The following is a 144,179-nucleotide window of genomic DNA, read 5'->3' on the forward strand; positions in this document are numbered from 1 at the left end:
CCTGTTAGTCTTTCCACCCCACCCCCACTAGAGCTGTACCTTGAGTGTCCTGCCATCCATTCTTAATTAGCACATTCGTTTAGATAATATCACCACCTTTAACACCTCTTTGTTCCTTTGTGACATCTTTTGATTATCTGCTCCTATCACTGCTTGCTTGTTCCTACAACCACACCACCCCCCCCCCCACTTCTCTCCCCCACACCTTAAACCAGCTTATATTTCACCCCTCTCCTAATATTACTCAGTTCTGTTGAAGGGTCATGAGGACTCGAAACGTCAACTCTTTTCTTCTCCGCCGATGCTGCCAGACTTGCTGAGTTTTTCCAGGTAATTCTGTTTTTGTTTTGGATTTCCAGCATCCGCAGTTTTTTGTTTTTACCCCAAAACTTGAGCTGCTCCAAATACCAGCTCTCTGCAAGATCTGAGAGCTCAAGTGGGCACATGATTGAGCTATGATGGAAAGAAGCTCACGTTAAGGGAAAAATCGCAGAATTGCTAGTGCAGCAGGAGGCCATTCGGCCCATTGTGTCCGCACCAGCTCTCGGAATGACCAATTTACTTACTGCCATTCCCCCATCTTCTCTCTATAACGCTGCACATTCTCACTTTTCAGATGGTCCAATTCCCTATTGAATGCTGTGAACCTGTCTCCACCACACTTTCCAGCAGCACATTCCAGCCCTTAACCATTTGCTGCATGAAAACATCTTTTCTCATATCTCTTTTGCCAATTACTTTAAATCTGTACCCTCTCGTTACCAATCCTCTCATGATTAGGAAGTTTCTCCCTATCTACTCCGTCCAGACTCCTCATGATTTCAAATACCTCTATTAAATCTCTCAGCCCTTTTTTCCCCCCAACAATAACAGTCCTAACTTCGCCAAGTTATCTTCATAACCAAACCTCCTCATCCCTGGAACCATTCTCGTGAGTCTTTTCTGCACTCTCCCCAGGTACCATGTAATTCCACAGCATGCATCATTGTGTTTCAGGCTGGAGTAGCTGGAGTTCATTCAGTAGAAGAGGGAGCGGTATCTCAGTACGTAGCACTCTCACCCCTCAATCAGAAGTGATTCAAGATCCAATCCTGAGATTTGAGCGCATAGTCTAGGCTGACATTTCTTACTAGGATCAGCTAGTGTGACAGTGGAGATGGTTGAAATCAAAGCTTTGCTATTTTTTTTTTTGTTTTTCTCCTCTTAACCTGAAAACAAAAGGCAGCCTTTTTGTATCTCACCTGAGTGGCTATCATCCTGTGAGCCTACAGTGTATATCATCAGAATATTCAATCATGGAACACATTACAGGAGTAACCATATCCTCACCTAACTTGCAGCAGAATTCACCAAATAGAAATACCTGGCTGAATTTCATCTTCCCTAGCCCAGGGATCACAAGGCCAACCTTACTGCAATCCTGATTCAGTAGAAACCAGGGATAAAACCTGGGGCCTTCTATGTTGTAATTAGTATCAAACTGTCCAATGGCTCACTTGGTTCTGACTTTGATGTCATCATCACCAGGTCCTCACACTGCCATTCCACAGCTGGAGCTTCTGTCTTTCTATAAATATCCTTTGGGACCCCTCTGCACCCCCCCAAGAGTTAATCATTTTGTCCTCATTCACCATCTCCTCTGCAGATTGTCTTTGCATGGTTTCTATCTGCCTTAGATAGGTGACAAGGGAGTCAAATAGTATAGGGGATGGACAGAAAAGTAGAGGTCACACTCGGATCAGCCATGATCTTATGAAATGGTGGAGCAGGCTCCAACAGCCGAGGGGCCTGCTCCTGTTCCTAATTCATGTGCACTTATGTTGCCAGCACATGTACAGTCCATACATTATATACCTACCCCTGCTGTACACCAAGGCCTCACCTTTGGTCCCCATCCTTTTCATCATTTACATATTGTCCTTCAGTGACATCATCCATTAGAACAATATATAATGAGGAAAGGGAGGATCTAAGCTTTGATCTATTAGTCACCTCTCCACCTCGATGCTGTCAGATTGCCTGCCAACATGAAGTCATGAACGAGTCAGAAATTTCTTCAATGTGGGAAGACTGAAGCCCTCTTTCAGTTCTACCAAAAACCTTGTACCTTTGCCACTGACTCCATCCTCCTCCAGTCTGATATTCAGATATAATTTCAGTGTTGTGTTTGACCCTGAGTTGAGCTTCAAACTCCTACAAGAGTCCTTGTTTCCACCTCCACAACATTAACCATTTCTGTTCCAATCTCATTCTGTTTGTCACTGTAGTTTTTACTGTGGACTTGGACTAAGGTAATATCCTCCTGTTGCCTGTCCCACTCTCCCATCATGAGTCCTCAGCAATTTCTTCCTCATTCCCCAATATGTGAAATTCCTCACCTATAAATCTCTGTGGGCTTAGTCAAACCAACCTATACAATCACTTCCACCCTTACATTCCATTTGGTACTTTTTTTTATCCTTTCATGGGATGTGGGCATCACTGGCAAGGCCAGCATTTGTTGCCCTCCCTAAGTGCCCTTGAACTGAGGGATTTGCTAAGCCATTTCAGGGGGCACTTCAACCACATTGCTGTGGGTCTGGAGTCACGTATAGGCCAGACCAGGTAAGGATGGCAGATTTCTTTCCATAAAGGACATTGGTAAACCAGTTGGGTTTTTATGACATTATTGATAGTTTCATGGTGACCATGACAGAGACTAACTTTATTTTCCAGATTTTATTCACTGAATTTAAATTCCGTCATCCACCATGGTGGTTCTTTGAACCCACGTTCCCACAGCATTATTAACCAGGGCCTCTGGATTATCAGTTCAGTGACATTATCACTATGCCAACCTCTCCCCATAAAAGATGAGTGTTCTTCCAGGAATCGAACCCAGAACCTCTCACAAACTAATTAAATGAAACTCTCTAAACGAGAAGCATACCCCTAGACCAACAAGCTAACCAGCAGAATACCTCCACTAAGGGGCAATGTGTAAATGATTTGAAAGCATAAGTAGAGAGAAACTCTCTCCTCCAGTGGGGCATCCAGAACAAGGTTAGAGCTTACAATTAGAGCTAGGTTGTGACGTCAGGAAGCACGGTTGCTGATCCTTCAAATCACTAGAAACAGTTTCTCCCTATTTAACTCTATCAAAGCTCTTCATGATTTTGAACACCTCAATCCTTAACCATCTCAGCTTTACTAGAACCATTTCTCTAGTCTTGCCACATAACTGGAGTCTTTCATTCCCAATACCATTCTAGCAAATTTCCTCTGAACCCTCTCTAAGGCCTAGACATCCTTCCTAAAGTGTGGTGTCCAGAATTGGACACAATATTCCAACAGTGCCTAATGAGTGTTTTATAAAAGTTTAGCACTACCACCTTTCTTCTGTACTCAATACCAAGGAGCATATATGCCTTTTTTAAGCAACTTATTCAAATTTTCCTGCTAGCTTCAAAGATTTGTCTACATACATGAAGTTTCTTCCTGCAGCCACTTGAAAATGACCATTTAGTTCACATTCCCTCTTCTCATTCTTCCAACCAAAATGAATCACATCACCCTTGTGTGTGTTAAACTTCATCTTCCCAGTGTCTGCTCATTTCACAGTCTGTCTGTGTCATCCTGAAGGCTTCTGCTATCCTCCTCACTGTTTATTATAATACCTAATATTGGTTGAAACTTTGAAGTCAAGGCTGACACTCCAGTGCAGTACTGAGGAAGTACTGTAGTGTGGGTGGTGCCATCTTTGGGATGAGACATTAAACAGGCTCCATCTGCCTGCTCGGGTGGATATAGAAGATCCCATGGCACTATTTCAAAGAGCAGGGGAGTTATCCCCGGTATCCTGGCTAATATTTCTTCCTCAATCAACATCACGAAAACAGATGATCTGGTCATTACCACATTGCTATTTGTGGGAGTTTACTATGCACATAGTGGCTGCTGTGTTTCCTACATTACAAAAATAACAATACTTCAAAAGTACTTAATTGGCTGTAAAGCACTTTGAGACATTCAGCAGTCACGAAAAGCACTTTATAAATTCAAGTCTTTCTATTTTATGACGCTTGTTTAACCAAATCCAGGTCATTGCATCAAAAAGAGCAGTGGTCTATGCCCATCTTGGTTTGCCTCACGTTATCCCCACCTGATCCTTCCTATTTCTGAATTCCTGTTTATTCTAATGCTGTTCATCTCTCCCAATTTACTGTGCACCTTCATCTACTCTCAAATGCTTCAGCCACACATTAACCTGTCTTATCTTACAGCTGCTATACTCACCACTATGTGACACTGAGTGTAATAAAGAAATTACCACCTTTGAGGTCTTGCTCTTTAACTTCCTAACTCACAGAACTCTATCTCTAGGACCTCAACCCTTTTAATGATGACACCATTGATTCCAACACGAGCCACAATTTTGACTGTTGTCGTTACCCGCATGAACTTTCTGCTGCCACATTGTACATCATACTAAACAAACAACTGGGAGTGAATTTGAAAATACACAAATAAATTGAGGTTACAAATAGGTCACAGGCAGAAACAGGAAAGAGAGAACGGCACATTAGCTGAATGAGTGGCACAGTTTGGAATTTCATAATCTTACCCAATGAGATTTTTGGTATGAATTATATTAAAATTCTATTATCAAGTTAAGTTTTACTCTCAAGGGGTTGCATTCACTGAACAGGAATGTTGGGAGATGTGTCAGACAAAACAGTTTCTAAAAGCATGCCATTTATGTAAAACTTTAGACAATGGAAATCATTTAAACAAAAACAAAATACTGCAGATGGCAGAAATCAGAAAATAACAAGCAGAAAATGCTGGAAATACATAGGGTGGTCAGATAGGAGTCAGAGGAATGATCATCATCTGATGAAATGTCATCAGCCTGAAACATTAACACTATTTCTCGCTCCACAGGTGCTTCCTAACCTGCTGAGTATTTCCAGCACGTTCTGTTTTTAGAAGTCTTTGGACCCCTGTGGACCCCAGTCTGACCAGGTTTGGAGGAAGATTTGGTCAGTAGTTAAAAATCATCCTCTTACAGGTATAGTGTGGCATCTTTGATTTTCTGTATTACAAGGAAAGTTAATGATAAAAGTTGAAAGACGGTGAGATTTACTGTAAGTGTTAGTATTTGTGCTCACTCAAAATGTAGAATAAGCCAGCTTTCCACTTGGCTGTGTTTCACCAAAGTGTGAATCAGTCTACCCTTGAGAAGATTGCAGAAGTCCATGTGGGGAGCCACAAATGAGATTACAATATCCAGTTCATATAATAGAGGTTTCATTATTATAGCCTCCTGGGGAATGCTAACATATGACTAGAGGCAATTGTAAACTCCTGATCATAACAGGCAGCTAACAAAAGACTGGTGATTCTGTATCTGAGAATAATTAGCGCACTCAAAATCTGTAACCAGTATTATGGTATGCTTGTGGGTGCAATTTTTTTAATACATTAGAACCATTCAAAAGCATAAATTTTCTCACGACCAGTTCATTAGATTTCATTATACAACATCTAACTGCAAGCATTGTAACAGATAGAAGATTTAACATGGATGATCTAATTACTTAGTTATTCTAGTGACTTATCCAGACACACATTCAAGGTTTTAATATCAACAGGCAGCAATGCTATCAGTCACCTGGTGGGGAACACCACCACCTTGGCTGCGGCAGCCCTGACCCCGCAACAGAGGAGCCCCTGACCCCTGCAGGACGGTCTTTCAAGTGGTATTTAGTTGCAACTTATTAAGTTAGTTTTTGAGGTCTCCTATTTTAAGCTCAGCAAACTCAGTTGCCAGCTTCAGTGCTTTGTCGAGGCTGTTGATGTTTTTCCCTGTGGCCTGGGCAGACATGTCCTTTCCTCCTCCTCTTCCATCTAGCAGATCCAAGATGTGGTTGACCCAATCACTGGCTTTCAGACCCCTGCTTACCACTTCCTGAAAGGTTAAACATAAAAAGGAAGAAATAATACACAAACAGAAGTCAGTAAAGTGCTACTTTTTAAAGGGGATTTGCACAATGTACAGCAGTATTTGGACTTTGAGGCAATGCTTCCCCCCCCCACTGGCCTGGCTGTAAAGGCAGTGTGACTCACCCATGCACACAGAAGATGCATGTTGAATATCTGATATAATATAAGATCAGCCATGATCTTATCAAATGGTGGAGCAGGCTCTAAGGGTTTAATAGCTTACTCTTCCTTCTATGTTTCTATAGTCTGTGCTGAGTTAGCTGGTCTCAGCTGAAACAAATAGCTGGGATGAAACAACTGGAATCAGCTCCTCATGACTAGTGAAGAAAAAACCCAGAGATCCTGCCCTCGATTGCTAATCAAGAGGGTTGTGGTTGTTGGAGGTCAATCATCTCAGTTCCACCAAGGCTGCTTCAGCAGCACCCTCCAAACCCACGACCGCTACCATCTAGAAGGACAAGGGCAGCAGAGACATGGGAATGCCACCACCTGGAAGTTCCCCTCCAAGCCACTCACCATCCTGACTTGGAAATATATCGACGTCCCTTCACTGTGCTGGGCCGAAATCCTGGAACCTCCTCCCTAACAGCACTGTGGGTGTACCTATACCACAGGAACTGCAGCAGCTCAAGAAGGCAGCTCACCGTCACCTTCTCAAAGGCAATTAGAGATGGGCAATAAATGCTGGCCTAGCCAGTGGCACCCATGTTCCAGAAATGAATTTTTAAAAACTGTCCCCGCTGGGAAGTGTACAAGCAGGACAGGCAGTGACACAATTGGGCTTGAATGTGACATACTTCATGGAAGGACAGGCTGCTGAAACTCACTGACAGATGAAGAATGACTCCTAAGATGAAGTATCAGAGGTCACAAACAGCATATTGGAATCATACTGCCAACTGTCTGCACCTTCAGGATGGGGTGAAAAATATTGCCAAAGAATAATTCCCTGAGCCAAAACACCACCGCATACAGGGACTCAACCAACAAATACTGTAAAAGGTATTCTACAACCCCTAAGATCTCTGTGATCCTCCAATTCTAGACTTGAGGCTTCCCAATTTTAACTGCTCCACCATTGGCAGCAGTGCTTTCAGCTGCTTTAGCCCTAAACACTGCAATTCCTGCTCTAAACCTCTTTGTCTCTCTTCTTAAAACCTACCTCTTTGACCAAGCCCATGGTCACCTGTCCCAATATCTCTGTATGTGTCTCAGTGTAAACTTTTGTCTGGTAATACTTCTGTGAAGCAGGTCGTTTTACTGTGTTATAGGTGCCATATAAATGCAATTTGTTGCTGCTGTTTTTCCTTTATCCCCACTTACACCAATGTTGACAGTTGCTATAATGTTAGGGAGTAGAGGGATGTATACATTGTATACAGGGCTTTGATGTTCAGCTCTATAAACCACCATTTTAGGCAGGCATAACAGACTACATACTTTGGGGTGAGCTCAACCAGGGCACAAGTTGCATGTTAGAAGCTGCCCAGTTTGTTCTTGCAATTCACATCACAAAGACACTCGAGTATAAACCATTTGCACCCCTCAATTATATCCAAACCTGTAACTCCCAGGGATCCAGACCATATATAAACTATCTGAACCTCTTTAGTAAATTTTAGCCTGTGACACTTTCCCATGTATTCATTATACATCCTAACTTAGACCAACAGTTGAACTTGCCTAACTCAATGTATTCAAGAAAACTCAATTCCAAGCTATATCCAAATAGGCTCTTTAAACAAGAAACACTGCACTTGTGAGCATGAGTTGTCAGCATTCAAATATCTTTACCTGGGGCACCTGGCATAAGCATATGATCGTTCCTGCATCGCTGTCCACAGCAAACAGCATTGCTGCTGTCTGAGGGGAGTGTGTCTTAAACAGCTTGAGAGCTTCATTCAGCGCCTGGTGAAAATGACACAATACATGGTCAGGCAGAGTAATATCCACTCCCAAAAATCAAGCAGCAGTTAAATACAGCTGCATTACTGTTCAGAATGTTTTCCTCACCTTGGCTGGTGCCCCTGCCTCCATTTCCATGACCACCAGAGATTGGTTTGGATTAGTATCAATGAACTGCTTGGTCTTCTCCCGTACCTGACAATGAAATCAACAAACACCAATAATGATCCAATTATTTTGTTCCTTCTTCGTTGAAAGGTGATCCAGGTAAATTGTTCACTATAGCAAAGGATTCAAATACAAGGACATAGATGTTAAAAATTAGGACATTTGGAGGATGAAAGGGAGATAAACAAAAGGGAAATTTATATCTGTTTTATTACTTCCTCCAGATTAAACCGATTCATATATTTGCACCAAGACCACCTATTTCCACCTCCATCTGACTCCACCCCACCTCAGCTCATCAGTTCCTGAAACCCACATCCATGCCTTTGTTACCTCTGGGCTTGACAACTGCAATTCAATTAAAGCTCCCACACACACAACCTCACACAAAGAAACTCATCCAAACCCCACTATTGACCTACCTTTACAATAAATCACAATAATATATGAAAATTATTATATTTTCAGGACACTGTCCACTGTGAAATGTTCAGTTCAAGGGCAATTAGGGATGGGCAACAAATGCAGACTGTGCCAGCGATGCCCACATGCCATGAAAGAATAAAACTTGAATAAAAATTGAACTTCTGGCTGGCCTTCCATCTTCCAGCCCCACTTCATATACTTGAGGTCATCCAAAACTCTGCTGGCCGTTTCCTAACTCACACCAATTCCTATTCACTCATCTTCCCTATGCTTGCTGACCTACACTGGTTTCCGGTCAAGCATCACCGCAATTTTAAAATGTTCATCTTTGTTTTGAAATCAATCCATGGTCTAGCTCCTCCCTATCTCAGTAACCTCGCCCAGTCTTTCAACTCTCCGAGATCTTTGCACCCCTCCAAATCTGGCCTCTTGTGCATCCCGGATTTTAATTGCTAGAGTCATAGAGGTCTACAGCACTGAAAAAGGCCTTCGGTCCATTGAGTCTGCACCGGTCAAACAAGTACCTAACTATTCTAATCCCATTTTCCAGCACTAGGCCCATAGTGTTGTATGCCATGGCATCACAAGTGCACATCCAAATCCTTAAAATCTTGACATGGATGGCTTGGTATCTGAGTTCAGAGCTTTTTTTTTATTCATTCATGGGATGTGGGCATTGCTGACATTTATTGCCCATCCCTAATTGGCTTTGTTCAGAGGGCATTTTTTTTTTTATAAAAGAGGGTCTGGAGTCACATGTAGGCCAGACCAGGTAAGGACAGCAGATTTCCTGCCCTAAAGGTGAACCAGATGAGTTTTTACAACACTAGGCAATGGCTTTAAGTCAGCAGCTGACTTTTAATTCCAGATTTTTTATTGAATTCAAATTTCACCATCTGCCATAGTTGGGGTCGAACCCAGGTCCCCAGAGCCCACCGTTAATTAACTGCTCCACCATTAAACTCTGGAACTCCCTCCCTAAATCGTTTTGCCCTTCTCTCCTCCTTTAGAATGTTCCTTAAAACCTACCCTTTGAGCAAGTTTTTGGTCATCTGCCTTAGTATCTCCTTATCTGGTTCGGTATTAAATTTTGTTTGATAGAGTATCTGTGAAATGCCTTTTGATTTTTTTTTATTCTTTCATGGGATGTGGGCATTACTGGCACAGTCTGCATTTGTTGCCCATCCCTAATTGCCCTTGAACTGAACATTTCAGAGGACAGTGTCATGAAAATATTATAATTTTCATATATTATTGTGATTTATTGTAAAGGTAGGTTAATAGTGGGGTTTGGATGAGTTTCTCTGTGTGAGGTTGTGTGTGTGGGAGCTTTAATTGAATTGCAGACAGGTATCTGGAGGTTTTGAGTTATCAAAAGAGAAGCTAGGTTTGAAACGTTAAATAGGTAAACATGGCTGGAGTTTTAGATGTGAGGTGTGAAGAACATTTGCATTTTAGATAAACTAGAGTAGTTTGAATTTCAAAGAGATGATGGGATGTTACACCTAGCCATATGAAGCTAAGTCAAACAGTGTGTTTATTTTTCCCAAAGCTTATTGATAATATGAGTACTATGGAAGATTTATATTATGGAAAAAGAAAAGTTGCAAAGACATATTGGAACAATGGGATTTACATTAAAAAGGGAGAAACATGTATAAAGGAGACGATGTTATGTGTAAGGAAAGAAGACAATATAAGATCTAACAGGTATGAAAAGCCTCCTGCCTCCATGTATCAAGCCGCTGTCTACAGGAACTGAAGCTAAGAGAATTCACTTCAAATCTCGCTGTCTAGGGTATTGTGTGCTTTGCCTGGGTCTGTTGAAATCTATGTTGTTTTACTGTTGCCTTAACAGAGATGCAACTGGGAGCTAGATTAGTTAGGAGATTTAGGAGCTATTACAGTAGTAATTTGTAGACCTATGTATGTGCATAAAAACCTTTTTCTTCTATTAATAAATGTTTTAGTTTTGTAAAAAACCTCTAAGTCTCAGTGGGCTCAGTATTACTGAATTCAAGGCACGCATCTCAAAATAAAGTACAAATTGCTAACAGTTATGGCAGCTGTTTCAAGTTTCTCTCTGGGATTTGAGCAGCTCAGCATTTACCATCCGCTGTGCCATAACAACAATCACATATGGGTCTGGACTCACATGTAGGCCAGACCAGGTTAGGACAGCAGATTTCCTTCCCTAAAGGACATAAGTGAACCAGATGGGTTTTTATGACAATCAATGCTGCTTTCATGGTCACCATTATTGAAACTAGCTTTATATTCCAGATTTATTAATTGAATTTAAATTCCACAAGCTGCCATGGTGGGATTTGAACCCATGTCCCTAGAGCATCTAGTTTGGTAACATTACCACTATGCCACCATCCTCCCACCCCAGAATTTATGAACAAAAACATCTGAGTTTCCATGAATAGAGCATTCAGTGTCTTTTCTCATCCTCCATGAGCGTCTTGAGGGTGAAACAGTATTATTCAGAGAGGCAGTAACTCATAACTCATCATGGATTTGATCACTTACCTTCTTCAGTAAGTCAGCTTTACTGGCTCTGTCCAGATCATCCATAATCTTCTTTAATGACTTCAACTTGTCCCTCAGCTCATCCTTTTGCCACTGGGGAACGACTGCAGCACTAATCATCTACAATTAAACAGACGCAAGGAAAATTCCCTATTATTAATTATGAAATTACTTTCTATGCTAAAGGACCCATGAATCATACTGCTGGAAGGGCTATTTCATGGTACACCTACCTGGGAGTCAGAGCGGACCTGTGGGACACAGTCGGGAGCAGTGGAACACTTATAAATAAAGTCCAGGGATCAGAATGCGGCCTAACCTACCTGGGAATTGGAGCAGATCTATGGGACACAATTGGGAGCAGCGCGGTACACCATTTCAGCTGTTGAGCGCACACTCAGTTTGAAGAAACGGAGTGAAAAACAACAACTGTGACATCACAGGAAACTATTAAGTTGATTGGTTGTTAGGTGCTTAGTGTAAGGGACAGTATGTTAATAACCAGCTAAGGACAGCGGAGTAAGGGAAGATCTATAAACAAAAAGAACTAAAACTTTCAAATAAGTACCTAAAACACATAACTGTGTAATTACGAAACGTATAACTCTTAGTTGTAGGTGGTACCAACAATAAACACAGTAAATTGTAATATACATAGGAATTATTTTAAGATAATTAAAGAAGTAATTAAATAAACTAAATAACATAAGTAACAATGGCAGAACAGGTGTTGTGTTGCAGCTGTGGAAGGTGGGATCTTTTGACGCCAACACAATCTAGGACAAACATGTGTACAGAAAATGTAAGCAGCTAGAGGAATTCCAGATCAGGATTATTAATCTGGAAGCTGAGCCGCAGACGCTGCGCACCATAAGGGAGGGGGAGAAATATCTGGACACTTTGTACCAGAAGATGGTAAAACCTCTTAGAATAGGGTCGTTTGTTTTGGTCAGCGGTGAGGGTCAGGAGGATGTGAACATGAATGAGGCAGGTAAGGGGACCGAGCAGACAGTAGTAGAGGAGCCCTAGACTTTGCAATTGTCAAACAGGTTTCAGGTCCACTTGTGTAGACGAAAGCAACATCTGCAGGGTGGATGAACAGATTGGCCATGGTACAGGAAGCCATTCAGGTACGGGGGGGAGCAGAAAGGGGACAGTATAGTGAGGGGGATTGACAGCGTTCTCTGCAGCAAAGAGCAAGAGTCCAGATGGCTGTGTTGTCTGCCCGGTGCCAGGGTTCATGATATCTGCTCAGGACTGGAGGGGAACTTGCAATGGGAGGGAGAGGATCCAGTTGTTCTGGTCCACGTAGGTACCAACAGCATAGATAGGACAAGGAAAGAGGTTCTACATAGTCAGTATGAGGAGTCAGGCACCAAAACAAGAAGCAGAACCTCAAAGGTAATCATCTCTGGATCATTACCTGAGCCACATACAAATTGGCATAGGGCAAATAAAATGAGAGAGATTAATGTATAGCTCAAAGACTGGTGTGGAAGAAGTGGGTTCCAGTTTGTGGGGCACAGGCATTGGGCAAAAGTGTGGGCTATAGCATTGAGACGGTCTACACCTGAACCGTGCTGGAACCAGTGTTCTAGCGAGCCACATAACTAGGGAGATGGAGAGTGTTCTAAATTAAATAGTGGGGACAAGGGTTCAAATTTGGGAAGATGTAAATCAAAGAGTAGAGATAAGGCAAGAGAGAAAGGTGCTAATATGGGAAATGATAGAACACGCTCCACCTCCCTAGTTATGTGGCTCGCTAGAACACTGGTCCCAGTACGGTGGCAGGAAGGACAGCAAGTACAAATCTAACAGTAAATCAGCAGTTAAGGCTACAGGTTACAAAAATAATAAAAGGACAAAACTTCACACTCTGTATCTGAATGCACATAGCATTCGCAACGAAACAGATGAACTAATAGCACAAATAGGGATAAGTAAGTACGATTTGAGAGCCATTACAAAGACATGTCCGCAGGATGACATAGATTGCAACCTGAATATTGAAGGGTACCTGACATTTAGGAAGGACAGGAAGCTAGGAAAAGGGGGAGGGGTGGCTCTGTTAATTAAAGATGATATTAGCACAATAGAGAAGGATGATCAAAGTTCAGGAAACCAGGATGTAGAAGCAGTTTGGGTAGGAATGAGAAATGATAAAGGCAAGAAGTTACTTGTGAGAGTCGTGTACAGGCCCCGTAACCACCTGGTAGGACGGGGTATCAAAGAAGAAATAATGAGAGTTTGTCAGAAAGGTTCAGCATTTCTCATGGTGGATTTTAATTTACATATAGACTGGAAAATGAGATGGGCAAAGGTAACCTAGGCGAAGGATTCATAGAATGTTTTCGGGGTAGTTTCTTTTAACAGCATGTTCCGGAGCCAAACAGGAAGCAGGCTAAAACAGAACTGGTATTTTTCAATGAGATAGGAATAATTAATGACCTCATAGTGAAGGCACCCCTAGATAGCAGTGATCATAATATGATTGAATTTTATATTCCGTTTGTGGTGTTGGGGGGGGGGGTCCAAGACTAGTTTTTTAAACTTAAATAAGAGCAATATTGAGGGCATGAAAGTAGAGCTAGACAAAGTGGACTGGCAAATCAAGTTAAGGGATAGGTCAATAGAGATGAAGTGGCAGACATTTAAGGGGATATCCCAGTAAAGAATGACTAAAAGATTAATAAGGGAGGGAAAAATTAGAGTATGAGAGAAAGCTAGCTAGAAATATAAAGACAGGTAGTAAGGGTTGAATTTTCCCCCCGTTGTGGGGGGGGAAGTTGATGGGCACAGCGCCATTTTACGTGGGAGGGCCAATTAAGGCCCACCCAGCGTGACGTCCGCACAGAAGCGCTATGCGCTCCCTGTGCAGGCAGGGGGAGGATTCCTAAAATCGAGAGTGCGCTCTTTCGCTAAGTGCAGCCTCAGGCAGATCGGCTCTATATGTAAAAAAGATAAAAGTAGAAAAATAAAATTTCCCTTACATGTCCCCTCATGTGACAATGTCACATGAGTTGGGACATGTTCATAATTTCCAAAAAAACTTTATTAAAATTTTTAAAACCCTACATGAAACCTCATCCCGCCTGTAGATGAGGTTTCATGCATTTTCTTGTTTGTGCCGGGGCTCCTGCCCTGCCCGCCAACCTTAAGGTTGGACGGACAGGTCCACTAATTACTTTAATTGCTCTGTCAATGGCCTCAATTGGCCATTGACAGGTCGGCGGGCGCGTAGCTGATTTTGCTGCGCCCCCCGCCTTCCTGAAAATTTAAATGGGGCGCTGTGACGTCGGGAGTTCCGCCCAACATCACCATGCGTCATTTTACGCGTCGGTGAGCAGAACCCGACGGTAAAATCCAGCCCTAGGAGTTTCTATCGATATTTAGATAAGAAAAGTTAACCAAGTGAGCGTTGGTCATATAGAAAGCGAGTCTGGAGAATTAATAGTGGAAAATAAGGAGACAGCAGATGAAATCAACAGGTATTTTGTATCGGTCTTCACTATAGAAGATACAAGTAACATCCCAGAAATAGCTGTAAATCAGGAAATTGAATCAAGGGAGGAATTCAAGAAAATTACAATCACCAGGGAAGTGGTACTTAGCAAATTGTTGGAACTGCCAGTTGACAAGTCGCCAGGTCCTGATAGATTTTATCTTAGGGTCTTAAAAGAATTGGCTAGTGAGATAGTTGATGCGTTGGTTTTAATTTTCCAAAAATTCACTCCATTCAGGGAAGGTTCCATTAGATTGGAAAATAGTTAATGTAACTCCTTTATTCAAAAAGGAAGGGGGACAGAAAGCAGTTAACTACAGGCAAGTTAGCTTAACATGTGTCATAGGGAAAATGTTAGAAGGTATCGTTAAAGATGTCATAGCAGGGCACTTAGATAAATTCAAGGTAATCAGGCAGAGTCAACATGGTTTTGTGAATGGGAAATCATGTTTAACCAATTTATTGGAATTCTTTGAAGAAGTAACATGTGCTGTGGAAAAAGGGGAACCAGTGGATGTACTGTACTTAGATTTCCAGAAGGCATTTGTGCCACATCAAAAGTTGTGCAAAATAAAAGCTCATTGTGTAGGGGGTAACACACAGGCACGGATAGAAGATTAGCTAGCTAACAGGAAACAGTAAGCATAGATGGGTCATTTTCTGGTAGGCAAGATGAAATGAGTGGTGTGCCACTGGGATCAGCACTGGGGCCTCAACTCCACAAATTATATAAATGATTTGGTTGAAGGGATGTATGGTTGCTAAATTTGCTGATGACGTTACAATAGATAGAAAAGTATGTTGTGAAGAGGACATAAGGAGGCTACAAGGGATATAGATAGGTTAGATGAGTTGGCAAAAATCTGACAAATGGAGTTATCAAGAAAATATAATAATTCTCATAATGTTATTGGAATTTATTGTAAAATAGAGTAATAATGGAATGTGTCTATGTGTCTATATATATGTGTGTGTGCGCGCGTGCGGGACTTGACTGAATTAGTCTGGGTGCTTTGGTCTGAGAAGAGAGGTTAGGTTTGAAATGTTAATTAGGTAAACATAGGGAAGTTTAGAAACATAAGTGTCAAGGGAACATTTGCATTTTGAAATAAACCAGACAAGATTGTTTTCAAAGGAGGGGTGAAATGTGTCACCTAGCCAGGTGAAGTTTAGAAACAGTGTGTTTATTTTTCCCAAAGATTACTGGTAAAACTTAGTGCTATGAGAGGGTTTTATTATCAGGGAGATAAAGTCCAAAGACATAGTGAAACAATAGATATTTGCATTCAAAGAGGAAGTTATGTATAAAGAAGACCGTTTGCAAGGGAAGGCATTTTAAGATCTTACAAGTGTGAAAAAGCCTTCGGCATCTATGCCTCAAGCCGTTGTCTTCAAAGGACCGAAGTTAAGAAGAGAACTCACTTTGAATTCGACTTGTTCAGGGTATCATGTTTCTTTGCCTGGGTCTTTTAAAATCTGTGTCTTACTGCTGCCTTAACAAACGTGTAACTGGGAGTTAGATTGATTAGGGGATTTAGAAGTTATCATAGTAGTAATTTGTTGATCTATGTATGTATTTAAAAATCTTTTCTCTTATTAATAAATGTTAATCTAGTTTTGTAAAGCCTGTAAGACTTGGTAGTCTTATTACTACTGAATTCAAGGCACACATCTCGAAATTTATACGAATTGAAAGTTAGTTGTGACAGTTATTTCAAGTTTCCCTCTGGAATTTGAACAGCTCAGCACTTACCATCGGCTGTATCATAACAGGAGTTTAATGTAGGAAAATGCGAAATTGTCCATTTTGGCAGGAATAATAAAAGAGAAGCATATTATCTAAATGGTGAGAGATTGCAGAGCTCTGAGATGCAGAGGGAATAAAAACAGAAAATGCTGGTAAAACTCAGCAGGTCTGGCAGCATCAGTGGACGTTTTGAGTCCATATGACTCTTCTTCTGGCACCATCTTCTTCAGATGCTGCCAGACCTGTTGTGTTTTACCAGTATTTCAGATTTCCAGAATCTGCAGTATTTTACTTTCACCGGGATGCAGAGGGATCTGGGTATTCTAGTGCATGAATTGCAAAAGGTTAGTATGCAGGTACAGCAAGTAATTAGGAAAGCTAATAGAATGTTATTGTTTATTGCAAGGCAAATTGAATACAAAAGTAGGGAGGTTATGCTTTAGGTTATGCAACAGGGCGTTGTGAGACCACATTCTGAGTACTGTGTACAGTATTGGTCTCCTTTTTAAGGAAGGGTGTAAATGTGTTGGAAACAATTCAGTGAAGGTTTATTGGCCTAATACCTGGATTGGGCAGGTTGTCTTATGAGGAAAAGTTGGACAGTCTAGGCTCGTACCCACTGGAGTTTAGAAGAGTAAGGGTGGATTGACTGAAACATACAAGGTCCTTGGAGGTCTTGACAAGTTAATGTGGAGAGAATGTTTCCTCTCGTGTGAGAATATAGATCTAGGGGTCAGTGTTTAAAAATAAAGGCTCACCCATTTAATACAAACATGAGGAAAAGCTTTTTCCACCCCCCACCCACCGGCGGGTTGTGAGTCTTTTCCTCAAAAGGTGGTGGAAGCAGAGTCTTTGAATATTTTTAAGGCAGAGGTAGATAGTTACTTGATAAGCAAGGGGGTAAAAAGGTTACTGGAGGTAGGTGGGAATGTGGCGTTGCGTTTACAATCAGATCAGCCATGATTTTATTGAATGATGGAGCAGACTCGAAGGGCTGAGTGGCCTATTCCTGGTCCTAATTAGTATGTATATTTTGCCCTTCCTTATCTCTAATCTCTTCCAGCTCTACAAGCCTTTGAGATCTCTGCTCTGCACTTCTCCAATTCTGGCTTCTTGCATAACCCTGATTTTAATTACTCCACCTCTGCCATCAGTGTTTTCAGCTGCCTTGGCCCTAAACTCTGGAATTACCTCTCTAAACATCTCCACTTCTCTCTCCTCCTTTAAGGAAGCTCCTTAAAGCCCACCTCTTTGAACAAGCTTTTGGTCATCTGTCCTAATATCTCTTTCTTTGGCTTGGTGTCAAAAATGTTTTTTTTTTATTGTTAACACTTTTGTTAAGTGGCTAAATGTGCTATGTAAATGCATGTTGGTATTGTTGGCAGAGTTATTCCATTTTGCACTTAACCTTTTCCAATTCTCTCTACTGAATGGGGTACTGTTTACTGGAATACAGTGCCAGGCACTAGAAACCACCCACCCATCCCAGCATTTTACCCACTGGCAATTCTTAGTGTTATTGCAGCAATTTATTCACTGATACCAGGCGTCACAGTTCTTCTACCTTGTTCTCAATATTGTGCACTTTCTCGCAGTGGGTGATTGGATAATGGTCAAGAGCTGCTTTTTTCCCTCCGTCCCAGCCAAGAAGAGCAGAGGCCATTGGTAGCAGCCCAACCAATGCTGAGATCTGCTAACTTACCACAGGCCAAGGATCAAACCCGCAATCTTCTGGCTACATGGCCCAGTACTATCCTGCATTTACTCACTGGCCACACAAGAACCTAATGTTCCTTTAATGTTGATTTAAAAGTTGATTTATATCTTATTATTTCTTTTTAAATATTTGTCTCATCATCTTCAGTTCCAGCCTCTCCTTGATAGAGTTAAGGAAGATCTGATGGGGGTAAATGAAAGTTTTTGTAATAGTGTAAAATAAGCAATATCAGATAAGCTGTCTATCTGACACCTCTTGCAACTTTCATTTCCAATGGTATAACCAGCATTAAGTCAGGGATGGGCCAGAACTTTTCACAAACCCAAAGCCATCACTTTTCACCTTCCCAATCAGAAACTCCATACCATAGCCCCCGAATCCCTTTCTCCTTTTCCTGCAGAGCCACTCAAAATCAACATGACAGTGTTGCAACCTCAATGTCCCCCTGGAACCTGAGCTGAGCTCCAAACCCCCACATCCAGTCTATTACCAGGACTGCCAACATCCACATCCAAAATACTGCCCATCAGCAACCCTACCTAACCCACTTTGTAACCCACATTCATGCCTTTACTGCCTTCAAGTCTGCTTTTCCAAAGCTCTCCTGACTGGGTCCCAATCTCAACTCTGTAAACTATAATTCACCAAGATAAAAACAAAAAGCTACTGCAGATGCTGGAAATCCAGAACAAAAACAGAATTACCTGGAAAAACTCAGCAGGTCTGGCAGCATCGGTGGAGAAGAAAAGAGTTGACGTTTCGAGTCCAACATGACCCTTGGGTCATGTTGGACTCGAAACGTCAACTCTTTTCTTCTCCACCGATGCTGCCAGACCTGCTGAGTTTTTCCAGGTAATTCTGTTTTTGTTTATAATTCACCAAGATCAGCACAGACCACAAATTATCCTGTCATAAAATTTATCACCTCTATACTTGCCAACCTCCATTGGCCCCCATCTCTCAACATTATTAAGTCATGGGAGGTTGTGCTCCTGCATCCCCACCACTCACCCTGCCTGCCCCAAGTCTCTGCAGCCTCTTCCAGTCCTATGTCTGTACGAGGACCCTCTGCTCTTCTGACTCTTGTTTACTGCATGCTTCCTCCTGCCAATCTACCAATGGTAGTACAGCCTTCAATAATACCCCTACAGTCTGGAACTCTCTCACTAATCTTCTCCAACTTTCTGCATTCCCTCCATCTTCAAATTTCTCCTTAAAACCCACAGCCTTAACTGCATCCTTGGACAATTGCTATAAATTCTCACCTATCTCAATCCTCAAGTGCCTTGGGGCTGTTGGCTATGTAAAAGTGCTTTCCAAAGTAGGTGTGTTGATAACCAGCGGCTTCTTTTCAATTCTCACACATTTCATCCTTGTCTCACTCCACTTAATCCATTTTACGGTATGTACTGTTTCTGTCAAGGTTCTTGTTTGGGGAATGAGTTTATTTCTGGCAGGTTGTTTTACCCAGTTCAATCTTTGTTTACTCTATCGTCCCTTGGACCACTAGATTTGTTTAAACTGCACACTGATGTATGTCAGCTTTATTGATCCAAATAATGCTGCTGTTCATGGTAAGACCCCAGAATCATAATTTAAAAAGGAACACAGGTTAAACAAATGTTCCAAAGATATTCACAGATGAGGACGGTCATTCATTCAATTACTAGCACATCCATAAAGATGCCACAGCCTCTCCCTCGCTCAATGATACCATTTTAAAAATAATTCCAGGGGTTCCACCCCTACTCTCCTGTGCAGAGGGCCACGCTTGAAAGTAGTATTCAATAATTCAAGTTTAATTTTTCAAATCTATTCGAACTCCATATTTAAACTGATTTTTAAAAATTTATGAAGTTATCGGGTATGCAGAGCTCTTGAATTTCTGATTTACCTCTGTGAGATCTGCAATCTCTTTCTGGATCTCTTTATTCGGAGACGTCTGGCGTTGGACCTTTGATTCTAGTGCCACAAGAGAATTCTGCAGCGCGTCTGCCTTTCTTAGTGCCTATAAAAGACAATGGCATTCAAATCACACAGGCCTTGTAACAGTCTTCGCATATTCAACAACTAATCAGTACAACTCAATTAACTGGCATCAACCTAGGATGTGCAGCCACAGCCACAACTAATGTGTGTGAGAGGAAGAGAAAGAGAAAAAGACAAAAATAGTCTGAAAATCTGCATGAGGTAAACACAGAAAGCAAATTTTCTAAGAGACAAAGGACACGCAAAAGAGACAGAACATGAAAAAGACTCAGCAAACACATACAAGGGATAGATGAAATAGAGCGCATATTTGGAAAGACAGCAAAAGATGCAAAGAGCATGGATTAGAGAGAAGCATGGTTGAGATGGAACATACAACAAGAGAGACAATACATTATAAAACCATGCATGTATGAGTATGAGATGGAGAGTATGTACGTGAGCTAGCATAAGATACGGAGTGCATGCACAGAAGAAACAGAAGTTATGAGAGATTAAAAAAGTACATGAGGAACAGTATGCGAGATATGTGACATGCAAAAGAGATATAAAGACTGCTTGGCCTTTCAAGTACCTCATGCCAAGACCCTGAAAAATTAAAAAATTCGATTCCCTTTCCTCCTCTCCTCAAGTTGTTGACCATCATGAGATGCAGTTCAATGAGGATCAGTAACACTCTGGTACCTTGCCCAAGTGGCCACTCTTTATGCATGAATCTTAACAATAAGTGTTAAATATGGTATGATGATTCAATCATACAGGGCATCGCAGCTAAACTCAACCCTGCCCTCAACCAACACCCACAAAGGTCCATTTTCAGCAGGGGTGACTAGCCAGTAATCAAGAGCAGGAAATCTGACCATTTTTTCTTACTAACCCAACGAGCTTACCAATTGTAGCATCCCAGTCTCTCCATCGCTTGAGAGCAGCTAAGTTAGCACAGAGTAGGGAGCTGACCTGGGGACCTCTGATCTATGGCTCATTACCACACTGGGGACTACCCACCAGGCTATCGAAAGACGACATGGCCCTTTAGGCTTATTACCATAATTGTAGAGTTGTGTCAGCAACACCATAAATAAACTGAAAACGTGATCTTTTACATGGTCAGAAACAAAACACAGTAATCCAAAAAAGTCATCCTGCCACAAGGAGACCCAAATTCCCCAAAGCTTCCAACTGTCCAAGGGTTAACATTTGTTAAGCACAACCACTAACCTTTTGAGCCTCGGATCCTGTGACTGCCACTATTCTCCTAATGCCCTTGGCGATAGCTTCTTCTGATACAATCACAAAAGGACCAGCATGGCGTGAGTTCTGCAGGTGCCTGGAATAAAAATTGGCGCAATTACCATGGGGGAAGGGACTTCAGTGTAACAAAGTTACTTGTCCCCAAGATCTGCAATCAGAATATCAAGTATTTCACTGAATCAAAACTGTTCCGTGTTTCACTAATTCAACACACATTTATAAACAAAAAGTGTCAAAATAACAACATGCTCAAAATATCAATATTGGTTCAATGGGTTCAGAAGGAGCGTGGAGCCATTGTTCAGTATATTAGGAAATATTTACAAAGTGTCTCACTCCATCTCATGGACAGCCAGCTTCCAGGGAGTACCCATTTTTGAGATGGGACACTAGAAGGAAAAACAAATACTTGCAGCAAACAAAAATGCTTCTTTGAAACAAGGCTAGGGAGACTCAGCAAAAAAAAAATTCAGGAAATCTCACTTGTTGGTGAATGCTATCAAAATTGGTTAGAGAAGCCAGGAATTTATTAAAATCACGAAAAAAATAACATTTGCAGTTTTTATAAAGCCAATTGCTTACTCCCTACCAAAGGCACTGGCTTTTGCTGGCATACAGTTCTGTCAAAATAAGTCACAGAAGACACAAAGGAAGAACGTGCATTTATATTGAGTCTTTCATGGTATCAGGACATTGCAAAGTGCTTCACAGTCAATAAATGCTTAAGTACAGTCACCAGTGTTACCTAGAAAATGTGATAAGCCAATTTGTGCACAGCAAAGTCCCACAAACCAGCTAATCCACTTTTAGTGACGTTGGTTGAGAGACAGGTGTTCCCCAGTACACCCGGGAGAACGCCCTTGATCATATTCAAATAGTGTAAAGGATCTTTTACATCCACCTGACAATGCAGTCACAATTAAGAGTATTGCGTCCAGTTCTGGTCACCATGCTTTAGGAAGGATGTCAGGGTCCTTGAAAGAGTACAGAGGAGATTTACCAGAATGGCTCCAGGGATGACGGAATTTAGCTACAAGGTTAGATTGGGGAAGCTGGTGTGGTTCTCGTTGGAGCAGAAGAGATAGAAGGGAGACTTGATAGAGGAGTATAAGGTTATGACAAGTCAGGTAAGGTAGACAAAGAAAAGCTTGTTCTTATGAACTGATCATACAAGTACATAGATTTAAGGTTTTGGGTAAGAGAAGTATGGCGGATGGAAGATTTTTTTTAAACACAGCGAGTGCTAATGACCTGGAGCTCGCTGCCTACAAGGATGGTGGAAGCGGAAACGATGAATGATTTCAAAAGGAAATTGGATGGGCACTTGAGGGAAATAAACTTACAGGGCTACGGGATAGAGCATAGGAATGGGGCTGACTGGATTGCTGAACACAGAACTGGAATAGACTTGATGGGGCGAATGGCCTCCTTCTGTAGTGGAATGACTCTGACTCTCCATGGCAGACAAGGTATGGTTTAACAAAAAACAAAAACAGAATTACCTGGAAAAACTCAGCAAGTCTGGCAGCATTGGTGGAGAAGAGAAGAGTTGATGTTTCGAGTCCAATGACCCTTCAACAGAACTGAGTGTAGTTAGGAGAGGGGTGAAATATAAGCTGGTTTAAGGTGGGGGGTGGGGTGGGGGGAGAGAAGTTGAGGGTGGGGTGGTTGTAGGGACAAGCAAGCAGTGATAGGAGCAGAGAATCAAAGGATGTCACAGACAAAAGGATCAAAGAGGTGTTGAAGGTGGTGATATTATCTAACAGAATGTGCTAATTAAGAATGGATGGCAGGACACTCAAGGTACAGCTCTAGTGGGGGTGGGGTGGAAAGATTGACAAGGTATTAGTTGTAGATTTAAAAATAATGGAAATAGGTGGGACAAGAAAAATCTATATAAATTATTGAAAAAAACAAAAGGGAGGGGGAAGAAACGGGGTGGGGATGGGGGGAGGGAGTTTAAGATCTAAAGTTGTTGAATTCAATATTCAGCCCGGAAGGCTGTAAAGTGCCTAGTCGGAAGATGAGGTGCTGTTCCTCCAGTGTGCGTTGGGCTTCACTGGAACAATGCAGCAAGCCAAGGACAGACATGTGGGCAAGAGAACAGGGTGGAGTGTTAAAATGGCAAGCGACAGGGAGGTTTGGGTCTTTCTTGCGGACAGACCGCAGGTGTTCTGCAAAGCGGTCGCCCAGTTTGCGTTTGGTCTCTCCAATGTAGAGGAGACCGCATTGGGAGCAACAAATGCAGTAGACTAAGTTAGGGGAAATGCAAGTGAAATGCTGCTTCACTTGAAAGGAGTGTTCGGGCCCTTGGACGGTGAGGAGAGAGGAAGTGAAGGGGCAGGTGTTGCATCTTCTGCGTGGGTATGGGGAGGTGCCATAGGTGGGGGTTGAGGAGTAGGGGTGATGGAGGAGTGGACCAGGGTGTCCCGGAGGGAACGATCCCTACGGAATGCCGCCAGGGGGGGTGAAGGGAAGATGTGTTTGATGGTGGCATCATGCTGGAGTTGGTGGAAATAGCGGAGGATGATCCTTTGAATGCGGAGGCTGGTGGGGTGATAAGTGAGGACAAGAGGTAACGTCTCATCCGAAAAGAACAGGTGGAGGTGGAAGCAATGGCGTAGTGGTAATGTCACTGGACTAGCAATCCAGAGATGGGTTCAAATCCCACAATGGCAGCTGGTGGAATTTGAATTGAATTAATAAATCAAAGCTAGTCCCAGCAATGGTGGCCATGAAATCACTGTTGTTTGCCATAAAAAGTACTTCTGGTTCACTAATGGCCTTTCAGGAAGGAAATCTGCCATCCTTACCTGATCTGGCCTATATGTGATTCCAGACCCTCAGCAATGTGGTTGACTCTTCTAGCAGCCACTCAGTTCAAGGGTAATTAAGGATGGGCCACATCCCATGAAAGACTTTAAAAAAAAAGTTGCTGCTCTTTTTACAAGCCTGGGCAGTGGATTGTCAGCAATTCAACTCGCCTTCAATATTATAGCCCTATCTCTGGACTGTGCTTCCCTGTAGAGTGCTAAGTGACCTCAAAAGATTTAACAAATGAACCAGTGGGACACTTTTTTTTTGTAAGCTTGTACAGTCCTCCACTGTTTTTTCAGTCCTTTGAAATCCTCTTTTGCCCTGTATTTAGTTTCAGGCAATGCACTCACGTTCCACCGCAGAACTCCACTGAAGTGACAGAACCCGCTGGTCCAGATGGGTCAGCCAGCATATCCTCCACTGGGATCCCCACTGACACCACTCGCACTGGGTCAGGGTACGTCTCATCAAATACAGCACGAAGACCCTGAATAGCCTTTGCCGCAGCAAGGGGAGTATCCTTGGCATAAATTGGCTGCAAGGAAATAAGTAAAGTTATTGTGAATCCCAAAAATAAGTAAAATAAAGCTTTAATGGTTTCAATTTCTTTCTCATACTGTTTAGATAGAATTTCACAGTGAAGAAAAAGATAACTTTGAGCTCCTCAAACAGAGATGTTAGAGGTGCCAAATGGAATCTTCTCAATTTCAGAACTGAGTTCTCCAGGTCAGGTATAGTAATTAGATGTGGAAAGCTCTCTCTACTCCGCCTCTTTTCCAATGTTAGCACACCTGCTCCTGCCATCATGTATTACTTTTTCATTTCCTACACCAGTCATCCTATGGCCTCCCTGAATGCGAATGACAATTTAACCACAGTCTTGTGCAGTGGAAACAAGATTATCCAAACTCACTTGGTGTAGACCCTTACAGCCTGCAGACACTGGAGTCCTTTACCTCATTAGCCTGGGCTGCATTTGAAACCGGCCAGAGGGAAAAGGCAGTGTGTAAGCCACTGCTTCACTTGATGTCCTATAAGCTGTCACACTCAGTAAGAATTTACGTCACTCAGACACCAGTACAAGGGCAACTAGGGATGGGCAATAAATGCTGGCCCAACCAGTGAAGCCCACATCCTGTGAATGAATAAAAAATACTTAAGTGTCAGAATGAACAATGTCTCATCATATTGTTATATTAAATTAAAATTACATAACCAATTTGCTTTTGCGCATGTGCAGTTGCTCCAGGTTACATGATATGGCTGTGTACATGTCTGAGCTTGGAGCAATGAATTTTAAACAAAGTAAGATGAGACAGAGAGATGAAGGAGCATCCGGGACATCATGATCATTGCTTACCTCTCCAATTCCTGATATCAAGAGTTAAAACTGCAAAGTTTTATTTTTCATTGAACCAGTGTGATTTTAATGAAATGATGAGTGCTTTACCTTAGCTTCTTGAATCATTTTGCTCGTGATCTCTTCACTTTTTTTGATCTCCCGAGTGCTCATCGCTCCCTTTGCTGTGAAATCGAAGCGCAGCCTATCTGGTGCCACCAGAGAGCCCCGTTGGTCTGCCTCACCTAGCACAGACCGCAGAGCAAAGTTCAGCATGTGGGTACTAGTGTGATTACTCATGACGGATCTCCTCTTAGCCTGAATGGAAAATAAATTAAAAGTTACAATTTTGTGGACTGTAAAATGCAATCAGACGATCTTAAATAATTTTCACACCATGGGTTGAAATGGTGTGAAATTCACATCTCCAATTAACTAGAACATAGGTAATTTATTGTCTGCTGCTGAATGGGAAACAAACACTAAACTATGGGATTTTAAATCCAGTGAAAGGGCATTACCTCATCAATGAAGAGACGAACTTTATCCCCTACTTTCAGCTCTCCATAAACCGTTCCGATATGGAGGACATAGCCACCACGAACCTGTACATTTTTCACAGTGAACTCAGACTTCTGTGGAGGAAGTTACAGTGAAACGCATTAAGAAAATGCATAAATTCATTTAACTGCCAGCATGCCAAGTGAATTCAAAGTAAAATGAGCAAGCTTAGGTATAGAAGGAGTTCATGCTCCAATTTGTCTTCTAACAACCATGGAGGTACTGCCCGCATGTAAACATTCAGTGAGGTTGGGATTTTAACATGTTGTGATGTTATGGATAGTTCAATAGCCTGTCGACATGCATTCAGAGTCAAGGCTCGCACACGAATAATGGCCATATGTTCATGGTAGCAGAAGGTAATTGTAATCTATTGAACCACACACCAGTGAATAACTCAATGCCCCCAGGAAACATGGGGCGGGGTAAGGGGAATAGAAATCCATAATCACAAATTCAATTTCAGATTGTTCTGAATTAGCTGATTAGTTGGAGAGTGATCAGGATATGATGATCGGCCTCAGTGTCCATGGAGTTGGGATGGAAGAACAACTAACCTGGGATACTGTTCCTAATTGCTACCATGACTCCTGTGGAGAGCTGGATAGGACTATGACAACCCTGTTCTGTGTAGTACAATGTAGTAAGTTTATCTACTGGTCATTTGGGAAACCAGGAGGACATTTGAGTCAACAAGAGATTATACATATTGGCAAGTGCAAATGGGGGACTGTGGATTTATTATTCAGAGAGGTTGCTCAATACCACAACCCAGGCAAGTTCCACTCTCTGGCTGAAAGCAGAAACAGGAAATTAAAATCCCTTACATCTTCACTGTAGCTGTCCTCTTTTATCAAGTAGCCCTCATCGTAAATCTGACCACCTTGTTCGGCGTAGAAGCATGTACTATCCAGCAGCAGGCCGCAATCCTGGCCTGTCTTCACCTCCTCCATGAATGCTTTCTCCCTGCGGATCGCTTTCACGGTGGCCTCTATAGATTCAAAAGCTGCAGGGAAAGTCAGGAGCAGTTGGTCACTAACAGTAAAACAAAAAAGGAATAACAAACAACAACATACAGATAAACCCACCAATCCTTAATAAATGGTGTTTCCTCTAGTGAAATGTTTGTGATTACCACTACGCACACAGGTTATTTTACACTTTCTTTTTGTGGTGTTATTTACTTTCTCCTTGTTTCGCCTTTTCAAATATTTCAGACAGCAGGTAGATACGCTGTTCCAATTCTCTACTGCACTGTTCTCTAAGTGAGAACACAGTGCATTGCAGCTCTGACAGCTCCTAACAGGGCTTTTTTCTACACTCAGCATCGAAGGGAAAGGAAACAAAACAGAAAACACAAATCTCTTTACAGGTATAAGCTGCATCTTTGCGAGGGCATAAGTCAACAGCAAGAGGCCAGAAGTGGTTCATGGGGAGTGCTGGTGGCTATGCTATCTCATGCATGCATTCAGGTGAAACCTACAAACTCATTCAGTGTCAGAGACTACTGACTCAATTCAGTTGTCATGCAACAACTAAGAATTCACACAAAACAATATCACTAAAAGAGTAATAAATGATGGAGTAAGTTGCTCAGGGCAAAGCCTTTGAAATGGAGGGTATAAATGGATGCAAGAAATAATTGTGTCTTTTTAGAGAACGGTGATATTGAGGGATATAGTGAGAAGGTAGGTAGTTGGATTGCTCTAACGAAAAGAGACAGGCTCGCTGGCCAGAATTGTTTCCCCCAAAATTTCTAAAGAGTCTTGGAAGAGTTCAAAACAGTTAGTATCCAGATGTCAAATTAATGAATACTTTGATGTAAACGCAACCTTCATCTGAATAACTAAATTTCGTAACTCCTTCACTTTTTGAGAGACTATTCCATCCTGCTCTATCTCGAACTGTTTAACAGTAAATCAACGACTGTTCAATAACATTCTCAGTACACAGGAGCTCTGGTAATAGGCCTGAAGCAAGGTGGAAACAGAAAATAACACATTTCAACTTGTTGCTCATCTGGCAAGGAATAAGACACCTGTTGATTTGGATACCCGGGGGGGGTGCGGCAGCGACCCCGCCAGAATTTGAAAAGACTGACAAAGGAGACGTCAGCGCAAAGCAGAGAGCTGATTGGTACATAGTGGATATGTTGTTTTTCTCCACTTTAAAGCTCCATTAAGGTAAGGTAAGAGTTCTACTTTTGAAAAAAAAATTAAATAATTTTCTACTTGGCTTAAATTTAGGGTAAAAGTATTTTAACTAAAGGTAAAGCAGGGGAGCTCAGTCCCGTGTGTTGCACTGCCTGCAGAATGTGGGACGTCTTAGTCGCTCCTGGCAGTCTGGGTGACCATATCTACAGGATGTGCCATTGGTTTGACCAGCTTGAGCACTAGGTTTCAGGGCTGGAGCATCAGCTGGAGGCACAACAGTGCATCCGCGAGGCTGAGTTACGTGAACAGCAGGTTTTTGGATGTGGTCACCCCACAGCTTAAGGAAGTGCAGTCAGAGAGGGAACGGATGACCACCAGTCAGAAGGAGGGAGGCAGGCAGGTAATCAGGAAAGCCCCAGAGCGCATCTCATTCGAACAGTTTCTCTGTGTTGGAAAATGGTGAGAGTGACTTCCTCTGGGGAGTGCAGCTAGAGGCCAGTTGCACAAGAGGGGAGGAAAAAAAGAGGAAGAGCAATAGCGATAGGAGACTCGATCGTGAGGGGTACAGACAGGCATTTCTGCAGCTGCAGACGTGACTCCAGAATGGTGTGTTGCCTCCCTGGTGCCAGGGTCAAGGATGTCACTGCATCCTTGCAGTGACATCCTGCAGGGCAGCAGGGCATTCTGAAGGGGCAGGGCAAACAGTTAGAGATCTTGGTTCACATTGGTATTAACAACATGGGTAGAAAGAGGGATGAGGACCTGCAACAAGAATTTAGGGAGCTAGTTAGCAGATTGAAAAGCAGGACCTCAAAGGTTGCAATCTGTGGATTACTCCCAGTGCCATGTGTAGTGAGTATAGGAATAGGCGGATAGAGCAGTTGAATGCGTGGCTGAAGGGTTGGTGCAGGAAGGAGGGCTTTAGATTCCTGGATCACTGGGTCCATTTCTGGGGAAGGTGGGACCTGTACAAGTCCAACTGGTTGCACCTGAATCAGAACAGGACAAATATCCTTGTGGGACAGTTTGCTAGTACTGTCGATGGGGGTTTAAACTAATATGGCAGGGGGATGGGATACGGAGTGGACGTATAGACAAGTTTAGAAGTAAAACCAAGTCAGTCTGGAAGGCAGAACGTAAAGTCAAGTTAAGGCACAAGGGAGCATGGCAAGGATGGATGGCGTTTATTTTAATGCAAGGAGTCTTGCGAGTAAGGTAGATGAGCTGAGGATGTTGATTAACACATGGGGATATGATATTGCTATCATGGAGACATGATTGAGGGAGGAGCAGGACTGGCAGCTCAATATTCTGGGGTATAGAATATTCAGACGAGACATTTGGGGGTGTAAAAGAGGAGGTGGTGTTGCAACATTGATCAAGGAATCAATTACTGCAATAAGGAGGGATGATATCTTAGAAGGGTCCTCAAATGAGACCATATGGGTAGAATTTAAAAACATAAAAGGGGGCAATCACATTGCTGGGAGGTGGATAAGGATAACAGGAGTCCTCGGTTTGAGGTGCTTAATTGGGGGCAGGCTAATTATAACAATATTAGGCAGGAACTGAGGAAACTAGATTGGAGGCGGATGTTTGAGGGCAAATCAACAACTAACATGTGGGGGGCTTTCAAACGTCAGTTGATAAGAATTCAGGACCGGCATGTTCCTGCTAGGATGAAGAATAAGTATGGTAAGTTTCAGGAACCTTGGATAACAAAGGATATTGTGAGATTAGTCAAAAAGAAAAGGGAAGCATTCGTAAGGGCTAGAAGGCTGGGAACAGATGAAGCCTGTGGAGAATATAAAGGAATTAGGAAGAAACTTAAGCAAGGAGTCAGGAGGGCTAAAAGGGGTCATGAAAAGTCACTGGCAACCAGGATTAAGGAAAATCCCAAGGCCTTTTATACATATGTAAAAAGCAAGAGGGTAGCCAGGGAAAGGGTAGGCCCACTCAGGGACAGAGGTGTGTGTGGAGCCAGAAGAAATGGGAGAGATACTAAATGAGTACTTCTCATCAGTATTCACCAAAGAGATAGATAGCCTGGATCATGTTGAGATCAAAAAAGAGGTGTTAGGTGTCTTAAAGAATATTAAGGTGGCTAAGTCCCCAGGGCCAGATGGGATCTACCCCAGAGTACTGAGGGAGGTAAGGGAGGAGATTGCTGGGGCCTTGACAGAAATCTTTGTATCCTCACTGGCTACAGGTGAGGTCCCAGAGGACTGGAGAATGGCCAATGTTGTTCCATTGTTTAAGAAGGGTAGCAGGGATAATCCAGGAAATTACAGGCCAGTGAGCCTTACGTCAGTGGTAGGGAAATTATTGGAGAAGATTCTTCATGACAGGATTTACTACCATTTGGAAGCAAATGGGCGTATTAGTGAGAGGCAGCATGGTTTTGTGAAGGGGAGGTCGTGTCTCACTAACTTGATCGAGTTTTTCGAGGAAGTGACAAAGATGATCGACGATGGAAGGGCAGTGGATGTTATCTACATGGATTTCAGTAAGGCCTTTGACAAGGTCCCTCATGGCAGACTGGTACAGAAGGTAAAGTCGCACGGGATCAGGGGTGAGCTGGCAAGATGGATACAGAATTGGCTTGGTCATAGAAGACAGAGGGTAGCAGTGGAAGGGTGCTTTTCTGAATGGAGAGCTGTGACTAGTGGTGGTCCGCAGGGATCAGTGCTGGGACCTTTGCTGTTTGTAGAATACGTAAATGGTTTGGAGGAAAATGTAACTGGGTTAATTAGTAAGTTTGCAGACGACACTAAGGTTGGAGGAGTTGCAGATAGTGAAGAGGATTGTCAAAGGATACAACGGGATATGGATCGGTTGGAGACTTGGGCGGAGAAATGGCAGATGGAGTTTAATTCGGACTAATGCGAGGTAATGCATTTTGGAAGGTCTAATACAGGTAGGAATTATACAGTAAATGGCAGAACCCTTAAGTGCATCGACGGGCAGAGGGATCTGGGTGTACAGGTCCACAGGTCACTGAAAGTGGCAACGCAGGTGGATAAGGTAGTCAGGAAGGCATATGGCATGCTTGCCTTCATCGGCAGGGGTATTGAGTATAAAAGCTGGGAAGTCATGCTGCAGCTGTATAGAACCTTGGTTAGGCCACACTTGGAATATTGCGTGCAATTCTGGTCACCACATTACCAGAAGGATATGGAGGCGTTGGAGAGGGTGCAGAGGAGGTTTACCAGGATGCTGCCTGGTCTGGAGGTTATTAGCTATGAGGAGAGGTTGGAGAAACTCGGATTGTTCTCACTAGAGCGACGGACATTGAGGGGCGACTTGATAGAAGTTAACAAAATTATGAGTGGCATGGACAGAGTAGATAGTCAGAAGTTTTTTCCCAGGGTTGAAGAGTCAATTACTAGAGGACATAGATTTAAGGTGAGAGGAGAAAACTATAAAGGAGATGTGCGGGGCAAGTTTTTTAACGCAGAGGGTAGTGAGTGTCTGGAATTCGCTGCCAGAGGAGGTGGTGGAAGCAGGTACAATAGTGGTGTTTAAGAGGCAGCTTGACAAATACATGAATAGGATGGGAATAGAGGGATACGGACCCCAGAAGTGCAAAATGTTTTAGTTGACGGGCAATGTGATCGGCGCAGGCTTGGAGGGCCAAAGGGCCTGTTTCTGTGCTGTACTTTTCTTTGTTCTTTTTCTTTGAAAGCGTAGGGCCCATTCGGGACCAAAGTGGCAATCTGTGTGTAGAGCCAGAAGACATAGGTGAGGTTTTAAATAAGTATTTTGCATCTGTATTCACTATAGAGAAGGACAATGTAGGTATAGAAATCAGGGAGGGGAACCGTGATATACTTGAACAAATTAGCATTGAGAAGGAGGAGGTATTATCCACTTAAAAGCCTACTAAAGCTGCTAAATCCCCAGGCCAAGATGAGATGTATCCCAGGCTGCTGTTGGAGGCAAGGGAGGAGATTGCAGGGGCCCTGGCATTAATTTTCAAATCCTCTCTGGCCACAGGCGAGGTGCCAGAGGACGGGAGGACAGCTAATGTGGTGCCATTATTCAAGAAGGGTGGTCGGGATAAACCAGGGAACTTTAAGCCAGTGAGTCTAACATCAGTGGCAGGGAAATTTGGAAAAAATTCTGAGGGACAGAAGTAATCTCAACTTGCAGAGACAAGGATTAATCAAAGATAGTCAGCATGGCTTTGTCAGGGGGAAATCATGTCTAACAAATTTGATTGAATTTTTCGAGGTGACTAGGTGTGTAGATGAGGGTAGTGCAGCCGATGTAGTCTACATGGACTTCAGTAAGGCTTTTGACAAGGTCTTGCATGGGAGACTGGTCAAGAAGGTAAGAGCCTATGGGATCCAGGGCAATTTGGCAAAACAGATCCAAAATTGGCTTAGTGGCAGGAGGTAATGGTTGAAGGTTGTTTTTGTGACTGGAAGCCTGTGTCCAGTGGCTTACCACAGGGTTTGTTGCTGGGTCCCTTGCTGTTTGTAGTGTACATTAGTGATCTAGGCATGAATGTAGGAGGTATGATCAGTAAGTTCGCAGATGACAAAAATTGGTGGCGTGGTAAATAGTGAGGAAGAAAGCCTTTGACTACAGGACGATATAGATGGGCTAGTCAGATGGGCAGAACAGTGGCAAATGGAATTTAATTCTGAAAAATATGTGAGGTGATGCATTTTGGGAGGACTAACAAGGCAAGGGAGTACACGATGAGTGTTAGGGCCCTAGGAAGTACAGGGGATCAGAGGGACCTTGGTGTGCATGTCGACAGATCCCTGAAGGCAGCAAGACAGGTAGATAAGGTGGTTAAGGCATATGGGACATTTGTATTCAATGCCTCACTAATAAAGACAAGAGCAGGGAGGTTATGATGGAGCTGTATAAAACGTTAGTTTGGCCATATCTGAGTACTGTGTGCAGTTCTGGTCGCCACACTATAGGAAGGATGTGACTGAACTGGAGAGGGTGCAGAGGAGATTCACCAGGATGTTGCCTGGGCTGGAGTGTTTCAGCTATGAAGAGAGACTAGATAGGCTGGGATTGTTTTCCTTAGAGCAGAGAAGGCTGAGGGGGGACCTGATTGAGGTGTACAAAATTATGAGAGGCATAGATGGGGTAGAGAGAGAGAAACTTTTCCCCTTAGTGGAGTGGGTCAATAACCAGGGGGCATAGATTTAAGGTAAGTGGCAGGAGGTTTAGAGGGGATTTGAGGAAAAAAAAATTCATCCAGAGGCTGGGGGGTATCTGGAACTCACTGCCTGAAAGGGTGTTAGAGGCAGGAACCCTCACAACATTTAAGAATTATTTAGACGAACACTTGAAATGCCATAGCATACAAGGCTATGGGCCAAGTGCTGGAAAATGGGCTTAAAGTAGATAGGGCTTGATGACTGGTGCAGACACGATGGGCTGAAGGGCCTCTTTCCATGCTATATAGCTCTATGATTCTAATGGGTCACAATCTCAACATCAGAGCAACATTCTACTCCATTCCACTACTTTGTGACTGTGCCTTCTAAACAGGGCCGGTTTTGTTCTTTGGGCCCATGCTCACCAGTAATTGGATTTCAGTCTGCCTAATTTGTGCATGATCTTCACAGCCAGTTCCAAATCCCAGCAAGCCAGCCAAGCCCCAGGACATTTTGTTTCAACATCAAAGTTGAACATTCTTTGCGGTTGGATTGAACCCTTGGCAGATCTCAAAGGTACAATGCAAAACTAAACTTTGAAGACATTACACTCATGACTCAGTAAATCCAACCAGCTAATCCACAGATCAGAAAAGGTCCCAATATTGGTCCCTGATGTGTGTAATGTGAACTGGGCTCAGACTTGGTGGGGGGGGGGGTGCAGTAGAAAAATTATTGGTCTCAGAATCCTCATGGGGAGGAAAAATCAGCATTCCCAGAACGCACTCCAGTAGCTCCTGCTCCTTAGTGCACATTCATGGAGCTGCGCTTGCATTTTATATCTCCCACAATCAAATGGTTTATTGGCATTCTTGAAGTTTTAGAGGCCTCCTGTCACAAATGGAACTGCACCTTGGTAAGAAGCTGTCACTGGGGGGAGAAAATTGGCAAAGAATGTCAAAACCAATCCTGTTCAAGCCATTTCTCCATGAAAACCTGCCTTTTAAGTCACAGCCATAATACTGAACTTACCATAATTTCCATTGTCATCTGACTTGTAGTTGTATTTTGGGGAGTCATCAGTGGCCTCAAAACCCTTGGCACGCAGATCATCAATTGCATTGACATCCAGCATTATGTGGTCGTCATCACCCATGCCCTTACCCTGAGACTTCAGCTGCAATTTAAACCAAAATATTATTATTTATGCAGACAAGCTTGATCCTACAAGCTAAAAAGTGCAGTTCTGAACTTCTATTTTTTTAATAAAAGCACTCAAAACACTTCTGGCTGACTGGTTGGTTATCAGCTCAATGGTACCTTGGATCATCGCTCTATTGGAAACTGGATAAACAACATTAGGTACAAATCTTCCCACAGGCTTGTCACTTCCATGAAGACATTAAGGAGGCTGGATAGTCAAGACCTTGCCCTTCTGCATTCATGCAGACTGGGTTATGGTTGCACAGAAAATTAACTTTACTTCTGATTACTGATTCCATTATTTTACACCAAATAGATCTGTAGTTGCTCACATCGGTTTCATCACCCTCACCAAATTAGCCTCTTTTCAATCTACTGATTTCTCCCTAGAGCAGGATTCTACGTCCCACAGGCGGGCCCATGCCCGACCCGATCGGGCGTAAAATAGTGCACGATGACATCAGGCGAGCATCCCGACGTCATTGCGCACGACGCAATATTTCGGATGGCGGTTGCGCGTAAAAAGTCAGCAGCGCGCCTGCCGACAATTAAAAGGCCTATTAAGGTCCTTAATCAACTAGTTAAAACCTATTTTTCACTGCCCATCCACCTTAACGGTGGATGGGCGGGCGAATCGGCTAAGTGGCCTTTTGATTTTTTTTTAGCAAACCTCATCCAAGGGCAGGATCAGGTTTCCACAATTAAATAAAAAATAAATATAAATTTTTGGGCAGAATTTTTATTCTGTTATTATTGAGTGAGTCCCATGTCGTGACATTTTTTCTGATTTTAAAACTCTATTTTTGATTTTAAAATTGTTCAGCTCCCTGCCTTCAGGGAGCTTTCAATGCACGCTCCCCTGGGCATGCACAGACTTCTGCGCTCGCACTCCTCCTGCCCCCACCCCAGTAGTGCTGAGGTTCTCAGCGCGTGTTTCATGCTGGCTGGCTGTTAATTGGCCAGCCAGTGTGAAATTGCGGTTGGGGGCCGATCGCAGGCGGTGGACCGTTTCCCAGCCGCTCCCGGGCCCGCCCACCCAACGACCCGAAAATCCTGTCTGTCGTGTTTAGTGATTCCCTTAGCACAGTAATCAGAGCATTGTAAATCTTCTCCCTTTCAGCATTCTGGGCTCAGAACAGGCTCTTCAATTATTTAATTTAGCTTTGAGTCTATTCGGTGGTCCTGGGTTTCCATCTCATTTACATTAAACTCACTGATTTTATTTTGGATATCTCTGTTTCAAGAGTAAATGTTGCTCATTTTTCTTTGTGAAAAGTAGGAGGAAGGAATCATGCAGATAATTTTACATTCAACCTCAAGTTTTGACTCCAACTTCTATGGTTTTCACCTCTTCCTGTCTGGAATCGTGAACATTTTTGACATGATGCAAATGCTTTTCAACTTGCACTCATCAGGACAAACACAAGAATGCCAAATTTCAAACCATCACAACAATTTATACTGCAGGAGAAAAGGATGCTGATTGGTTGGTAAGTCGACTCTGATTGGCCGAGGCATTCTTGACTTTATCCTGATGAGTGCAAGATGAAAGCTTCAGCAACATGTCTGTCATTTCAGCAATATTTAAGTTACGTAATATCAATGCCCATTGGCGTCTGGCGTGTTTGGCAGTGTGAGCAGACAATATGGCGAGAAGGCCAAAAATCAGTTTCATGACGTCATGAAACCAGATTGCAATTGTTCACTCTGCCCATCAATGGCGGGCTGCATTTCTTGTCGTCAGACGTCAAGAATACATCTGCATATCATTATAAGTCTCGCTCACCAGAATCATCCCCCCGTGCTGGATCATGCAAGCACGCCAACTGTTTCACAACTGTACATAAGCAACGTGCACCTGGTGAGCTGCACTTCGCTCAGGACTTTGAGGTTTGTTTGCCTACCTTTCTTCGGGCAGAACTCGCAGTTATCAACGCCAGGCTTCGCAGACAGCACCACATCACTTTTATGGGGGCTCACGGGCAGGTCTCCACCTACCAGATCAGGCCATAGGTTGGTGGCTTCTCAATGGCAGCAGGGCTAGGGCTTGCTTGGGGAAGGGAGAGAAGTGGCCTCAGGCAAGGTAAGAGGCTCCAGGACGAGGGCTGTACTGCAGAAGGAGGGTATCCCAGATGGTGTGTGGGGGCACATGTTGCTCTGTGCAAGTGGCCTCAAGTGAGGGCTGAGGAGGCACTCTTCAGAGGAAATGAGGCCTGATGGAGATGTGAGGGTGTGTGTGAAGAGTGAATGGTGATGTCCCTTCAGCTGGCAGTGAGTCAGATGCCAGTGAATGTGTGATGGGTGTGAGTTTAGTGTGATGAGATGGTTGCCTTACTCTGGTGGCACGGATGAGATTATTCATCCTCTATCTGCATTGGATGGCCAACCTCTTCTCTGCAACACTGGCACTGATCACCACTACCATCGCTTACCAAGCCGGAGTGGTGGTGTTGCTGCCACTCCTGCAGCCAGGCCAGGGGTAGAGGACATCACAGCTAGCCTCCACGGCATCCAAAAGGCACTTGAGGGATGCATCACTAAACCTGGGGATTGTAGTCTTCTTGCCTTTTGGAGCCAGGTCTTCTTTGCAGCAGTCCTGGACTGGAAGCACTGAGAGGTGTGTGTGCGGCTGCATTTTAAATGTGGTGCCAGGCATGACGAATCAGCGAGTTGATGACGTGGCGAGCGAATCTAAGCCCACCTGCCATCGAAATGGCATGTTTCCTGCGAATACCTGATTAATTAGGTAATTGGGACAATACAGCGTGAGAAACCACTATTGCGGCCAGCGGGTAAAATGTTCTTTTCCCCTCTTGCTACTGCACTCAGTGCAAATCTGGGACAATTCTGCCCCAGGTGACTACAATCTTACTCGGGAAATATTGAAAGAAATCTTGCTGTTCTCTTAAGCCTGTGCTTTTATTCCAGGTCCCAGTAATTGCCTTTTGTTGTGTTTTTGCAATTTCTACTATGTATACACTGAGTCCATCCCTTTAAACCTGCAGGGTTTGAACGAGCCACTTTCTCTGTCAATTTTAATTATTTAAATCCATTTGGAGTTACAACAAAAACTTACATGTATATAGCACGTTTACCTAGGAAAACATCCCAAAGTGTGATGGTCATAGAGTCATAGTTATACAGCACAGAAACAGGCCCTTCGGCCCATAGTGTCCGTGCCGGCCATCAAGCACCTATGTATTCTAATCCCATTTTCCAGCACTTGTATGCTACGGCGTTTCAAGTGCTCATCTAAATACTTCTTAAATGTTGTGAGGGTTCCTGCCTCTACCACCCCCTCAGGCAGTGTTCCAGATTCCAACCTCCCTCTGGGTGAAAAAAGTTTTCCTCAAATCCCTTTAAACCTCCTGCCTCTCCTCTGCACCCTCTCCAGTGCTTCACATGATCATTATCAAACAAAATTTGATGCTGAGCCACATAAGGAGATATTAGGAAGGATAGCCTAAAGCTTGGTCAAAGAGGTAGGTTGTAAAGAATGCCTCAAAAGGAGAGAGGGAGAAAGATGGAGAGGTTTAGGGAGGAAATTCCAGAGCTTAGGGCCCAGGCAACTGAAGACACAACCACCAATGGTGGAGCGATTAAAAATCAGAGATTTGCGAAAAGTCAGAACTGGAGGAATGCAGATATCTCAGGGGATTGTAGAGCTGGTGGGGATTACAGAGATTGAGAGGGGTGAGGCCAAGGACAGACTTGGAAACAAGGATGAAAATTTTAAAAATCAGTCAATGCCAGACCGAGATCCAATGTAGGTCAATGAGCACAGGGGTGATGGTGAAGACAGGATACAGACAGCAGCATTTTGGATGAACTCAAGTTTTTGCAGGGTGGAAACTGGAAGGCCGACCAGCAGTGTGTCGAAATAGTCAAGTCTAGAAGCAAAAAAGGCACGGACATCAGCAGGTGAGCTGAGGCGGGGACGGAGTATTTAACCACTTTTAGGGTATATATTATAAAAAGACTTACACCTGCTATTAACAGGGAGTTAATGGAAATTCGTTTCCACAAAGTTCAGAGAGTGAATGATCTGTAAAACTAATTCTAATTAAAAGAAAAGAAAGAACATGCAGTTGAATAGCATTTTTTGTGACTTCAGGACATCAGAAAGTGCTTTACAGCGAATGAAGTACTTTTGAAGTGTGGTTACTGTTGTAATACAGGAAACACAGCGGCTAATTGGCAGACAGCAGGATGTTACAAACATCAATGTGATAATGACCAGATAATCTGCTTTAGTGATGCTGATTGAGGGATAGGTAAATATTGGCCAGGATACAGGGGAACTCTCCTGATCATCTTTGAAATAGTGTCATGGGATCTTTCACACCTACCTGAGTATTTCCAAACTGATATTAAGCATTACTAATAACTTAACGAAGCTGATATAGAATGATGAGATTATACACGCGGAATGTCTTGGGAGGCCCAGCAGGATAGGATAAATCATTTTGGATTCACAGCCTTTCTGCTGCAACTCTGACTCTTGACAGCACTTGAAAACCTCATTTTGCATATTGTCTGCATGCAAAGAAATTGGTGATGTCATCAAAAGCAGTACCCACAAATAGTCTACTATATAACTATTAATAGTGATAAAAGATATGGTGCAATCAAACTATAAGATACTAAAGAGTCACATAATCCCAAACAAAACCCAAAGGAATGGTGTGCCGGCTAATCCAGAATAATATCAGTGTCTATAAGTCAGTCTATTGTAAATGGGCACTGAAGGCTTCTGGTGTGGCAGTAGACATTGCGTGTGTCCTCTCCAAGGCCACCCAGGCACCTGTCTGAGTGAGAGCTCTGGAGGTCTAATTTTTTTTAATTTAAAAAAAAACACTTTGGAGGTCTATAAGATTCTGTCCAAGGTCATCGCCAATCGGGTCATGTCCGCTCTGGAATTGGTGATCCACCCTGACCAGGCAGGAGGATCTCTGAGAGCCTTGCACTACTCAGGGATACGATTGCCTATGTGCAGGACAGGGGTGTGGACACCTGCTTCATCAGGTCAAGAAAAGGCCTTCTACAGAATATTCCACACCTAGATGGTGGGTGTGCTCTCCAAAATGGGGTTTGGGGAGGGAATCCACTACTGGATCCAATTGCTCTACAATAACATCAGTAGCGCAGTCACAATCAATGGGTGGGAATCAGATAGCTTTCCTATTAAATCTGGAGTCAGGCAGGGCTGCCCTCTCTCCCATCCTGTTTCTGTGTTGCATAGAACCTTCTGCTGAGTCCATCAGGAAGGATCCGGGAACAGGACATAGGACGATTCCAGGCAGTGGAGGCACTCAGGTCAAAGCTTCCCTGTACATGGACGATGTCGCCGCCTTCCGCTCGGATTCGCTGTTGGTGCGCAGACTGATCCTCATCTGCCACCAGTTCAAACTGGCCTCAGGAGCCAAGGTAAATCATGGGAAGAGTGAGGTCATGTTCTTTGGGAACTGGGCTGACCGATCCTTTGTCCTCTTCACCGTCAGGGCTGACGGCCTTAAGGTGTTGGGAATATTGTTCAGAGGGACCAGGGCATGCATTAGAAACTGGAAGGAGCGAGTGTCAATGGTGCAAAGAAAACTGGGCATGTGAAAGCGACGATCCCTCTCCACTGCAGGTAAGAACCTGGTCATCAGGTGTGAGGCACTCTCGCTATTGCTGTATGTGGCACAGGTCTGGCCCATTCCAGACTCCTGCGCGATGGCGATCACCCGTGCCATCTTTCGCTTCATCTGGAGGTCGAAAATGGATCATATCTGCAGGGACGCAATGTACAAGCCTCGAGATAGGGGGGAGAAAAAACGTGCCCAACATCGCCCTCATCCTGATGGCCACCTTTGCGTGTGGCTGCATCAAGCTGTGCACAGACCCTCGGTACGCAAACACCAAGTGTCATTATGTGCTGAGTTTCTACCTGTCCCCGGTGTTGCGAGGGATGGGTCTGGCCACGCTGCCGCAGAACGCTCCAAGTAGTTGGACCGTGCCGTTCTACCTGTCCCTTGTGGAATTTATGCAACGAAACACCTTTGACCACAAGTCCATCAGGCAGTCGTTGGCACGTAACGTCTAAGAGGCCCTGCGGGAAAAGGAGATGATGGATCCTATCGGATGGCTCCCTGAGTAGACTGTCAAAGTCATTTAGCAGAATGCCTCATCGCCAGAACTTTTCAACAAGCACCAAGATGTAGCTTGGCTGGTGGTGAAAAAGGCCCTCCCCGTCAGATCCTTCCTACACGCCAGGAGTCTCACCCCCTCTGCACGTTGCCCTCAAGGTGGCTGTGGTGGGGACGAGAGTTGTTCACCTCCTTGTGGATTGTGCCTTTGCAAAGAAGGTCTGGAGAGAAATGCCATGATTTCTGTCGAGGTTCATCCCGAGCAGTTCTGTGACACAGGACTCTGTGCTCTACGGGCTATTCTCAGGGACACACACCGAGACAAACATCAACTGTAGCTGGAGGATCATCAACTCCGTGAAAGACGCTCTTTGGTTTGCCCGAAACTTGTTGGTCTTCCAGTGCAAGGAGTTGTCCCCGACTGAGTGTTGCAGACTGGCACATTCCAAGGTCCAGGACTACGTGCTGAGGGCAGCCGCCACAAAGGCGCAATGGGGAAAGGTCGCAGTCTAAGACCTTTCTGCCATAGTGCACCAAGGGGCTGGGAATTGTAAAGACCCCTCAGGCTGTACGGCTCACAACGAATGTATGCATTGAATACTAATTGCATTATAATTGTATTGAAGCACCTCAGAGTGCAACATGATGTATGTTGATAACTCCAATACCATTGCACTGATTGTCTGTAATGACCATATTGAAATGACTGTAAATTCATTGATTGTATTGAAGCACCTCGTGATCCATGTGTAAAAGTTGAATCTGATTGCACTTTTTGTGATGGCGATTTAGAAATGTTTTGTAATGTTCTTCCAGATATTTTATGAATAAAGTATTTTTTCAAAAAAAAAAGCAGCTCTGGAGGTGAACTACAGGATCAAAAAGAGGGATTTGACTGCTTGCAAGGCACTTTTGCGTCACTGCAGGGAAATATAATGCATTTGTGCTTTCTTGTGTGCTTGCTTGCAAGAGAGTGGGGAAATAATAGGATATAACAGGGGTGTTCCCATAGTATTGTCCATAGATACAGCCTTCTGCAAAATAATGTTGTTTTCGGTTTCTAAATGGCATAGAAGCTTTCCAGCACATTTAGGGCATAATCAAAGCCATGCAATTAAATATCTCATAGCCACCTAACATCCCACATCTGTGAAACAAAACACCAACTCACCTGAGCAGCTTTTTTCTCATTCTCAAAGCCCTCCAGGTCCACATAGAGTCCCTTCTCTTCAGCAATCAGTCCAGTCAAATCCACAGGGAAACCATAGGTATCATAAAGCAGCCAAGCAGTGTCACCTAGAAAAAGCAGTCACATCACCGTATTACATCACTTCCTGCAAAGGAAACGTCCACATTTTAATTTTGTTTTCATTTACTGTAAAGTGGATTGGCAATAGATTCTTTCCCCTTATTTTTCTGAAAGTAATGAGTATGCTTGGATATGCCTTCAGCCAACATCAATAGACAAGCACTTTCCTGCAAAGGTCACAAGAGAGAGAGAGAGAGCAAGAGCGCAAGAGCCAGAGAGGTTTAGGTAAGTAATCCCAGAGCTTTGGACCTAAGCAGCCTGCAGACCCATCCACCGATGGTGAAGTGATTAAAATCAGGGATGCACAGAAGCCAGAACTGGAGTAATGCAGAAATCCCAGAGAGCTGTTTTGCTGCAGGAGGTGACAGAGATAGGGAGGAGCAAGGCCATGGAGAGATTTGTAAACAAGGATGTGAATCATCCTGCCCATGGAAGTTTTTTCTCCTTATTTACTTCATCAAAACACTTCCCAACCTGTCTACGCTCAGATGGGTGAGTCATCATAGGGAGTTCACTGCTCCAACTTTAGTCAGTATCTTTTGAAGTAATTAAAAAAAACACAAAAACAGAGGGAACCCCACCCTCACAGTAATAGAGAAACCAAGGTACTCAACTCAGAGATCAAGCCATAAATCAGTTCTTGGACAAATGTTTCTTTAATCCTTTTACAAACCTGGGATCCTTTTATTATCCCCCAAACTTTGGATCTTCCTCTCCAAAATACGCCGCCCCCTGTTCAGTGTTTTCATGAACTGCTCCTCCTCCTCATTGATAATATCCTTCACCATATCTGGGTCTTTCTTTAGCTCTGGGAATGCATCCCCCTAAAGAGCAAACAACAAGCTATGATATAATGTCATTTCAATTCGACTGTCCAGAATTCCTTTACTTTGTTTTGATTGACTAGGCAATCTCTCATGGAGGTTTCCAATGGTGACTTTAATAATGGGTTGCTAGACAATGCAAAGTGTAACAATTTTTAATAAAGATTCAGGTCAGAGTTTAATTGCCCATTGATCAGGGAACTTTACCACTATCCAACCATCTCTGAAATTGCAATGTCACTGGACTAATAATCCAGAGGCCCAGGCTAATGCTGTAGCAACATGGGTTCAAATCCCACTATGGCAGCTGGTGGAATGTAAATTCAATGGATAAATCTGGAATATAAAGCTAATCTCAGCAATGGTGACCATGACAACTATCACTGATTGTCATAACAACCCACCTGGTTCACTAATGTCCTTTATGGAAGGAAATCTGCCATCCTTACCTGGTCTGGCCTAACTGATTCCAGACCCACAGCAAGGCGGTTGACTCTTAACTGCCCTCTGAAATGGCCTAGCAAGTCACTCAGTTTAAGGGCAATTAGGGATGGGCAACAAATGCTGGTCTTGGCTGCATTGCCCACATTCCGTGAAAGAGTAAAGAAAAAGATTTTTACTTGACAGTTCCAGGATGCAGCTCAGAAGCAGTCAGCATTTTAAGACTTTTGTGGGTTTAACAATATTCAACACCAGGAGCTTGACAATTAATATTTTCTCTTCCTCTCTGGAAGCTACCAATTCTTGCTAAGGATTTACTGCACAGGAGCCTGCAGCCCATCAACAGCCTCATCTCAGTGGCTGATCTTCATGTGAGGGTCTGGGCATCAAACATCAGCCAGGTTACTGGATTCTGAGGTCATCACAGCCAAACATCAGTTTTCAACTGATGTCTAACACAAGCACACCTGAACAAGGGTCACTAGACAGTGAGAAGAAGGGAGAACCCGAGCTGATTTTACTCCTCCGGAACCCAGGGAGCTAAGGCCAACAGTAGCATACCTGCAGTTGCCTGGCCAGAGACCCAATCTGGTCTGTCTGAGCCCACCCCCCCTCACCCTGTATATACTTATTAATATTTTAAACATTAAAATGCACTGGTGCTTGGCTCAAGTCTCTTTGCAGCGCAGTACTAAATTTAGCAATGCTTGTACAATTATTTAACCAAAAATGAACAGCATGTCCATTGTAGAGTCCCTGTTAGTCACCAGCAAAAATATGTGAATGCAGGAACTAAACAGCTCCTGACCTTTTCAATTATCCTTTCATCTATGTCACGCTGATTGCACTATGACACATATTAGTTGGAGCTTGCAGCAGGACTTAAGGTCTAATAACTTTCAGAACTAATTGCCCAGACTCTCACAATGGGTGCCAGTTGGGCAAGATATATACACAATTGTACCTCAGTTATGAGTACAGGAGACAAGAATGCCAAACTCCAGGAAAAAAACCCCCTCTCTATTATGTACTTATTCCCTTCCCTGATACAAACATACAAATGAGGAATAGGAGGCCATTCAGCCCCTTGGGCCTGCTCCGTGAGTCAATAAGATCACGGTTGACCTGATTGTAGCCCCGACTCCACATTCCGCCTACCATCGATAACCTTCCTTGTTATTTAAGAATCTATCTACCTCTGCCTTAAGAATATTCAATGGCACTGCCTCCACCACTCTCTGGGGAAGAGTTCCAAAGACTCACAACCTTCAGAGGAAAAAATTTTTCTTATCTCCATCTTAAGAGCAAGACCTCTTATTTTAAAATTATGTCCCCTTGCTTTAGTCTCTCCCACAAGGTGAAACATCTTTTCAGCATCCACCCTGTCAAGTCCACGTTTTCAATTTTTCAATAAGATCACCTCTCATACTTGAAACTCTGAAGGGTACAGGCCCAGCCTTTCCAACCTTCCCTGATAAGATAACGTCCCACCCCCCCATCCCAGGTATCAGTCAACCTTCTCTGAACTGCTTCGAACACATTTATATCCTTTCTTAAATGAGGAGACCAAAACTGTACACAAGATTCCAGATGTGGTCTCACCAACCGTAGTAAAACATCCCTCCTTTTATATTCCATTCCTCTTGCAATAAACAACAACATTCCATTTGCCTTCCTAATCACTTGCTGTATCTGCATACTAACTTCTGGTGATACATGTTACCAGGACACCCAGTTCCCTTTTAAGCTCAGAGTTCTGCAATCTCTCTCTATTTAAATAATATGCTACTTTTCTATTCTTCCTCCCGCAGTAGACAAGTTCATAGTTTTCCACATTATACTCCATCTGCCAAATTTTTGCCCAATCACTTAACCTATCTATATCCCTTCACAGGCTCCTTTTGTCGTCTTCACAACTTACTTTCCTACCTATCTTTGTGTCATCAGCAAATTTAGCAACCATACCTCCAGTCCCTTCATCCAAGTCATTTATATAAATATGGGGAGACAGTGGTGTAGTGGTAATGTCACTAGACTAGTAACCTAGAGGCCCAGGCAAATTCTCTGGGAGCACTGGTTCAGATCCTACCAAGGCAGCTGGTGGCATTCAAATTCAATAAATAGATCTGGAATTAGTCTTAGTAATGGTGACCATGAAACAATCATCGATTGTTTTAAAAAATCCATCTGGTTCACTAATATCCTTTGGGGAAGGAAATCTGCCACCCCTACCTGGTATGGCCTACATGTGACTCCAGACCCACAGCAATGTGGGTGACTCTTACCTGCCCTCTGAAATGGCCACAGGCAATTAGGGATGGACAACAAATGCTGGCCTTGAAATCCCATGAAAGAATTTTTTAAAAGGCAAACGGTTGTGGCCCCGGTACTGATCCTTGTGGCATTCCACTCGTCACATCTTGCCAACCCATTTATGCTTATTTGCTAATTTGCTACCCCTACACCATGAGCTCTTATTTTGAGTGGTATATTTGATGTGGCACCTTGTCAAACACCTCTGGAAATCTAAGTACAGCACATCCACAGGTTCCCCCTTATCCACACTGCTTGTTACTTCTCAAAGAATTCCAATAAATTAGTCAAACATGATTTCCCTTTCACAAAACCATGTTGATGCTGCCTGATTGCACTGAGATTTTCTAAGTGCCCTGCTTTAACCTCCTTAGTAACAGATCAAAGCAATTTCCCTACAACAGATGTTAAGCTAACTGGCCTGTAGATTCCTGCTGTCTCACATTTTCTACCTTCCAATCTGATGGCTCCTTTCCAGAATTTAGGGGATTTTGGAAAATTAAAATCAATGCATCTACTATCTTAGTAGCCACTTCTTTTAAGACTCTAAGATGAAGTCCATCAGGACATGGAGACTTGTCAGCTTTTAGTTCTAATAATTTTCTTAGTACCCTTTCCCTGGTGATTGTAATTGTTGATTCATAATTATTTCTGGGATGTTACTTGTATCGTCTACAGTGAAACAGATGCAAAATATCAGTTCAATTCATCAACCGTTTCCTTATTTTCCATTATTAATTCCCCATCCTTCCTTTCTAGAGGACCAATGCTTACTTTACTTACTCTTTTCCATTTTGGATACCTGCAGAAATTCTTTACCATCTGTTTTTATATTTTTAGCTAGCTTTCTCTCCTACTCTAATTCAGGACGCTGCTGTCAGGCCAAAAAGATGTTCTGCCTATCACACAAATGAGCAACGTGGTAAATGAATTTCAATGGTGGTGCGATGCCAGGTATATAGGCCGTACATCTCAAGGATTGGTGCATCGTATCAAACAGCACATCCTTCGGCTCTTCACAACAGGCAAAGTACTGACTGTACCCGACCAACCTGAGCTCGCAAAACTCAAAACATAGGCCAGGATCCGGGCCTAAGTCCTGTGGCGGGATGGGAAGTCAGGGGGCCTAGTGGGTAAACCCACCGAAATGTGCCATGTCCAGCTCATTAATTATGCAACCGGAGGTTTCCCAGCGAATCGCGCAGTGGGGCAGGCAGGCAGGAAGTTGCACACCCCACCATCATATCCGGGCGCCTTATTTAAAAGACACCCAGACCTTTCATTCACAAATAGAGTAAGGACTCTGCAGCAGTGATCTCTCCTCCAGGAAGCGGAGGCACTGGCCCCACACTTTAGCGACACCTCACTGGAGACTCTATTGCAGGTCGTGGAGGACAGGAGGGATGTTCTCTTTCCTTGGCATGGGAGGAGGAGGAGGAGGCGGCCCATCCATCTCAACACACCTGCCTGGAAGGAGGTCACCAGGGTGGTCAATGCCACCTCTTGTACGGAGGAGAGCCATGTTGCAGCGTAGTGTGCGAATGAATGACTTAATCCACGTCAGCAGGGTAAGTGAACCCTCCACTCCCCATACTCACCTCACTGAATGGGCCCTGGCAAGCAGGTGTCAATGGCAGGGCCACCACCTGTGCTGCCCATGCATAAAAGCCCTTTGCAAGGTGCCAGGGTGCAGACTCAGCCCCACAGCAGTCCATGTGATTTTCTGGTAAGGAGGCAGCAGCGAATTGCTTACCCAGCCACATTGAAGGCATTGTGGGGGTGGAGTAGGGGGGTTTGGTTGGCATAGAGGACAACTTGCAGATGGTGCTGATACCATGCCTATTACCCTTGTCCTTCTGGTTGCTAGAGCTCGCAGATTCGGAGAGTTCTGCCGAAGTACCCTTGGGGACGAGCAGCAGTGCATCTTTCATAAAGCACACGTAGTTGCCAATGGGTTGGTGGTGGAGGGACTCAATGTTGAAGGTACTGAATGGGGTGCCAATCAAGCAACCTGCGTTGTATATTGATTTTATTCATTTACGAGATGTGGGCGTTGCTGGAAAGGCCAGCATTTATTGCCCATCCCTAATTGCCCTTAAGAAGGTGGTGGTGAGCTGCCTTCTTGAACTACTGCTGTCCATGTGGTGTAGGTACACCCGCAGTGCTGTTAGGGAGGGAGCTCCAGGATTTTGACCCAGCAACAGTGAAGGAATGGTGATACATTTCCAAGTCAAGGGGGTCTTCCAGGTGGTGTTCCCATATATCCACTGCCCTTGACTTTCCAGATGGTAGCGGTCGTGGGTTTGGAAGGTGCTGTCTAAGGACCTTGGTGAGTTTCTGCATCTTGTAGATGGTACACACTGCTGCCACTGTTTGCCAGTGGTGGAGGGAGTGGATGTTGGTGGATGGGGTGTCAATCAAGTGGGCTGTTTTGTCCTGCATGGTGTCAAGCTTCTCGAGTGTTGTTGGAGCTGCACTCATCCAGGCAAGTGGAGAGTATTCCATCACACTCCTGACTTATGCCTTGTAGATGGTGGAAAGGCTTTGGAGGAGTTAGGAGGTGAGTTACTCACCACAGGATTCCAAGCCTCTGACCTGCTCTTGTAGCCATAGTATTTAAATGGCTAGTCCAGTTCAGTTTCTGGTCAATGGTAACCCCTAGGATGTTGATCGTTGTAGAGTCAGCAATGGTAATGCCATTGAATGTCAAGGGGCGATCAATTGCATTACCATCACTGAATCCCCCATTAACAACATCCTGGGGGTTACCATTGACCAGAAACTGAACTGGGTTAGCCATATAAATATTGTGGCTACAAAGGCATGTCAGAGGCTAGGTTGCCAGCTTCCTCAGTGCTTTTGGAGCTACACCTATTGAGGCAAGTATTCCTTCAAACCTCCCCACTTGTACCTTGCACATGGTCACAGGCTTTGGGGATTCACGAGGTCACTCATTCAACAGAATTAGCAGCATGTGACCTGCACCAGCATCAGAAGTGTTCACAAACCATCTTCTATCTTTACGCAGGAGAAGACACTGCATACCAGGCACCAGAGGGAGAAGACAGGAGGGAGGCATGCCACAAATCCACCCCCAACAGCCGGCTGCTGAGCTGGCAGGGGAGGACTGTCACCACGTGCTGATGGCAAGGTTGGCCTCCCTGAGCCATCCAGTGAGGAAGCATGCTTAACCTCTACAATTTGAAACCCGAAGGTGAGGCTCTGTAGGAGGCAGCCCAGCAGTTACTCATTCTCTCCTCCTTCCATTACAGGTGCCAGCAGGAAAAGGGCGAGGCCAGACTCCGCACCTGAACTCAGCCCCAGCCCACAGCAAACCTGTGAAAATTACAGCTGGTAATTTTTTGTGAGCTATCCTAATGAGTGCAAGTCAAAAAGCTTTGCTGGCATGTCTCTTTTTTTCAGCAATACTCAAGTTCTGTGCTACCAAATCACTATTTATTAATCTTCATTTTTTTGCTGTTCTTTATATTTTGTCCAATCTTCTGATCTGCTGCTCACTTTTGTGGAATTATATGTTTTTTTCTCCCCTGACTGAGATGACAAATGACAGGAGGGGGGTGTTGGAAACTGTCCACAGTTATTTAACATCAGTGTTTAGAATTGGCTTTAAGAAGCTGCACTGAAGTGGTCTAGGGTGACCTACCCTTACCTACCTTGCAGTATTAAGGCTGTGCCTGGCATACCTTGCTGAGGTGTTGGGCCAAGAGATGCTCATCAATCCAAAGATGATAAAAAGAAAACCTACAAACATTGAAAACCTGAAGCATATCAGAAAATGCAGGGTTCCTTAAATAGAAAAGGTTGACATTTCAGATGTAGTCCCTTTGTCAGGTGAGTTTGACCAGGGGATCTACACTCAAAACGTTTATCTGCCTTTTCTCTTTTAGGTCACATCAGGATCTGCTGTAATTCTCCAGCATTTTCTGTTTTCATTTCTGTGGAGAAACCTTTCGTAAGAATTGTTCAGTCCCCAGCAAATTCCAATGACCAAGGCTGTAATATACATACCAAAGATTCCACCACCACATCAACCAGAGATGCAAAGAAACCCTTTGATGCGTTCAGCTTCTCGTGGGAGTATCGCACTGCTCTTCGTAAAATCCTTCTCAAAACATACCTGCAGAGAAAAACATCTTTAATACCATTGGTCTGTTACTTTACATAAGCTGTATAGAATGATACAACCCAGTCAATTAACTGTTCCAATTTCTATAATGAATACAGAAGAGAAAGGTGATGTTTCAGCTGGGACTTTTTGAGTTTCTATTCTCCTTCCCGCTTACCCTTTGATACCACACATTATAACAATGCTATGATAACTCTCAATCTGGAATGGGTCGCAAAGGTGGCACTTGAATTGCTGTTTTTGAGGAGTTAAAGGGAAGAAAAACCATGTGATTTTATACAGAGGCAGAAAATGAACCAATTCTGCTAAGACGGAAGTTAACTGGTGCTGCTTTCATCACGAGTGTCCCTTCATATTAGGGCACCTGGATTAAGAACAGATCAAGCCAAGCTGGCTGGTTCAGGGTCTCGGCTGTGTGTTTCTGCAAGACTACCAGTGCCTCTCCATGGGTGTTGCAGATGTTGTGTAATGAGATAAGATCCTGGCACCCTTCAACTGCAAATTATTTTCAGTTGTACTCTTCCGTGTTGTTCACACGCCTACTAAGAATGCTCTTCAATTCCATTTTTATTTTGTTTTATTCAGAGGTTTTCTCTTCTTTGTCCTGAAGATTCTGCTATATGAAACTTGTAGTTGGGCTATGCTTCACATGGTGCCAGCAACTGCCCCCTGTACCACCCCCTGTACCAAGCAGCCACTCTATGTGAATGCAGCATGCTATTTGTCCAGAAGGAATCATAGTCAAGTGTAAGCATGTTCTCTTCAGGCAACTGTTGGGAGGGAGGGGGAGGGAGAGAGAGAGATTAGAAGCAGGAACACTAGTTTCTGGTTTCCCCTCCTCAAATCTGCTAAATCTACCAACCTATGACCACCACAATTGTGAGCAGCTAAGCACAAAACACTCGCAAAATCATCCAGGTCATTGAGAACTGTAACTTGGTCCTTAGTATTTTTGAGGGAAAGAATTTGGTGTTGGTCTGGTTAGAGAGAAATGTCCTAAAGAAGTGATTGCTCGTACCAAGATGAAGTCCCATTGCTCCATCGCCCCCCTGCATCGCAGCTCGGTCAAGCAACGTTTAGATTTTAAAATTCTCATCCTTGTTTTCAAGCCCCTCCATGGCCTCACCCTCCCGATCTCTGCAATCTCCTCCAACCCCACAACCCTCTAAAACATCTGAGCTCCTCTAAATGTGGCCTCTTGAACATAGTCATAGAGTTATACAGCACAGAAACAGGCCCTTCGTGTCTGTGCCGGCCATCAAGCACCTATGTATTCTAATCCCATTTTCCAGCACTTGGCCCTTAGCCCTGTATGCTACGGCATTTCAAGTGCTCATCTAAATACTTCTTAAATGTTGTGAGGGTTCCTGCCTCTATCACCCCCTCAGGCAGTGTTCCAGATTCCAACCTCCCTCTGGGTGAAAAAAGTTTTCCTCAAATCCCTTTAAACCTCCTGCCTCTCCTCTGCACCCTCTCCAGTGCTTCACATGAGCATTATCAAACAAAATTTGATGCTGAGCCACATAAGGAGATATTAGGAAGGATAGCCTAAAGCTTGGTCAAAGAGGTAGGTTGTAAGGAATGCCTCAAAAGGAGAGAGGGAGAAAGATGGAGAGGTTTAGGGAGGAAATTCCAGAGCTTAGGGCCCAGGCAACTGAAGACACAACCACCAATGGTGGAGCGATTAAAAATCAGAGATTTGCGAAAAGTCAGAACTGGAGGAATGCAGATATCTCAGGGGATTGTAGAGCTGGTGGGGATTACAGAGATTGAGAGGGGTGAGGCCAAGGACAGACTTGGAAACAAGGATGAAAATTTTAAAAATCAGTCAATGCCAGACCGAGATCCAATGTAGGTCAATGAGCACAGGGGTGATGGTGAAGACAGGATACAGACAGCAGCATTTTGGATGAACTCAAGTTTTTGCAGGGTGGAAACTGGAAGGCCGACCAGCAGTGTGTCGAAATAGTCAAGTCTAGAAGCAAAAAAGGCACGGACATCAGCAAGTGAGCTGAGGCGGGGACGGAGTATTTAACCACTTTTAGGGTATATATTATAAAAAGACTTAACACCTGCCATTAACAGGGAGTTAATGGAAATTTGTTTCCACAAAGTTCAGAGAGTGAATGATCTGTAAAACTAATTCTAATTAAAAGAAAAGAAAGAACATGCAGTTGAATAGCATTTTTTTGTGACTTCAGGACATCACAAAGTGCTTTACAGCGAATGAAGTACTTTTGAAGTGTGGTTACTGTTGTAATACAGGAAACACAGCGGCTAATTGGCAGACAGCAGGGTGTTACAAACATCAATGTGATAATGACCAGATAATCTGCTTTAGAGATGCTGATGAAGGAATGGGTAAATATTGGCCAGGATACAGGGGAATTCTCGTGATCATCTTTGAAATAGTGTCATGGGATCTTTCACACCTACCTGAGTATTTCCAAACTGATATTTGCATTACTAATAACTTAGCGAAGTTGATAAAGAATGATGAGATTATACACACGGAATGTCTTGGGAGGCCCAGCAGGATAGGATAAAATCATTTTGGATTCACAGCCTTTCTGCTGCAACTCTGACTCTTGACAGCACTTGAAAACCTCATTTTGCATATTATCTCACTGATTTTAAATGCTCCACCATTGGTGGCAGCACCTTCAGTTGCTCAGACTTAAGTTCTGGAATATTCTCCGCCTCTCTACCTCGCTTTCCTCCTTTAAGACGCTCCTCAAAGTCTCCCTCTTTGGTTCTGGTTATCTGACTAGTATCTCCTTGTGTGTCTTGGTATCAGATTTTATTACCTCTGATACTGAAGGTAGGCGGAGGTACTGTTTTCATCCCTGTCTCTTAATCTGTTTGTAAACAATAAATCTCAAATACTCAAAGAAGGATTTCAACGAAACGTGGCACACAAATAGTAAACGAAGAATTGATAAATTTTTGGCGAAGATGCAGATCTGGATCCAGTTCCTGGAATCCTTTTTAAAGGATCCACTAACATTGGGAGATAGGGCAAAAAAAAATGTTGTGGATTGTTTTATTTAGAATGTTGTGGACTGTTTTTGAATGTAGTGGATTGTCTCAGCCGCTGTGGTAGAGCTTGTCATAGCTGTCAAAATGTGAGCAGAGTTTTCAGAGCAGGATGTGGATTGCCTGAAGCCTGTTTTGTGAGCTGGAAGCTCGTAATAAAGAGATTTCTTTTTCAGCTTTATAGTTATAGAGCTTCAACCAGACAAGAGAAAGTCTCAAGGAAGAGCTGCATCACTGTAATAATGTTAAGTGAACACATCATGGTGGGAGTACACGGTCTACTAAATGCCCTCTTCACATGTTTTATAATGCGCCTGTGAAATTCCTTTTGAGGTTTTATTACATTAAAGGTGCTATATAAATATGTATTGTTTAATCGAATTCTATGGCATGTTCTTACACCCACTTCTTAACACCTTTTTTTCACCCCTTCAATGTGATAATCCAACATTTCTGCATTACCCTATATAATTCCACAATTTTAATGACCTTGATCCTCATCAGAAACTTTAGTTTTAATAAGCTCTCTTTCCTTAGGCTGGTACAACACCACAGTTCTGTAATTCATCAATAGTTCATCCTACCAAGTGAAACTTCCAATTGTAAATCTACACCTTAACATACTAACCTCCTGCTTCTGAAAAGAATGATGTAATCCCTCTACAGAGTTATTAGCAACTAACTTAAGCTCCAAAATATATGCGCTGGGATGTCTTTTGATTAGGTTTATTGCCTGAACTGACCATTGCTTTCAGGTCAGTCTTAATTCAGCAGTTCAACATTCATTGCATCAAAATTAACTTATACTTCCTCACTTTACACAGGGATGAGTGTGGCCGAAGACAAAAAGGTCTGAAATTTTTTTATGACAAGGCATCACGTACACACTGTAGTGCAAAGTGGCAAAGACACTGCAACCTGAAGGGACGGAAAATTATAGCATTTTTTATGATCTGTAATGAAACGCAAATGCTTCTAGGCCACTTCATCAAGCTCATGTCCTATTGGTGGGGTAAACAAATAGTCATTACATCCCTGAAGGAGATACTTTGTCAGGTAGGCAAGATAATGGTGCACGTTTAAGCCAGAGCTTTCTATCTTGACGTCGTAAACATTATAAACTTTATATTGTAAATATTAACTTGCGCTTACAAATCATTGAAATAACAAAATGAAAAATCACAGAATCCATCAAATCATCCAAAAGTACATCTTATCTGTATTGTGAGTAAAGCTATTTTTATTATAAGAGAGCATTTTCATCTTTACATTTGCTGGTGGTTAAAGGATTTCTGTTCAAATTGCTCAAAAATGTTTTCTCAATGTACGGTTGCTCAGGGCAACAAATTATTTTACAAACAACATCAGGTAAAAAGAGAAATCAGCAAAATCATGGAGAATATTTGTATCTGACCACATTCCATGAAGAGTAACTGGGCGGTCTGCTCTAAATACACATAGCAACCATTTAATGACTACTGCAGTTGCTAGTGATTTAATTAATGGTTTGGTTTGTCGGTCCAAAAATAAGTTTATAGCAGTTAACGGACGAAGAAAAAGAGGAGCCAGCAGTCGGTAACCATTACCAGCTCTGCCGCTTTAGCTGCGAAACAGCTCGAGCTGTGAACAGCAGTGAGCTCCAGGCTGGCGTGAGGCCGAGTGGCAGCTCCCTCGGGACTGCTCCCAGCCTAGTTACTGGCAGAGATTTTCTGGGCTATCTGAGACTCTCCCCTCCCAGTTTTGGCTGCATTGCAAATTGGTAATGGCCATGGGGAGGCAGAGGTCAAAAAGAAAATTAAAAGGGCAGAATTCCATGATCTAAAAGTCAGAACTCTGCCAAAAGGCAGAAATTTCTCATGACTGCTTTACAGACAAAAGCTAAAGATTACCTTACTACAATATCGAGAGAAATCAATAGCACTATAAACATCAGACTTCAAGATTGTCTGATTAACCCTTTCTTTACACAGGATTGGAGTTTAATAACGTAACACACCAAATGTCTGTTGTTTGCCATCACGGCATGCCAGGGAAGGGTCCGACCCATACTTGTATATAATCCCCATATCATCTATGGACACCCAAGGCAGTACTGAGGAAGTACAACACTGCACAATATGCAGTCCTGTCACAGGATCCCATCTGCCATCAGGTGGATCTAAAAGATCCCACTGTGCTATTCAAATAAGAGCATGGGATTTTTCCTCGTGTCCTGGCCAACATCTCTTTCCGTGTTATATTACTCTATGATTCTAATTTTGTTGCACCTATGAGATCCTTAACTACAAACTCATTCAAAGAGAGAGAAACATACAGAGATGCAGATAAACAGGGTAAAAGGCACCTTTTACCCTGTTTCCAACTACTTCCAACAGTAGAACATCGTCTATTGGAAGACAGGAACAGGTATAGTCCATTCAACAAGATCATGGCTAATCCATATCTTAACTCCATCCACCTGCCTTGGCTCCAAATCCTTCTATACCCTTGTTGGGCAAAAGTCTATTGATATCACTAAAAACAGAGCATCAAAGCATTTATTGTATTGTTGCTTGTGGAACCTTGCTGTGAACAAATTAACTACCAAGTTTCCTCTACTACAACATTGACTGCGCTTCAAAAGTACATCATTGGCTGTGAAGTATTTTGTGAGCCTCAGAGTTCATGGAAGGCGCTATATAAATGCAAGCTTTTTTTCTCTTTTATGACACAGGTGAGACCTAACAGCAGCCTCCTGTCCACTCATCTTTTGAATACCTGCACAATAGTGGGACCTTGCATGTGGTTGATACACCAATTAGAAGTTTTAGCTAGACTGTTCTGCTTTAACTGGCAAGGTTGATATTGTTGCGGGAGCCAACACAGAAACCAAGAGATGCATGCTAGTGAGCAAACAGCTTGCCTCCACTGGTTGGGAATGGTGCAACAGCAGAAGTGGATACATATCACTGCACGATTTACTAAGGTTTTCCAACTTACCCTCTACCAGTGTTGTCTGGTCTGCCTCCATCAGACAAAGCAATTGTTATAGTCCTTGCATGATCTGCCAGCACTCTGTACGCCATGTCTATTCCATCAATATCTTCAGATCCCACCTTCCCAGTATACGGCCTGATACCAGTCCCCTAGAGTATAAATAAATTAAGAATTAACAAGCTGCTTTCTAACAGAGCATCACAGAGTAGAAACAACAGTTAAGTATCATAGGACATTTTTTTGCTTACAGTAGGCGGTTACATAAATCCAAGTTGTTGTTCCTCATCACCTAGTACCTGACAACTTTACACAATACCATGCTGGCAAGTGGTGTTCCTGTTTGGGGGACTGTCCTCATCTCCTTTCTTTCTGACATCAGAGGATAAACAACCGACTCCACAAGGAAGCCTTGAAACCAGGACTGGTGTTGAAAGGCAGTTCATGCTTTAAATCCAACACTGAAAAGCCAGGGTAAGGTACGAGGTTTCTCATTCCAATGTAACTGTGATGTCTGCAAACTCAGACGTGTTGAGAAATCTTTAGCCTCACATGGGAACACTGCAACCACCAGTTGAGGAGGAGTTCATTATCAACACCCAAGTGTTGGTAATGCAATAATCAGAAGTCTTATATAGTCACATTAATCTCAAATAGTTTTAAGTTTTAAAAAAAAGCTGAACGGTCTCTTTGTGTTGTATTACTCTACGATTCTAATTTTGTTGCACCTATGAGATCCTTAACTACAAAACTCATTCGAACAAAGAAAGAGAGAAACATACACAGATGCAGATAAACAGGGTAAAGGGCACCATAACTTGAAAATGCATTAGATAAATTGACTATTTTAATAATTTACTTTTTGAATGGCCTCAAAGTAAGGTTGAAACAGGTCAGTGTCATAGTTTGACATCTTTTGCTGCAGGATCGACACCAGCCGTTCCAAACCCATTCCAGTATCAATGCTCTTCTTAGCCAGCGGTTTCAGACTGCCGTCAGCTTCTCTAGAGGTGGAAGCAAAGAAACAATTAGGTTTGTCAATGACAAAGATAGGTGGCATTGTAAGCAGTGTAGATGGAAGTGTAACATTACAAAAAGATATTGATGGGTTCAGTGAATGGGCAAAACTGTGGCAAATGGATTTCAATGTAGGTAAATGTGAGGTCATCTATCTTGGACCTAAAAAATATAGAACAGGGTTCTTTCGAAATGGCGAAAAGCTAGAAACAGTGGAGGTCCAAACAGACTTGGGAGTCCAGGTGTAAAGATCATTAAAATGTCATGAACAGAAAATAATCAAAAAGGCTAATGGAATGCTGGCCTTTTTATATTTAGAGGAACAAACTACAAGGGGGCAGAAGTCATATTTCAGCTGAACAAAGCCCTGGTTAGACCACATATGGAGCGGAGGGAGTACAATGTAGATTTACCAGAATGTAAATTGATACCTGGACTCCAAGGGCTAAGGAGTGATTATACAAACTATGGTTTGTATTCCCTGGAATTTAGAATTTAGAAAAGTTTTCAAGACATTGAGAATAGACAAGGTAGGGATAAACTGGTTGGGGAGTCGAGGATTAGGGGCCATAGTTTAAAATTAGAGCCAGACCTTTCAGGGGTGAAATTAGGAAACATGTGGTAGGAGTTTGGAACTTTTCTTCTTTTACAAATGGCAATTGATGCTAGAGCAATTGTTTAAAGTTCAAACTGAGATTGATAGATTTTTGTTAACTAAAGGTATTAAGAGATATGGGGTAAAGGCAAGTTTATGGAATTAGATTGCACATCTGCCATTATATCATTTGAATGGCAGAACAGGCTTGAGGGGGTAAATGGCCTACTCCTGCTCCTACATTTGAAACTGAAGTATCTCATATCACAGAATCACAAAGTGCAGAAGAGGCCCTTCGGCCCAACGAGTCTGCACCAACATGTGAGAAACACCTGACCTACCTATCTAATCCCATTTACCAGCACTTGGCCCATAGCCTTGAATATTATGAAGTGCCAAGTGCTCATCCGTGTACTTTTTAAAGGATGTGAGGCAACCCACCTCCACCACCCTCCCAGGCAGCGCATTCCAGACCATCACCACCCCCTGGGTAAAAAAGTTTCTCCTCACATCCCCTCTAAACCTCCTGCCCCTCACCTTGAACTTATGTCACCTTGTGACTGACCCTTCAACTAAGGGGAACAGCTGCTCCCTATCCACCCTGTCCATGCCCCTCATAATCTTGTGCACCTCGATCAGGCCGCCCCTCAGTCTTTTCTGCTCCAACGAAAACAACCCAAGTCTATCCAACCTCTCTTCATAACTTAAATGTTTCATCCCAGGCAACATCCTGGTGAATCTCCTCTGCACCCCTTCCAGTGCAATCACATCCTTCCTATAATGTGGCAACCAGAACTGCACACAGTACTCCAGCTGTGGCCTCACCAAGGTTCTATACAACTCCAACATGATCTCCCTACTCCTGTAATCTATGCCTCGATTGTTAAAGGCAAGTGTCCCATATGCCTTTTTCACCACCCCACTAACATGCCCCTCCACCTTCAGAGATCTATGGACACACATGCCAAAGTCCTTTTGTTCCTCAGAACTTCCTAGTGTCATGCCGTTCATTGAATACTCCCTTGTCAAATTACTCCTTCCAAAGTGTATCACCTCACACTTTTCAGGGTTAAATTCCATCTGCCACTTATCTGCCCATTTGACCATCCCGTCTATATCTTCCTGTAGCCCAAGACACAACCTCACTGTTAACCACCCGGCCGATCTTTGTGTCATCTGCTTTGTGTCATCCAACATATCTGTGCAGTGAAAGCCACTGAGGAGCAGTAAGTATACTGCCATGAAATTTTATGTCAGTTCAGTAAGCAGCACAGTTAGAGGAATCTAGGGCAGCACTGGATGTTGAGCTCTGTCATTTTTAACTCAACATTCAATTCCTAAACAAAAACAAAAATACCTGGAAAAACTCAGCAGGTCTCACAGCATCTGCGGAGAGGAATACAGTTAACGTTTCGAGTCCAAATGACTCTTCATCAGAACTAAGGAAAAATAGAAAAGAGGTAAAATACAAATTGGTTTAAGGCGGGGTGCGACAGATAGAGCTGGATAGAGGGCCAGTGATAGGTGGGGATTGCCAAAAGATGTCATAGACAAAAGGACAAAGAGGTGTTGAAGGTGCTGATATTAGCTAAGAAATGTGCTAATGGTGACATTAAGGGTAGAAAGCAGGACGAGCAAGGTACAGATAGCCCTAGTGAGGGTGGGGTGGGGGGAAGGGATCGAAATAGGCTAAAAGGTAGAGATAAAACAATGGATGGAAATACATTTAAAAATAATGGAAATAAGTGGGAAAAGAAAAATATATATAAACTATTGGAAAAAGGGGGATCGGAAAGGGGGTGGGGATGGAGGAGAGAGTTCACGATCTAAAGTTGTTGAACTCAATATTCAGTCCGGAAGGCTGTAAAGTACCTAATCGGAAGATGAGGTGCTGTTCCTCCAGTTTGCGTTGAGCTTCACTGGAACATTGCAGCAGGCCAAGCATGGACATGTGGGCATGAGAGCAGGGTGATGTGTTGAAATGGCAAGCGAGAGGGAGGTCTGGGTCATGCTTGCGGACAGACCGAAGGTGCTCCGCAAAGCGGTCACCCAGTCTGCGTTGGTCTCTCCAATGTAGAGGAAACCGCATTGGGAGCAGCGAATGCAGTAGACTAAATTGAGGGAAGTGCAAGTGAAATGCTGCTTCACTTGAAAGGAGTGTTTAGGCCCTTGGGCAGTGAGGATGGGGGAAATAAAGGGGCAGGTGTTGCACCTTCTGCGGTTGCATGGGAAGGTGCCGTAGGAGGGGGTTGAGGTGCAGGGGGTGATGGAGGAGTGGACCAGGGTGTCCCAGAGGAAACGGATCCCTACCCCTCAACCCCCTCCCACAGCACCTTCCCATGCAACCGCAGAAGGTGCAACACCTGCCCCTTTACTTCCCCCATCCTCACTGTCCAAGGGCCTAAAGACTCCTTTCAAGAGAAGCAGCATTTCACTTGCACTTCCCTCAATTTAGTCTACTACATTCGCTGCTCCCAATGCGGTTTCCTCTACATTGGAGAGATCAACGCAGACTGGGTGACCGCTTTGCGGAACACCTTCGGTCTGTCCGCAAGCATGACCCAGACATTCCTGTCGCTTGCCATTTCAACACTCCACCCTGCTCTCATGCCCACATGTCCATGCTTGGCCTGCTGCAATGTTCCAGTGAAGCTCAACGCAAACTGGAGGAACAGCACCTCATCTTCCGATTAGGTACTTTACAGCCTTCCGGACTGAATATTGAGTTCAACAACTTTAGATCATGAACCCTCTCCTCCATCCCCACCCCCTTTCCGATCCCCCCTTTTCCAATAATTTATATATATTTTTCTTTTCCCATCTATTTCCATTGTTTTTAAATGTATTTCCATCCATTGTTTTATCTCTACCTTTTAGCCTATTTCGATCCTTTCCCCCCACCCCACCCCCACTAGGGCTAGCTGTACCTTGCTCGTCCTGCTTTCTACCCTTAATGTCACCATTAGCACATTTCTTAGCTAATATCACCACCGTCAACACCTCTTTGTCCTATAGTCTATGACATCTTTTGGCTATCCCCACCTATCACTGGCCCTCTATCCAGCTCTACCTGTCTCACCCCGCCTTAAACCAGTTTATATTTTACCTCTTTTCTATTTTTCCTTAATTCTGATGAAGAGTCATTCGGACTCGAAACGTTAACTGTATTCCTCTCCGCAGATGCTGTGAGACCTGCTGAGTTTTTCCAAGTTATTTTTATTTTTGTTTTGGTTTTCCAGCATCTGCAGTTTTTTGCTTTTATTCAATTCCTAAAGATTTTTCAATAATTGTGATATTTCTCACAGGTGAGTCAATGAGCTGGTGTACATTCAGCTACAACATAACATGTGTACCAACTGTGGCTCAGTTGGTGGCATACTCACCTCTGAGTCACTAGATTGTGGTTTCAAGTCCCAGTCCAGGACTTGAACGCAAAAATCACGGCTGACATTCTAGTGCAGTAAAGCATTTTTTGAGATGCTGTCTTTTGGATGAAACGTTTAAAAAAGGCCCCATCTGCCCTCTCAGGTGGGCATAAAAGTTCCTACGGCACTATTTTGAAGAAGAGAGCAGGGGAAGTTTCCCCAATGTCCTGGCCAATATTTATCCCTCAATCAACATCCCAAAAACAGATCACTGTGGAAGCTTCTGATGCTGCATTTCCTACAACAGTGACCCCGCTTCAACTGTACCTTACTGACTGTAAAGTGTTTTGGGACATCCTGTGGTCGAGAAAGGCTATATAAGTGCTATAAAAGTTTTTTTTAAAGCTTATTGCATGAGACACAGTGGTTAAATTTATCATCTGTCACTGTAAGGGAGTGAAAGGGACCCAATTCCAAACAGCAGGGTGTGAGGTGAGGTACAACTACCAGAAAGCAAGTAAATAAATACAAGCGTGTCAGGGCCCAGCTCAGAAGCAAAATGAATCACTTCAAGTAAAGTGGCAACATTGACATATCTTGCTCTATCGTAATAATGTTGAGGTCCGGACAGAGCAGGAATGTTTGATGAAGCGCTGATTGACAGGATGTGGTTACCTGTTGAACTGAATGAATACAAGGTTCCAGACTTCCAGAACATTAGGATCGTCCATGTTGACCAGGTGAGCAGCGTCACGCCCTCCGATACGATCGTAATGCATCTCACTGCAGGGGCCACAAGGACCAGTGTCACCCATCTCCCAGAAATTGTCCTTCATGTTTCCTGGCAGAATCCTTTCCTCAGCCATTCTGAACAGAAAGATACAATCAACTACATTTAATACATCAGCAAACAACCCAGGCCAATTTCGAATTATACTTCACTGTTGTATGTAGTGCAGAGCCAGAAGTGATTTGCTCTAATTAAGTCTTTTACTATTGCAAAGGTATTTTCTTTCTTATATTCTGCTCCTAAATACTTGACAAATGGTAGGAGTCCTTAAGCGATCCCAGAATAGGATCTTCTGGTCCACATTGCTGCCAAAGTCAATCCCAAATCTACATTGAGTTAGCCAATCTCAGCTAGGGCAGTAGCATGTAAGCACAGACGTTTCAAGCTTACTCCTCTAATATATTAACATAAAGCTCATTCTTCTAGTACATGCAGCTGGGGAGCTGTACAGGTCACCCTCCCTACAAAGGATCGGCAACTCCTTTTACATTCCCTTATTATTGGCTCAGCTATGATATTGGAAATGTTGCTAGCAGGGGACAAGAACAATAAGAATCACCCCTATTAGCATCTGGCCAACAATCAGCAAAGTCATCTCTAGTGGCCATATAGGCTTCAGCAATAATGAGTTAATTTTTCAGAATAAAATGCTTAGGTATAAAGGGGAATCCAGATAGAATACACATGGACATGTGGAACAGGACTGAATTAGAATAGGGTATAACAGACAGCTCCAATCCATTCCCATCAATAGAGATGTTGAGGAAAAGCATCAGAAGGCAACTAAAGGGGAAAAAAAAACTCTTCAGAAAATCTCACCCAAGATTTAGCCAGATTTGCTTGCATTCAAGGTCTGGTTCCAGCCCTGCTTTCTCATTCCCTCCAAAATAAGTCACATAAAGCCTTTCGATGGGGATCCCAAACTCTTTGGTCAGCAGCTCTAATGCCATCTCACAAGCCAGTGCCTACAATGACAGAGACAAAGGAAAAACAAATGTCACCCCCTACACACAATTACTGCAAATAAGGCCCTCAATTTCATCAAAAGAACCTTCTATTACTTTGAATAAAATTGCAGCATAGGTTGTATTTGTGGAGCATACCAAGGCAGACCAATTTCAATCAATAAAGTGAACAAATATAGTGCACTGTGAGTGGAGATGGCCTGTACTGGATAAGTTACTCTCCAATGTAATTTAAGGATTATGTAGGTTGTCTACTAGCAAATGACATAGCTATGATGTAGTGGCACTGATCCAAGGTGATGAGGACTTCCACTGCTACTTTGCGTTGTTAAGAGTTACACATATTTTTACATTCCTATTTTTGGGTTCATTACACTACCTCCAGCATGTCAACCAAATCACCACACGCAACAGCCACATTCCTTAATGATACCATGTGCAAGTATAAAGGCGAGTTCAAGTGCTGCTGTACCCCTCTTTTATCCTGTCAGGATATACTGTTGAATGGTGAGGGTCAGAGATCTTGCTGTGCAGCCCTTCAGGAATGGATTCCACACTTAACGCAAATGACAGAACCACCAAGGTGAATTAGTCCACACCTTCATCACACCCACCCACTAACCTCTAAAATATTCAGGAAGTGTCATTAACCATTAGGCTTTAACAATATCACAGCAATTTCTTGTTCTTTATTCACTTGTCTAAGGTAGCGTCTAAGAAAACCGCTTGCTTTACCTTGAAGTAATCACCAAAGGACCAAGAACCTAACATCTCAAAGAAAGTGTGATGATAAACGTCCTTCCCCACATCATCTAGGTCGTTGTGTTTCCCTCCAGCACGGATACATTTCTGAGTATTTGCAGCTCTCGTTAGTTTTGCCATTGGGTGGGATGGGTCGATAGTGTTCAGGAAAATTGGTTTAAACTGTAAAGGAAAAATAAATTAGAAAAATGGTTCTGGCAGTGAATATATGGTTTAATACTACACTGGGTAAAGGAGATAGGTTGAGGGGACCAGTACCAGTATATAGTTTGCAAAGCAGAAAATTCACTTGTATCTGCCCATCTCAGGATCAACTTGTGTAGATTACACACCCGGGTGAAAGCATACAATTCATGGCTGGGTTTGTGCATTTCATACATGATACGATGTTGGCTCCTGTATATATACAGTATACTAGATCAATACTGTAAACTAGGTAAATCCAACAGAGGGCGCTAGTGAGAAGTGACTGAAGCATTCTGGGAGAAGTCATCGCAGCCACCGCGACTCAGGAGGGAATCGAGAAGGACTCACTGTCAAAGAACGGAATAGCCCCAAACATTACATTGCTGTAGTGTTTCCATCCCTTCCTCCTCCTCAAACCTAAAAGAGAGAGGAAGAGGCAGTGCCTTCAGGAGTGCACCAGACATGCGAGGGACACTCTTTTGAAAGTGGATTTTAAAGAAAAAGCAGCTGATTGGTGAGTAAATCCTGGGAACAGACTCGGAGAGAGGAGCACTGAAGCGGTGAGTATAAATCTAGCTTACCTCGGGGATTCACGGCCTTGTCTCCAGGGAGCAGACTCGGAGAGAGGAACACTGGAGGGGTGACCTCGGGGCACAGAGTAACTGAAGTCAAAACTGAAAAAGTGACGTCACAGGAAAGCTGTGACCTGATTGGTTGGTAGGAAATCTGTACCAAATTTGAAAAAAAAAAACTGCAAAGCTAATTAATAAATTAATTATCTAAGTAGAGATGGCTGGGCAGGTGATGTGCTGTAGCTGTATGATGTGGGAGCTGGCAGATCCCATTGCAAGCCACATCTGCAGCAAGCGTTGGTTGCTGGAGGAACTCCGGCTCAGAATTGATGAGCTGGAGTCCGAGCTTCGGATGCTGCGGCACATCTGAGAGGGGGAGAGTTACCTGGACGCTTTGTATCAGGAGGCGGTCACACCCGGTAGATTAAGTACCTCAAGTCTGGTCAGTGGTCAGGGTCAGCAGGGTGTGACTGCAAGTGAGGCAAGTAGAGGGATCCTGTGTTCAGGAACAGAGGAGCCTCAGCTCTTGACCTTGTCCAACAGGTGCGAGGTACTTGCTCCCTGTGTGGATGAGGAAAAGGGCTGTAGGGAGGATGAGCCAGCTGACCACGGCATCATGGCACAGGAGGCCATTCAAGAGGGGGGAGCAAAAAGACAAGTGTTAGTTGTAGGGGATTCTATAATTTGGGGAATTAATAGCTTCCCTTGTAAGCAGGATCGAGAGTCCCGCATGGTATGTTGCCTGCCCAGTGCCAGGGTGAGGGACATCTCTGACCGGCTTGAAAGGATATTGGGAGAGGGAGGGGGAGGATCCAGTTGTTGTGGTCCACGTCGGGACAAATAACATAGGTAAGACTAGGAAAGAGGACCTGTTTGGGGATTATCAGGAACTAGGAACTAAATTAAAGAACAGGTCCTCAAGGGTTATAATCTCCGGATTACTATCCGAGCCACGTGCAAATTGGCATAGGGACGCGAGAATAAGGGAAGTAAACACGTGGCTAAAGGAGTGGTGCGGGAAAGAAGGGTTCCATTTCGTGGGGCGCTGGCATCAGTACTGGAACAGAAGGGATCTGTACCGTTGGGACGGTCTCCACCTGAACCGATCTGGGACCAATGTTCTAGCGCAAAGGGTAAATAGGGTGGTCAACAGGACTTTAAACTAGAAAGTGGGGGGGACGGAAGGGTAAAACTCCAAGAAGTATGACTAATGGGAAACAAAGCAGCAGGTTAGCATGTGGGGGGGTGGATTCAACTTCATGGAAAATTATGAAAAAACTGAAAAGAAAGGAGAGCCCAGGAGAGGCTATTAAACTCTTCAGAACACAAAATAGGACAGAGTGTTTGGAAAGGGCTAGGAATCTAACTTCAAGCACGTCAGATAAAGGGACGACAATGAGAAAGGGGACGGGAAATACAGGACTGAAGGTGTATCTGAATGCACGCAGTATACAAAATAAGGTCAATGAGCTTGTGGCGCAGATTGAAATTGGCAGGTATGATGTGGTGGGCATCACGGAGACATGGCTGCAAGGGGATCAGGACTGGGAGCTAAATATCCAAGGATATACATCCTATCGAAAAGATAGGCAGGTTGGCAGAGGGGGTTGGGTTGCTTTGTTAGTAAGAAATGAAATTAAATCGATAGCAAGAAATAACGTAGGATCAGATGATGTAGAATCTGTGTGGGTAGAGTTGAGGAACCGCAAAGGTAAAAAAACCATAATGGGAGTTATGTACAGGCCTCCGAACAGTAGTCAGGATGTGGGGCACAAGATACACCAGGAGATAGAAAAGGCGTGTAAGAAAGGCAAGGTTACAGTGATCATGGGGGATTTCAATATGCAGGTAGACTGGGAAAATCAGGTTGGTAGAGGATCCCAAGAAAAGGATTTTATGGAATGTCTACGAGATGGCTTTTTGGAGCAGCTTGTGGTGGAGCCCACTAGGGAACAGGCAATTCTAGATTTAGTGATGTGTAATGAGGCAAGTTTGAAAAAGGAGCTTAGGGTGAAGGAACCCTTAGGAGGAAGTGACCATAATATGATTGAATTTACCCTGCAATTTGAGAGGAAAAAGCTGGAATCAGATGTAACGGTATTACAGTTGAATAAAGGCAACTACAGAGGCACAGCAATGGCAGGAGTTTCTGGGAGTAATTTGGGAGACACAGCAAAAACTCATCCCTAGGAAGAAGAAGCATACTAAAGGGAGGACGAGGCAACCATGGCTGACAAGGGAAGTCAGGGACAGCATAAAAGCTAAAGAGAAAGCATACAATGTAGCGAAGAGCAGTGGGAAACCAGGGGATTTGGAAGCCTACAAAGACCAACAGAGGACAACTAAAAAAGAAATAAGGAGGGAGAAGATTAAATATGAGGGTAAACGAGCCAGTAATATAAAAGAAGATTGCAAGAGTTTTTTTAGATATATAAAGGGTAAGAGAGAGGCAAAAGTGGACATTGGGCCACTGGAAAATGACGCTGGAGAAGTAGTAGTGGGGAACAAAGAAATGGCGGAGGAACTGAATAGGTACTTTGCATCAGTCTTCACAGTGGAAGACATGAGTGACATCCCCAAAGTTCAAGAGAGTCGGAGGGCAGAGGTGAGTATGGTGGCCATTACCAAGGAGAAGGTGCTAGGAAAACTGAAAGGTCTGAAGGTGGATAAATCACCTGGACCAGATGGATTACACCCCAGAGTTCTGAAGGAGATAGCTGAAGAGATAGTGGAGGCGTTAATGGTGATCTTTCAGGAATCACTGGAGTCAGGGAGGGTCCCAGAGGACTGGAAAATCGCTAATGTAACCCCCCTGTTTAAGAAGGGAGTGAGGCAAAAGACGGGAAATTACAGGCCGATTAGCCTGACCTCGATTGTTGGTAAGATTTTAGAGTCCATTATTAAGGATGAGATTTCAAAATACTTGGAAGTGCATGGTAAAATCGGGCAACGTCAGCATGGTTTCATCAAGGGGAGGTCATGCCTGACAAATCTGTTAGAATTCTTTGAGAAGGTAACGAGTAGGTTAGACAAAGGAGAGCCAATGAATGTTATCTACTTGGACTTCCAGAAGGCCTTTGACAAGGTGCCGCACAGGAGGCTGCTCAGTAAGATAAGAGCCCATGTTGTTAGAGGCAAGGTACTAGCATGGATAGAAGACTGGCTGTCTGACAGGAGGCAGAGAGTGGGGATAAGGGGGTCCTTCTCAGGATGGCGGCCGGTGACTAGTGGAGTTCCGCAGGGGTCAGTGTTGGGACCACAACTTTTCACTTTATACATTAATGATCTAGATGAAGGAACTGAGGGCATCCTGGCTAAGTTTGCAGATGATACAAAGATAGGTGGAGGGACAGGTAGTATTGAGGAAGCAGGGAGGCTGCAGAAGGATTTGGACAGGTTAGGAGAATGGGCAAAGAAGTGGCAGATGGAATACAACGTGGGGAAGTGTGAGGTCATGCACTTTGGTAGGAAGAACAGAGGCATAGATTATTTTCTAAATGGGGAGAGAATTCAGAAATCTGGAGTGCAAAGGGACTTGGGAATCCTAGTCCAGGATTCTCTTAAGGTTAACTTGCAGGTTGAGTCGGTAGTTAGGAAGGCAAATGCAATGTTGGCATTTATTTCGAGAGGACTAGAATATAAAGGCAGGGATGTGCTGCTGAGGCTTTATAAGGCTCTGGTCAGACCACATTTAGAATATTGTGAGCAATTTTGGGCCCCGTATCTCAGGAAGGATGTGCTGGCCCTGGAGAGGGTCCAGAGGAGATTCACGAGAATGATCCCAGGAATGAAAAGCTTAACATGTGAGGAATGTTTGAGGACTCTGGGTCGATACTCGATGGAGTTTAGAAGGATGAGGGGGGATCTGATTGAAACTTACAGAATACTGAAAGGCCTGGATAGAGTGGACGTGGGGAAGATGTTTCCATTAGTAGGAGAGACTAGGACCTGAGGACACAGCCTCAGAGTAAAGGGAAGACCTTTTAGAACAGAGATGAGGAGAAACTTCTTTAGCCAGAGAGTGGTGAATCTATGGAATTCATTGCCACAGAAGGCTGTGGAGGCCAGGTCATTGAGTGTATTTAAGACCAAGATAGATAGGTTCTTGATTGGTAAGGGGATCAAAGGTTACGGGGAGAATGTGGTTGAGAAACTTATGATTGAATGGCGGAGCAGACTCGATGTGCCGAATGGCCTAATTTCTGCTCCTATGTCTTATGGTCTAAATTGTGTACCACAATTTACAGGGGAGGACCCATATTCAGGAGTTAATATTCAATTGCTTAGTTTCCCTGGAAGGTACAGGAGCTCTGCAATAGAAGCTCTGCAGTTTCTGATTAATACTAAAAATTCAAGGACCATCATTCCTGAACTTTGCCTCAAGGGAACACCCATTTTCTCTAGTGCAGAGGTCAAGAAAGATAGGATCCACAGTAGGCACAGGCACAATGACCCTATTCAAAAGAGGCAAATGATGTTCCTAGCTTCCTGCCTGATTTTCCTATTGCACTTCCAGCTGGGCATCAGAGTACAACATGGTGAACCGATCTGTGCCCAGGTCCCCACCACCTGGCATTTCTGTGCGTTCTAGTAACAAGCTGAAGGGCAAATCTCTCATTTCTCCTACCAGGTATAATAACCAAAGTCCAGCTGTCTGAAAACTGGAATTGTCCAAAAACCGGCCATTTTTGAAGTCGATAACTTGAGCCATTGCACGCTGGTTTGTGTCTGCTTAAAAAGTGCTTGCCCAGACTTGAGCAGGAGCAGCCACACTTAAAGGATGCTAACTGACATGCTGTCATACATCTTCAACCACAGCCGTTCACAAAGAAATCAATTTGAGTGACCGGACATTTCTGAAATAGCGCGCTGGTCAGGCACTGTACAGGCTGAATGTCCAAAATGCAGGAAAATCTGAAATCTGGCGCGGTTTCAGTCCCAACAGTGCTGGATTTTGGGCATTGCACCTGTATTTCATAACTCTGTTCTTTCTCTGGACTGCACTCAGAACATGGTTCAGAATATCTCTGGTTTGGTGTCACCTTTATGAAAGAGTTCTGTTTGAAAAGCTGGGTCATTTCCATTAACCTCAACATGTGATGCTGGCAGTGTCCTAGAAAGAATGAACCATGGCTGAAATAATGGGCAGAATTTTCTGCCCGTCGGGCGGGCGGGCCTGACCCAATCTCCGGCGGGCGGGGAGCCGATCCCCGCCGCCATTTTAAGTGGGCGGGCCAATTAAGGCCCGCCCAGCGTGACACCTGGCGGGAAGCACTATGCGCTTCCTGTGTGGGTGGGGGGGGGCAATTCCCCAAATGCAAGAGTGCGCTCTTTTGTGCATGCGCACGAAAGAGCTCACATCTCCCTGAGGCTACATGCTGCCTCAGGGAGATTGCTGAAAGTCGTACAAACGAGTCTGTTGTGCTGTAACCCCATTGTCTCTTAAAAAAAAGCCTAGTTTGGGATATGATCTAGTAATGTAATGTTTTAAATCTAGTAATGTGTAAAGAGGTAGGATTAATAAGAGATATCATAGTTAAGGATCCTCTAGGGGGTAGCGTACACGACATAGCACAGTTTCAAATTCAGTTTGAGGGTGAGCAACTCAGGTCTCAAACCAGTGTCCTCAACTTAAATAAGGACAATTACAGAGGTATGAAGAAAGAGTTGCCTAAAGGGGGCTGGGCTAATAGACTACAGGGAAGGTCATTGGATGAGCAGTAGCAGACATTTAATCAGGTATTTCATAACGCTCAGCAAAAATTTATCCCAGTCAAAAAGAAGGACTCGATGAGAAGGATAAGCCACCCGTGGTTAACAAAGGCAGGCAAGGAGAGTATCCAATCAAAAACTAAGGCATACAAAGCGGCAAAAACTAGTGGTAGGCCAGAAGATTAGGAATTTTTTAGGAACCAGCAGCGAATGACTGAAATGCTAATAAAAAGGGAGAAAATTGATTATGAAACTAAATTGGCAAGAAATATAAAAACAAACAGCAAGAGCTTCTACAGGTATATAAGAGAGTGGCTAAAGTGAGCGTGAGACCCTTGGAGGATGCGACGGGAGGGTTGATAACGGGGAACAGGGAAATGGCAGATAATTTAAACCAATATTTTGCATCGGTCTTCACGGTGAAGGACACTATTAATGTCCCAAAGGTATTAGATAAACAAGGAGTTATTGGGAGGAAAGATCTTGTAACAGTCTCTATTACGAGGGACAAGTATTTGACAAACTAATGGGACTTAAGGCAGACAAGTCACCAGGACCAGATGGCCTGCATCCAAGGATTTTAAAGGAAGTGGCTGCAGAGATAGTGGAGGCATTGGTCGAAATATTCCTGAACTCACTGGATTCCGGGAGGGTCCCAGAAGAGTGGAAAACCGCTAATGTGATGCTCCTGTTCAAGAAGAGAGGGAGGAAAAAAACAAGAAACTATAGGCCAGTCAGCCTAACATCTGTCATTGGGAAAATGCTAGAATTCATTATTAAGCAAGAAATAGCAGGACATTTAGAAAAGCTTAACACAATCAGAGTCAACAGGGTTTTGTGAAAGGGAAATCAGGTTTGACAAATTTGCTAAAATTCTTTGAGAATATAACAAGCAGAGTTGATAAAGGGGAACCAGTAGATGTAGTGTATTTGGAATTCCAGAAGGCATTCGATAAGGTGCCACATAAAAGGTTATTGCACAAGATAGGAGCTCACGGTATTGGGAGTAATGTATTAGCATGGAATGGAGGATTGGTTAACACACAGAAGGCAGAGAGTCAGGATTAATGTGTCTTTTTCAGGTTGGAAAGACGTAATTAGTGGAGTGCCACAAGGATCAGTGCTAGGGCTTCAATTATTTACTATCTATATTAATGACTTGGAGGAGAGGGGCAGAGTGCAATGTATCCAAATTTGATGATACAAAAATAAGTGGGAGGGCATGTTGCGAGGAGGATATAAGGAATCTACAAGGGGATATAGATAGGTTGAGTGAGTGGGCAAAAACTTGGCCGATGCAGTTTAATGTAGGAAAGTTTGAGGTCATGCACTTTGGTAGGAAGAATCAAAAGGCAGACTATTATTTAAATGTAGAGACACTCCAAAAAAGTGCAACAGAGAGGGATCTGGGTGTTCTTGTGCATCAAACACAAAAAGTTAGCATGCAGGTGCAGTAAGTAATTAAGAAGACAAATGGAGTTTTGGCCTGTTTTGCTAGGGGATTGGAGTTTAAAAATAGGGAAGTCTTATTACAACTGTGCACCTGGAGTACTGTGTGCAGTTTTGGTCCCTGTATTTAAGAAAGGGTACACTGGCATTGGAGGCAGTTCAAAAGAGATTCACTAGGCTGATTCCTGGGACGAAGGGGTTGACTTATTAAGAACGACTAAACAGGTTAGGCCTTTATCCATTAGAGTTTAGAAGAATGAGGAGCGATTGGATTAAAATGTACAAGATTCTGAGGGGGCTTGACGGGGTAGATGTTGAGAAGATGCTTCTAGTTGGGGGGGAAATCTCGACCTAGGCGACATAGTTACAGAATAAGGGGACACTCATTTAAAACTGAGATGCAAAGGAATTTCTTCTCTCAGTGGGTAGTGAAAGTCTGGAATTCTCTACCCCAGAGAGCTGTGGAGGCTAGTTCACTGAAAGTATTTAAAGAGGAGGTAGATAGGTTTCTGAAATATCGGGAAGTTGAGGGCTATGAGGAGCTGGCACGAAAGAGGATTTAAGACCTGGGGCAGATCAGCCATGATCTTATTGAATGGCAGGACAGGCTTGAGGGGCCGAAAGGCTGATTCCTGCTCCTGCTCCTTATGTTCTTATGATAGAGAAGCTTGTAAATCATACTACCCGAAAAACCAAAAAGCTCTTGGCTTTATACTTGGGATGGGATGAACCCTGTACGATTCAGTGTTTTATTTCTACAACAGTGTTGTGGAATTAGCAGTAAGTGAATGCGTTTGCTAAAAACTTTATCAAAACAAACTAAAAAAATATTCAGATGCAATTTTTTAATATTCAGAATTAAAGTCCACATGGAAACCATCTACCAATGGTAGATGGACCATCAATGATCATCTGAGATAGAAGCAGCTCAGCATTAGTGGGAAGATGATTGGGTTCATATTCTAGAATGAGTTAAAATGGAACGAAGGGTCTTCTTCATCCAAACCTATGCTGTCTAACTGCAACTGAATGGTGAAATGGAACTGGACCACACTCGTAACAGATACAAACTAAGTACAGGTTGATGCTCCCCCTATATATACACCGATATATAAACAAATTATGCACTAATATTCATACAGCTCAATTTCAAGGCCGTAAAGATGAAGGACCTACACACGAATGTGGCAATCTGTTGACCCACCTGGTTCATGCCGGCATTGGCGAACAGAAGCGTGGGGTCATCGAGAGGGATAGTCGCTGAGGAGTGGACATACTCGTGATTGTAACGTTTGAAGAAGTTAATGAACTTCTGGCGAATCTGTCCAGCATTCAGTGTGAAATCCATTTTGGAAACAATCCACAGGGTCTGAAAGAAATAATGGTCATCATTGAGTGCGTTATTGAAACTTTCTCTCCTTCTACCTCTCCTTCTTAGTGACTCTCGTTCTTCCTCCTTATTTTACTTCTGAGACAGTCTGTCCACCCTCAATATTGTGCATCACGAAACATTTGCACCGATCTGAATTTGACTGTGCTTTACAATACTTCCTTAAACCAGCTCTTCCTGGCACCAAACTCTGCTGAATGACTTACAAGAAAACTGGCCACTGCCCAATTCTGACATGTGAGATGGGCAGAAATTACTGTTGATATCTACAGTTTACATCCTGTTAAACTAAAAGTAAAACTGCAACAATTTAAATCAGTGCCCTAACGTCTCGGAGAATAGCTTGCTCACCAAAAGTAGAAGCATAAACTTGATCTACGTAGTGGACAGCCCTCATCCTGATAACTTCCATTATTTGACTGAAGTCTCCTTATCTTTTAAAAGAAGTTTTCCTTAGTTCTGGTGAAGAGTCATTTGGACTCAAAACGTTAACTATGCTCCTCTCCGCAGATGCTGTCAGACCTGCTGAGTTTTTCCAGGTATTTTTGTTTCAGATTTCCAGCATCCACAGTATTTTGCTTTTATCTTGCAGTTCGCTCTATTTAGTTTACCAAATCAAGTTCCCAGGTTGTGTAAATAAAACCCAATGCTCCCATTTTAAGAATGAGATATTCTTACAGAATCACAAAATAGTGCAACATATGAAGCCATTTGATTATGAGCTAACAAACCAGATAATCTGTTTTTAGTGATGTTGACTGAGGGATAAATATTGGCCAGGACCAATGATAGAATTTTACATTCGGGTTGTGGATGAGAAATTTGGGTTTGAAACTATAGCTGTGAACTTAAATAAAGGCAATTATAAGGATATGAAGCCAGAGTTGGCTAAAGTGGAAAGGAAAAACAGGTTAAAAGGTAAGACAGTAGAGAAACAGAGGCAGACATTTGAGATACTTCATAACCCTCAACATAGCTATATTCCATTGAGAAAGGAATACTCTACAATAAGGATGCACCATCCGTGGCGATCAACTGAAGTTTAGAATGATATCAAATTGAAAGAAAAGATGTACAATACTGCGCAGTGGTAGTCCAGAAAATTGGGAAAATTTTAGAAACCAGCAAAGGATGACTGAAAAAAAAAGGGAGAAATTGGTGTATGAGAGAAAACTAGCAAGAAATATAGGCAGGAGGAGCTTCTACAAGTATATAAAAAAGAAAAAACAGTAGCAACAGTGAATGAGCATTGGTCCTTTAGTGGGTAGGACTAGGAATTAATAATGGAAAACAAGGAAATGACAGGCTTTGGACATGTATTTTGTATCTGTCTTCACATTAAAAGCAACAGAAGAATTGTAGAAAATCAGGGGGGAAAAATGAAGAGAGGGACTTAAAACAATTACAATCACTGGAGGATTAAGTGCATGGAAAACTAATGGAACTCGAGGCTGACAAATTTCTTGGGCCTGACAGCCTGCACCCTCGGGTCTTAAAGGAATGGCTGCAGAGATAGTGGGTGCATTGGCTGTAATCATCCAAAATTCCCTAGATTCTGGAAAGGTCCCAGCAGATTGGAAAACTGAAATTGTAATATCACTATTCAAGAAAGGAGGGTAATAGAAAGCAGGAAACTATAGGCCAGTTAGTCCAACACCCATCATTGGGAAGATGCTAAAATCCATTGTTATGCAGGTAGTAGCAGAACATCTAGAAAATCATAATACGATTAGGCAGAGTGAACATGGTTTTGTGAAAAGGAAAATAGTGTTTGGTAAAGTTATTCAAGTTCTTTGAGGATGTAACAAGCAGGGTGAATAAAGGGGAACCAATAGGTATAGTGTATTTGGATTTGGATAAAAGGCATTCGATAAGGCGCCACATAAAAGATTACGACACAAGAGCGCACGGTGTTGGGGTGACATATTAGTGTGGATAGAGGATTGGCTAACTAACAGGAAACAGTCAGGATAAACAGATCATTTTTAGGTTGGCAAACTGTAACTAGTGCAATGTCGTAGGGATCAGCAATTGGGTCTCAACTATTTACGATCTATATTAATGACTTGGGTGAAGGGACCGACTGTATTGTAGCCAAATTTGCAGATGATACAAAGAAAGGCAGAGAAGCAAGTTGTGAGGAAGGTACGAGTCTGCAAAGGAATTTGGTAGGTTAAGTGAGTGGGCAAAAATATGTTGGAGTGTAATGTGGGAAAACGTGAGGTTGTCCACTTTGGCAGGAAGAACAGAAAACCGGAATTTTATTTAAATAGAGAGAGATTACAGAATGCTGCAGTACAAAGGGATCTGGGTGCCCTCGTTCAAGAGTCACAAAAAGTCATCATACTGGTACAGCAAGTAATAAAAAGACAAATGGAATGTTGGCCTTTATTGTAAGAGAAATGGGTTATAAAAGTAGGGAGGTCTTGCTGCAATTGTGCAGGGCATTAGTGGGACCACACCTGCAGTAGGTGGTAACTCCTCCTGGTTACCACCTACTGCACCCCCTCAGCTGATGAATCAGTGCTTCTCCATGTTGAACACCACTTAGAAGCACTAAGGGTGGCAAGGGCACAAAATATTCACTGGGTGGGGGACTTCAATGTCCATTACCAACAGTGGTTCGGCAGCACCACTACTGACCGAGCTGGCCGACTTCTAAAGGACATAGCTGCTAGGCTGGGTCTGCAGCAGGTGCTGAGGGAACCAACAAGAGGGAAAAACATACTTGGCCTCGCCTTCACCAATCTACATATCACAGATGCATCTGTCCCTGACAGTATTGGTCGGAGTGACCACCGCACAGTCATTGTGGAGACAGAATCCCATTTTCACATTGAGGATATCCTCCATCATGTTCTGTGGCACTACCACTGTGCTAAACTGGATAGATTTCAAACAGATCTACCAATTCAAGACTGGGCACTGTGGCCATCAGCAAGATTGTATACAAACGCAATCTGTAATTCCATGGCCCAGCATATCCCCCATTCTACCATTACCATCAAGCTGGGGTACCAACGCTGGTTCAATGAAGAGTGCAGGAGGGCATGCCAGGAGCAGCACCAAGCAGACCTAAAAATAAGGTATCAACCTGGTGAAGTTATAACACAGGACTACTTGTATGCAAAACAGTGGAAGCAACCTGCATTAGACAGGGCTAAGCAATTCCACAACCAACGGTTGAGATCTAAGCTCTGCAGTCCTGCCCTGCCACATGCAATCATGAATGGTGGTGGACAATTAAACAACTAACTGAAGGGGTAGGCTCCCCAAATATCCCCATCCCCAATGATGGAGGAGCCCAGCACATAAGAACAAGGAGCAGGAGTAGGCCAGTCAGCCCCTCAAGCCTGCTCCACCATATAATATCACGGCTGATCTGACAGTAATATGAAATCTGCATCCCACCTACCCCTGATAACCTATCACCCCCTTGTTTACCAAGAATCTATCCGTCTCAGTGCAAAAGACAAGGCTGAAGTATTTGCAGCCATCTTCAGCCAGAAGTGCTGAGTGGATGATCCATCTCGGTCTCCTCCTGGGATCCCCAGCATCACAGATGTCAGGCTTCAGCCAATTCAATTCATTCCATGTGATATCAAGAAACGGGTAAAGGCACTGGATACAGCAAAATCTATGGGCCTTGATAACATTTTGGCAATAGTACTGAAGACTTGGCTCCTGAACTAGCCACATCCTTGGTCAAGCTATTCTAGTACAAATACAACAGTGGCATCCACCTGGCAACGTGGAAAATTGCCCAGGCATGTCCTGTACACAAAAAGCAGGACAAATCAAACCCAGTAATCTAACCCCATCGGTCTACTCCTGATCATCAGCAAAGTGATGGAAAGTGTCGTCAACAGTGCTATCAAGCAGCACTTACTCAGCAATAACCTGCTCACTGACACTCAGTTTGAGTTCCGCCAGGGTCACAGCCCCTGTCCTTATTACAGCCTTGGTTCCGAACATGGACTAAAACACTTCACTTGCACCTCCTTCAATTTGGTCTACTGCATTTGCTGCTCCCAATGCAGTCTCCTCTACATTGGAGACACCAAACACAGACTGGGTGACCGCCCTGTGGAACACCTTCGGTCTGTCCGCAAGCTTGACCCAGACCTTCCTGTCGCTAGCCATTTCAAAACACCGCCCTGCTCTCATGCCCACATGTCCATCCTTGGCCTGCTGCAATGTTCCAGTGTAGCCCAACGCCAACTGGAGGAACAGCACCTCACCTTCCGATTAGGCACTTTACAGCCTTCTAGATTTAACATTGAGTTCAACAACTTCAGACCATGAACTCTCTCCTCCATCCTCACCCCTTTTTTCAATATTCATTTTTATTCTTTAATTTTTATTTTTTAATCCACATTTTTAATCATTTTTTTTATTCATTGTTTTATCTTTTACCTTTTATCTTATTTTCGATCTTTTTTCCCATCACACCCCCACTAGGGCCTTCTGTCACTTGTTCATGTTGTTCTTTCCAGAGTGCTTACCTTTGTCCTGCTATTATCACATTCTGCTTTCTTACCTTAATGCCACCATCAGCACCTCCTTTAGCCAGTACCACTACCATTAACACCCCTTTGTCCTTTTGTTCATGACATCTTTGCCAATCTCTCCTTTGCCTCCACCTATCGCTGGCCTTCTATCCAGCTTCAACTGCTCTACCCCCCACTTAAACGGTATAAATTTCATCACATTTTTACTTCTCTTTAACTCTGAAAAGTCATATGGACTCAAAACGTTAACTCTGTCTTTCTCTCCACAGATGCTGTTAGACCTGAGTTTTTTCAGCATTTTCTGCTTTTGTTTCAGATTTCCAGCATCTGCAGTATTTTGCTTTTATCAAGAGGTGATGCACTGCCCTGGACATCAAGGCAGCATTTGGCCGAGTGTGGCATCAAGAAGCCCTGACAAAACTAAAATCAAAGGGATTCGGGGGGAAATATCGCCACTGGCTGGAGTCATACCTAGCACAAAGGAAGATGGTTGTGGTTTATGGAGGTCAATCATCTCAGTCCTGGGTACATCGCTGCAGAGTTCCTCAGGGTAGTGTCCTTGGCCCAACCATCTTCAGCTGCTTCATCAATAACCTTCCTTCCATCATGAGGTCAGAATTGGGGATGTTTGCTGATGATTATACAATGTTTAGCACCATTCACGACTCCTCAGATACTGAAGCAGTCCATGTGCAAATACAGGAAGACCTGGACAATATTCAGGCGTGTGCTGATAGGTGGAAAGTAACATTTGCGCCACACAAGTGCTAGGCAATGACCATCTCCAATAAGAGAGAATTTAACCATTGACCCTTGACATTCAATTGCATTACCATCACTAAATCCCCCACTATCAACATCCTGGGTGGAGGGGGGGGGGGGGGGGTAGCATTGACCAGAAACTGAACTGGGTGAGCCATTTAAATACTATGGCTGCCAGAGCAGGTCAGAGGCTGGGAATTCTGCAGTGGGTAACTCAGCTCCTGACTCCCCAAAGCCTATCCACCATCTAGAAATCAGAAGTGTGATTAAATATTCTCCACTTCCTGGATGAGTGCTGCTCCAACAACACTCAAGAAGCTCAACGCAATCCAAGACAAAGCAGCTCTCTTGATTGGCACCCATCCACCACCTTCAACATTCACTCCCTCCACCATCAAAGCAGCAGCAGTGTGTACAATCTACGAGATGCTCTGCAGCAACTCATCAAGGCTCCTTTGACAGCACATTCCAAACCCACGATCTCTACCACCGAGAAGGATAAGGACAGCAAATACATGGGAACACCATCTTGACTTGGAAATATATCGCCATTCCTTCACTGTCGCTGGATCAAAATCCTGGAACTCCCTTCCTAACAGCACTGTGGGCATTCCTACAACACAGGGACTGCAGTGCTTCAAGAAGGCAGCTCACCACCACCTTCTCAAGGGCAATTAGGGATGGGCAATAAATGTTGGCCTAGCCAGTGATGCCTACATCCCATGAATGAATTACAAAAAAGTTCTGGTCTCCTTATTCAAGGCAGGGTATATTTGCATTAGAAGCAGTTCAGAGAAGGTTCGCTTGGCTGATCTCTGGGATGAAGGACAGGTTGTGCAGTTTAGGCCTGCATGGATTTTAGAAGAATTGAGAGATGATCATATTGAAACATAAAAGATCCTGAGGGGGGTTTGATGATGGCGGAGTGGTAATGTCACTGGACTAATAATCCAAAATTCAATCTAATGCTCTCGGGACCTGGGTTCAATTCCCATCATGGCAGCTGGTAGAATTTAAATTCAGTTAATAAATCTGGAATATAAAGTTAGCCTTAGTAATGGTAACCATGAAACTATCATTGATTGCTGTAAAAACCCATCTGGTTCACTAATGTTCTGGAGGGAAGAAAATCTGCCATCCTTACCTGCCCTACATGTGACTCCAGATCCACTGCAATGTGGTTGACTCTTAACTGCCCTCTGAAATGGCCTAGCTAGCCACTCAGTTCAAGGGCAATTAGGGATAGGTAACCAGCGACAGCCACATCCGATGAAAGGATAAAAATAGATGCTGAGAGGATGTTTCTCCTCGTGGGGGAAACAGTTTCAAAATAAGGGGTCTCCCATTTAAGACAAGATGAAGGACAGTTTCTTCTCTCAGAAGGTCCTTACTTTTTGGAATTCTCTTGCACAGAGAGCAGAGTAGTAGTATTCTCAGTTCTCACTCACAGACCTGAAACCGAACCAGAAACAGTCCCACTATATCCTTGGGAAATAAAAACGCAAACGGGTTAGAACTGGTTCCTTACCGAGTGCCGAAGCCCGGCTCCCGCTTAGCTGCTCAGACCGCGGCCCGCAGGTTCCTCAGCAACAGCCGCCAGCCACCGAACAGGTCATTGAGTATATTCAAGGCCAAGTTAGGCCTAGACAGGTTTTTCATCAACAAGGGAATCAAGGGTTATGGTGACAGGCAGGTAATTGGGGTTAAAGCCATAATCAGGTCAGCCATGATCTTAGTGAATGGCAGAGTAGGCTTGAGGGGCCCAATGGTCTGCTCCTGCTCCTAAATCCAATGATCTTCAGAGAGCAGAGTGAGTTTCGCCCATTAATCCCCAGGATTGCACTGGAATGTCAGCCTTGATTATGTGAATCTCTGGAGTGGGACTTGAACATAATGCTGTCAAGGAGCAGGGTGTATAATACCGGCCAGATATATATACATATATACCTATATAATACCAGTGCTGCCAGCAGCCGCTCATGCCCTGCTCCCACTGATGGGCCGCAGCACCGGCTCAGATTGGAGTAACTCAGCCGTTTAGGCTGCACTCACAGACCTGAAACCGAACCAGAAACAGTCCCACTATATCCTTGGGAAATAAAAACGCAAACGGGTTAGAACCGGTTCCTTACCGAGTGCCGAAGCCCGGCTCCCGCTTACCTGTTCAGACCGCGGCCCGCAGGTTCCTCAGCAACAGCCGCCAGCCACCGGCCACCAAACACCACAGCTCCCGCCTCTAATCCTATTGGCCGAGCCGGTTTCATGGGGCTGGAATTGCAGACTCTGATTGGCTCAAAGACTTGTCAGTCCAGGTCCTGGCTCCGCCCCACCCAGGCTGATGCAACCGGGCCCACGTGATGCGGGGCATGCCCGGGACGAGCTGTCAATCAATCAGTGTTACAGCCTGGATAAAAGCAAAACACAAATAATAAAAATACCTGGAAAAACTCAGCAGGTCTGGCAGCATCTGCGGAGAGGAGCACAGTTAACGTTTCGAGTCTGTATGACTCTTCAACAGAACTAAGTAAAAATAGAAGAGAGGTGAAATATAAACTGGTTTAAGGGGGTGGGGCGTGGGGTGGGACAGGTAGAGCTGGATAGAGGGCCAGTGATAGGTGGAGATAACCAAAAGATATCATAGACAAAAGGTCAAAGAGGTGTTGAAGGTGCTGATATTATCTAAGGAATGTGCTAATTAAGGGTAGAAAGCAGGACAAGCAAGGTACAGATAGCCCTAGTGGGGTGGGGTGAAGGAATCGAAAAAGGCTAAAAGGTAGAGATAAAACAATGGATGGAAATACATTTAAAAATAATGGAAATAGGTGGTAAAAGAAAAATCTGTATAAATTATTGGAAAAAAGGGGTGGGGGGATCGGAAAGGGGGTGGGGATGGAGGAGAGAGTTCATGATCTAAAAATGTTGAACTCAATATTCAGTCCGGAAGGCTGTAAAGTGCCTAGTTGGAAGATGAGGTGCTGTTCCTCCAGTTTGCGTTGAGCTTCACTGGAACAATGCAGCAGGCCAAGCACGGACATGTGGGCATGAGAGCAGAGTGGAGTGTTGAAATGGCAAGCGACAGGGAGGTCTGGGTAATGCTTGCGGACAGACCAAAGGTGTTCTGCAAAGCGGTCACCCAGTCTGCGTTTGATCTCTCCAATGTAGAGGAAACCGCATTGGGAGCAACGAATGCAATAGACTAAATTGAGGGAAGTGCAAGTGAAATGTTGCTTCACTTGAAAGGAGTGTTTGGGCCCTTGGACGGTGAGGAGAGGGGAAGTAAAGGGGCAGGTGTTGCACCTTCTGCGGTTGCATGGGAACGTGCCGTGGGAGGGGGTTGAGGTGTAGGGGATGATGGAGGAGTGGACCAGGGTGTCCTGGAGGGAATGATCCCTGCGGAATGCCGCCGGTGGGGGGGTGAAGGGAAGATGTGTTTGGTGGTGGCATCATGCTGGAGTTGGCGGAAATGGCGGAGGATGATCCTTTGAATGCGGAGGCTGGTGGGGTGAAAGCAAAACACTGCGGATACTGGAAATCTGAAACAAAAACAGAAAATGCTGGAAAAACTCAGCAGGTCTAACAGCATCTATGGAGAGAAAAAAAGAGTTAACATTTCGAGTCCGTATGGCTCTTCTTCAGTCATACGGACTCGAAATGTTAAATGTTTTTTTCTCTCCACAGATGCTGTTAAACCTGCTGAGTTTTTCCAGCGTTTTCTGTTTTTGTGTACTGTTAGTGCCTGTACACAGGGAGGGCCACAAAGACTGTAGCCTGCAAATCACAGCAGCAACTTGCATTTATATGGGGCCTGTCTTATCTTAAAATTTCACAGACATTGATACAGAAGGGAACTGAAAAGTCACATTAAAAACTCAGAGCAGGTCAGAGGCTGGGGATTCTGAAAGTAACTCATCTCCTGACTTCCCAAAGCCCAACTAAAAGGTGCAACACCTCCCCACTTGCCTGGATGAGTGCAGCTCCAACAACACTCAAGAAGCTTGACACCATCCAGGACAAAGCAGACCACTTGATTGGCACACCATCCGCCACCTTAAATATTCACTCACTCCACCAGCAATGCACGGTGGCAGCAGTGTATACCATCTACAAGATGCACTGCAGCAACTCACCAATGTTCTTTTGAGAGCACCTTCCAAACCAACAACCTTTACCTGCGAGTTACTCGCAGAATTGCCAGCCTCTGACCTGCTCTGAATTTTGATGTCTCCGTTATCATCTTCCCTGTTGCTGGCTCAAAATCCTTGAACTCCATTCCTAGCAGCACTGTGGGTGTACCTACACCACAGGGACTGCAGTGGTTCAAGAAGGTGGCTCACCATTGGGAATGGGCAATAAATGCTGACCTTGATAATAAATGACACCCACATCCCGTGAGTGAATAACCAAAAGATAATGCGGATGCTGGAAAATCCAAATAAATACATAGAAATGTTCAGCAGCCTTTCCACAGATGCTACCTGACCTGCTGGCCATTTCCAACAATTTCTGTTTGCCTTTCTCTTCTAACTAATCACTAGTGTTATTGTAGGTAAAGATGGTACAGCCAGTTTGTGAACAGCTTCACAGTATCACAGAATCTTCTCAATGCAGAAGGAGGCCATTTGGCCCATCAAGTCTGCACTGGCTCTCTGAAAGAGTATTCCACCTAGTCCCACTCCCCTGCCTTATCCTCATAACCTTGTACATTCATTCTTTTCAGGTAGCAATCCAATTCCCCTTTGAATACCTCAATGGAACATGCCTCCACCACTCTTTCAGGAAGTTCGTCCCAGACACCAACGACCCTCCGGGTGAAAAAAGTTTTCCTCCCATCACATTTACTCTTTTTGCCAATTATTTTGAATCCATACCCTCTAGTTCTTGATGACCTCTTGAGTGGGAACAGTTTCTCACTATTTACCCTGTCCATACCCCTCAGGATCTTGAATACCTCTAACAAGTCTCCTCTCAGCCTTCTTTTCTCCAAGGAAAACAGTCCCAACCTCTCCAATCTAGCCTCATAGCTACAGTTCTTTATCCCGGGAATCATTCTTGTGAAATCTTCTCTGTACTCTCTCCAATACCTTCATATCCTTCCTCAAGCGTGGTACCCTGAACTGGATGCAGTACTCCAGATGAGGCCTAACTAGTACCTTATACAAGTTCAACATGATCTCCTTATTTGTGTACTCAATGCCCCTATTAATAAAGCCTAAGATACTATATGCTATATTAACTGCTCTCTCAACATGCCTTGTTGCCTTCAATGACCTATGTACATATACACCGAGGTCCATCTGTTCTTGCACCTACTTTAGGGTCTCTCCCTTTATTTTATACTGTCTCTTCACATTCTTCCTGCTAAAATCGATAAACTCACACTTCTCTGCATTGAACGTCATCTGCCACTTGTCTGCCCAATCCACCAACATGTCTATGTCCTTTTGAAGTTTAAGACTATCTTCATCACAGTCGACAACATTTCCAATCTTCGTATCATTTGCAAATTTTGAAATCATGCCCTATACACCACAATCTAGGTCATTAATAAATATCAGGAAGATCAAGGGTCCCAACACTGACACCTGGGGAACTCCACTATGGACCTTCCTCCAATCTGAAAAAAGTCATTTATCACTACTTTTTGTTTCCTGTCACTCAGCCAATTTCTTATCCAAGTGCCTACTTTCCCTTTTATTCCATGAGCTAGAATTTTACTCACAAGTTTGTTGTGTGGCACTGTATCAAATGCCTCTTGAAAATCCATATATACCACATCAACAACATCAACCTTCTCTGTTACCTCCGCAAAAAAACTCCAGCAAGTTAGTCGAATGTGATTTTCCCTTAAGGAATTCAAGCTGGCTTTCCTTAATTATCCAGCATTTGTCTAAGTGACTATTGATTTTATTCCAAACTATAGTTTCCAGAAGTTTACCTGCCACTGACGTCAGACTGACTGGTCTGTAGTTGTCGGCTTTATCCTTGCACCTCTTTTTGAACAAGGGTGCAACATTCACAATTCTCCAGCCCTTTGGCACCTCACCTGTGACTAAGGAAAACTGGAAGATTATCATTAGAGACTCTGCAATTTCCACTCTCACTTTCCTCCGTACCCTTGGATGCATCTCATCCAGTCCTGCTACCTTATTTATTTCAAGTAAAGATAGTCTTTCTAACGCCTCCTCCTTCTCAATTGTAAACTCTTCAAGTGTACCAGTTACCTCCTCTCTCACCTCGGCCTGGGTCGCATCTTTTTCCTTCGTCAAGACAGATGCAAAGTGCTCATTCAACACCTCCGCAATTTCTCCAGCCTCCCCGTGCAAGTACCCTGTTTTGTCCCTAACTGGCCCTACTCTTTCTTTTACCACCCTTTTATTATTTACCTGCTTATAGAAGACCTTGGGGTTCCCTTTTACGTTAGCTTAGTCGGAGAAGGCCCCAAAGCCTGCCTGGAGTGCTGAACCTTTGGTCTGCCACTAGGAGGCTGCCTTCTAGCAGCTGGCCTAGCTCCTGATGCCATTTGGGGTATGGTTAGGTGGGAGGGGTTGGGGGTGGGGGGGGGGCATGTAAATGGTGGGGCTGACCTGCAGACCAACTGGAAAATTCTGGTCAGCCTCTGTTAATTGGCCTGAGTTGGCTTTTAACTTATTGAATTGGCGAGTGCTGGGTAGCCCTTCTGTTTCTGATCCTGCCTCTGGGAAAATAGCCCGAGGGTGGAACTGTCAGGCCGACCTCTGAATTTAAACATTCCCCTTGTATCCAGGAATATTTATTGCACATTCCTGCCCTTTTTTGAGCCAGGTCTCTGTTATCATCACAACATCATATGCCCCTGCAGCTCATTACCCTTATTTACCATGATCCACGTGTTTACATATATGCATTGTAAACTTAATTTAGACCTTATTGCATTTCCCTTTGCTCTGATCTTACCTAATACCTTACTATTTCTTACTGTTGTGCTAGCCATCTCTCCCAGTCCTTTGTGCACCTGTTTTACCCTTTCTATTGACACATCCTGGTTCCCGCCCCCTGCCAAATTAAACCCTCCCCAACAGCACTAGCAACTGCCTACAAGGACATTGATTCTGGCTCTGTTCAGGTGCAACCCGTCCAGAACGTAGAGGTCCCATCTCTACCAGAACCAGTCCCAATGCCCCATCAATCCAACCTTCTTTCCTGAGCCATCTCTCCAACAACACATTTATCTGCTCTATCCTCCTATTTCTACACTAATTAGCGCAAGGCACAGGGAGTAATCCGTATTACTCTGGATTATTCCCTTTCATGTCCTGTTTGCTTATTTCTTTCCTAGATCATTAAAATCTCCCTACAGGAACACATCCCTCTTTCTGCTTATATTGTTGGTACCAATGTGGGCCAAGACAGCTGGCTGTTTACCTTCACCTCTCAGAGTGCTCTACAGCTGTCCAGTGACATCCTTAACCTTGGCAAGAGGCAGGAAACATTCTATCCCGGATTTTATGGCTGCAGAAATGCCTGTCTGTTCCCCTAGCTATAAAATCCCCTATTGCTTTCCCAATTTTCTTCCACAACCAACACCTCCCGCAACCCTGTGAAGCTGAGCCAGGCATGGTGCCTTGGACATGGCTGAGGCTGCACTTCCCAGAGGACCATCACTCTTACAAGTATTCAAAGCTGAATCCCAGTTGGAGAGCGTGATTCAGGAGACTCCTGCCCCACCTGCCTTCTCCTCCTTTTCTGTATGGTAGTCACCCATTTCCTGTCTCCTTGCACATTCTATTCACATAGATCCAAGTTTGTGGATGCACTGCTGTGACTCCAGCTGCTGCTTAAGCTCTGAAACCCCGGACTCAAGCTGCTCCAGCTGGAAGCACCTTATACATGTAGTTACCCTGGAAACTAGAAGAATCCTAGTGTTCCCACATGAAACAGGATGTGCATACAATGGGACTGAGATGCCCTACTATGCCTCAATTTATTAGTCTATCAACTGACTTAACAAAAATAAATATCAAGACTTAAATAAACAAAAACTCACCAGTACTCACTAATCAGTTGCTTTCCTTGTGCTCACATTACTTCGGTTTGTAGAAAGGTTAATTCAAATGGATTTACTTAACTATAAACTTCAGATTTACTTTATTGAAAAAATCAGAGCCTTACTATCTCTTGTATTTTAATTTAAACATTAACCCTCAGGTCTGTTTAATTAACTTTACACCGATTTCAACTATTTGATAAATTATCAAATTTGCTTTGGTTTTTATACGAATTAATTTATCTAGGCTTACTTTTTAATTGATAAACTGAAATTAAGTTTAATGTTAGTGAGTCACCGCTGCAGTCGTTGTATTCTCGGGTCGCAACTGCACTCACTGTGTTCTCACCGCAGCTCTCACTATGTTCTTGAGTCACCACTGTACTGACAGTGTTCTTGAGTCACTGCTGCTCTCACTGAGTTCTTGAGTCACTGCTGTACTTACTGTATCCTCAAGTCACCGTTACCCTCATCTGTTCTCAAGTGCCGCTGCTCTCTCTGTGTCCTCATGTCACCACTGCTCACACTGTGCTCTTGAGTCACTGCTGCTCTCACTATGTTCTTGAGTCATTGCTGCTCTCAGTATGTTCTCACTGCTGTTCTCACTGTGTCCTTGAGTCAATGCTGTGCTCACTGTGTTCTCAAGTCACCGCTGCTCTCACCCTGTTCTCGAGACCCTGTTGTGCTCATTGTGTCCTCATGTCACTGCTGCTCTCACTGTATTCTTGAGTCACCGCTATTCTCACTGTGTTCTTGAGTCACCACTGTACTCACTGTGTTCTTGAGTCACCGCTATTCTCACTGTGTTCTTGAGTCACCACTGCACTCACTGTGTTCTTGAGTCACCACTATTCTCACTGTGTTCTTGAGTCACCACTGTTTTCACTGTGATCTTGAGTCACCACGGTTCTCACTGTGTTCTCAAGTCACCACTGCTCTCATTCTGTTCTGGAGTCACTGCTGAACTCAGAGTGTTCTCCCCACTGCTCTCACTATCTTCTTGGGTCACTGCTGTGCTCATTGTGTTCTCGTGTCACTGCTGCTCTCACTGTGTTCTTGAGTCATCGCTGCTCTCAGTATGTTCTCACTGCTGTGCTCATTGTGTTCTCGAGTCATCGCTGCTCTCACTGTGTTCTCTAGCCATCACTGCTCTCACTGTGTTCTCAAGTCACTGCTGCTTTCAGTGTGTTCTCACTGTTGTCCTCACGATGTTCTTGAGTCATCACTGCTCTCAGTGTGTTCTCACTGCTGCTCTAACTGTGTTCTAGAGTCACTGCTGCTCTCACTGTGTTCTCACCGCTGCTCTCACTGTGTTCTTCAGTCACCGCTGCATTCACTGTGTTCTTGAGTCACTGCTACTCTCACTGTTTTTGAGTCACTGCTGCTCTCATTGAGTTCTTGAGTCACCCCTGCTTTCTCTTGATCTTGAGTCACCACGGTTCTCACTGTGTTCTCAAGTCACCACTGCTCTCATTCTGTTCTGGAGTCACTGCTGAACTCAGTGTTCTCCCCACTGCTCTCACTGTCTTCTTGAGTCACTGCTGTGCTCATTGTGTTCTCGTGTCACTGCTGCTCTCATTGTGTTCTCTAGCCATCACTGGTCTCAGTGTGTTCTCAAGTCACTGCTGCTCTCAGTGTGTTCTCACTGTTGTTCTCACGGTGTTCTTGAGTCATCGCTGCTCTCAGTGTGTTCTCACCGCTGCTCTCACTGTGTTCTTCAGTCACCGCTGCATTCACTGTGTTCTTGAGTCACTGCTACTCTCACTGATTTCGAGTCACTGCTGCTCTCAGTCTGTTCATGAGTCACCCCTGCTCTCACTGTGTTCTTGAGTGAACACAACTTTCACCATGTTCTTGTGTCACCGCTGCTCTCACTGTGTTCTTGTGTGAACACAACTTTCACCATGTCCTTGTGTCACCACTGCTCTCACTAGTTCTTGTGTGAACACAACTTTCACCATGTTCTTGTGTCACCACTGCTCTCACTAGTTCTTGAGTGAATGCTATTCTCATTGCGTTCTTGAGTCAGTGCTGCTCTTACTGTGTTCTCGAGTAAATGCTGCTCTCACTGTGTTCCTGAGTCATTGCTGATCTCGCTAGGCTTTCAAGTCACCGCTGCTCTCGCTGTGTTCTCAAGTCGCCACTGTTCTCACTGTCTTCTTGAGTCCCCACTGCTCTCCTTGAGTTCTTGAGTCACTGTTGTACTCAGTGTGTTCTCACCGCTGCTCCCCTAGTGTTCTCAAGTGACCGCTGCTCTCACCATGTTCTCAATTCACCATTACTCTCATTCCCCTCTTGAGTCACTGCTTCTCCCATAGTATTCTTGACTCACCACTGTTCCAACGTTGTTCTCGAGTTGCCGCTGCTCTCACTGTTTTCTTGAGTCAATGCTGCACTTACTGTATTCTGGAGTCACCACTGTTCTTGCTCTGTCCTTGAGTCACTACTGTGCTCTTTGTGTTCTTGAGTCACTGCTGCTCTCACTGTGTTCTCAAGTCACCACTGCTCTCACTATGTTCTCAAGTCACTGCCACTCTCACTGTGTTCTAACCACTGCTCTGACTGTGTTCTCAATTCATCACTGCTCTTGCCTGTTCTCGAGTCACTGCTGTGCTCACTGTGTTCTTGAGTCACCGCTGCTCTCACTATGTTCTCGAGCCATCACTGCTCTCACTGTGTTCTTGAGTGAACACCACTTTCTCCCTGGCCCCAACCGCTTCCTCTTCACCATGGACGTCCAATCCCTCTACACCTCCATCCCCCACCAGGATGGTCTGAGGGCCCTTAGCTTCTTCCTTGAACAGAGGCCCGAACAATCCCCATCCACCACTACTCTCCTCCGTCTGGCTGAACTTGTTCTCACACTGAACAATTTCTCCTTTAACTCCTCTCACTTCCTCCAAATAAAAGGTGTGGCTATGGGTACCCGCATGGGCCCCAGCTATGCCTGTCTCTTTATGGGGTATGTGGAACATTCCTTGTTCCAGTCTTACTCCGACCCCCTCCCACAACTCTTTCTCCGGTACATCGATGATTACTTCGGTGCTGCTTCATGCTCTCGTCGGGACCTGGAAAAATTTATTAATTTTGCTTCCAATCTCCACCCCTCCATCATTGTCACATGGTCCATCTCTGACACTTCCCTTCCCTTCCTTGACCTCTCTGTCTCAATTTCTGGTGCTAGACTGTCCACCAATATCCATTACAAGCCTACCGACTCCCACAGCTACCTCGACTACAGCTCCTCACACCCCGCTTCCTGTAAGGACTCCATCCCATTCTCTCAGTTCCTTCGCCTCCATCGCATCTGTTCTGATGATGCTACCTTCAAAAACAGCTCCTCTGACATGTCCTTCTTCTTCCTTAATCGAGGTTTTCCACCCACGGTCGTTGACAGGGCCCTCAAGCGTGTCTGGCCCATCTCCCGCGCATCTGCCCTCACGCCTTCTCCTCCCTCCCAGAAACATGATAGGGTCCCCCTTGTCCTCACATATCACCCCACCAGCCTCCGCATTCAAAGGATCATCCTCCGCCATGTCAATGCTGCACTTACTGTATTCTGGAGTCACCACTGTTCTTACTCTGTCCTTGAGTCACTATTATGCTCACTGTGTTCTTGAGTCACTGCTGCTCTTACTGTGTTCTTGAGTCACCGCTGCTCTCATTGTGTTCTCGAGCCACTGCCGCTCTCACTGTGTTCTAACCACTGCTCTAACTGTGTTCTCGAGTCATCACTGCTCTTACGTGTTCTCGAGTTACTGATGTGCTCACTGTGTTCTTGAGTCACCGCTGCTTTCACTGTGTTCTCAAGTCACCACTGCTCTCACTGTATTCTCGAGTCACCACTGCTCTCACTGTGTTCTTGAGGCACCGCTGCTCTCACTATGTTCTCCAGTTGCTGCTGCTCTGTGTTCTTGGGTGATGCTGCTCTCACTGTGTTCTCAATTCACTGTTGCTCTCATTGCCTTCTTGAGTCACTGCTTCTCCCACAGTGTTCTTGACTCACCACTATTCCAACTGTGTTCTCGAGTTGCCGCTGCTCTCACTGTTTTCTCGAGTCAATGCTGCACTTACTGTATTCTGGAGTCACCATTGTTCTTATTCTGTCCTTGAGTCACTGCTGTGCTCACTGTGTTCCCGAGTCACCACTGCTCTCATTGTGTTCTTGAGCCACTGCTGTTCCCACTGTGCTCTTGAGTCACGCTGTGCTCACTGTGTTATCACCGCTGCTCTAATTGTGTTCTAGAGGACCACTGCTCTCACTCTGTTCTCAAGTCACTGCTGCACTCATTGTCTTCTTGTGTCACTGTTGCTCTCAGTGTGTTGTCACTGCTGTGCCAACTATGTTCTCGAGTCACCACTGCTCTTACTCGGTTCTCAAGTGACTGCTGCTCTAACTGTGTTCTCAAGTCACCACTGCTCTCACTCTGTTCTTGAGTTGCTGCTGTGCTCACTGTGTTCTTGTGTCACTGCTGCTCTCATTGTGTTCTTGAGTCACCGTTGCTCTCAATGTGTTCTCAAGCCAATGCTGTTCTCACTGTGTTCTCAATTCACTGTTGCTCTCACTGTGTTCTTGAGCCAATGCTGCTCGCGATGTGTTCTTGAGTTATTGCTGCTCTCACCGTGTTCTTTATTCAATGCTGTTCTCACTGTGTTCTTTATTCAATGCTGTTCTCACTGTGTTCTCGATTCATCGCTGCTCTCACTGTGTTCTCACTGCTGTCTCATTGTGCTCTCATTTTGTTCTCGAGTCACATCTGCTCTCACTGTGCTCTCGAGTCATCGTTGCTCTCATTCTGTTTTCAGGTCACCACTGCTCTGATTGTGTTATTTTGTCACCACTCCCCTCACTGTGTTCTCGGGTCACCGCTGCTCTCGCTGTGTTCTTGAGTCACCACTGCTCTTACTCTCTTCCCGAAACACCGCTGTGCTCACTGTTATCACCTCTGCTCTAACTGTGTTCTAGAGTCACCACTTCTCTCATTCTGATCTCAAGTCACTGCTACTCTCACTGTCTTCTTGAGTCAATGCTGCTTTCACTGTGTTCTTGACTCACCGCTGCTCTCACTGCATCCTCGAGTCAATGCTGCTGTAATTGTGCCCTGAGTCAATGCTGCTCTCACTGTGTTCTTGACTGATTACTGCTCTCACTATATTCTTGAATCACTGCTGCGCTGACTGTGTTCTCACTGCTGTCTCACTGTGTTCTTGAGGCATCGCTGCTCTTGTTTTGTTCTCAAGTCAGCTCTGCTCTCACTGTGTTCTCAAGCGACTGCTGCTCTCACTGTGTTCTCAAGTCACCACTGCTCTAATTGTGTTCTTGAGTCACCGCTCTCCCCACAGTGTGCTCGAGTCACCACTGCTCTTACTCTGTCCTCGAGTCACTTCTGTGCTCATTGTATTCTGGTATCGCTGCTGCTCTTATTGTGTTCTTGAGTCACCACTGCTCTAACTGTTTTCTAGAGTCACCACTGCTCTCACTCTGTTCTCAAGTCACTGCTGCACTCACTGTCTTTTTGTGTCACTACTGCTCTCTGTGTGTTCTCACCACTGTACCAACTGTGCTCTCGAGTCACTGCTGCTCTCACTGTGTTCTTGAATCAATGCTGCACTCACTGTGTTCTCAAGTCACCGCTGCTCTTATTCAGTTCTTGAGGCACTGCCGCTCTCACTGTGTTCTCGAATCACTGCTGCTATCACTGTGTTCTAACCACTGCTCTAACTGGGTTCTCGAGTCACTGCTGCTCTCACTGTGTTCTTGAGTTGCTACTGTGCTCACTGTCTCCTTGAGTCCCCACTGCTCTCACTGTGTTATCGAGTGACTGCTGCTGTCCTTGTGTTCTCAGGTCACCACCGCTCTCACTGTGTTCTTTTGTCACCACTGCTCTCAGTGTTTTCTCGAGTCACCGCTGCACTTCCTCTGCTGTCGAGTCACTGCTGCTCTCATCGTGCTCTTCAGTCAATGCTGCTCTCATTGTGCTCTTCAGTCACTGCTGCTCTCATTGTGCTCTTCAGTCAATGCTGCTCTCATTGTGCTCTTCAGTCAATGCTGCTCTCACTGTGGTCTCTGGTTACCACTACTCTCATTGTGTTCTTGAATCACCGCTGCTCTCACTGTGTTCCCGAGTTACTACTGCTCTGACTGTGTTTTCATTGCCGTCTCACTGTGTTCTTGAGTCATCGCTGCTCTTGTCTTGTTCTTGAGTTACCTCTGCTCTCACTGTGTTCTCGAGTCATCACTGTTCTAAATGTGTTCTCGCCACTGTTCCCACTGTGTGCTTGGTCACCGCTGCTTTCACTGCGTTCTTGGATCGTTGCTGCTCCTTGTAGTTACACTTATGTTTTTTTATTCTTCCTACCAAAGTGACAATTTTAAATTTCCTCACATGATGCACCATCTGTCATGGTCTTGCCCATCCTCTTAACCTACCTTTATCCTTTTGCAACCTCTTTATGTCCAGCTTACAGCTTGCTTTCCCACCCAGCTTTCATCAGCAAACATTACACCCGGTCCCATAACCTGAGTCATTAACATAGATTATAAATAGCTGAGACCCAAGCACCCGATATGCTTTTATCTCGTACGACAACCACTCGTGTGATACCTTATCAAATGCTAGCTCACCACCACCTTCTCAAGGGCAATTAGGGATGGACAATAAATGCTGGCCTAGCCAGCGATGCCCACATCCCATGATTGAATAAAACAAGTGTTTTAAGGATGTAACTATCTAGCCTGTTAATTACATCCTTAGAAAACTTGAATATATTTGTCAAGTATGATTTCCTTTCATAAATCCATGTTGACTCTGCCTAAACATATTATGATTCTTAAGTGTCATGTTTCTGTCCTCAGGAATAGATTCCAGCACTTTCCTGATGACTGATGTCAGGCTAAGTGGCTGGTAGCTCCCTGTTTTCTATCTCCCTATTTCCTTGATTAGCAGTGTTTCTTTTCCCAACTTCCAATCTGCTGGGACTGTTCCAGAATCTGGGGCACCCTGGAAGATGAAAACTAGTGCACCCACTATCTCTACAGCCACCTCCTTTAGAACCTAGAATGTAGGCCACGAGGTCCAGAGGATTTGTCAGTTTTTGGTTCTTTTAATTTCTCTGGAGCTTTTCCTTCACTAATATTAATTATCTGAAGTTGTTCACTCTCATTAGACTCCTTGGTTGCCCACTAATTATGGTATGATTGTTATGTCTTCTAATGTAAAGGCAGTCACAAAATATTTGTTTAACATCCTACCATTTCCTTAATTTTTTTTATTCATTCACAGGATGTGGGCTTCGCTGGCTGGGTCAGCATTTATTGCCTATCCCTAGTTGCCCCTGAGAAGATGGTGGTGAGCTGCTTTGTTGAATCGCTGCAGCCCATGTGGTGTAGGAACACCCACAGTGCTGTTAGGAAGGGAGTTCCAGGATTTTGATCCAGTGACGGTGAAGGAACGGCGATATATTTCCAAGTCAGAATGGTATGTGGCTTGGAGGGGAACTTCCTGCTGCACTTGCCCTTCTAGATGGTTGTGGTCCTGGGTTTGGAAGGCGCTGTCCAAGAAGCCTTGCTGAATTCTTGCAATGCATCTTGTAGATGGTACACACTCCTGTCACTGTGCGTTGGTGGTGGAGGGAGTGAATGTTTGTGGATGGGGTGACAATCAAGCAGGCTGCTGTGTCCTGGAGTGTTGTGGGAGCTGCGCTCATCCAGGCAAGTGGGGATTATTCCATTACTCTCCTGACTTGTGCCTTGTAGATGGTGGACAGGCTTTGGCGAGTCAGGAGGCGAGTTACTTGTTGCAAGATTCCTAGCCTCTGACCTGCTTTTGTAGCCACAGTATTTATGTGGCTAGTCCAGTTCAGGTTGTTGTCAATGGTAATGCAATTGAAAGTAAAGGGTGAAGGTTAGATTCTCTCTTGCTGAAGATGGTCATTGCCTGGCACTTGTGTGGCGCGAATGTTACTTGCCATTTATCTGCCCAAGCCTGGATATTGCCCAGGTCTTGCTGCATTTGGACATGGACTGCTTCAGTATCTGAGGAGCCACAAATGGTGCTGAACATTGTGCAATCATCAGTGAACATCGCCACTTCTGACCTTATGATGGAAGGTAGGTCATTGACGAAGCAGCTGAAGATGGTTGGACCGAGGACACTACCCTGAGGAACTCCTGCAGTGATGTCCTGGGGCTGAGATGACTGACCTCCAACAACCACAACCATCTTCCTTTGTGACAGGTATGAATCCAATCAAATGGAGAGCTTTCCCCCGATTCCATTGACTCCAGTTTTGCTAGGGCTCCTTGATGTCACACTCGGTCAAATGCTGCCTTGATGTCAAGGACAGTCACTCTCACCTCACCTTGGGAGTTCAGCTCTTTTGTCCATGTTTGAACCAAAGATGTAATGAGGTCAGGAGCTGAGTGGCCCTGCCGGAACCCAAGCTGGGTGTCAGCAAGCAGGTTATTGCTGAGCAAATGTCGCTTGATAGCACTGTTAATGACTCCTTCCATTACTTTACTGATGATGGAGAGTAGACTGATGGGGCAGTAATTAGCCGGGTTGGATTTGTTCTGCTTTTTGTATATAGCATATACCTGGGCAATTTTCCACATAGCCGGGTAGATGTCAGTGTTGTAGCTGTACTGGAGCAGCTTGGCTAGGGGTGCACAAGTCTTCAGTACCACTGCCGGAATATTGCCAGTGCCATAGCCTTTGCAGTATCCAGTGCCTTCAGCCATTTCTTGATATCACATGGAGTGAATTGAATTGGCTGAAGACTGGCATCTGTGATGCTGGGGACCTCCAGAGGAGGCCGAGATGGATTATCCACTTGGCACTTCTGGCTGAAGATTGTAGCAAATGCTTCAGCCTTATCTTTTGCACTGGTATGCTGGGTTCCCCCAACATTGAGGATGGCGATATTTGTAGAGCCTCCTTGGTGAGTTTTTAATTGTCCACCACCATTCATGACTGGATGTGGCAGGACTGCAGAGCTTAGCTCTGATCTATTTGTTGTGGGATCACTTATCCCTATCTATCGCTTGCTGCTTATGCTGTTTGGCACGCAAGTAGTCCTGTGTTGTAGCTTCACCAGGTTGACACCTCATTTTTAGGTATGCTTGGTGCTGCTCCTGGCATGCCCTCCTGCACTCTTCATTGAATCATGCTTATCCCCTGGCTTGATGGTAATGGTAGAGTGGGGGATATGCCGGGCCATGAGGTTACAGATTGTGGTTGAGTACAATTCTACTGCTGCTGATGGCCCACAGCGCCTCATGGAGTAGTCTTGAGTAGCTAGATCTGTTCATAATCTATCCTATTTAGCACGGTGGTAGTGCCACAAAACACAATGGAGGATATCCTCAATGTGAAGATGCGACTTCGTATCCAATGACTGTGGTGGTCACTCCTACCGTTACTGTCATGGACAGCTGCATCTGCGACAGGCAGGTTTAAGGAACCAAGCTTCACTTTTGCTACTTTCCTCCTTTTCACATGCTTATAAAAGCTCTTACAATCTGTTCTTATATTTCCTATTGGTTTAACCTCTTATTCTATCTTCGCGCTCTTTATCAATTTTTTAGTCATCCTTTTCTGGTTACTAAAAATCTCACAATCCCCAGTTTTACTCTTCTTAGTGATATAAAAAGCCTCTTCTTTCAATCTAACACCATGCCAAACCCCTTCAGCCAATGGAATATATATTCATTGAGAATTGTGAAACACTTACTTTAATGTTCACCCTTGCTCATCTACTGTCAAATCTTTTAATTAATTTCCCAAATTACCTTAGCCAACTCGCCCCTCATTTGCAGCGACGAACACATCATGTGAAAGACTAAGTTTTTAAAAATCACAGAATATCGTGTTGAAGCTAAAACTCTGTGTAAAATTGCACAGCAAAGCTAAAAGCTGAAAGGGCTCATTTTGAGACAAGTGTGTTCTTAGAATAGAGTGGACCCAACCCTGGTACAGCAACCTGGAGGAACAGCACCTCATCTTCCGACTAGGCACTTTACAGTCTTCCGGACTTAATATTGAGTTCAAGAATTTCAGATCATGAACTCTCTCCTCCATCCCCACCCACTTTCCGATCCCTGTTTTACCAATAATTTATAATTTTTTTACAAATATATTTTTCTTTTCTCACCTATTTTTAAATTTATTTCGATCTATTGTTTCATCTCCACCTTTTAGCCCATTTCGATCCCTTCCCCCCACCCCGCCCCGACTAGGGCCAACTGCTTGCTACCCTTAATGTCCCCAATAGCACATCCTTTAGATAATATCACCACCGTCAACACCCCTTTGTCCTTTTGTCTATGACATCTTTGGCAGTCTCTTCTTGGCCTCCACCTATCACTGGGCCCTATCAAGCTCTATCTATCCCTCCCACCCCCCTTCTACCAGTTGTATTTCATCTCATTTCTATATTTTTTAGTTCTGATGAAGGATCATACCGACTCGAAATGTCAACTGTATCCCTCTCCACAGATGCTGTCAGACATGCTGAGTTTTTCCAGGTATTTTTGTTTTTGTTCTAGATTTCCAGCATCCGCAGTATTTTGCTTTTTATCCTGGTACAGTGTTATTTGTTGTTAGTCTCTTTGCTTAAGTGAACTATTGCAAGGGTATTATACTTCAAAAAAAGAATTAAAGAGGGTGGAGGTTACTAAAAATAATGGCTTTGCACAGTGGGTGGCTAGAAAATGGAATATATCTATCCAAACTGATTGAACTTGGCACTCCAAACCAACAATTTCCTTGGAATGACCAGCCTTCCCCATTTTAGCCACTAGATGGCAGTACCTGGCTGTAGATCATGAGTCAGTGCCGTCACTGGACTGACAATGTGGTTTATTTGATCCAAAAGTGCAGCCAGTTGCAGAATCTTCTGGCAATTCCGCAGGAGTGGGAATGCACTGTTCATCTGGCCCAGTAGATAAGGCGCAATAAACAACCAATCCCTTTCCTTGTTCATACAACAGATAATGTGTTTGAGTACATGTATGCCTGTGATATTTTCACTGTTATTGATCCATCTAAACAGTGTTGCTCGATAATTTAGTCATGAGCCACATGTAGCTAATTGGCAATCCAGTTTGCAGTAGACACAGTCATTGGGTACAAAGGCCTGGATCTGTGGTTGACTCTTAACTGCCCTCTGAAATGGCATAGCAAGCCACTCAAACCGCTACAAAGCCTATAAGGAATGAAAGTGGACGGACCACCTGGCAGCAACCTAGGCACCGGAAATGGCAACGGCAATGCCAGCCCTGTCGATCCTGCAAAGTTCTCCTTAACTACCATCTGGGGGATAGAGCCAAAATTGGGAGCGCTGTCTCATAGACTAGTCAAGCAACACTTATTGCTCACTGACGCCCAGTTTGTCCCTGTCCCTGTTGTGGAGGTACACCCACAGTGCAGTTAGGGAGGGAGTTCCAGGATTTTGACCCAGCGACAGTGAAGGAACGGCGATATATTTCCAAGTCAGAATGGCGAGTGACTTGGAGGGGAACTTCCAGGTGGTGGTGTTCCTATGTGTCTGCTGCCCTTGTCCTTCTCAATGGTAGTGGTCATGGGTTTGGAAGGTGCTCTCATTGGAGCGTTGGTGAGTTTCTGCAGTGCATCTTGTTGATGGTACACACTGCTGCTACTGTGCGTCGGTTGTGGAGGGAGTGAATGTTTAAGGTGGTGGATTGGGTACTGATCAAGTGGGTTGTTTATCCTGGATAGTTTTGAGTTTGAATGTTGTTGGAGCTGCACCTATCTAGGAAAGTGGAGTCTATTCCATCACACTTCTGACTTGTGCTTTGTAGATTGGGGAGTGACTTTGAGGAACTTGCTGCAGAGTTCCCAGCCTCTGTAAGGGACACAATTGGTCCCCTTGAAGATCAAAGTGGTCATCTATGTGTGGAGCCTCACGAGATGGGGGAGATCTTAAACAGTTTTTTTGCATCAGTATTTACTCAGGAAACTGGCATAGTGTATAAGGAAGGAAGGGAAACAAGCAGTAGTGTCATGGAACATATAGAGATTAAAGAGGAGGAGGTGCTTGCTGCCTTACAGCGAAGCCCACATCTATTTAAAAATTTTTAAAGGACCCCCGGGCCTGACATGATATTCCCTCGGACCTTGAGGGAGACTAGTGTAGAAATTGCAGGGGCCCTGGCAGAAATATTTAAAATGTCCTTAGCCACGTGTGAGGTGCCAGAGGATTGCAGGGTAGCTCATGTTGTTCCGTTGTTTAAAAAAGGCTCCAAAAGTAAACCAGGTAATTACAGGTCAGTGAGCCTGATGTCAGTAGTAGGTAAATTATTGGAAGGTGTTCTGAGAGATCGGATGTACAATTATTTGGACAGCCAAGGGCTGATTAAGGATAGTCAGCATGGCTTTGTGCGTGGTAGGTCGTGTTTAACAAACCTTGTAGAGTTTTTCGAGGAGGTTACCAAGAAAGTAGATGAAGGAAAGGCTGTGGATGTTGTCTACATGGATTTTAGTAATGCCTTTGACAAGGTCCCACATGGGAGGTTAGTTCAGAAGGTTCAGACACTTGGTATCCATGGAGAGGTTGTAAACTGGATTCGAAATTGGCTGGTGTGGGAGAAGACAGAGAGTGGTAGTGGATGATTGCTTCTCAGACTGGAGGTCTGTGACTAGTGGTGTGCCTCAGGGATCTGTGCTGGGACCATTGTTGTTTGTTGTCTATATCAATGATTTGGCTGATAATGTGGTAAATTGGATCAGCAAGTTTGCTGATGACACTAAGATTGGAGGCGTTGTGGACAGCGGGGAAGGCTTTCAAAGCTTGCAGAGGGATCTGGACCAACTGGAAAAATGGGCCAAAAAATGGCAGATGGAATTTAATGCGGAAAAGTGTGAGGTGTTGCATTTTGGAAGGACAAACCAAGGTAGGACATACACAGTAAATGGTAGGGCACTGAGGAGTGCGGAGGAACAAAGGGATCTGGGAGTTCAGATACATAATTCCCTGAAAGTGGCGACACAGGTAGACAGGGTTGTAAAGAAAGCTTTTGGTATACTGGCCTTCATATGTCAAAGTATTGAGTATAAGAGTTGGGATGTTATGGTGAGGTTGTATAAGACATTGGTGAGGCCAACTTTGTAGTATTGTGTGCAGTTCTGGTCGCCTAACTATAGGAAGGATATCAGTAAGATTGAGAGAGTGCAGAGAAGATTTACTAGGATGTTGCCGGGTCTTAAGGAGTTGAGTTACAGGGAAAGATTAAACAGGTTAGGACTTTATTCCTTGGAGCGTAGAAGAATGAGGGGAGATTTGATAGAAGTTTACAAAATTATGAGGGGTATAGACAGAGTAAATGCGAGTAGGCTCTTTCCACTTAGATTAGGAGAGATAAACACGAGAGGACATGGCTTTAGGGTGAAAGGGGAAAGGTTTAAGGGGAACATTAGGGGGAACTTCTTCACTCAGAGTGGTGAGAGTGTGGAACGAGCTACCATCTGACATGGTAAATGTGGGCTCACTCTTAAGTTTTAAGAATAAATTGGATAGATACATGGATGGGAGAGGTCTGGAGGGTTATGGACTAGGTGCAGGTCAATGGGACTAGCGGAATAATATTTCGGCACAGACTAGAAGGGCCGAATGGCCTGTTTTCTGTGCTGTAGTGTTCTATGGTTATGTGGTTCTGACCTGCATTTGCTGTCAGGGCATTGGTGCGGCTTAAGTTAAGTTTCTGATCAATGGTAACCCCCACAATGTTGATGCTGGGGCAATTGATGATAATAATACCAGCAAATGACAAGGGAAAGTGGTTAAGCTCTTTCCTGTTGGCTGGAGAGCATTGTGACTGAGTATGAATCTGTCTTCATATGCACACTTCACTGGACAGCCATCGGGAGTGAGAATTCTGGCTGATGAAGAGGGATTGTGACCAACAGTCTAACAACACCTAAACTGAAGGTCAATCTGCTGAGGAACCTTGATAGTTTGTAAGACTCTGATACCAGCTGAGCAGAGTGTGGACTTCCTGCCTGGCGAACTCAAAGCTCTGTGATTCCTATAGAGTTTGACATAGATATATCACAATCTGAACTGCCTCAATGACTATTTTGCTCTTTATATTGTGTTGTCTATGATGTCAAGGTACCACTTCGTGTGATGACTCTACCTACATCAAGGACTCCATCTTAGAAGTTGACATTTAAGTGAACATTTTACATCAGATTTAAATGGCTCTTAAGTTCAATGGATGTTCTCCCTGTTTCCCACTATAACTCTGACAACAGACTGACAGAATCTCCAGGGAAATGGCAATTTTTCCCTGGGATTCCAATGGGAATTACGACAGAATGTTCACTGATGATTGCACAATGTTCAGCACCATTCACGACTCCTCAGATACTGGAGGAGTCCATGTCCAAGTGCAGCAAGACCTGGGCAATATCCAGGCTTGGGCTGACAAGTGGCAAGTAACGTTCGTGCTACACAAGTGCCAGGAAATGACCATCTCCAACAAGAGAGAATCTAAGCATCGCCCCTTGAAGTTCAATGGCATTACCATCATCATTGAATCCCCCACTGTCAACGTCCTGGGGGTTACCGTTGACCAGAAACTCAACTGACTAGCCATATAAATATTGTGGCTACAAAAGCAGGTCAGAGGCTAGAAATCTTGCAACAAGTAACTCGCCTCCTGACTCGCCAAAGCCTGTCCACCATCTACAAGGCACAGGTCACGAGTGTGATGGAATAGTCTCCACTAGTCTGGATGAGTGCAGCTCCCACAACATTCAAGAAGCTTGACACCATCCAGGACAAAGAAGTCCGCTTGATTGGCACCCCATCTACAAACATTCACTCCCTCCATCACTGATGCATAGTAGCAGCAGTGTGTACCATATACAAGATGCACTACAGGAATTCACCAAGGCTCCCTAGACAGCACCTTCCAAACTCACGACTTCTACCATCTAGAAGGACAAAGGGAGCAGTCACATGGGAACACCACCACCTGGAAGTTACCCTCCAAGCTGGTCACTATCCTGACTTGGAAATATATCGCTGTTCCTTCACTGTCACTGGGTCAAAATCCTGAAACTCCCTGCCTGACTGCACTGTGGGTGTACCTACACCACATGGACTGCAGCGGCTCAAGAAGGCAGCTAACCACCACCTTCTCAAGGGCAACTAGGGATGGGCAGTAAATGCTGGCCCAGCCAGCGCAGCCCACATCCTGTGAATGAATAAAAAAGAGAGGAAGAAGCCCCACTTCTAGACCACAGTCTGCTCTTTATACCTGACATATGTGCAGAAATCACGTTGGTTACCTGCGATATAATATTTATATAGATTGTAGTTTACTGTGTTGCTCTGCCCCTTGCTAAGTGTCATGGCGCGTCCATTCTCTCCTGTCAATGCCCACTTCAGCTGCCAACTGGGCACCATGAAAAGGTTTCAAACAATCCAAATTGTTGGCATAAAGGTTGCTGCAGTTCTGAGATTCCATTGCAAAGCGGCGCCTGCCAGGTGCAGCCAGTGACAGAATGGCATTGCCAACCCCAGCCTGTTTGGTGCTGTGACTCCTTGAACACAATCTTGGCCCCCAGAGCATTGCAGTTTGAATGAGTCCCTGGGTTCGGAACACTGGATGGCAGTATAGTTCATTGTGTGAAGAAAAAATAGCTTTGACCTGTCAGCTGGTTCCTATAGAGCTGCCCGGGATTGACAAAACAATAACCACACCAGCGCCTCTCAGTGAATGTGTGTGTGTGAAAACATAGCTTCCCACTCCTGAATAACTCTGCTTATGATTTCCAAGAACAGACAAGCAGGACAAGCAAAGTAACCAGGAACTCGGGTTACCAACCCTCCCGCTGCGGGAATGAGGGATTAGTCTCTTGGATGCTTCTGATTCCACATCCACAGTACCCCAGCTGTCGTGACTTCTCACCAAACTGCATTGTCTGAACCCCATTGGTTCCCCCAAATTGTCAGAACTCACCCCTCATTAGCCAATGTGAGAATGACTGCACCGGGGGCAATGAAAATCCATTGGAAACTCTATTCTGCTAATTGGGGGGGAGAGAGAGAGAAAAACACAAACTGGGGGAGAGGGAGAGAGAGAAAAACACCATCTGGGGAGAGAGAGAGAAAAACACAAACTGAGGGAGAGAGAGAGAGAGAGAAAACACAAACTAGGGGGACAGAGAAATAGAAACAGAGGAGAGAGAGAGAAAGAATCACGAGCTGGGGGAGAGAGAGTTCCTGATTGGCCTGTGATAAGTGCTGTTATACAGTGTGTTTTACCTCAGGAAGATTTGGTGTTTCTCTGAGTTTCACCATTGGGGCGTGGGAGTCAGTGAATTGAATTAGGTTTGATTTGGTTTTATTTGTTGTTTTTATAACTTGTGTATTTGTACAAAGACATTGGGAAGAATTTCCCCCCTGTTTGGGGGGGGAAGTGCAGGAGCGGGTGCAGGCAGCCGCGCGAAAGAGTGCACTCACCTCCCTGAGGCTAAGTGCTGCCTCAGGGAGATCAGCGCCAAATTCAAAAATGGTCAATGCACAAAATTAAAATTTCTCTGACATGTCCCCTCATGTGACACTGTCACATGAGTTGGGACATGTCCATCACTTTTAATCAAGCTTTTATTAAAATTTTTAAAAGCCTACATGAAACCTCATCCCACCCGTGGATGAGGTTTTATGTTTTTTCTGAAGCCCGCCAGGGCTCCCAGCCTGCCCGCTAACCTTAAGGTTGGACGGGCAGGTCCATTAACTAGCTCAATTACTTTTTAAATGGCCTCAATAGGCCGTTGACAGGTCGGCGGGCGCACAGCTGATTTGGCTGCGCCCCCGCCGCCCTGAAAATTTAAATGGGGTGCAGTGACGTCGGGAGTTCCGCCCAACATTATCCTGCATCATTTTACGTGTCGGCGAACGGGCCACGCCCCCGCTCGCCAACCTCAATATCCTGGCCATAAAGTTGTACGAAAACTTTCGTTCAAAGTTACTGCTATCATGATGTTCTTGCTGAATCAGTATTTACTTGGTATTTCATATTGTGGTTAATGCTGTAGAAACATCACAGAAAAAGATTTTATTTAAACATTAAATCTTCCTACTCTTCTGTGTTCTTTTTAAATTTATAAATCGTTGTACATTTAATTATAAAAGAAAAAGTCAAATATTTTGCCTGCTGCTTGGTAATACAGTGTTATGTCTACTGCTTCCTTTCAGTTAGAAAAAATCACACTTTAGACTAAAAATGCTGGAGCTTCATTGAATGTATTTTTTAACAGTTTTCTATGTGATTGATAGACATTGTTGCTCAGCACATGACTCCAGGGCACAGCAGTGAATGTGGTACCCTGGGTTCACATAACAATCACTTCCTAGCTCCATACGAATAATCCATACAAATAATATAACATGGAGACACTAAAGTAAATGCAGTAAAATTCGCAGACACTGACCCATACCACAAGTGCCACCTGATTCAAACCTCCAGGACAGAGCTGGCAACACTGCCTGGAAGCTCAAGTTTAATTGCATCATCTGGTTCTTCCCTTCATTTTAAAGTTTTTATCCTCGTATGAGTTGATTTTTTAAAGTTAATGTTTAAACAATTGAAGAGGTGCTTGCAGTTCTCCTTGTGTTTTAAGTTATGGTCTATGGGCTGTCCAACTTCCAATTTGCTTTGACACACTAGCCTCTCTATCATTGCTGTCAGCTACAATGTGACACCACTTGTGTCTTTTTAGTCTGTCCCTGCAAGTTACGATGACCCACATCCAGCTCCAAGATACCTGCTGGGTTGGATGCCTCCCTCCCTTCACAATAGAAAACAGAAATTTCCCCGTCACCCTTGTAATTCAGCTGCTGTGATTATCAAATGCATGACCAATCAGCAGGCAGCATTTCCATTTCTCCATTCTATTCCTCTCCTGCTGACTAAAGCAAATCAAGAACAATCCTGGGACTCTTAAAACCAGCAATTATAAAAATTCCATCAAAGAGCCTGTCTCACTAAGGCATTAATCCAGCCTCACATGGGAACTTTGGACCTACTCCAACCAGGACTCAAGAGAAAAACAGACCCAAAGCATTTTGAATGTGGAGGAACTATCATGGGATAAAGTGCCATAAAGAATAATAGGTAGTACAAGTTTCAGATTAATGCTGTACTAATTGAGAGATTAAATACATTCTTGAAATTTCCTGAGGGAGATCAGCTTTTTCTGAAGTTTTTTGTTCTTTTTTAGATCAGGAGATAATGAGATTGCAGGATTAATTTCAAAACAAGATATTGATGAAAGTCCAGGCAGGAAGAAAGTTTTAGTCATTTCAAAAAGGGAAAATTCACCCTGGGAGTGTAACAAAATGAAAGCCGGAGTGAGGTATCTTTCACTGCTGGGGCACGTGAAGTAGCACAAATGGAGTGGGAGACCATGAGGAAATTCTAGGGACACTGGAGTAGATTTTTGACTTGCTGCCTAAAACTGACACCCATGGCTTGCTGGTCCATTATAGGAATCACCCCGTTTCCACTTGCAATTGTGTCCAAATATAGATCAGCTGGTTTCTGTAAACAGCAAGAGCAGGCAGTAAGTTGAAATTAAATCAACTGTGTGCAGGTCTGGTCTCCTTATATAAGGAAGGACACATTGGCCCTAGGGAGGAGTTCAGTAGACTGGTTCCTGGAGTGAGGAGATTGTCCTATGAGGAGACATTAAGTAGACTAGACCTAATTTTCCTGGTGATTAGGAAATGAAAGCTGATCTAATTGAAACACATAAAATTCTTGACTAGGAAATCTCAAACATGGGGTCACAGTATCAAGATAAGGGATCAGCCATTTAGGACTGAGAAACTTCTTCACTCAGAAGGTTGCCATTGTGGTTACTCTTTGTAGACTATGCAAAGGCTTTTGGCTTGGTCCACCATGCAGAGCTATGGAAAATCCTAAGTGGGGTTGGAATATCACTTCTTCTGGTTCATTCAAAGGGCAGAATTTAAGGTGGAGTGAGTGGGTCCCGTGGGTGGAAGCAGGAGTGGGCGTAACTTCCACTCCTGCCCAGTCCCAACTTCCCCATTTCAATCAAGCACTGGCCGGCCAATTAATGACTGGTCAATGGGAATCACAGCAGCAGACAGAGCTTGGAGGCGGTGATGGGGGTGGGCTCAAGGGCAGGAGATGTTGTCAGCGGGAGGTTGAAAGGGATGCCAACAGTGTCAGTCAGCACAAAAGGGGTCCTGGAGGAGAAGGCCAGGGGACAGTGCAGAAGAAGGCAGTGAAAGGCAGTTTGGACAGAGGGTCAGCCCCATTGCTTCCAAATGACTGTGAGCCACTGGAGGCTGAGTATAGAAGCTCACACACTGCAAAGGCTTGCAGAGAGTCAACCAAAACCTTCATCCATCAGCAAAGGCAGAGGACCGTGCATGGACAGCCCCAGGGCTCAAGACTCCCTCTGCACCCTCCTCCAAGGTGTCATCGAATGGTGGGAGGTTTTCCTCCCATGGGATGGCAAGAGGAGATTTCCTCATCTGACAAGGAAAGCCTGGATGGAGGTGGCAGAAGGTGGTCAGTTGCCGTGGAGTCATGCATTGCATCTGGCTACAGTGCAGAGAAAGAGTGAATGATCTTCTGCCTTCTGTAAGAGTGAGTGAGGAAGCTGCCAATGCGCCTGCACAACTATTGGAGGGTCTGCATGTAGTGCATGTGGGAGGTGCCCATCAGAGATGTGGATGTATGGTCCCTGCACGCCCAACTTGCTAACTGAAGTCTCGGCAGCCTCCAGGACTTTGGGGACTGCGGCGTGTTGGCTGGGAAGGTTACCTTCAAGCGGAGCAATGCCACAATGTGCAGTGCAGGAGGACCAGAGATAATGGGTTCCTACCCGAGGGGGTGACCCATCCAGATATGGAAGCCATCAATCACCAGTTGTCACCAGAGGAAAAGGAGACCCACAATGCCTGCAAAAGGCCGAGACCAGGAGCATCGCACCTGGCAGTGCTGACGAAGGTGGAGGAGGACATCCTGGAACTGAGCGGTCAGCAGGGGCCAGGTTGGTTGGCAGTGGAGAGGCCGGAGTTACTGCTGGAGCTGGTGAGTTTCATAGGGACTGTCTCAGTAATGGGGATGAAGGGTGTAATGGGAGAAGGATTGGGTATGTGTGGAGCAATAGATGGAGATCACCACATCTGAAGCATGTAGAGCATGTTGCATGCCTGTGTCCGAGATGAAATTACATTTACGCTATGTCCTTTCTCATTGTTGAGTTCTTTTGAAGTCTCAAAAAAGGAATGAAACTGAACAGACCACCCGGCATTAACCGAGGCACCGGAAACAACAACGGCAACTCAGCCCTGTCGACCCTGTAAAGTCCTCCTTATTAACATCTAGGGGCTAGTACCAGAATTGGGAGAGCTGTCTCACAGACTAGTCAAGCAACAGCCTGACATAGTCATCCTCATGAGTTCCTCAGGGTAGTGTCCTCGGCCCAACCATCTTCAATTACAGGTAATGTCCCAGACACTATCGTCAGCATCTCGAGGTATGTCCTGTCCTACTGGCAGGACAGACTCAGCAGAGGTGGTGGCACAGTGGTATACAGTGGGAGGGAGTTGCCCTGGGAGTCCTCAACATCGACTTCGATTCCCCATGAAGTCTCACGGCATCAGGTCAAACATGGGCAAGGAAACCTCCTGCTGATTACCACATGCCGCCCTCCCTCAGCTGATGAATCAGTGCTCCTCCATGTTGAACATCACTTGGAGGAAGCACTGAGGGTGGTAAGGGCACAGAACATACTCTGGGTGGGGGACTTCAATGTCCATTACCAAGAGTGGCTGGGTAGCACCACTACTGACCCAGCCAGCCGAGTCCTAAATGACATAGCTGCCAGACTGGGTCTGTGGCAGGTGGTGGAAGAACCAACAAGAGGGAAAAACGTGCTTGATCTCATCCTCACCAATCTGCCTGCCGCAGTTGGATCTGTACATGACAGTATCGGTCGGAGTGACCATTGTGGAGACAAAGTCCCATCTTCACATTGAGGATATTCATATCGGGTTGTGTGGCACTACCACCGTGCTAAATGGGATAGATTTCAAGCAAATCTAGTAACTCAAGACTGGGCATCCATGAGGCGCTGTGGGCCATCAGCAGAGCAGAATTGTACTCAAACACTCGAAAATGAGGTGTCAGCCTGGTGAAGCTATAACACAGGACTACTTGCGTGTCAAACAGCTTAAGCAGCAAGTGACAGAGCCAAGTGATCTCACAATCAACGGATCAGATCTAAGCTTTGCAGTCCTGCCACATCCAGTTGTGAATGGTGGTGGACAATTAAACAACTCACTGGAGGAGGAAGCTCCACAAGTATCCCCATCCTCAACGATGGAGGAGCCCAGCACATCAGTGCAAAAGGTAAGGCTGAATGAAGCATTTGCTACAATCTTCAACAAGACGTGCTGAGTGGATGATCGATCTTGGCCTCCTCTGGGGGTCCCCAGCATCACAGATGCCAGTCTTCAGCCAATTCAATTCACTCCACGTGATATCAAGAAATGGCTGAAGGCACTGGATACTGCAAAGGCTATTGGCCCTGACAAAATATTCCGGCAATAGTACTGAAGACCTGTGCTCCAGAACTTGCCGTGCCCCTAGCCAAGCTGTTCCAGTACAGCTACAACACTGGCATCTATCGGCAATGTGGAAAATTGCCCAGGCATGTCCTGTACACAAAAAGTAGGACAAACCCAACCTGGGCCAACTACTGTCCCATCAGCCTACTCTCAATCATCAGTAAAGTAATGGAAGGGGTCATCAACAGTGCTATCAAGTGCATTTGCTTAGCAATAACCTGCTCACTGATGCCCAGTTAGGGTTCCGCCAGGGCCACTCAGCTCCAGACCTCACTACAGCCTTGATTCAAACATAGACAAAAGAGCTGAACCTCCAAGGCGAGAAGAGAGTGACTGCCCTTGACATCAAGGCCGCATTTGACCGAATGTGGCATCAAGGAGCCCTAGCAAAACTGGAGTCAATGGGAATCAGGGGGAAAACTTTCCGCTGGTTGGAGCCATACCTAGCACAAAGGAAGATGGTTGTGGTTGTTGGAGGTCATTCACCTCAGCTCCAGGACATCGCTGCAGGAGTTCCTCAGGGTAGTGTCCTCGGCTCAACCATCTTCAATTGCTTCCTCAATGACCTTCCTTCCATCAAAAGACAATGACTATCTCTAACAAGAGGGAATCTAACCATTGCCCCTTGACATTCAATGGCATTACAATCACTGAATCCCCCACTATCAACATCCTGGGCATTACCATTGACCAGAAACAGAACTAGACTAGCCCTAGAAATACAGTGGCTACAAGGCAGGTCAGAGGCTAGGAATCCTGTGGCGAGTAACTCACCTCCTGACTCCCCAAAGCTTGTCCACCACCTACAAGGCTCAAGTCAGGAATATTCCCAACTTTCCTGGATGAGCGCAGCTCCAACAACACTCAAGAAGCTGGAAACCATCCAGGACAAAGCGGCCCACTTGATTGGCACCACATCCACAAACATTCACTCCCTACACCACCGACGCACAGTAGCAACAGTGTGTACCATCTACAAGATGCACTGCAGGAAATCACCACGGCTCTTTAGACAGCACCGTCCAAACCTACAACTGCTACTATCATAGAAGGACAAGGGCAGCAGATAGATGGAATCACCACCACCTGGAAGTTCCCCTCCAAGTCACTCACCATCCCCACCTGGAAAAATATCACTGTTCCTTCACTGTCACTGGGTCAAAAACCTGGAACTCCCTTCCTAACAGCACTGTGGGTGTACCTACACCACATGGACTGCAGCAGTTCAAGAAGTCAGCTCACCACCACCTTCTCAAGGGCAACTAGAGATGGGCAATAAACACTGGCCCAGCCAGCGAAGCCCACATCCCGTGAATGAATAAAAAAACTAATTCCTTCAACAGGTCACTCAGTGGCCTGAGGGCCTGGTGTTAGCCTCTGAGGAAGAGGAGGGGACCTCAGAGGGTACACCATCCCGCCTTTGCTTCGCACCTAGCACCAGCCCAGATATTGGCACCTTGATGGGGATGTGAGTGTCGGTAGAATGGTGGCACCTACTGGTTTGAGTACCACACAGTCACCGCACCAGCTACCGGAGGCTGTGATAGTCCAGGCCCCTGAGTCTCAGAGGAGTGTGGGAGACCAGGGTTGATGGACTTCGTGAGTCACCCATGTGGCGGAAGGTGCTGGACGTCTAGCGGGCTGTGCACAATGATCTGGTGGAGATTCCAGGTACCTGTGCCCTGGCAAGGATAGGGGAGTCCAGGCCATGACCACTGCAATCACCCTTGATAGGCGATTCTCATGGAGAGCCGGATACCTGTTGTATTGTGGATAATTATGATGTAAGGTTGTGAATCTTTGGAATTTTCTACTCCAGAGAGCTGTTGATGTTCAATCATTGAGTATATTCAAGCCAGAGATCAATAGACTTTTAGATACTCAAGGAATAAAGGGATATGGGAAGGTGAAGTTGTGATAGAAGAACAGCCATTGTTAAATGGTGGAACAGGCTTGATGAGAAGAATGGCCTACTCCTGCTTCTATCTCTTATGTGTTTATGACTCCATCAAGTCCTTAATTATAAAGGTTGAGATTCCAATGAAGAAATACAATGGGATACAATTTATTTGTAAAGCCTAATCTAATGGAAGGAAGTACAGTCCAGGCTAAGAAAAGAAGTTATGTAAATGTTGTAAAGGCTGAATGGTTGGATATTAATTTCTCCATTAGTAGGGGGTGGGGAGGCCTCTGGGGCAGATGAATGGTTTTCATCTGTCACTAGGAATGACTGATTCAGATCTACTGTCCTGTCTGTTGGAAATGGAATGATGTAAGTGACTCTGATCTATTCACTAATACAATGCATTTTCCAATTCTATGGCCAGCTTGATGGAAGTCAAAGTGAGGATCTTTTTAACCTAATAGGTTTGAATGCAGTTTTACACTAATTGACTTAATGGAGAGTGAAATAGGGCTGGGTGTAAATCAGTGTTGTACTCAATCCAATTTGTTTCCTGATGGGTAGCTTGGTTAAAATTACTTCCTGGGTGTCCAACAGGTCAAAGGGGGAAAGACTAGAGAGTCATTTAGTCAGATCCACTTCATGAAAAGAAACTGTTTATTATGAGCAGTTACCAGCCTGATCATGAGCCTTGCTTCCTTTGGAGGAAGAGGGAAATATTCTCACCATAGTGATCATGTCCTAAATATATCACAGAACGAGGCCACTCAGTCCATTGAGTCCATGTACCAATCGATAGAGTGATCCTGGTGTGAGACTGAGCTATACCAAACTAGGGGTCTTAAATCTGTGCTGGGTGATGGAGTCACTGAGAGAGCTGGGCTGCGATGCAGGGAGGTCTGCTGGAGCACTGCAGATGGAGTAAGTGTAGAGCTCCAGGTTATGGAAGGGGGAAAAAAATGAGTCAAAGGTTTTCTCCACTGATCAGCATCCAGTGACTCCCAATCAACACATATGTATTTGGACACTGCGAGGGCAGGGTCACACGCAGCTGTGATGACCTCTGCTGTGTAATAACAGCCTGATGACACTGGCTGTCTGGGTTCCCACATGAAGAATGTTGTGTGGAACAGGTTGCAGAGAATTGACCATCAGAACTCATGGAATTGGCAATCCAGAGTCAACACCTTTAGGAAAGGAGGGTAAAGAAGTGTGTGTGTGTGTGTGTGCATGTGTGTGTGTGCGTGCGTGCATGCGTGTGCGTGCGTGCATGTATGTGTGCATGTGCATGTGCGTGTGTGCGTGTGTGTTTGTGTGTGTGGTGGTGGGAGGGTGGGGGGAGGTGTGGTGGGAGATGGGGTGCTAATTGAAATTAGCAATGGTCTATCATTCAGGCCAGTTTTGGAGCAGTGTGGCTGTGAGATCCTGGGTTTAGCAGCGAGACATTGAAGACAAGGAATAAGAGCAACTCCCTAGAGGATAGGGAGTGGCTCCAATTTAGAAAAGGGCTAAATGTAGCTTTTCCGTGGAAGGACTGAAAGTGAGATTTTGAATTTCAGGATGAAATGAAAAGAAACCTTTGTACACGGCATACAAACCATTCAAATCACAAGGAAACTCCAACTGCTCTTCACAAAGCAACAGTTTCAAACAATTCACTGAATTGAAGCCAATCACATCAGTGAGCTTCTAATTTGCATCCTCCAAGATCCCCAATTCAGGCTACATGGATTGTAAGATCCATGAATATCACTATGGAATCTTCTTCCACCCACCTGAGAGGGTAGATATCTCAGTTTAACAGGTCATCCCATGGCACTATTTGAAGAGCAGGGTTTTTTTTCCAGTGTCCTGTCCAATATTTATCTCTCAACCACCATCACTAAAAGAGATTAAATGGTCATTGTCTTGGCTGTATGCAAATTGGCTGCTGCATTTCTTACATTATCATCGAATCATAGAATGGTTACAGCACAGAAGAAGGCCATTTGGCCCATTATGTCCATGCTGACTCTCTGCTAGGGCAATCCAGCTAATTCCTCTCCCTGTCTTTTCCCCCTAGCCCTGGAATTATTTTCTTGCAGATGCTCATTCAATTCCCCTTTGAAAGCTACAATTAAATCTGCCTCCACCACACTCTAAGCCAGTGCATTCCAGATCCTAACCATTCACTGCATAAAAAATATTTTCCTCATGCCATCTTTGGTTCTTTTGTCAATTAACTTAAATCAGTGTCCTCTGGTTCTTAACCCTTCCACCAGTGGGAACAATTTCTCCCTATCTACTCTGTCGCCACACCTCACTATTTTGAACACGTCTATCAAATCTCCTCTCAACCTTCTCTTCTCAAAGGGAAACAGCCCCAGCTTCTCCAGTCTATCCAGGTGTCCACTATAACTATGGTAAATTTTCAAAAATATGTCATTGGCTGTAAAGTGCCTTGGGGTGTTCTGAGGTTGTGAAAGGTATTATACAAATACAAGTCTTTCTCTATTTATAAAGGCCTTATATATTTGAGGGCCTTTTTATGAAGGCCTCCACAGTTTGGATGCCTCAGCCACCAGCGGTGCATATCTGGATTTTCAGACTCCCAGGATTTCCTGAACTGTGGTCCCACTGGGAAAGGTATCTCACCAAGAGCAGCATTCGTAGAGGCTAAATTTCCTATGAGATCCACACACTCCATCCGCTGTGACATCAGTGGGCTTTTGGCGGGAAGCCTTTGTATACGTGCAAAGCTATGGCAGCAGGGCAGAAGGCCAAAGGGAATTCACTGCTTCAGCAACAGCCCTGTGAGCTCCTGACACTTTGCGCTTATTGACCAATCTATACAATGTGTTATAATGCAGCATGTACGCTCTGGATCTATGTTCTGCAATTTGTCTCAATTACCTCTGGTTGGGTGGGCAGAGGATGGAGGAAGAAAGAAACTTTGTAGAACCATCCCTGAGGAGACAGAGCAAATTGGGAGAACGATTGTGCCAATTGTACACAGTCTGTGGAATGAACAGATGAAATAATCTTAAAAAACACCCTGTGTCTTTCATATGTTTTCAGGTGAAAATGAAGCACATTTGTATCCTCTCTTTAGATTACAAATTCTCCATATTGATCCTTTGTGCTGAATAAAACCAATTATTGATTTTAAAAGAAGGGAACTGCAGTCATGATTACACTGAATGGAGAGATGAGTGGCAATTTGGCTGCAGAACTATTTTGGGGAGACTGTGCCATTGATTTTTTTCATAATAGAAATTTCAGCTCTGGTTACATTTCAGACTTTAGAGTTATACCTCAAGCAGACAGTAATCTGTCTGTAGAGAATTTAAATGGGGACATAAGCCATTGGTAACAAGGTGAATAGCTGGACTGCAGCACTTGGGTGGGGTTCTGACCCTGGCCATTTAAAGCACGGCTATGAATCTGTATATCTGCATAGAACCATCGGCCACTGGAGGAGCTGGGAAGCAGTCAGTGAACCAGCAGAAACCCTTAAAGGAAGATTTGTGTTTGAGACACAGCCAAAGTGTTGTCCTGACTGCTGCCAGCAGGCAGGAACAGGACAGACTTGGGTAGGAAGAAAACAAAAAATGGCGGAAAAGCGCAGCAGGTCTGAACAGCATCTGGGAGAGAAAAACAGAGTTAACGTTTCAAGTCCGTTTAACCAGACTTGAAACGTTAACTCTATTTCTCTCTCCACGGTTGCTGTCAGACCTGCTGAGTTTTTCCACCATTTTCTGTTTTTCTTTCAGATTTCCAGCATCCGCAGTATTTTGCTTTCATTTTGGGTAGGAAGCATGTTTTATACCACACCTGATTTTACTCTCAATGGAGATTACAATTAAATAGGATATACAATGGGCATCAGACCTGAACTCACCCTGTTCCTGGGAGCACTATGAAATGTATCTGAATCGTCCAGAAGAAATCGCAAGAGATTTTGAAGATACCCAGGAACAGATTTCTGAAGATTGCCATCCTCTGACTGACACTCACTGTCCAGGCTTGTGCATGGAAGGAAATCACAGGACAGTGACTCGGTCATTTAGCACAGGTCACTGAGGCTGCTTGTGGAATTGGAAAGAGCATTTGAAATGCTTTCAGGGCTGAATATTTATGGAGTGTTATGACACAGCAGTTGGTAAAGGCTGAGTTGTTTAAATCTCAGAGAGAAACTTGAACAACTATCATAACCTATATTTTCAATTGGTATGTTTGAGATGCAGCTCTGAATTCGGGAATAAAACCACCAAGCCTCAAGAGATTTTTTATGTAAACTAAATTAAACATTTATTAATTTAACAAGAAATTAAACACATACACATGTCTAAAAATTACTACCATAATAACTTTTAAACAAATCCCCAAATTAGTCACTCCCAGGTAGTCACTTCACCGAGGCAACAATAACCCATAGACTTTAAACAGACACCAGACAAAGCACAATTGACCGTATGAATTCAAAATGAGGTCCCTTGCAATTTGGTTCCTTTGCAGACACAGTTGTAGGGCTTATAGGCTGCTTAGATCTTACATTCTCTGACCTGCACATACAAAACTCCTTTCTGTTTATACCTAGCCTTCCCTTTGAATGTAACTTCTCATTGTATCACTAGGTCTTTGAGCTCCACCTCTCCTAACAATAAAACCCCTTGCATCAATTTTATTAGTAATATAAACACATTGCTTGGTGTCTCCTAGCTAGGTGCAAGATTTTACTCCCTACTTCTGAGTGGTTTATTCAACAAATGCAAATATACTCTTTACCTTCTAGCCTTCTGTTTATCCAATTAACATCTCAAACTACTATACATCAAAGCACCCAGTCTAGCTGGCTTTAATCCAATTAAACTACACACAGACCCTACTACAATTCCAATTTCAAAATAATTTCCAATAAAATTATACACATTAATATCTCTTCATGACAGGGGGCAGAGCTGAATAACAGCCAGAAGCCTGCAGGAAGCTATGAAATTTACAGTACAAGGAAGTCCTGCCAAATTTAAATCAGGATTCAATTTGCCTGTTTTTCTTTCATTTCTTTCCTGTCAAATGGTCAGTTTGAGAGGTGGGGCGGGTGGGAGGTTGGGGTGCACAGCTGGGGATCGAAGGAGAGTGAGGGAAGGAGAGAGAGAGAGAGGCTGCATGGGGGTGGGGGGAAATCATGGTGGGGTGGAGAGAAAGATTGGAGTTGTGGGGGGGGTTGCAGTCCGGAGATATTGGATTGCAGAGAGGAAGGCAAATGGTGTCAGGTTGAATCAGAAGGCTGGGGAGGAGGAAGTACTCCTCCAGGCCCACAAGCAGCGCTGGAAAAGCACTTAGCATGGCTGTAAGTGGTAGTTCCTTTCTCCCTTTATCTGTCAGGTTTCTCAAGCCCTGTGAAGTCTGACCCTCAGCTGTTAAATGAAAATGGCTGTTAAACCTGAATCATGCAGTTTCATTACAATTATTGATCAACCTCTTGAGAGCAGGTTACTCACTCAGAACTCAGTCCAACCAGAAGTAAGCACATTCACAACAGTCCATTCTCATAATTGTAATTTCACAGCATTATATTCTTCATCTTTGAGAACTTTGTGGACAAATGATCAGAAAAACCAAGGCCTTGACCTCCTAGAATTCCAGGTGGAAGAGCTTTTTGCGATGACCTTTTAAATTGAATATTGGGAACCTGTGGTCTGTAATACTGACTCTAGTATTCTGCTTCTTAAGTTACACAGATGAATTAATGTAGCAGCAAAGAGGCTAGAAGCTGGTTCCTGATGCTGGCTTCCCAGAATCTGGTTTAAAAAATCAATATTGAGATTAGAGACAACTAGATTAAACACAGAACAGAGCATTCCTGGTCATCAGCAAAAACCTCAGAGACTGTGACTCTATTGGCTTAATGAATGCTTTTATTACAGGGACTATAACCAAAGTTCTTGTCACAGAGTGGAGTCTCGGATGTAGCTGATATAGTTGTTCTGGGGTGGGGTGGAGGGGTGTGTGTGGGGGCGGGTTGGTCGTTAGCGTGTTTTGACCTAGACTACTTTGACCTTCCTTCACTGCTGCAACAAAATAGAAGAGAGCAGACATTGAATTGCAGTCTGAGCTTCCACTGACAAAGGCAATGTGGTTGGTGGTTGGAGGCACAGTGGGGTGACATCTACCAATCACTCATTGTTCACTTATGTATAATTTGGTGGCATCAGTCTAGAAATTTGTTTCTGGTCATTCTCCAGTGCCTCAGTTGGTTCAGGCCTGTAAGTGACGGCTCCCAAACTAATCTTCCGTTCTGAGCAAGGAGTAGTAGTGGGGATGCTGTAATTGATACAGCACCCTGGGCACCTGCTCCTGCCCATTATCCAGTGCCCAGTGCTGAAAAATGCACATGGATGTCAAGCATAAAACAGGATCTGGCTGGACTATGATCCCTTCCATGGGCAAACAGCCAGCGCCCACGGTCTTACCTGTAGGCTACTAATACCCCTGGAGCTGTATCCTGGGCAGGAGGTGAGGTCACTGCTTTTACTCACACTGGAACATTTCATGGCTCAATTGGTAGCACCCTCGCTTCTGAGATACAAGGTTCCAGGTGCAAGTCCTACTCCAGGACTTGAGCATAAAAATCAATGCTGACACTTCCGTGCAGTACTGATGGAGTACTGCACTGTCAGAGTTGTTGTGCTTTGGATGAGATGTTAAACCATGACCCCATCTGCCTGTTTGAGTGGATATAAAAGACCCCATGTCACTATTTTGAAGAAGAGCTGAAGGGTTATCCTAGCCAATATTTATCCCTCAACTTCGCAAAAAATAAGGTTACCTGGTCATTATGACGTTACGTGGGAATTTGCTGTGTGCAATTTGTCTGTCACATTTTCTACGTTGCAACAGTGACTACACTTCTAAAATACCTCATTGGCTGTAAAGCACTTTGAGATGTCGGTGGTCATGAAAGGTGCTATATAAATGCGAGTCTTCCTTTCTTTCATTTGTACTATGCTTTGTGCTGGATTGGCTGGATATTACCCTGTGCCTAAACTGCTCTCTTGTCTTTTCTTCACATTTTTGTGGTTCAATCTAAAATAAATAACATTTTATTCACACATAAAACAGTCAGTACCTTCTGGGGAGGAAGGCAAAGAAACAGAACAAATCAGCCTCTGCCACACCAATACTAGCTGGTTGACAGAAACCTAGACTTTTATAAATAGTCCACTAATTGTGAAATGATGTTTTCAAATGTTTGTGCTCGTAAAGTTGAGGGATGCTAGTGCTGTGGAATAGAGCTTCTGTTTTAGACACAGTACTCCCAGATCAGGAATAGCACATGGCGGTTACAGAGTATAGCACTACGCTGCCCCAATGACAACGTATCTCAGCCCCAGGCTGAGAAAATGAACAACAGTGTGACATCCGTTTCATTTCCCACACTTGCCATCCATGTGAACTAGTGCCAAATCTGGGGAAGTTTGTGCTCATGAGGAACTGCCTTAAGAATTGACCAAACTCATTCCCGATAAGATGCTAATAACTAACCAACCAGAGGAGGTTTTCAATTTATTAGTCTGGGTTGTGTTAAAATCCTGATCCCAGAGCAGAAGGGCTAGTATTGCTAAAAAAAGAGGCATTTTTTGTTGAAGCTGGTGCATTCTCATGGCAACGCCTCGACCAATCAGAGTTCACTTGCCAACCAATCAGCACTTACTTTTTATTCTTTCATAGGATGTGATCATCATTGGCAAAGCCAGCATTTGTTGCCCATCCCTTATTGCCCTTGACCTGGCTAGGTCATTTCATGGGCAGTTAAGAGTCAACCACATTGCTGTGGGTCTGGAGTCACATGTAAGCCAGACCAGGGGCAGAATTTTATTCTTGGTCAGCAGGCTTGGCGAGGGTGGTTGGGAAGCTGACCACTGCCCGCAATCAGGCCCGGAAGGCAATTTCACGCTGGCGGGCCAATTAAAGCCCACCCAGTATGAAAAGTGAGTGAGAGCTGCCTATGCGGGCGTGGGGAGGAGTGCAAGCCAGGCGAGCATGAGTGCCGCTACATAATCTCCCTGAGCACAAAGCTGCTTCACGGAGATGAACTGATTTTGGATAAAAAAATTAAGGATGTTACAAATGTTATGAAACATGTCCCCTCGTGTGACTCCGTCACGTGAGCAGGGATATGTTTTTAATTCAAGTGTAAAATTTTTACGTGGTTTTTAATTTCCTTTAGGAAATCTCATCCTGCCCATGGATGAGGTTTCCTAAAAAATGTAAAGGCCACTTAGCGTTTTTGCCTGCACACCAACCGTTAGGATGGGCGGTTAGTGTAAATTTAAATTTAATTAACTTTTTAATGGTCTTAATAGGCTTTTAATTGTCAGTGGGCGCGCTGCTGACTATGGCGTGTGCCCACCAAATGAAATATCATGGGGCTGTGCAATGATGTTGGGACACTTGTCTGGGTTGTGCACACACATGCTTGCTGAGTGTAATTTTCTGCCCCAGGTAAAGATGACAGATTTCCTTCCCTAAAGGACATTAGTGAACCAGATGGGGTTTTGTGACAACAGGTGATAATTCCATAGCCACTATCACTGAGACTAGCTTTCAATTCCAGATTCATTAAATGAATTCAAATTCCACCAGCTGCCATGCTGGGATTTGAACCCATGTTCCTGGACCATTAGCCTGGGATTCCAGATTACAAGTCCAGCAACATTACCACTACACCACCATCTCCCCTCCTCTGCCTCTTCTCTTACAGTATAAATATGTTATTTCCCCTGACATTGGTATTTCCTTGTGAATTGTCTGGGTGAGTGCAAGACAAAAAGCTTCAACAAAAAATGTCTATTTTTTCAGCAATACTGAAATGCTGTGCTACCAAACAACCATTAGAAAGGCTAAGCTCCAACCCTCTTTCTCCCAATCACATAATTGGGGTTGCCTACTGCAAATAAATGTACTCCTGCAGTTCCATCATAGAAAACATAGAAAATAGGAGCAGAAGTTTAGAAACATAAGGGCCAAGGGAACATTTGCATTTATTAAATAAACCAGACTAGATTGTTTTCAAAGGAGGGGTGAAATATGCCACATAACCAGGCGATGCTTAGAACCAGAGTGTTTATTTTTCCCCAAGATTACTGGTAAAACTTAGTGCTATGAGAGGTTTTTATTATCAGGAAGATAAAGTCCAAAGACATAGTGAAACATAGTGAAATGCTATTTGCATTCAAAGAGGAAAATATGTATAAAGGAGACAAGACTGTTTGTAAGGGAATGCAGTCTAAGATTCAACAAATGTGAAAAGCCTTCAGTACATATGCCTCAAACTGCTGCCTCCAGGACTGAAGTTAAGAGAACTCACTTTGCATTCAACTGTTCAGGGTATCGTTTACTTTGCCTTGGTCTTTTAAAAATCTACGTGTTTTACTGTTGCCTTAACAAAGGTGTAACTGGGAATCAGATTAACTAGGGGATTTAAAAATTATTGTAGCAGTAATTTGTAGACATATGTATGTGCTTACAATCTTTTCTTTTATTAATAAATGTTTAATTTAGTTTTACATTTGTTTCCCTCATCCAAATCATTGATATATTTTGTGAATAGCTGGGGCCCAAGCACCGATCCCTACGGTACCTCACCAGTCACCATTGGTTCTCCCCTATCTATTCTATTAATTACATCCTCAAAAAACTCCAGTACTTTTGTCAAACATGATTTCCCTTTCATAAATCCATGCTGACTGTCTAATCCTGCTGATCTTTTCTAAGTGTTCTGTTATCACATCCTTTATAATAATCTCGAGCATTTTCCCTCCTACTGATGTTAGGCAACTGGTCTGTAATTCTGTTTTCTCCCTCCCTTCTTTTTTAAATAATGGGGTTACATTTTCCACCCTCCAATCTGCGGGACTGTTCCAGAATCTGCAGAATTTTGGAAGATGACAACCAATGCATCCGCTATTTCAATGGCCACCCCCATGAGTACACTGGGATGTAGATTATCAGGCCCTGGGGATTTATCAGCTTTCAGTCCCATTAATTTCTCGAGCACTATTATTTTAGTAATACTAATTTCCTTCAATTCCTCCTCCTCACTGACCCTTGGTTCCCTAGCATTTCTTGGGAATTATTTGTGCCTTCCCTCATGAAGACAGAATTAAAGTAGTTGTTTAATTGCTCTGCCATTTCCTTGTTCTCTATTATAAATTCTCCTCTGTAAGGGACCTACATTCGTCTTCATTAATATTTTTCTTTTTACATACTTATGGAAGCTTTTACAGTCTGCTTTTATGTTCCTTGCAAGTTTACTCTCACTCTATTTCACCCCCTTAATCAATCTCTTGATCCACCTCTGCTGAATTCTAAACTGTTCCCAATCCTCAGGTTTGGTACTTTTTCGAGCAACTTTACGTGACTCCTCTTTGGATCCAATATGATCCTTAATTTATTTTGTTAGCCATGGTTGGGCCACTTTTCCTGTTGTGTTTTTGTGCCAGAAAGGAATGTATAACTGTTGCAATGCATGCATTTGTTCCTTAAATATTAGTCATTGCCTATCCACTGTCATGCCTTTTAATGAAGCTCTCCAATCTATTTTAGCCAATTTATGCCTCATGCCTTCATAGTTTCCTTTGTTTAGATTTAGGATCCTAATTTTGAATTGGACTACTTCACTTTTCATCCTAATGAAGAATTCTATCATGTTATGATCACTGTTCCCTAAAGGATTCCACACAACAACTTGCCCCACACTCCAGCCAATACATCCATCCTTATAAGGCACTGCCTTCCTACGCCAATTGAAAAGCAAAAAGACTCATTATCCAACTGGATGATGCTTGACTGTCAAACAGCCTTTCTTCTGATTTTAAATATTTTTATATCTGGTAAAGAGAAATGTTCAAAGAAAACGGGGGAAAAAATTTTTCTTAATGTCCTGATGATACTTCTCCAATTCAAGATTGATCTTGAATTCCTAGAGACTCCAGGCCAATCCTGGAGGATTGGCAACCCTACCTATAATGTTTATCCCTGGGGGATTTGCAACTGCAACTGGATAATCTTGTGGTTCAGTTGTCAGGCGTCTCCTGTCTGGGTTCTGAACCAGATGGACCAAAGCTCCCAGGTCAGGCCTGCGTCTCCAAACCTCTTGAGAAAAAGTCATCCAGTGAGAATTTCCTCCAGGCTCCTCCTATTTCATAACCTGTGTAAAAGGGGTTTACATTGATGTTACACTGTTAACCAGGAGGAATGCCCTGGAATCACTTTCAAGCAAAAACATATCCTAAAATAGATCGAGCGGTGGAGGGGGTTATGATGATATGTTTCATGGCCTTGCAGAGTAACATTAAGTATAACATCGTCAAGTGGGTCCAGAACCTAATCTTGCCAGATTTGCACTAAGTGTGGTAGTGGGCAGGAAAAAGAATGTTTCACCCGCTGGCTGTAATGGTGGGTTTTCTCGCAGTATCATCCCAATCCCGCCTCATTAATCATGCACTCCCAGGAAACAGGCCGTCTCGCTAAATGGGCAGCCTCCTATTCGCCTGCCACACAGTCACCACGCTGCATCCTCATGCCAGGCGCTGTATTTAAAGTGCAGCTGCGTGCACATCTCTCAGTGCTTCTAGACCAGGACTGCTGCACAGGGCCCCGATTAAGTGACGCATCCCTGGAATGCCTTTTGGATACCCTGGAGGGCTGCCGTGATGTCCTCTACCCTCACTCTGGGTGAAGGCCAGCAAGCAAGGTCGGTCACCAGTCTTGCATGGGAGGCGGTGGCAGCAGTGGTCAGCGCCAACGCCCTGCAAGAAGACAGTCACCCAATGCAGAATGAGGATGAATGATCTCCTCTGTTCCACCAGGGTAAGTCACTCTTCTCTTCACTCTCAACTCTCACACTCACAAACCCAACACACATCCACATGGATCTCACACCTCAAGGGACAACACCACTGACTCTCACACACACCCTCACATCTCCATCAGGCTCATATCCTCTGGAGCTCGTGTCCTCATCCCATCCATGGTTCTGTTCACCACACAAACGCTCCATGCCGTGCCATGTGCCCTGCTCACACTCTCTCCATCTGTTTTCATGCAGGTGAAGCTGGCTCATAGCAGCAGGGAGAGGTCCAAGACTAGGAGTGGAGTGGCCCAAATTAGGCTCCTCACTCACTTTGAGGACTGTGCCTGCCGCGACAGTGAGGTCAGTAGCGAATATCCATGTGAGGATCCTGCACCACTCCATCCCTCTCTCAATGCAAATGTGAGTGCTCTCGACTCTGCTGCCATGCACTAATTATCTCTACTTTGGTTCACAGGGAGCTCTGCCAAGCGACTGTCACTCTCAGTCAGACAGTCCTTCAACTCCATCCAGGTCCTCACCTCCACACCTCCATCATTGAAGAGCTGGAAAAAAGCAGCCTGGAAGACCCGTCACAGTGCTTACCCACACCCTCCGCCAGCGCAGAGACACTCACCTTGGTGGGACCTTGATCTAGAGCAGGCTCAGGTTCACAATCTGGTTGTCACCGCTCAGACATGTGTCCGCAGCAGGAGGAGGCAGGTTCAGCCGAGCTCCCTGGCACTCGGAGGACTGCTGGGGAAGAGGCGTCTGTGAGGTCCAAGTCAGATGACAAGCCTCTGGAGTCAGCCTTATAACTCATCATGGGAAGTTAGTAGAAGGCGGGGGAACATCATGCAGAGCTGTTGGAAGCCCTCAACAGAGTGGCATGCAAGTCAGAGGATTGTGTCTGCCTACTCTCTGATGAAGTGCGTGTATGGAGGTCTCCATAGGAAGCTGGCGGATGCCATGGAGACCCTGGTCCATCAGAACACGGAGATGCATGCAGACCTGCACTCCATCGTGGTAACCATGGGTGAGTTCCTATGTGGCAACGCAAGAGGGAAATGGGGCACCTTGACATCCCTCAGGTGCACCTTCCCCTCAAAGAGTCAGGCCGGGGCCCTTAGGCACCTAAAGAAAGGAGGTGTGGCAGTTAGACACCCCTGAGTTAGCCACTCACGAATCTCAAAGGCTCTCCTCTCCCTCCGAGCCCCTTTGCCTGTGAGACCCTCAACCTTGTCCTCTGTCACTACAGAGGGAGCAGCTGGCCCACATGAGGACAGCCAAAGCAAGTCGGGGCCCTAAAGGCCTCGGCTCTCCAGATGACCGATGTCAAAGTCATCAGAGGCAACAGGGCCAACCATTGGACAGGCTATCTCCACCCCTGCTGCAGATGTCAGGGCAGCACCTAGAACAAATGGTAGGCCTAGAAAAGTTAAGAATTTCTGATCACAAGTCGTTGCACGGGTGAACAAATTTTGTCACTTTATAATCTGAAAATATATACACTTTTATATAGTTTGTAATGGTGTCTTTCAGCTTCATTTATAGGCTTCATGAGTCCTCCCCTTGTATTCCCCCACATCTTCCCTCTCCCCACCCCGCCCTTAGCAGTTCAACTGAATGCAGCCGGCCCAAGACCGATTCTGGAGGGACAGGTGTGTGTGTGTGTGTGTGTGTGTGTGGCAGGGCCTTTCGGAGCCTTGTGCAAGAACTGTCCCACACATGAGAATCCTTCCTACAGCACTCTCAGCTCAATGTCCCGAGCATTTTCAATGCTGCATGCTGGGGGTCTCTTTCAGTTGTCCACCTGAGCTGACCTACATCCACCAATTGATCGCACTCTCATGCAGCACCTGTTCCCGTCCGACACAAGGCTCCTTTCACTTTCGATTTTGCAAAATGGTCCTGGTGAAGAATGTCTTTAGTTTCCCCGTCCTTTCCTCTCCCCCAGTCACCCATGTCCTTTCCCCCAACACTGTTGACTCCCCTGGCATCACATTCCACCTCCCCAACATCATCTACCAGCCAGAACCCTTTTCTTTCTGGGTTGTCCATGTGAACGTGCATATTCCCTACCTTCCTGAGAATCCCATCCCCATCCACATTGACCCCCTGACCTCCTCCTTCCCACCCCCAGGGTCTGTGTCGGCCTCCGAGGCCCCACCAATCACCCTTGGTGTCCTTTCTATTGCTACCATTGCACCGTCACCTTTCCACCCTACCGGCTCATACTGCTCCCTCTCATTTTTACCATTCCCTCCTACCATACACACCCTCAGTTTGGTCCCAGGGAGGCAGTCATCGACTCCACAGACCCCCCTCCCTTGCACGTGGGCAACCCCACTTACTCCTTCCCCCACCCTTACTCCTTCCTCCCACTGCAGTCCTTCCCCACTCTGAACTCCTTCCCCTACACCTTCCTCCCCCCTCACACCTACCTCCCCAATTGTCACATTCTCCCTTGTGACATCTTCCTCCCCTGTACTCCCTCCCCCCTCCCAACCTCACCCCCTGACACCATCATTCCCCCTCCCAACCTCACCCCTTCTGAGACCATCGTTCCCTCCCCCAAACTCACCCTGAGAGAATCATTGCTCCCCTCCCAACCCCCCATACACCTTCCTCTCCCAGTCAAACCTAGACATTCCTCTCCCAAGCCCCCAGCCCAGTATGCCTTCCTCTCCCATTCACAGCTGGACCTTCCTCTCCATCCCCTCATGGCCAAGATATTGATGTGATCTGAAGCAGACCCTCAATGGTGACCTTCCATGAGCTGCTTCGCGGCAGAGCCATGTACCAGAAAATCCACCCAGCATGCGATGCACATGTTCCTCCAGGGTCCGGTAGTAGTAGAGCCCCAGCATCTTCTGCTCCTTGGATGTCCACAATGTGAGCAAGGCCCTGACGGTAAGTCCTGACTGCCGCACATCACACTTATCAAGATGTGTTCTGCACCAGCAGTTTTCCCGCCAATGTGGGCGGTAAATTTGACTTGGGGGAATGATTCCAGCGAGCAGGGCTTTTAATGATATGCTGATGTGCAGATATATTAAAATGAATTTCCCGACATCCGGTGGCGGGAAAGGCCATTGATGGGCGGAGCGGGTGATCGCAAACTGATTTCACTACGTCGTGAAACCGACTTTTGGCCTTCCCACCATATTCTCCACTCATGCCGCCGTGATGTCCAACATCAACACGGGCATGGAAGTGTTTCACATTTATCATTTGGTTAATGGTCACTATGGAACCCCTAAAGGTGAGGAAGTCATTGCTGTTTTAATATTTAACATTTTGTGTGGTTCTGGAATGCAATTGATTGATTCTTTTAGAAAGACTGTCCAAAGTTAAACCCACTACTGTGTGTTAGATGCTGGGAACACACTGGTGCCCTTTACTTCCAGTGTTGTTATGGTCATAACAACATCACTTCACTTATTACTGCAATATTTGAACACATCTGCCAGTTTTGGACCTTTGTGTTCAATGGCTGTCATGGCTTCTGGTCAAACATTGCAGAAGCAATGGCAACTGCCAGTGGCCCATTTCACCAGATGATTTCTCAGGCCCAGAGGTTCCTTCCAGCAGAACTGTAACAGTGGGGAGCTCTCCTGATCCTTATCTAAAAGTAACTCTCTTCTGAACCAGGTTCCCTGACCACAGCATTATTACTAAACTGTTTCAATAAAAGGTATTCAAAGGTTTGGCCATCTGGAGAAGATTTCTTTTGAAGTCTGATGTTTAAAAAAGGGGCGGCCAAAGGCGAGATTCCTCCCCTAAACAAAGTTCAAGTAATAGCCCTTATCACAGGGGAATCCTTTCCCAGCTACAATGGATGTGACAGATCTGAGAGTTCTGGAGCTAAAAAAAACAGAAGCAACAAACACAAAGATGGACTTCAATTTTTTCAGTGCCATTTTCTTCTTCAAATTAATATTTGAGGAAGAATAGGTTTGTTTTATTATTCAATGGGGAAGGGATGGGGAGAACAAATAAAAAATCTACATACAGTAATTTCTAATGTTTCATTCTTTATATATAGAAATTATGATAAGCAGGAAGCCTATAAGACACCAAGAATACTGCGTTTCTTGTGCCTTGGTGCCGGTGCTGTGCTACCTGTGCTGTTTACATTGGGCTAGAAAGCTAAAGTGGTTTATATTGGGTCGGAGCCAGGACTCCCTCCAGGTGTGCAGAGAACCCAGGGCCTCTATAGTCCTCTCTGCAGTGCCTTGGTTACACTAGGCACTGCCGAGAGGAACCTGGAATAACACCCATTACTTTGAGTCTTTGTCCCATTTAGGTCGCCCCAGGATTTCCAGGGGTTTTCCAAATGTGAAGAATAAGGCCAGTGCCTGTGAGAGACATAAGCCCAGTGTTACCACATTGGCGAGACAGGAGGAGCATTCCTGGCCCTCATTTCCCATTTTGTTCCCAGTGTAACAATGAAACATCCACTTGCAGTGACATTATGGGAAGCCACTGCTAAGCTTTGCACGTGAATTCACTCTGCTCAGAGGATTTGAGGGGCTCAAACCCTGAACAAATAGGGCCTTCTAGGTAATCTTTAAACCTCTCCTTGAGGTGCTGGCTGGATCTTCAGCCTGTACCTGCTAATAGCCAGGAGTACCTGAGGTCAGCCAGATCTTTGCACCAACCTCTAATTCCTAGTGCGAGGCTTTTGTTGGTGGGGTTTAGGGCTCATAGCTTTTGGTGTGTCACAAATCCTCTGGAGGCAGAAATCCAACCTCAAACATTACTGCAAACCCATCAAAGTAACCGTAAAGTACATAACAAATTTCCTATTTCTGGTACAGTTGCCAGGGAGCAGCCAAGATGGCATCCCAAGGGATCCTGGGGAAACAATGTTAAATGGATTCCCACAATCTCTCTGCACTACTTTCCTATTCATTTTACTCACTGCCACCATTCATATTGGAAACCAGAAACATGCAATTCCCATGGCTACAAGCAGCGAATCTGTCAGCCGTTTTGATGGAGACTCAAATGTGAGACCCATGAAGACCCAGGTCTCTGTTGCTGTGGAATCATGAAGGCTGTGCTTGGTTCTATTTAAAGTGCTGCTGACAGCAGACGAACCACAGTTTTACAATTGGCTGTACTCTACACACACTGATTTTGTCTCCAGTGACCCAGATCTCAGAGCTCCAATTGTCTGAATCTCAGTCTGAAACTACAAAATGGCATTCAGTAACTACCTGATAAAACAAATCCACAGAAGTTCAACCAAAAGACTGAGCCTTATTCAAACATGCAAAACCTCCCCTTTATCACCCCGCACCCCCCACCCCCCCTCCCCGATCACTATACTTGGGCAATATGTAGTCACATTCGTCCCTAACCTTACCTCTCAACTCAAACATTAAAATTGTCCTTGGCAACACCTAAATTCTCTGATAGTACATTGTACATTGCACATTGAGCTAGCTACCCATCAGTCACCAGTTGCTGGTCAGCCATCTTGAAATTGAACCAATGAAGTGATGCCATTTTTGATTTGGTGAACTTTTGAAGGTAATACCAAATTAGCAGCTGTTCTGTTTTCTTTATTCAAGTTCTGTTTGATTTTTCAACATGATAAAAAAAAAGTTCACTATATGATTAAGGGGTAATTGTCACATATCCACATGGTGAGGAGAAACAGCAAGTTATTGTGAAGTCCACGTCCTCCTCTTAAAAAATATCAACTGCATAATTAGCTTTTTTGTCAGTTTCCTCGGAAAACTTTGATTTTTCCAGATTCAGCCAGCAAATTTATTACTTTTGCCTCAAAATCTGCATCATGCACTCCGGTCTTTCGGAATTCTCCAGCATATCTATTGTTCTCCCAGTAGTGGTGCCAGTTTCCTCTGCTATCAGCACCAAATCCATACACATTCACCTGTGGAAGCAAACATAAAGGAATTCAATAAGACCTGTGCCAGCCAACTTTCAATCCCTGCAACCTCAATGAATTTCCCCAACCTGCCTGACCAAAGAGGCTGATATTTGATAATCTCTTTTTCACCATATATATATATGGTGTCCAATCCCATTTGAATAACACAAGCCAGGACAATCAGTCAGGGTAGGAAATGCACTTTGATTCTTCTTTCTGAATGTGAGAGATCTGTGCTTGATGGAACCTAGCCTCCCCCTGATCCATGGGGTACACTGTTGTGTTACGATGGTTGTGAAGGAAGCGGTTTCTGTCCCTCTAAGTTATAGATCTGCTTCCAGCAGTAAAGGTTCTGTGCTGTGGTGTCTCTATACATATAGAACTGGCCTAATTATGCTGTGAGACAGATTAAGCAATAATAAGATAATTATGTATTATTGACTTGGTCATTCTGGATTAGAATCTAAAGGGCCTGTACAGGCCAGTCGTGGTATTAGTGGCATCAGTGGCTTCTACAGATGGGTTGAAATATCATTCAGATTGCTGAACTTAGCAGAACACAGTAGGGTAGGGCTTATGGAAATGTATCAGGCTCTTACAACATTGAATTGTGTGTCATTTCTAGGTGGGATCTTTAACATATTAGCTGTATTGTGCTCTTGTAGGTGAACTTCGCCAGTTGGAATTTCTACTGCACTGTGGCTTTAGGGCACTGAAGTTTTATCAATTATATGTTATGTTATCAATAACTCTTTATGAAACAGACTTGTCTTCAGAGTCTTTGTTTGCACCTATACCTGGCTGCCTTCTTGGACACATAGCTCACATGCAGACATGACTTTCTCCTGAGATCAGTCAAACTGCAAATACATTCGTGTGTTTGGAAATTGTGCATACATTAACAGAATGTAAGAACTACGCAGAAAAAGTCAACAAAAAGGAGCAATTATTAATAGCAAAACACATCAATGTGAAAACCGACTAACGTATGGAATATAATGGCCTATTTTCCAGCCCTACTGGAACAGATGAATCATTCTCTGTCTCATGTAATCTGAACCTGCCTGTATTTCCTTGTTCAGCTCATTAACATAGCCTCCATGTAGCCTTTGGCAGGAGACTGAGCCCAGGATCAAACATGAAATCCAGCAGCTGTTGCAAGCCTGATAATATCTGCTGGCTGCTGGATGGCCTCCAGATTCCATAGCCCATGGGAGAATCATTTACTGACCCTGGAGCCTGTCACTTCTCCACTCTTCCAACAGGTGAGGCCAAAACTATTGGTGTATTATACAACAACCTAATGTAACAGCAGGAAAATGAGGCAAGAAGTGCTGCAAGTCCCCTGGACCTGATGATCTGCATTCCTAGGGTTTTAAAAGAAGTGGTTTTTTTTATTCATTCACGGGATGTGGGCTTCGCTAGCTGGGCCAGCATTTATTGCCCATCCCTAATTGCCCTTGAGAAGGTGGTGATGAGCTGCCTTCTTGAACTGCTGCAGTCCATGTGGTGTAGGTACACCCACAGTGCTGTTAGTGTAGTTGTTAAGTGGTTGCAGAGACAGTGGACGCATTGGTTGTAATCTTCCAAAATTCCCTAGATTCTGGAAAGGTACCAGCAAATTGGAAAACTGCAAATATAATGCCTCTATTCAAGAAATTCTTTGGGCACCTAGGAGAGAGAAACTACAACATCTGGTAAAACTGAGGGTAGGGTAGCAGGGAGACAAAGAAGGAAGTACAACCACAGCTTAAGAAGCAGAACAGGTATAATATTTGAGAACAACACCAAGATGTTGGCTGTTATCAAGGACTGTGAAAGTTGGAGAACCATGTTTGCTAATGTTATAAAAGGAGACAGAAAGCAGGAAACTAAGGAAGGGATCCCTGATGTCACACAGGACAACAGTCAAAATGTGGGACAATCCATTATAATATGGGACAGTTAGTGCCCCTTAGCCTAACATCTGGCATTGGGAAAATGCTGGAATCCATTGTTAAGGAGGGAGTAGCAGGACTTTTAGATAATCATAATACAATCAAGCAGAGTCAACATGGTTTTGTGAGAGGGAAATCGTGTTTGACTAATCTGTTAATCTTTGAGGATGTAACAACCATGGTGGATAAAGGGGAACCAGTAGATGTCGTGTATTCAGATTTCCCAAAAGAAATTTGATAAGATGCCCCATAGAAGGTTACTGTACAAGATAAGAGCTCCTGGTGTTGGGTCATATATTTGCATGGATAGAAGATTGACTAACTAATAGGAAACAGAGTCAAGATAAATGGGTAATTTTCAGTTGGCAAACTGTAACTAGTGGACTGCCACAGGGATCAGTGCTCAACTATTTGCAATCTATATTAATGACTTGGTTGAAGGGATCGAATGTCTTGTAGCCAAATCTGCTGACAATCCAAAGTTAGGTAGAAAAACAAGTTGTAAGGAGGACACAAAGGCTTGGATTTTCGTCCATGAGTTGGTTGCGCAGAGTCCGGAGAATTCCCAGTTCTGTGAACTCGACTTTTAAAAATGGCTGCCTGGATATCAAATTTTCAGTCCTGTGGGGCAGGCTATAACATAAGGTGGGGCGGGCGACCATGGAAGTAGTGATGCAAGGCCAGGAGGGTAGGTGGGCTGGGTAGAAGGCTTGCCTTGTGGCTCTTGGCACTATGTCCAAAAATTTTTAAAGAAGAATAAAACATAAAACATCCCTCCAGCCCTCACACTCCTTCATCCCCCACACACTCCCCATGCCCAATCCATGCCAACCCATGCCACCTTATTCACTGTACCCACACCCCATGGTCTCTCATACCCTCCATGCCAACCTATTCCCCTGTGTCCATCCCCATGGCCCCTCATATGCTCCATGCCAACCTATGCCCCTGTGTCCACACCCCATGGTCATTTACAATCCCCATGCCAACCTACTGCCAACTCATGCCAACCCATGCCCCATCACCCTTTACCCTTATGCCTATCATGCCAACTCACCCAGTATCCACGATGGGTAGACCTCAGGACACATGCATAGATGAGATAAAATAAAGTTCTAAGTGTCTATTAAAGACTTCACTAAACACTCTCATTCATAAAAAGCCATTTACTGCATTTACATTCCTTCAACTACATAAAGCCTTAAAAACATTTCATTCAAGTGCACAATCCCTTATAACAACAAGCATTGGAATTCATTGTCCCACTTCAAAGAGTGTATAACCACTTGTAGCTGTCAATCAAAATGTGAAATGGCAGGCACCTTACTGTGATAATGGATGGTTGTGAAATCAGCCATGCAGCGGTAATCCAGTAATGGAAACCCTCAGAGGTATGTCAACAGACAGAGTGAAATAGCAAGCAATATTTTTTTTAACACTCCAGGCATTTTTTTCAAAGGTTTAAAATGTTGGACTTTTAAATGCCTTGACAGCTTAACAGCATCCTTTGACAGATGCTTTTGACAGTTCCTCTTGACGATTTTGACAGGTCCTCTTGACAGGTCCTTTTGACAGCTTTAACAATTGATTTTGAAAGGTCTGTTGACAGTTCCAATGAACTTGACAGTTAATCAGTTTATGCACTTATTACACACATTCATGCCTAATTTTAACAATTCCAAAGGGCACCTTACCTCTCCCAAAGGACACCTGACCTCCCCCAAAGGTGTCCTGGGACCAGATCCAATGGGGTACCTTACCTCTCCAAAGGGATACCCTGGCTATACAAAGAAATGCACAAAGTTCAGACCTCCTCTTACCAGGTCCACTCTGCACACTCCTGGGGCATAAGAATCTGACTTCACTACAGGAGGCTGTTGAGTTAAATGGCCAGCTGCCTCCATGAACTGCACAAGGGCAAAACATGAATCGCCCCCATTCCTGCCCCCGCAGAAATGGGAAGAGCTGTGTTCAGGAGTGGGACTTGGCATTTTTGAGCACTTCTGCCATTTTCATCACAATGGAAAGGCTCTCTGTTGTGGTGAAAATCTGGGCCAATGAGTCTACAAAGGGATATTAATAGGTTAAGTGAGTGGGTAAAAAATTGGCAGATGGAGCATACCATGGGAAAATGAGAGGTTGTCCACATTAATAGGAAGAATAGAAAAGCAGAATAGTATTTAAATGGAAAGAGACTACAGAATGCTTCAGTACAGAAGAATCTGGGTGTCCTTGTACATGAATCACAAAAGGTTAGGGTGCAAGTAATTAGGAAGGTAAATGGAATGTTGGCCCTTATTGCAGGGGAGTGGAGCATAAAAGTAGGGAAGTCTTGCTACAACTGTACAGGGTGTTGGTATATAGTATATAGTACTATATACAGCTTTGGTCTCCCTACTTAAGGAGGCAGTCCAGAGAAGGTTCACTAGATTAATTCCTGGGATGAAGGAGTAGTTTAATGAGGAAAGGTCAAGCTGGTTGGGCTGATACTCATTGGAGTTTAGAAGAATATAAGATGATCTAATTGAAACATAAGGTTTTGAAGGGGCTTGACAGGGTAGATGCATGGAGAATGTTTCCCTCATGGGGGAATCTAGAACTAGGGGGCCTAGTTTCAAAATAAGGGGTCTCTCATTTAAGACTTAGACGAGGAGGAATTTCTTCTCTCAGAGGGTCGTTAGAGTTTGGAATTCTCTATCCCAGAGAGCAGTGGAGGCTGGGTCATTAAAGTCAAGGCTGAGTTAGACAGATTTTGATGTGCAAGGGAGTCAAGGGTTATGGGAGGCAGACAGGAAAGTAAAGTTTTCTCTTTATTCTTTCATGGGATGTGGGTGTTGCTGCACCAGCATTTGTCACCCATCCCAAATTGCCCTTGGACTGAGTGGCTTGATAGGTCATTTCAGAGGGATATGAATCACCCCCATTCCTGACCCCGCAGAAATGGGAAGTGCTGTGTTCAGGAGTGGGACTTACAATTTCAGGCCATTTCAGAGGGGATCTCAATTAGATTAGCCATGATCTTATTGACAGGCGAGGCTGGCTCAAGGGGCAAAGTGGCCTACTTCTGCTCCTACTTCTTATGTTGAAGGGTTCTCTTACCTCACTTGTGTAGCTGTCCCATGTTTGAACCTTATCCAGAAATCCCCAGGTAATACAGATGGGGCGGAGCCTGGCTGAGGAGAACGTGTCCTGATTCCCACCCTGCTATTGCTGTCCTCCCCAAAAGGATTGAGATTAGGAAATTACACAGTGAGATTGGTGCAAATCTGCTTTCTACACTCTGGCAGTGTGTGCCAGGTTTATAAGTACCACACAGTTGTAAATACAACAATACTTTTGTTTAAAAATATAAATTCTGTTCTTAGCTTGTTAGTCTAACATGACTTGTATTATGTGATATGCTACCTCTGCCAGCAGTGTGGGCAAACTTGGCTTGTCAGCTTGATTGACCACTCTCTGTATCTTTTGCACTGATGTGCTGGGCTCCTCCATCATCGAGGATAGGGATATTTGTGGAGCCTCCTCCTCCATTGAGTTGTTTAATTGTCCACCACCGTTCATGCTTGGATGTAGCAGGACTGCAGAGCTTAGATCTGATCCGTTGGTTGTGGGATTGCTTAGCCCTGTCTATCACTTGCTGCTTATGCTGTTTGGCATGCAAGTAGTCCTGTGTTATAGCTTCACTAGGTTGACATCTCATTTTTAGGTATGCCTGGTGCTGCTCCTGGAATGCCCTCCTGCACTCTTCTTTGAACCAGGGTTGATCCCCTGGCTTGATGATAATGGTACAGTGGGGGATATGCTGGGCCATGAGGTTACAGGTTGTGTTCAAGTACAATTCTGCTGCTGCTGATGGCCCACAGCGCCTCATGGATGCCCAGTCTTGAGTTGATAGATTTGTTCGAAATCTATCCCATTTAGCACGATGGTAGTGCCACACAACACGATGGAGGGTATCCTCAATGTGAAGCCGGGACTTTGTCTCCACAACATCTGTGCATTGGTCACTCCTACCGATACTGTCATGGACAGATGCATCTGCGGCAGATAGGTTGGTGAGGATGAGGTCAAGTATGTTTTTCCCTCTTGTTAGTTCCCTCACCACCTGCCACAGACCCAGTCTTGCAGTTATGTCCTTTAGGACTCGGCCAGCTTGGTGCGTAGTGGTGCTACTGAGCCACTCTTGGTGGTGGACATTTAAGTCCCCTACCCAGAGTACATTCTGCACCCTTGCCACCCTCAGTGCTTCCTCCAAGTGGTGTTCAACATGGAGGAGAACTGCTTCAACAGCTGAGGGAGGGCAGCATGTGGTAATCAGCAGGAGGTTTCCTTGCCCATGTTTGACCTGATGCCATGAGACTTCATGGAGTCAATGTTGAGGACTCCCAGGGCAAGTCCCTCCCAACTGTTTATCACTGTGCTCCCACCTCTGCCCTACTGGTGGGACAGGGATGGTGATGGTGGTGGTGTCTAGGACATTATCTGTAAGATATGATTCTGTGAGGATGACTATGTAAGGCTGTTGCTTGACTAATCTGTGAGACAGCTCTCCCAATTCTGGCACTAGCCCCCAGGTGTTAGTAAGGAGGACTTTGCAGTGTCGACAGGGCTGAGACTGCCGTTGTCGTTTCCGGTGCCTAGGTCGATACCAGGTGGTCTGTCCGGTTTTATTCCTTTTTTGTGACTTTGTAGTGGTTTGTTACAACTGAACGGCTTGCTAGGCCATTTCAGAGGGCACGTAAGAGTCAACCACGTTGCTGTGAATCTGGAGTCATGTGTAGGCGAGACCAGGTAAGGACAACAGATTTCCTTCCCTGAAGGGCATTAGTGAACCAGATGGGTTTTTACAACAATCGACAATGGTTCCATGGTCATTGTTAGACTTTTAACTCCAGATTTTTATTGAATTCAAATTCCACCATCTGCCGTGGCGGGATTCGCATTACCCTGGGTTTCTGGATTACTGGTTCAGCGACAATACCACCACGCCATCACCTCCCCATAAAGTCTTTTGGCATTTCTCTCGGTTCTGAATTGGGTACAAGAGGAAGTTAGTTACGAAGCAGGCAATCCCTCTCCACTTTAACCCCTCTTCCTCCATCAAGTTTTTCTTGTTATCTTTTATCAAAACTACTTTTCTCACTGATTTGCTGTCTGCTCTTCCCTTGTTTCAGATATATTTTTCTACATATTTTTCTTCCTTTCAGACTGTTAATAGAAACAGTTACCATAATCTTACTTTCATTCATCCCCAGGACTTCAGACTGTGGAACCTCTTACCTGCCTCAGCTTTTTCTTTGAACAGTTTTCAATCTTTAAAATCAAGCTTGTCATCATCTAATCTTCGTCTCCAAATTTTAGAAAATTACCAATATACATTCCTATTCACGTTCAGTATTCACAACAGTGAACTGTGAAGTTAATGACTGAGAGCATGTAACAAAGAGGCTGATTAAACTTTATCCCCTCTCCTCCAATATTAAGGGTGTTGTGCATTTTGGCCTTTGACCCTTCAACTTGGCCTCTCAATTGTAATTACAGTTCCTGCTTTAGACTGCAGCACTTACCTCATCACAGATATGGAGAGCAAAAAACAGGACCAGCATTCCAGTGGACGGATATCTCCCATGATGTTCTGTCCACTTGTCATGGATATACTTGAAGAATGCTGGGTTGTAGATTTGCACCTGAGTGAAAATTGGGGGCAGACTTTAAACAGCAGTTTTTAACCAGTTTAACCGTTGAAATTCGGGGGTCAGATTTTAAACTGCAATTTTTAACCAATTTAACCAGTGAAGATCAGGGGTCAGACTTTAAACTGCAGTTTTTAACCAGTGAAGATCGGGGGTCAGATTTTAAATTGCAATTTTTAACTAGTTTAACCATTGAAGATTGAGGGTCAGACTTTAAACAGCAAATTTTAACCAGTTTAACCAGTGAAGATCAGGGATCAGGTTTTAAACTGCAGTTTTTAACCAATTTAACCAGTGAAGATCAGGGGTCAGATTTTAAACTGCAGTTTTTAACCAGTGAAGACCATGGTCAGATTTTAAACTGCAATTTTTAACTAGTTTAACCAGTGAAGATCGGGGTCATATTTTAAACCGCAGTTTTTAACAAGTGTAATTACTGAAGGATGAATATCCTTTTATTTTTCCATTTTTCTCCCTGCCTTCTCTGAGGTCTGAGTCTCCTGCACGGATGCAGTTCCACAGGTGCTGGTAGCTGTCCAATGCCTCGCCCAAGTCACTCTTCATATGTCAGGTTATTCGCCCAAACAGGGCATCACAGATGAACTCGATGCTGTCCTCACCTGAAGTCTACACAGGCAGGACACTTTTCATCCGGGATCATTGGATCAGGGGTGGGAACCCTGGCTGGCTTTCAACTCACAAGCATAGTGGTGCGGAGGCCTACCTGCCCTACGCTGAGATCAGATGCCTCGACACAAACTGGAGATGAAACTCTGCTTTAAACAGCTCCACTGAGTGGTGAATTTAGCAGCATGCCATCAAATGAAATACTTCACCTTCAAATTGCTGGGAATTACTAAGTCTGGTAATACAGAGTGATTTTCTCACATTCATTGGGGACTAGTGGTACAACAGAGAATTAAACAGAGTTCCTCAACATCAAGGATCATGGTTTCAAGCTAGCTCAAAATGATGGGATGAAAGTTTTGTCTAAGTGCTGTGGGGGATTCTATATGAAATGAGCTTTGGCATTTTCAGCCTAGCTTTTAGGTTGTGGACCTAAAGCAAACTTGGCAAACAGGGACTTGGCAATCTATTTCATAGAGGCTGATAATTAAAATATCGATTTGTGGGGAAATTCAGGCTGATGCAGCAGAGACACTGTGATAATGCTGGGACTAAGACAAAATAAGGTTGATTTTCCACTTATCACCTGGGCATTAAACCAGTACTGTTGATTAGTTCCCTGCTTTTCAACCGTCTGATTTGGATTGTTTCTTTGGGGATGGCCGATTTAATGTGCAGGTGGCAAGCTGAAAGTTGAATCTATGTTGGGAAGAGCAGAGGGAGCTTTGCCCTGCCTTTGGCTTGCAGTATAACTGATCAATATGATGGATGGCACACTACCAGCAAGGAAGTATGTGTGCTTAGTTACCTACCTCATAGGACACTTTGGCACCCATTTTACACTTTGAAAATTTGGTGGCGCGGGGGTGCGGTTGGCACCTCAACTAATTTCTAGACCATCTTTTCAAATTCAGCTCAGATTTCAAAACATTCGTTGTCTAAATATTCTATCTGTTGTTTAAAGGTGATAAGCGAAGTCAATTTGGTCAGTGGCAATACAGTTTTGAAGGATGTAAAGGCACTGCTAACATGGCTTTAGATTGTCACTCTCAGAGAAAGCAGCTCAAGGAAATAGTGAAAAGGTACTGTCCAGGGCACTGAATTGTACCGTGGATTAACATTGCCCTTTTGATTCTCTGATCTATGTTTAAATCCAGGCCAGTCAGATAATATGGAATTCTGACCTGCAAGGTGTTTGACGGCTGCCAGTAAAAACGTTTCTGCAAATGCCTTACTATGGTCAGGAGCTCCCTATTGTGAGATGAAATTGTTACATGCTCCCCAGCTCTGGGTGTACACTGGGCTGCATGCATTTAGTGGATGGGAATAGAAGCAGATCAAAGTACAGTTTTTTAAAATAAATATAATTATTCCATTACTAGGTCCTTCACATGTAGATTGTCTCCCAAAATGCTGTTGCCTGTAACTAACCATTCCGTAATACATAAGAATTCAAACATAGACTTAACCATTACTTGCTTAATCAGGATTAGAAAGTTAAGGCACACAAGGAGGCCATTCAGTCCATCATGCCTGTGTCACTTGAAAAAGAGCTATCCAGCCTCATCCCTGTTTCCAGCTCTTGGTCCATAGCCTTCTAGTTTACAACGCTTCAATTGCATATCCAAGTACTTTTTAAATGGGCTGTGAATTTCTGCCTCTATCACCCTTTCAGGTAGTGAGTTCCAGACCCCCAACCTCTGGGTGAAAAGATTTCTCCTCAACTTCAATCTAATCCTTCTGCCAATTACTTTAAATCTATGCACCCTTGTTACTAACCTCTCTGCTAAGAGAAATAGGACCTTCCTACCCACTCTATCTCGATCTATCAACTTTAAACACCTCTATTAAATCTTCCCTCAGCCATCTCTGTTCCAAAGAAAACATATGATGATTAATACTGTGCCTCAGAACTTTTTCCAATAATTTTCCCACCACTGAGGTCAGGCTAACTGACCTGTAATGACCTGGTCTATGCCTTTCTGCCTTTATAAACATTGGTATAACATAAGCGTTCCTTTGGTCCTCTGGCACCACACCTTCGGCCAGAGAGGATTGGAAATAACTGTCAGAGTTTCCACCATTTCCTCTCTTGTTTCTTTTAATAGGCTGGGATACATTTAATTCCAGCCTGGCAGTTTAACCATTTTCAATGATGTTAAACCGCTTAATATTTTCTTTCTCACTATGTTTATCCCAATGAATATTTTATACTCCTCCTCCTTAGCTACAATGTTTGCACTGTCCCTCTCCTTTCCTGAAGCCTATATTAGATTCAATGAAACCTGGTTATAATCATTCCAAAATTTTCTCTGCTGGCACCAACCATTCGGGTATAGTTTGGAGCCTCAAGTCCTTCCAATAATTACCTCCAGCTGCACCTTATTTTTGTCATCCAATGTCCCAATAAAAATGCAATACTAGACTCTGACTCACCTTGTCTTTATCCACTCGTAGAAACTGTTTGACCGGTGCATAGGTGCTGCAAATAATAGAAACACAGACAGGTCAAGAGAAGCTGAATCCTGAATCTCTGAAGAAGAGGTTTTTATTATAAAGTGCCCCCAGTTTTTATCATCCTATAAGTGCTGACTATTGTTAGGGCTGTTCTGCTGGAACTACCAGCTCTCTGATACCTTACTCAAGTGGCCATTCTTCATGTGTGGGCTGAGACAATGAGTGTCAGCAGGATATTTGACTGTGGATGGCACCACAGTCAAGTTCAATCTTGTCTTCACCCATTAGCTATACACCAGTGTTTCCCACCACAATGCACTCAGTGCTGACTGGCAATGGAACCTGTGCCTCTCTGGTCCGTGTGACTTCTTGCTATATGCACCAGGTCAGTGGGGGAAGGCACTGTACTGATGCCAAAATATTACTATTTCCAGTGAAACAGGGGGAATAGAAGATTAACAGCTCTAATTAAATAGGCAGCTTGAGAAAACCAGCAGTATGAATGGAGAGTACTGTTAGGGATAGGAGTCATTTGGAGAAACATACTTGTCTTAGGAGAGCCTGTATGTGAGTCACTGTAGCAATTAAAGCATATAGGCCCCTGACAGACAGTATTTGGGTGATTCTGGACCAGATTCAGTCTAGATTTTGAGCGAATTTAAGCCAAGTGCCCACCTCTAGCCTTGATCGTGTCTAGTTAGAGGACATAGCAAAAAAATGTTAGGGATTTTCTGCTCCCATTCGTGGCAGACGTCATGGCAGGTGGAAACAGAAAAGAGTGTAAGGAATAGGAACAGGAGTAGACCATTCGGCCCCTCGAGCCTGTTCTGCCATTCAATAAGATCATGGCTGATCTTCTTCTGTTTCGATTTTCACATTGCCATCTAACCCGATAACCTTTGATTCCCTTGCCTAACAAGAATCTCTCTACCTCTGCCTTAAAAAATATTCAGTGACCCCGCTTCCACTACCTTCTGAGGCTGAGAGCTCCAAAGTCGCACAACCCTCTGAGAGAAAAAAATTCTCCTCATCTCTGTCCTAAAAGGGCAACTGCTAATTTTAAAACAGGTCTGGACTCACCCACAAGAGGAAACATCCTTTCCACGTCCACTTTGTCAAGGCCGTTCAGGATCTTATATACTTCAATCAAATCACCCCTCACTCTTCTAAACTCCAGTGGAAACAAGCCCAGTCATCCAACCTTTCCTCATAAGATAACCCATCCATTCCAGATATCAATCTAGTAAACTAACGTGAGAATGCCAAAAATTGGTTTTATGTCATTGTAAAACCAGGTCACGATTTTGTGCTCCAGCTGTCAATGGCGGGCCGGGTTACACATCGCGGCAATTCTGGAATGTAATTTCAATACATTTGCATTTCAGTATAAGGACTCCATGCCGGAATCATCTCCCCACGCTGGATCATCCCGGCACATCAGCATGCAATTAGAATGAAGTGTTTCACAATGGTACATAAGTGACATGCACCTGGCAACCTGCACTTCACTTGTGGCTTCGAGGTTAGTTTACTGACCTTGCATCACGCAGCACTCACAGGAATCAGCACCAGGCTTCGCAGGCAGCACCACATCGCTTTCAGGGGGTTGTCACAGGCAAGTCTCCACCTACCAGACCAGTGGTGAGGCAGGGGTGGCTTTTAATGGACTGTAGTGCTTGGGGTGTAGTGGGGAAGGAGGAAACTGGCCTCAGGCAGGAGAGGGGACTGAAGGGCTAGGGCTCTAACTGGGAGGTATGAGTTGGGAAGGTTGCACTCAGACACATGACTGGGGGGAGGATGCTGGGGGGTTAGCCTCCTCAGCGCCAGGATGGGGAGAGAGAATGTTACAGATTAACAGAAACCACTTGGGGCCAGAATGGGAGCAGCGCTGAGTGAAGAAGCGCTTCAGTTTACATTGTTGAGCTCGCAAAGACTGTCCTTGTCCTAGTCCAGGGAGGGGGAGGGCATGTCAGGCCAATCTCAGTCACGCCCAGCAGAGTGTAGCTGTAACATCACGCGCCTTGGTCCGTGAGGTTTCTTGCATCATAATGGGCCACAGATGGCACACTCAATCAGGGGAGGCATCTGCAGCCTACAGATGGGGAAAAGGCATTGTTCGGGTATCCAAGGGTGTGGCTAATGACGCCTGTGCAGCGGCCTCAGACTCCAGCAGAGAGAAGGTACAACAAAGCTCATGCCGCTACCCGAGCATAGGTGGAGCATACCATAGACATCCTAAAGATGTGATTCCAATGCCTGGCAGATCTGGTGGAGCACTCCAATACAGTCACCAGAGGGTCTCACGGATTACTGTGGCTTTCTGCGTGCTGCATAACCTGGCGCTGCAAAGAGGGGTGGACTTGTCAGATGATGAGATGGAGAAACTGCATGTCTCCTCTAATTAGGAGGAACTCTAAGAGGATGAGGGTGATGAGTTCGAGGAAGTCGAGGCTGCAGGGGAAGAGGCCACAAAATGGGCCAGATGAGGCAAGCGTGTGCATGAGGCCCTTATTGCCACCAATTCCACCAGGAAGATGACGTGTTGTGGGGAGTACCCCCTTGGACAAGTGCCCTCCATCATGGGTCAGAATGAACACCACCGTTGCTATTCCTCTCATTTCACCCATGCACTTCAATACGAAAGTGAATAGTTACACATCAGGCTCACATTGTCCTGATCCTTTGAACGATGATGAACCCTCGGCAGCATGTGTTGATGCTGAGATGAGGTGCTAACTGGAGGATGGCGACCAGACATCAGGTGTCAGAAGGTGCTGCCTCTTCAAGTGTCTCTCCAGCATCCCAGTCGCAACGGCAGCTTACAAGAGGCAGGAGATGTTGCATGATCCTCAGTGAGTTCATAACTGTATGCCTTCAATCTGACAAGGCTCCTCAAGGAGATCCATCTATTGCAACAGAACAATGCACTCTATGTAACGTCGATGGTGAGTCAGATAATTCACACTTGGGACAAGGCAGCCAATGATATTCCGCTGCTGTGAATCCATTTAAAGATGACTCAGGCGCCTGTGCTGCAATCTTCTCAATCCCACTGACACCTGGCACTCTCACTTAGGGATCCTGGGCTGTATTTATCCTCAACTTAATATGGATGCAGACCACCTGAGCATGATGACACCAAACACTTGCCTTCCAGACAGAAAATGTCTTCTCTTTAACGCAGACATTGTGCCCTCATGACCAGCCCTGGCCCTTGCCAAGTCAAAATGTTCAGGCACCATGAAACCCTCAAGGGCACATGTCAGTGCTAATAAAGAGCACACTTCAGCTTCAGTACATCCTGGCTCCCATTACTCCCCTCCACATTGTCTAAAGCAACCATGTGCGCTTCCAGTGCATGCTCAAAGGCTCTATTGCCCACCAGAAATCATCATTTAGAATTAGCATCAGTGACCTTGGCGAGTGCTTAGGTGAGGGGATGCACAACGTTGCATCCTGACTTTGTGACGAGAGCCCTGTCCCTGCAATAGACACAACTACAGGGTGAGAGACGCTCAAGGTTGGATGTTTGAGTGCCAGGACAATAATGCGGCACAGCTTCGTCATCTTGAGGTGGCAAAGTCCTCCCACTTATTGATGAGCTTAGCAGATGTACACTCTGAAAGTGGAAACACAGTTGGCTGATAGCAGTGCACACAAGCTCTGAATTTCGGCTCATAGCATGAAAACCCTGCTGAGAGACAGCGAGCACATGGGCCAGAATTTTACATTGATCGGGCAGGCACATCCGGCCCAAATGGACGTGAAATTACGCGAAAGGACTTTGGGCGTACGCCCTGACATCATCGTGCACGTGAGCAATATTGAGGTCAGTGGGCATGTGCAGGAGTCGGAGCCACGCCTACCGATAATTAAAGGGCTAATTAAGGCCATTTAAAATCCTATTATCCATGATTTTACGTTGCCTGTGCGATTTCACACTTGTCGCAAGGGCAAAATGGACAGGCGGACAGCCCGCTTTTAACAAAACCTCATACAAGGGTGGGATGAAATGTCCAGGGTGAAATATAATAAAAAGAGATATCTGGGGACTGACGATTTTTGAGTTCTGCTGTCATATGCTTGAATGCGTCGAACAGACACAGTTTGGTGTATTTTTTTCTTGTAATTTAATCTGTTCTGGTCTGCAGCTCCCTGAGGCAGCTCCACAACAGCTGTCTGCCTTCAGGGAACTCGCTAAAAACGCCCACCTGCACCCTCATTTTTGTTGGTGCCTGCCCTCTTCCCGCTCCCCTTGGCAGCACTGAGGCTTTCTCAGCGCATGTTTCGTGTTGACTGGCCACTAATTGGCCAGCCAGCGTGAAATTGCGTTCGAAGGCCGATCGCGGGTGGAAGTGCATTTTGCGTCTGCTTCTGGACCTGCCAAGCGTGACATTCAGGTCATGGAGTTGCACGATATATGATCCTTCTTCATGTATGAACACATCTCTCCTTGTAAACTACACTTTCACCTTTTATGAATGCAGCTGAGATAGGAGAACACCTCTGCCTCAATCATACACAGCCAAGAATAAACATGACCCTGCAAAGCACGTGAACGGGGTTTGTTCCACAAGCACACTTGACATTAAAGTTGAGGCATCATTGATATCGAGAATGATCTGGAAAAGGGCCACACACTGTGATGATATGGAATCACACTACATAGATGAGAGGCCCATGCTAGCGACATCTGCTAAGGCAGCACCTTCCAAACCCACGACCACTACCACCTAGAAGGTCAAGGGCAGCAGATAAATGGGAACACCACCACCTGGAAGTTCCCCTCTAAGTCATTTACCATCCTGACTTGGAAATATATCGCCGTTCCTTCACTGTCGCCGGGTCAAAATTCTGGAACTCCCTCACTAACAGCACTGTGGGTGTACCGACACCACATGGACTGCAGTGGTTCAAGAAAGCAGCTCACCACCACCTTCTCAAGGGCAACTAGGGATGGAAAATAAATGTTGACCCAGCCAGCGAAGCCCACGTCCAGTGAATGAATAAAAAAAAGAATCAGCGATAAGTGGGGGGAAGGCACCATGGTATCACACCTAATTGACAGCAACACAGCTCATCATAAAAAGGAGGCATACACAAGAGATGTGAAATGGGTGTGATTCTACTTACATTTGTGTACATTATATACATGTTGTGAACACCCGTGCTATGATTGTGCTCCTAAATCTTTTTAACTTTCCCTGTTTCCCTGGTATCCACAGTGGAGGTGGAGGCAGCCTGCTGACTGCTATGCCCTATTGTGTGCGATGACTTTGGATGGTGTCCTCTGGAGGGCCGATATCTGGAGGGCCCCAGCCTGCTTTGGGTGTCCGGCTGTGGGACAGGTGCACCCTCCTCGGCCTGTGGAGCTGGAGGTGATGGGGTCACAGGGGGAGGGGACTTGCATCAGCCGGAGAGCCCTGGAGTCACCTAGCTGGATGGTCCTGGGGTGTGCAGCTGCTGGTCCTCCTCCCTATTGGTGCTCGAGGGCCCCTGGCTGACTCCTTGAGGAGAAGGGGCAGCTGGAGTGAAATAGAGGTGCCCCGTACCCCCCTTGACCTCACATGGCCACCAAGGGCTACAGTGATGTAGTGCTGCTCCTGCACAGACCATGTCCTGGACCAAGGTCTACATGGCACTCAGCATCCGACCAGTGTTGACCTCGCTGAGTTGGCATGCCGGCACTATCATCTCAGACTGAAGGTGGAAGAACTCCTCCATCATCTGTTGCAATCTGAGGAATGCTCCCATGATGGTCGCTGCAGCTCCAGCAACTGATTTAGGATCGGGTCCGAAGGCTCATCATCTGACTCGGACTTAGTAGAATCCTGGCCTCCAGCAGTTCTCTGAGTGCTGGCGACCTTGGATATCCCTTCTTCTGCTTGCTGTGGACCAGATCGTGTGCTATGCTCAGTAGGTTGTGACCCCGAGCCTGCTCTAGAACTAGGTCAAACTGAGATGTGTGTCCTGCGCTGGTGGAGGGTGTGGGTGAGCACTGTGTTGGGTTTTCTGCTGTGGTGTGCTCATGTTCCTCATCCAAAGTGTCGTTGGTGCTGGAGCTGAGAGCCTGGCTTGTGGATGCGCTCGGGAGCTTTCCTATGTGAAAGAAAGGAGAGATAATTAGTGCATGGCAGTCGACTCTAAATCAGGAGAACGCTCTCACAGTATGGTTGTCTGAAAGATGAGCTGGTGCAGGATCCCTAACCACCTCACCATCGGTGCAGGCATGGCCAATGTCCTCTCTAGTCATCTCTGTGGCTTGGTTTTTGAACTGAGAGAGGACCTTGATTTCTAGCACTCAACCCATGGTCTGAGAGCTCTCCTTGAGATTGTGCATGAGCCTGTCCTGACGAAAGTCAGATGGAGAGAATGTGAGCAAGATGCATGCCAGGGCATATGACAAGGATGCCTGGCATGTGTGGGTGGTAAATGGAGCCATGGACGGGGTGAGGACGCAAGTTCCAGAAGAGTTGAGGCCAGATGGAGAT

At 44.5% G+C, this 144,179-nt stretch overlaps 2 protein-coding genes across 7 annotated transcripts in view; both read right to left on the bottom strand.

Annotated features, from left to right (window-relative positions):
• Nucleotides 1-5,416: 5,416 nt before the first annotated feature.
• Nucleotides 5,417-79,909, bottom strand: aars1 (alanyl-tRNA synthetase 1). 3 transcript variants are annotated; one of them, XM_078543924.1, is made up of 21 exons: nucleotides 79,832-79,909; nucleotides 72,213-72,377; nucleotides 63,063-63,251; nucleotides 62,182-62,327; nucleotides 61,248-61,439; nucleotides 56,455-56,599; nucleotides 55,602-55,747; nucleotides 49,469-49,577; nucleotides 42,535-42,685; nucleotides 41,724-41,848; nucleotides 34,254-34,398; nucleotides 26,770-26,948; nucleotides 25,903-26,016; nucleotides 25,493-25,699; nucleotides 24,393-24,577; nucleotides 21,193-21,301; nucleotides 19,880-19,993; nucleotides 11,020-11,139; nucleotides 7,999-8,085; nucleotides 7,780-7,893; nucleotides 5,417-5,950 (listed from the first exon to the last, which is right to left on the bottom strand). In XM_078543924.1, the coding sequence occupies exons 2-21, from the start codon at nucleotides 72,354-72,356 to the stop codon at nucleotides 5,765-5,767; spliced, it is 2,907 nt and encodes a 968-aa protein (XP_078400050.1). In that variant the 5' UTR covers nucleotides 72,357-72,377; nucleotides 79,832-79,909; the 3' UTR covers nucleotides 5,417-5,764. The 3 variants fall into 3 exon arrangements, with proteins under 3 accessions (XP_078400050.1, XP_078400049.1, XP_078400051.1); XM_078543923.1 differs by lacking the exon at nucleotides 79,832-79,909 and adding an exon at nucleotides 79,200-79,273; XM_078543925.1 differs by lacking the exon at nucleotides 79,832-79,909 and having other exon boundaries at nucleotides 72,185-72,320.
• A 46,482-nt stretch (nucleotides 79,910-126,391) lies between these two features.
• Nucleotides 126,392-144,179, bottom strand: part of st3gal2 (ST3 beta-galactoside alpha-2,3-sialyltransferase 2) — a 455,559-nt gene continuing 437,771 nt past the window's right edge. For all 4 annotated transcript variants that reach the window (XM_078543944.1, XM_078543943.1, XM_078543946.1 and 1 more), the window contains 3 exons: nucleotides 137,668-137,713; nucleotides 134,479-134,598; nucleotides 126,392-126,977 (listed from right to left, as the gene is read on the bottom strand). In XM_078543944.1, the coding sequence (XP_078400070.1) occupies nucleotides 126,804-126,977; nucleotides 134,479-134,598; nucleotides 137,668-137,713 (340 nt within the window). In that variant the 3' untranslated portion in view covers nucleotides 126,392-126,803. The remainder of the gene's footprint in view (nucleotides 126,978-134,478; nucleotides 134,599-137,667; nucleotides 137,714-144,179) is intronic.

Source organism: Cetorhinus maximus, chromosome 6, assembly GCF_964194155.1.
Source record: "Cetorhinus maximus chromosome 6, sCetMax3.hap1.1, whole genome shotgun sequence".
In the NCBI taxonomy this organism is placed as follows: Eukaryota; Metazoa; Chordata; class Chondrichthyes; order Lamniformes; family Cetorhinidae; genus Cetorhinus; species Cetorhinus maximus.

Excerpts from the sequence above, each read along its gene's own strand:
- aars1 (XM_078543924.1), bottom strand. The coding sequence starts at position 72,356 with ATGGATTTCACACTGAATGCTGGACAGATTCGCCAGAAGTTCATTAAC. Across the intron at positions 34,399-41,723 it reads ATGAGAAAAAAGCTGCTCAG|CTGAAGTCTCAGGGTAAGGG; the intron begins GTGAGTTGGTGT and ends TTTAAATTGCAG. Across the intron at positions 25,700-25,902 it reads TTCGTCTCTTCATTGATGAG|GCTAAGAGGAGATCCGTCAT; the intron begins GTAATGCCCTTT and ends TTTTCCATTCAG.